The 144,179-nt window shown below is 46.6% G+C and overlaps 1 protein-coding gene across 3 annotated transcripts; it reads left to right on the plus strand.

Moving 5' to 3' along the window:
• The first annotated feature begins 11,234 nt into the window (after positions 1-11,234).
• RGS9 (regulator of G protein signaling 9) lies at positions 11,235-100,427 on the plus strand. Of its 3 annotated transcripts, none has more exons than XM_003913311.3 (19): positions 11,235-11,489; positions 27,515-27,611; positions 32,144-32,194; positions 33,614-33,720; positions 33,931-33,982; positions 34,246-34,304; positions 36,406-36,482; positions 41,591-41,672; positions 51,051-51,122; positions 63,227-63,256; positions 64,081-64,142; positions 67,500-67,613; positions 71,066-71,181; positions 75,907-75,994; positions 78,118-78,256; positions 81,837-81,922; positions 84,395-84,512; positions 97,702-98,186; positions 100,014-100,427. In XM_003913311.3, the coding sequence occupies exons 1-19, from the start codon at positions 11,433-11,435 to the stop codon at positions 100,144-100,146; spliced, it is 2,025 nt and encodes a 674-aa protein (XP_003913360.1). In that variant the 5' UTR covers positions 11,235-11,432; the 3' UTR covers positions 100,147-100,427. The 3 variants fall into 3 exon arrangements, with proteins under 3 accessions (XP_003913360.1, XP_009189304.1, XP_009189305.1); XM_009191040.2 differs by having other exon boundaries at positions 11,268-11,489; positions 51,051-51,113; XM_009191041.4 differs by lacking the exon at positions 11,235-11,489 and adding an exon at positions 16,727-17,176 and having other exon boundaries at positions 100,014-100,146.
• Positions 100,428-144,179: the final 43,752 nt, after the last annotated feature.

Raw genomic sequence — 144,179 nt, forward strand, 5'->3', positions numbered from 1 at the left:
TACAACTTTGGACCATGGCCACTGACGCTGGGAACACTCCAAAGACACCCAGTTCCCTGGTCTGTGAGATCATCTGCTTAGTTTAAAGAACAAAATTAGTTGTTAGAAAGTTTTTCCATGAAGTCCTAATTGGTATTAATGTAATGGTGTCCTAATTCAGGTACTGGTAACCCTTAGCAGCCTTCGGTGAGGCAGCCGGAACCTAACAGATAGAGGACTTCTTGACTTAACTAGCTTCTCCTACCACCAGATTCTGCAATTTAGCAAATATTTTCACTTTTTTTTTTTTTTTGAGATGGGGTCTCACTCTGTTGCCCAGGCTGGAGTGCATTGTCATGATCTCGGCTTACTGCAACCTCTACCTCCCAGGTTCAAGTGATTCTCCTGCCTCAGCCTCCCAAGTAGCTGGGATTACAGGTGTGTGCCACCACACCCAGCTAATTTTTGTATTTTTAGTAAAGATGGAGTTTCATCATGTTGGCCAGGCTGGTCTCAAACTCCTTACCTCAGGTGATCTGCCTGCTTTGGCCTCCCAAAGTGCTGGGATTACAGGCGTGAGTCACCATGCCTGGCCTAAACATTTTCACTTACAATATTAATTATAATTTGTTAAGAATAATTTGATTTTCTCATAGCAAACAAATGAATTATTAGAAAGTGGAGGCTTTGCCCAGGGGCACGCATGTTAGTAAGCAGCCAAACCAAGACTCAGCCATGGTTTATTTTGTTCCAAATTCTGTGCTCTTTCCATGACTGCAGTGCTCAGCCTCCCTGAACTGGTAGATAACAGTGACCTAAATTCAGTGAAATAAATTCTGGCTGTGTCGGCCAGGCACGGTGGCTCATGCCTGTAATCCCAGCACCTTGGGAGGCCAAGGCGGGCAGATCACTTGGGGTCACGAGTTTGAGGCCAGCCTGGCCAACTTGGTGAAAGCCCAACTCTACTAAACAAACAAATGAACAGAAAACAAAACAAAACAAAAAACCAAAAATCAGCCGGGCATGGTGGCATGAGCCTGTAGTCCCAGCTACTCAGGAGGCTGAGGCAGGAGAATTGCTTGAACTTGGGAGGTGGAGGCTGCAGTGAGCCAAGATTGCACCACTGCACTACAGCCTGGGCAACAGAACGAGACTCCGTCTCGAAATAAATAAATAAATAAATAAATAATAAATTCTGGCTGTGTCTACCTGGGTATGGGATTGATTGATCCATGACTGGGAAATTTTGGACAAGTCTGTTAGAGAGAAGGTGAGGGGCTCTTCTTGAGAGGGTCTTAAGAAGGTAGTAGGCCAGGTGCAGTGGCTTGCGCCTGTAATCTCAGCACTTCGGGAGGTCGAGGTGGGTGGATCGCTTGAGCTCAGGAGTTCAAACCTGGGTAACATGGCAAAACTCCATCTTCACCAAAACTACAAAAAAAAATTTAGCCGGGCATGGTGGCACGCGCCTGTAGTCCCAGCTACTCAGGAGGCTGAGGTCAGAGGATCACTGGAGCCCGGGAGGTTGAGGCTGTGTGAGCCGAGATCACGCCATTGCACTCCAGCCTGGGTGGCAGTGAGACCCCTGGGCGCAGAGAAAAATAAAAAGAAATGAAGATAGCAAATGGGGCAGACTTAAGCTGAGAGGAGGGAAGACCTAACTCACGAGGGATGGGACACTTGGAGCAAACAGAAGGTCCTGGGACCTAGAGGTTTCACGATAATGAACAACAGGTAAGTGAACCCTGAGCAGGACTGAATGCTGGACTTAGAGGACAAATATGCAAGTTCAAGACTTTCCCAAGATGACTCAGCTCAAAGTTAAGATCGGGATATGGCCATGGAAGTGGTTAGCTGAAGTGAAGCAGAAGCAAAGATCGCTGGAACGGAGGAGGTTGAGAGTCAGAAAGTTGGGAGTTCATCCATTGGGACTCTGAAATCACCCAGGATGGATAAGAGGAGGATGTGGGTAAGGTGCTCAAGTTCTGTGGGGGAAAATCTGGAGAAAGACAAGAGTACTAGGAGGAGTAGGGTGGTGGAGATGGGTGTGTACGCCTCAGAGGAGGAAGGGTTTAGCACCAAAGTGGAAGAACGATGGTTCAGAAGTGGCAGTGGGAAGCTTGGGGAACTCCTAATACCAGCCTGGAAATAGGGTGATGACAGAGGAGCAAAGCAACCTCCCCTGTAATGGGTATGACACCCCGGGGGACAAGCCCAGTTGCCCTTAGGATGAAGATCTAGTAGAATATTCTAGGAGGACAGAATGCTCTTTCTATTATCATTATTTTTTTTAGAGACAGGGTCTTGCTCTGTCACCCAGGCTGAGGTGCAGTGGTGCAGTCATAGCTTCCTGCAGCCTCACACTGCTGGGCTCAAGTGATCTTCCTCCCTTAGCCTCCTAAATAGCTGTGATTACAGGTACATGCCACTGTACCTGGCTTATGTATTTTTTAAAAATTGAGATATAATTCACATACCATAAAATTTACCCTATTAAAGTACACAACTCAGTAGTTTTGGCATATTCACAGGTTGAATCTCTACTACAAATTCCAGAACATTTTCATGAAGAAACACTATACTCATTAGCAGTCGTTTCTCATTCCCTCCACCCCTAAGGATTTGTATATATATATATATTTTTGAGATGAAGTCTCACTCTGTTGCCCAAGCTGGGGTGCAGTGGCACAATCTTGGCTCACTGCAATCTCTGCATCCCAGGTCCAAGCGATTCTCCTACCTCAGCCTCCCAAGTAGCTAGGATTAATGGGCATGTGCCACCATGCCCGGCTAATTTTTGTATTTTTTAGTGGAGACTGGGTTTTGCCATGCTGGCCAGGCTGGTCACAAACTCCTGACCTCAAGTGATCTGCCCACCATGGCCTCCCAAAGTGCTGAGATTACAGGTGTGAACCACTGTGCCCGGTCAGAATTTGTACTTTTTAACACCTCATTTGCTGTCAGCAGGGTGGTTTAAATTTTGAACCCAGAAGGGCTGTCTACTAAAGATAAAGAAAGATGAGAAAAAAAGCACAATTAGCTTTTCCAAGGTTCAGGTGATGTAACAAGACATAGAGATGAAGATGGATGGATGGATGGATGGATGGATGGATGGATGGATGGATGGTTAGATAGACAGACTGATTCACAGATAGAGAAAGCGATTATTAGGTTCACACATCAAAACAAAGAGAAATGAGCCTAGGGAAGGTGGATCTTTAGAAGCAACACCTGAACCGGATTAAAAATGCATTCTTGCAGGAGTTAATGTTTTTATTTTCTTTGTGTCTCCTGTATCAATCATCTTCCTGTGCCCTTCCAGACATTTCCATTTCTGGGAAAACCAAGGGTAAAATGGGCAGGAGTTTTGGAAAATCCCTTGCTTTGGAAAACCATAAGACAGATGCTTGTTCCCTACCATCCTCTCAGCTCCTTACAAAGAGTGGTGGTGGCTGGTGGAAGGTGAAGGAGGAGGTGGGATCCCCCCCGATCCACACAGCTGTGGTGCCGTAGCCATCCTGTCACAGTCAGGGCAAGGGGGGAACCTGGGCAGTTGGCAGAAACACTGAGGGAGGCACAAGCCTCCAGGTGGATCTTGGGGGCCAGTGTCAGTAGAGGACCCTCCGTTGGCGTGCATTCTGTGTAAGCATCCTTTGCAGGGTGGGAATGTTTGGCCAAAGAAAGGGGCTTCAGTAAGATTAATACAAATGGAGTGCAGCGATTAGTACATTTTCCTGAGGTCTCTTTTCTAAAGTAGGTCCCTCTTGCCCCATCCCTGATCTCTGTGTGATAACTTGTGGGGAATGTTGTTGGTAGCCCTCAGCTCTTTTGAATGTCTGCCACATGGAGTCCCATTTTGGGGTGGTTGGTCTAAGTTCAGAAGGGCCTTGACTTAGGGGGAGCACTGTTCCCATTCTGCTACACCTCAGGGCTGATTGAGCTTTTTACTCTCCTCAGAATACTGACCTCATAGGATTTCCAAATTTGAGGGGAGTTTTGAATTCATCACGTCTGTTTCTTTTTGAAATTACATATTACTAGCGAGAAACCAGAGAATCAGAGAGGTTAGGTAACTTGATCAAAGTCACCCATCCTCACTGGGTGTGGTGGCACACATCTGTAATCCCAGTTACTTGGGAGGCTGAGGCTGGAGAATCGTTTAAGCCCAGGATTTGGAGTCCAGCATGTGCAACACAGCGAGACCTTGTCTCTACAAAACATAAAAGAATTGGCCTGGCATGGTGGTGCATGCCTGTAGTCTCAGTTACTCGGGAGCCTGAGGCGGGAAGTTTGCCTGAGCCCAGGAGTTGGAGGTTGTAGTGAGCTATGATCGTGCCACTGCACTCCAGCCTGGGCGACAAAGCTAAAAAATAAAAAAAATAAAAAATAAAAAAAAATAATAAAACAAAGTCACCCATCCAACTAATCCATAGTGACAGAAAGCAGGTCAGTGGTTATGTGGGGACAGTGTAGGGGAGGAGGCGAAGGTCAGAGGTGGTGCAAAGAAATTTTGGGGGATGATGGATAATTTCCCTATCTTGATTGTGTGTACAGTTTCATGGGTGTATATATATGCCAAAACATATCAAATTGCACACTTTAAATATGTGCAGTTTATTGTATGCCAATTATACTCCATGAAGCTGTGAACAAAAGGCTCCTATCTGGTCAGAGGCAGCGGAGGGACAAGGGCACACATCTTGTGCTTCATGGTCTTCACACCCTGCTAATCCCAGCACTATCTTAAAACCAAAGCTTATTATAAGTCATAAAAGTACCTTTTCCCATACTGTCATTTTTTAAAACTCTGTATTTCTAAATTTTCTATAATAAAACATAATAATACCCTTAAAACAAGTAGCAAATGCCCTTCAACAGTTCCAATCTGACCTGGTCCTTAGATGGAAGTGTACCCTACAGAATTGGGAAGGGGTGGGGAACAGAGAAAGGTGTGATTTGTTCTTTTTTTGCTATGTTCATCTCGAGCAATGCATGTGAAAAATATCTTTTCTGGATGCATCCAGTGAATTTAATTTAGGATAAAAAAAATTGAGAGGAACCAGGTTTCTATGATAGGACTGTGGTTTGTGGTGGTAGCTGGTGGTCCCCACTAGGTTGAAATAGTTTCTGAACAACCCCCAGATGAGGAAGAGGCAGGAAGCCTTCTAGGAAGTACCAACTCTTCTTTTTCTCCTTCTTTCCCTGATCAAATACCCGGGGCCACCAGGTTTGGCCAGCTTCCAGAGGTCCAACATGGCTTCTTTGTGGAGAATGTGAAAGTGCAGAGATAAAGGTGGGTGTGTCCAACCGTCACTTCCCTTTATTGTTGAACTTGGGCTGACCCATGAGGTGCAGAGAGACTCTGCCCAGCTGGCTTGATATGCTCAGCGTGGAAAATAATGCCCTTTGGTTTCCCACCAGAGTATGTCTTCATGCTGTATTGGCTACAAGGACCTAAGAAGAAACATTCATGCATCTGAAGGTTTTTCTCTCTCTATGATTTTTTTTAGAATTGCAAATGTAGTATACACTTATAATACTTTCACACAAGACAATTAGATGAAACGTAAGCAAGGGTAGAGGATGGGCAGTGACTCAGGGAGTCAGATGAACCCGACACCATTTCTGTCCAGGTCAGGGCAGGTGTGGGAGGTGCTGTACCTGAGTTGTCCAAAGTGCTTGAGGACAGAGGATGAACTCTGAGACCGAGATCTGGGCGTGCACACTACCACAGACATTTAACCCATGTGCTGCCTCTTCACAGTGTGACTCCCCTGTATCCTTTCCAGCCCCCAGAATTTTTGCCCTTCTCTGCCTCTGCGCTGCAGGAGGCTAACTCTAAAAGACTGCAGACCCATTGCCCTCTGGATTTGGGTCAAGACTGAACACTGGGAGGAAACAGGAGATGGAGGGCAGGAGGAGAGAGAGCCGGGGTATGTATTCTCTCAGGCTTTCTCGCTCCAAGATGACAGCCCCCGCTCCCAGCAGGGCTTTGGCTTTCCATCCTTAAATGCCTAGATAATGGATAACAGCTTCCCATGGTCGCTATTATATTACCTGGGATCTTTAACATCCCTTAGTGGCTCCTTTAACCCTGCCACACTTCTAAGAAGTCCCTTCATGGAAGTCTTGGCCTGGCAGCGATCTGAAACATCCATCATGTCCAAATGAACTGTTTAAGTTTATGTTTCTTTTCGCAGACTTTGAGAGGGGCACAAAGGCAGGCAACATGTCCTTTTAAGCTTTAGTGCAGCGCTTGGACTGAACTAAATTGTTGGGTTGACTAGAGGTGTTGCGATATTTTATTGAGATGATCTTAGACCTGGACGTTAAAGGGCACTGCTGCTTGCGTGTTCTGTCTGGATGAACACATGATTGTGCTGGGATGAGGTTTTAGCCTACAGGGAACAAGGTCCAGGACTATGTAGATCACGTTGTACAATACCCAGGGCAGCATGACTCCGCTTAGGGTCTGAATCACACTCTTTTGTTGATAATGATGCAGAGGATGCTAGTCACAAAACTGATGATGATGTTGATGTTGATGATAATGGAACGTCCATTTACTCACTCAGTCAGAGTCACAGGAGGATTTAATTTTAGTACTGGTTTATTGCAAGGTACTATTTGCTTTTTTTGGTCAATATTTTTTTTTTTTTGAGATGGAGTCTCACTCTGTCACCCAGGCTGGAGTGCAGTGGCATGATTTCGGCTCACTGCAACCTCTGCCTCCCGGGTTCAAGTGATTCTCCTGCCTCAGCCTCCTAGGTAGCTGACATTATAGGCATCTGCCCCAATGCCCAGCTAATGTTTGTATTTTTAGTAGAGCCGGGGTTTTTACCATGTTGGCCAGGCTGGTCTTGAACTCCTGACCTCAAGTGATCCACCTGCCTCAGCCTCCCAAAGTGCTGGGATTACAGGCGTCAGCCACTGTGCCTGGCCTGTTTTTTTTTTTTTTTTGAGGCAGGGTCTCACTCTGTCACCCAGGCTGGAGTACAGTAGTGATCCTGAGCTCAAGTGATCCTCCTGCCTCAGCCTCCCCAGCAGCTGGGACTACAGGTACGCACCACCATGCCTGGCTAATTTTTAGAACTTTTTTGTAGAGACAGCATCTCACTATGTTATCCAGGTTGGGTCTCAAACTCCTGGCCTCAAGTGATCCACCCAACTCAACCTCCCAAAGCATTGAGATGACAAGGCCAACCTTTTACTTGAGGTAAAGTTTACATTCGAGGTACAGTTTACATATAATTACATGCTCTAATTTTAAGAATAGTTGATGAGTTTTGGCAAACTTATTTCCCTGTTTAACCAGCACTCCCATCAAGATATAAAACATTTTTTATGTCCCTTTCCATATAATCCCTGACCCAAACCCTCTAAATTTTTCTTTTCTTTTTTTACTTTTTTTTTTTTTTGAGATAGAGTCTCTCTCTGTCACCGACGCTGGAGTGCAGTGGTGCGATCTTGGCTTACCTTGGCCTCCTGGGTTCAAGTGATTCTCCTGCCTCATTCAGCCTCCCAAGTAGCTGAGATTACAGGTGCCTGCCACCACACCCAGCTAATTTTTGTATTTTTGGTAGAGACGGGGGTTTCACCATGTTGGCCAGGCTGGTCTTGAACTCCTGACCTCAGGTGATTCTCCCGTCTCGGCCTCCCAAAGTGCTGGGATTACAAGCGTAAGTCACCATGCCTGACCCCTCCAAACTTCTTGACCTTGTGTCCAACAAACTCCTAGTCATCACCCTCAAATTATGTTAATCCTTGCCTCTGCACCTTTTGTTGTGCTGTTCTCTGTGAGGAAACTTTGTTTGCCCCTACATCTGGTTAACTTCCTATCTTCTTTAAGACTCCTCTTCCAGGAAGCCTTCCTGATCTTCTCTTCCATTCAGGCTGGGTGAGGTGCCTTTCCACAAAACCCTGTATTGCATTGGCTACATCTTCATTACACATAGATTTTATTTTATAACTTTTTTAAAAAATATTCTTTTTCCACTTTAAACTCTGAGCTCCTTGAGACAGGAACTGGATCACATTCTTTTTTTCCTTTTTTATATTTGTATTTTTCTGGTCTTATTCTCATAGAAAGGACTGAGTCATATTCTGCTTTGAATTCCAGACTCTACCACAATGGCTGGCAAACAATATGTTTGTTGATTAAATAAATCAATGAATTAAATCAATTTTTTTCCCCCAGGACACGGGCATGAAACTTTGAATACCATATTACATGACAGGCTCTTTCAGTTGCAAGAAACAAAGACTCAGATAATGTGGGAGGATTCCCGAAGACACCCTTGCCCTTGGGAAGGCACTGACCCAGCTTAATCTGAGGGGCTTGTCTGTGTCATGGCCCCTCCCGCTGCTCTCCGTTCAGCTTGTTTGCTTCCCTTTTTTTCTTTTCTTTTATATGTATATTTTTTTGAGACAGAGTCTCCCTCTGTTGCCCAAGCTGGAGTGCAAATCTCGGCTCACTGCAACCTCCACCTCCCAGGTTCAAGCGATTCTCCTGCCTCAGCCTCCCGAGTAGCTGGGATTACAGGCATACACCACCATGCCCAGCTCATTTTTTTGTATTTTTAGTAGAGATGGGGTTTTGCCATGTTGACCATGCTGGTCTCGAACTCCTGACCTCAGGTGATCCACCAGCTTCAGCCCCCCAAAGTGCTGGGATTACAGGCGTGAGCCTCTGCGCCCAGCCTGGTTGCCTCCCTTTTCTGATCGGCTGCTTCTGCTCACCTTTCATTTTGCCTTCCTCATAACTTCAGCTTGCGTTTGGTCTCAGCTTCCTGTGGCCCTGACTTTATCTGACTCAAGCTGACATTTGTGAAGGTAATAATCTAACAAGCTCCTCTCCGTTTTTCAGATCCACATCATGGTCCTATCGTGTGGGGAACTGGCCTCTGGGTCCCATGCCTCGCAGCTCTGGTCCAGTGAGCAAAGGTGGGTCCCACAAAACGTAGTTGCTTGGAGAGCAGGGCCTGATAGAAGGGATAGGGAGGAGAGTGGCAGGCACTGAGGCCTCTCCTATCCTATTAGTGAGCAAAGCGCTTTGTATTCTTGCCTCTCTTTGCTCCTGAATAATTTTTCTCATCCTTCATTTTAGGAAAGCCACTTATCTTCTCGATGCTTAGGGTTTCTAGAGATAAGGGATGCTGAAGTTGGAAGGAACTTCGTAGCTCATCTTCTTGGTCAGATCCCAGCATGTGCTCTGCATGACAATAGGCTCAAAAGATGCTTTATGAGAAAAAAATCAAGATATTCCAGCATTTTCTTAGGATTTCAGCTCACACCAGGAGCATACTTCTCAGTGGTTCCATTTGCTTGGCAGAATCTCTGGTCTTCCGCATGGACGGATCGCTGCAGCCTTCGGGGTCCTCTAAATTGGAGGCTCTGAATCAGGGATTCCTGAAAAGGCACAGGAGGGCCCAGGCATGAACCTCTTGAAATTGTTTGCAAACTTCAGTCAGTGTTGTGTGAATGTGTGTGTATGTGTGTGTATGTGTGTGTGTGTTCCTGAGTGTCCATAGTTTTCATCAGATTCTTACAGGTAAATATCACCTGTGAGAATGGATAAGAACCACTGCTTTTTTTTTGAGACAGAGTCTGACTCTGTCACCCAGGCTGGAGTGCAGTGGCTCAGTCCTGGCTCACTGCAGCCTCTGGGTTCAAGTGATTCTTGCGCCTCGGCCTCCTGAGTAGCTGGGATTACAGGTTGCGCCACTAGGCTGATTGATTTCTGTATTTTTAATAGAGATAGGGTTTTGCCATGTTGGCCAGCCTGGTCTCAAACTCCTGACCTCAAGTGATTCGCCTGCCTGGGCCTCCCAAAGTGCTGGAATTATAGGCGTGAGCCACCACAGCCAGCCAAGAACCACTGCTTTAAAGGGACATTGGTTGACTGTGCCTTTCTAAGGTAAACGCCTTCTTGTTTTCTTCCAACTTAAACATTTTATCTGCTACACTCAATAACCACCGAGTATGTTTAAGAGAAAGTGCTTTATATGACAAAGCAGAAGGGCTCTTCATAGTAACTTAGAGGCTTCATCCTTGCATTTTTCTCAAGATGAAAATGCTGACATAATGTGGTGTCAGTGTAGGTTCATCAATTGTAACAAATGGGCCACTCCAGTGGAGGATGTTGATCATGGAGGAGGCTGTGCGTGTGTGGGGAGAGGGGATATATAACATGTCCCTATACCTTCTGCTCAGTTGTGCTGTGAACCTAAAACTGCTCTAAAAAATAAAGTCTATTAAAATAAGCAAACCAGCCAGCTGCAGTGGCTCACTCCTGTAATCCCAGCACTTTGGGAGGCCGAGGTGGGCAGATCGATTGAGCCCAGGAGTTTGAAACCAGCCTTGGCAACATAGTGAAACCCTCTCCACAAACAATTTTTGTAAAAATTAGCTGGGGGTGGTGGCGCAGGCCTGTAGCCCCAGCTACTGCGGAGGCTGAGGTGGCAGGATTGTTTGAGCCTGGGAGGTTGTGGCTGCAACGAACCGTGATCACACCACTGCACTCCAGCCTGGGTGACAGAGCAAGACCCTGTCTCAAAAAAAAGTTAAACAACAACAACAACAGCAAACCCCAATCAACCAACCAACTAACCGAAACACTAAGAACCAGAGAAGTAAAACATAATTCGCTCAATGCCAGACAGCTAGCCCGGTGAGCACTATAACCTTCCCCTCTTCCTTCTTCACTTCTTTGCTCTCTCTTTTTAAACCCACATCTTAGCAATTCCTGTGCTATTGGGTCAATAAATCGCCACCTCTGATTTTTTTTTTCTAAGCATCTATTGAGGGCCAAGCACTGTGTTACATATCTCCTCATTAAAATGGTAGAGCAACCTTTTCTATATGATCCTCTTCTACATAGCAACCTCATCTATTATGATCCCATTTTCCAATTTTTACTTTTGAGTGAAGGACATTGACACTTAGAGACTGTAAGGAACTTACCCAGGGCTGCCGGCTTGTTAATGGCAGAGCTGAAATAGGAAAGTCCGTATTTTCCACCGCGCTGCATTAGTGAGGGCTCTTTGTGTCACTTCTCTGCATAACTCCGCCCCAAGTTAAATGTCTCGCTCATCCCACCGGGTCCCCCTCCTCCTCCTGCTCCTCCTCCCGGGGCCCTGCCCTGCGGGTCTCACCTGCTGCTCCGCGGGGTCCCGGCGAGGGGCGGACAGCGCCCCCTGGCGGCAGGTGGGCGCCCGCGCAGCGCATGCTAATGAGCCCGCGGCACCGCTCGCGGATTGGCTGGCGCGGATTCCAGCTGCTTTCCAAGTCAGCGGCGCCTAGTGAGAGTCAGGGGGGCCCGGCCCGCGCCCTCCCCGCCCAGCCGCCTCCCCGTCGACGCCCAGGGCTGGGGCGAGCCAGGCTGCCATTCGAACTTGGGGGGCTTCTCCTCTTGTCTCCCACTGGTGTTCTGGCTGGGAATCCATCCAGGGGCCAAGATGACAATCCGACACCAAGGCCAGCAGTACAGGCCGAGGATGGCATTTCTCCAAAAGGTAATCCTGGCCCCTCACCTGGGCCCTGGGAGGCGGGCGGGGGACCGCGTCTGCGAGGCGTCCGAGGACACGTGGGGCAGGAGTGGAGGGCACCCCTTTGGGTCGATTTGTGCTGCTCGATTTTATTAAGTGACTTCTTTGCTGTGTGTGTCGATATTGATGACTATAATAATTAGGTTTTCGTGTGCCCTGCCTGTAGTGGAGAATCTGAAGCCAGCGCGGATGGTCTGCGGGAGGTGAAAACAACCTGTTACTCGGGAGAGGCAGGTTCAGTTCAGGCTGTGGCAGATTTGAGACAGCCTGCTGATATTGTTGTAAGACGACCAGATGTGACATTACCATTTTTGCCTTTTTTTCCTGATTCAAAACTGCACTATTTTAAAGTGTGTGTGTGTGTGTGTGTGTGTGTACACATAGCCCATGAAAACGGGGTGATTTGTAGGATAAAGGGCCACCTTAAAGAGCCCTCATTTGAGTGTGTCTATCTGTGCATCTCCCGCTGTCTGCGCTGGCGGCAGAAGTCCCAACCTTTTCGCTTCCCTTGTGAATGCTTTCCCAGACAAAGTGTCCGGGCACAGGGTGTGCACACAGGATGGACATGTGGGAGGTGGAATGCACCTGTGGGGTGATGTGTGTGGGGACAAAGTGGTTCATTTAGTTCTGAGCTTCTGAGATAATCACTGTCAGAAGAGATCTATAGAGGATTCGGTCCTGGGTCACGTCTTTGTCCTTCCTCCCACCCATAGCCACTTTTCACAGCGTAGTGTCCATCTTCTTAGGCTTATCTTGTTAAGTAGAATTAGTTGAATGTTTTGTGACGAGCTGGGCTCTCCCTGAGCCCCTGGAGCTCAGCAAATTGGTATAGTCGGTGACCACTGTCCTGATTTGCCCAGGACTTTCAGTGCTAAAACCGGGACAGTCCTGGGGACCCCGGGACAGTTGGTTGCATTTGATCCACCTACTTCAGGATGCTCGTGCTCATCTCCTGGGTAGTAGAGGTGTGGGTATCATCCATAAAGCAGACAGGCTGGATGTTGTTTCCCTCAGAAAGAACCCTGAGAGCCTGTATTGCAGATACCAGTTACTAAAAGCAGAAGAAACTGCCTAAGTCGGCTATCTCAAAGCCACACATCATCTTCCAGGATTTACCCTAGGACTGCCTCCTCCCAGGCAGGACAGCTCTGGCTTGGGGGCTCAGAGAGTAATTGTCTGGAGATATTCAATTTGTTTATTGAATCTCTGGCATTCTTTTCCATCACGACTCTTCTCTAGTAGATTCTCCTCTCTTTACCTTGGTCTTCTAACTAGTGTCTTGGTCTCTAGTCTCTCCTCCACCCAGGCTGCCCTTCTCCTCCCCAGCCACCCCTCCTCCACCCCAGCATCCTCTCTTCCACCCTAGCCTCCTCTCCCGCCCGCTCCCTCCACCTCCCTCCTTCCATCCACTCCTTCCCCTCCTCCCTTCCTTCCCTGGCCTCCACCCAAACTCCATCCATGTCCTTCCTCCACCCTGTTCCACCAAACTCTTCCTCCTCCTTCCACCTCCATTCCACTCCAGCTCCCCCCTCCACCTTTCCTTCCTCCATCCTCTTCCTATTCCTTCCTTCCATTGTCCTCCTCCCTTCCTCCTCCTCCATCCTTTCCCCTCCTAACCTCCATCCCCTCTTCCACCCGTCTCCTCCATGTCTTCCCTACACAGTTTTTCAATCCAATGTTTGACCTCCTTGAGACATCCACTTTTCCATTGGGATGGTGGCCTTCCCCTGAGCACCCTGGCTACGAGATCCAGCTCCACCATGTTCTAAACTGCCTCTGCCTGCCTACTTCACTCAGGAAGCTGGCAGGCAGCTGGGCTCACCTCAGGCTTCAGCTTCCTTTTTTAGGAACCTGGTAGCACTTCATGCCTCAGGGTCCGTCTGCTGGGAAAGTCCTTTCTCCCCCTCTCGCTTGCCAAGCTCCACTTCTCTTCCCATGCCCAGCTCAGCTACCCCTCGTCCGTGAAGGCTGGTTCTCCTAATGCCCCTGGGCAGGACAGCTCCCTTCTCTGTGCCCTACAGACCCTGCCGTACCTCCAGCATTGCTCTTTCCCTAGACCTTGTGCTGGTAAGGGCCCTATTATCCTGTATATCTGTGTATGTATTGGTCATGTCACAGAGCTCCTTGGAGCAGGGGACAGAATAAAGTTCTGCAGAACAGGCCTCAAGAGCCTGTGCCAGGCGATCCTTAATGAAGACCCAGCTGCATTCTATGTCCAGCTTTCTGGAGAAGGGCCTGGAACTAAAAAGCGTGGACCTGGGTGCAACTGTCACTCACCACTCGTTCTGTGCATGTGATGAAGTACGCTGTCTGTGTCCATGATGGGGTGGGGAGGGGCGTTAATGTGCATTATCTCATCTATTTCATAAGCTGGAGGTTATGGTCACCATTTCACAAAGAAGAAAGCTGAGGCTCAGAGAGTCTAAGCGGCTTGCCAGTCACGCAGCACTAGATGGTGAAACCAGGAAGAAATACAGGAGTGGTCGTTGTGTGTCACAAGTGGTGATGCAATGCCAGGAGCTTTCCCATGATGTAAGGCAGAGTGTGGAGGCTGTGGGAAAGCCCGGCTCAATGTGCTTAGGGACACAGAGCGGAGACCTGAAGGATACACAGGGGTTTCCAGGCAGAAACGGAAAGATGTTTCGGGCAGAGGGACCAGTGCAGGCACAGAGGCGTGCGAAAGCTAGGGGGGTGGGGCCGTGTTCTGTAATGGATGGATTTTGAAGTGCAAGGGGAGTGGGAAGCTGGAAAGGAAGGCGGAGGTAGCAGGTGCATATGGGCCTTCAAGACCTGTGAAAGGTTTGGTTTTATCTTGTACAGAGCCACTACAGAAATTGGAATGGGCAAGTGATATGGCAGATTTGCAAATTAAGAAGACCACTGGTGGGCCAGATGCAGTGGGTCATGTCTGTAATCCCAGCAGTTTGGGAGGCCGAGGTCAGCCTGGCCAACATGGCAAAACCCTGTGACTACTAAAAATATAAAAATTAGCGGGGCGTGGTGGTGGGCACCTGTAATCCCAGCTACTTGGGAGGCTGAGGCAGGAGAATCGCTTGAACCCGGGAGGTGGAAGTTGCAGTAACTTGAGTTCACGAGTTCATGCCACTACACTCCAGCCTGGGTGACAGAGAGATTCTGTATAAAAAAAAAAAAAAAAAAAATAGGCCACTGGTGTGAGCCAGAGGAATGGGTGGGATGCCTTCTCCCTGAACTAAGAGAGTTCATTCAGGATCCTCTGTGCCCCTGCAGCTCCAGCCTCTTGAGAAATGACAGCTGTCATGGGGCCAGGGAGAGCCATGCTGGTCAGAAAGGTCCTTGTGCGATTCCTGAGGTTCTCACACCCATGCCTCCATCTCAGTCTCAATGTAACCATGGGTCAGCATGCCCACCAGCCATGCTGTTGCCCACCTCTGATGCCTGGGCTCGTTTAAGATGTGGTAGAAAGAGGCAGAGGCTTTGCTGGGGAATTAGCTGATGGCACACAGTGGACAGATGAACGCAGGTAGGTGGCCTCCTGTGGTTCCGGCACCCATGGACTCTTGTTCTGGGGATGGCCCATTCCCCTTTGCAATTACCAGATCACCCTCCAAGCCAGTACCACCACCGCCCTTGGGATTCACCATGGGATGGACTTTCTTGGGGAAGCCTTCTGGTAGACAGCTTTGTTTTCCTGTGTGGCTTCTGGCAGCTCTTTTTGCCTGAGAAAGGAATGCAGAAGCAGGAATATTGAGGATATTCAGGCAGAGTTTGGCATCTCTTGCTTGTAATGTTCTTTCATTCAATACAGACACATAATTGGGCACTTATGGGCTAGATGCCAGGTCCTGGGAGCACCAAGGAGCTTAGAGTCTAGTGGGGAAAGACAGATATGTAAACAAGGAGACAAGAATTGTTCCATAGGCTGTGACAGACATTGTTAGAGGATACATGTAACACCAAGCAGGGGGTGGTCAGTTCTATCTGGGGTCACGGGGGATCAGGACAGATTTCACAAGGGGGCTTGCAATGGAGTCGAATGATAAGAAGTCAGTAGTTTTTGGCCAGGAGGTTGGGGAAATGAGTGACATTTTAGGCAATACAAAACATGGACATGTAAAGTAGCAGGGTGGTTTGGGAGATTGCTTGGGGATCGGGAGAGCTGGCTCCAAGTGTGCAGGAAGTGAGCTTGGCATTGACGGAGGGGAAGGTTGGTAGGTAAGAACTCCCCAGAACTGCCTGTGCGGTGGCACACGCCTGTAATCCCAGTACTTTGGGAGGCCGAGGCAGGCTGATCACTAGGTCAGGAGTTCAAGACCAGCCTGGCTAATGTGGTAAAACCCTGTCTCTACTAAAAATACAAAAATTAGCTGGGCGTGGTGGCATGTGCCTGTATTCCCAGCTACTCAGGAGGCTGAGGCAGGAGAATCGCTTGAACCCAGGAGTCAGAGGCTGCAGTGAGCTGAGATTGTGCCACTGCACTGCAGCCTGGGTGACAGAGCGAGACTCAGTCTCAAAACAAACAAACAAAACAAAACAAACACAAAAAACCAAACAAACAAAAAGAAAAGCCCAGAACTGGAGGGCTTCCTAGGTCATGCTACAGAGTTTAATGACTTCTGTGTTTAATGAGAAGCTGTTTGACGTTTGAAAATCAGGGATGAATAAGATGAGTTGGTTTATAAGCTAGAAAGATGATTCTGGTGAGAGGGAATGAGTAATTCTCAACCTGGACTGCATTTTAAAAAACGTTAATATCAACTCACCGTACTTTGAGTTTCTGATTACTTGGCCTGGAAGTGAGGCTTAAGCATTGGTCTTTTTATGCCACTGGTTTTCTTCCTTCCTTTTTTTTTTTTTTTTTTTTTTTTGAGACTTGAGTCTGTCTCTGTTGCTTAGGCTAGAGAGCAGTGGTGAGATCTCCACTCACTGTAACCTCTGCCTCCAGGGTTCAAGTGATTCTCCTGCCTCAGCCTCCGAAGTAGCTGGGATTACAGGGACCTGCCACCATGCCTGGCTAATTTTTGTGTTTTCAGTAGAGACCCCCGTCTCTACAACAACATTCACCGTGTTGGTCAGGCTGGTCTCAAACTCCTGACCTCAGGTGATCCACCTGCCCTGGCCTCCTAAAGTGCTGGGATTGCAGGTGTAAGCCACCATGCCCGGCCTGGTTTTCTTTTTTTTAAACAATTTCTTTTTTTAGAGGTGGGGTTTCACTATATTGCCCAGGCCGGACTCAAACTCCTGGGCTCAAGGGATCTTCTCACCTTGGCCTCCTGAGTAATTTCACTTACAGGTGCCTGCCATCAGGCCAGGCTTAACCATTGCCCTTTTTGAAAAGTTTTCCAGGTGGTTTGAATGTGCAGTCAGGATGAAAGCCCCCAGGGACATTTGGCAATGTCTAAATACATTTTAGGTTGTCATACCTGGGGGTGCTCCTGGCATCTAGTAGGTGGAGGACATGGATGCTGCTAAACATCCTACAACACTCAGGACAGCCGCCCCCACCAACCCCCAAAGAATGATCCAGCTCCAAGCGTCGATGGGGCCACGGTTGAGAGCCCTGAGCGAAGGAGCACCCCGGAGGCTGGAGACAGATGCCACAGCTGGAAGGCAGAACCTGATAGTTCGGGAGACGGGTTAGAAGAAGTTCCACGGAGGTAGGATTGAGTGGGCAGGTAAGAGATGTGTTGTAAACAAAAGCAGTCAGACTGGGCAACGTACCAAGACCCATCTCTACAAAAAAATTAAAAAAATAGCTGGGGGCCAGGAGCCATGGCTCACGCCTTTATCCCTGCACTTTGGGAGGCCAAGGTGGGTGGATCACTTGAGCCTAGGTATTTGAGACTAGCCTGGGCAACATGGTGAAACCCTGTGTCTACCAAAAATACAAACACACACACACAAACAAATGAGCTGGGCGTGCTGGCAGGCATCTCTAGTCCCAGCTCCTTGGGAGGCTGAGGTATGAAAATCACCTGAACCTAGGAGGCAGAGGTTGCAGTGAGCTGGGATTGTGCCACTGCACTCCAGCCTGGGTGACAGAGCCAGAACCTGTCTCAAAAAAAAAAAAAAAAAAAAAAAAAATTAGCTGGGCAGGGTGGCACTTGCCTGTAGTCTTAGCTATGGGACGCTAAAGTGGGAGGATCACTTGTGCCCAGGAGTTTCAGGCCACAGTGAGCTATGATCGTGCCACTGCACTCCAGCCTGAAAAAAAAAAAGGGATAAAAAAGCCCATTCAACAGAAGTTGGCCACATCTTGGCTGGGGTCGCCTGGAACAATTCCCAGGCTTTTGACCAGGGTGGGAAGAGCAGATTTTGGTGAAAGACTACGAAGCACTGGTTAGGGCATAGTGCTCGTGTCTGAGCGTCTGGGAGACATTGGGCGAGACAACGGGAGGGTGGCTGGACTCTGTGTGGCCAGGCTTATTAGCAGGAACACATCCTCCTCTGTTAGAAAAACAACTCTGCAGTTCTGGGTCACTTTTCCCATCTCTGTATAGAAAAGTACCGATTGTTATTGTTCCCCCGGGTGCCTTCTCCAGCTTAAAGGAAAATTCCAGCCCCAGAGATCTTCCGCCGTGAGTGACAGCTCCTTAATGTGAGGAGCAGCGTGGGCGTGGTGGGTGGGATGTCAGATCCATCAAAGCCCTCATTCCTGATCCCTCTGTGATGTCGGGGTTCCCTGGCACGCCCACTGTCATGCCTCAGCACGTTGGCATCTGAGAGGGGAAAGGTGCAGCTGACACCCTGACACCCTTCTCCCCAACACGGGGTCAGACAGGGTCCCGCGGTGGCCTGGTTGTGCAGCACTGACATGTTGCCTGGGAACGAAGCAGGGCTGATGCTTTGTCTTGGGCGGAGCTGGGAAGCAGAGTGCGTTTGGGAGTGAGAGTGTTGGCCTTTGAGGGTGAGGATGCCCCCGAGGACACAAGGAGGAGAGTGCAAGGTCTGCTGAAGTTTGCAGCAGAATAGCAAGGGCATCTCACTCCCTGGAGAACTCAGGAAACAGTTCAGATTCTCCCCTGTCTGTGCAGGGGAAGGGATGTTTCTGATTGAATATAGGACACAGAGTCTGCATGAGTTTGTAGGACCGTTGTCACAAAGAACCATAGACTGAGTGGCTTAAGCAACAGATACTTCTTTGCTGACAGTTCTGAAGGCTGGAAGTCAGAGATCAAAGTGTGGCACGGTTGGCTTCTCCTGAAGCTTCTCTCTTTGGCTCGCAGATGGCTGCTCTCTCTCTGTCCTCGCATCATCTTCCCTCTGTGTCTCTCTGTGTCCTAATCTGTTCTCATAAAGACACTGGTCATAGGGGATTAGGGTCCACTCCGTGACCTCATTTCACCGCTTTATTTTATTTTTTTATTTTTATTGAGACTGAGTCTCGCTCTGTCGCCCAGGCTGGAGTGCAATGGCGAGGTCTCGGCTCACCGCAACCTCCGCCTCCTGGGTTCAAGAGATTCTTCTGCCTCAGCCTCTCGAGTAACTGGGACTACAGGTGCCCGCCACCATGCCTGGCTAATTTTTTTGTATTTTTAGTAAAGACGGGGTTTCACCATATCGGCCAGGCTGGTCTTGAACTCCTGACCTCTTGATCCGTCCACCTCGGCCTCCCAAAGTACTGGGATTACAGGCATGAGCCATATGCCCAGCCTCATTTTTACTTTTTTGAGACTGAGTCTCGTTCCGTGACCAGGCTGGAGTGCAGTGGCTTGATCTCGGCTCACTGCAACCTCTGCCTGCCGGGTTCAAGCGATTCTTCTGCCTCAGCTCCTGAGTAGCTGGGATTGTAGGTGCCTGCCACCACTCCTGGCTTTTATTTATTTATTTATTTATTTATTTATTTATTTATTTATTTGTATTTTTAATAGAGATGAGGTTTTGCCATGTTGGCCAGGCTGGTCTCAAACTCCTGACCTCAAATGATCCACCCATCTCAGCCTCCCAAATTGCTGGGATTACAGGCATGAGCCACTGCACCTGGCCTCATTTCACCTCTTTAAAGATTTTATCTCCAAAAGCAGTCACGTTCTGAGGTACTGAGACTTAGGACTTCAATGTACGAATTTATAGGGGGACGCAGTTCAGCCCATAGAGCTAGAGTTCTGTGGTTTCCTGGGGTGACTGAGGAGACGCCTCAGAGGAATTTGTACGGGGAAAGGTCTGAGGAGAAAGGATCGGGATCCCAATGGGCCGAACTCCCTCAAAATGTTCCTGAGGTTCACGTGACATTCCCTCCTCCCACCCAGCCCTTCTTTCTGTGAAGGGTGACACACCTGCTAGAAAGAAATCTGACTCCCCTCATTGTGTTTTAAAAATAACTCTCATTATTCCTCCTCTGAAGGTTATTTTCAAAGTCTTTATAACTCGATTTTTTAAAAATGCAAAACAAGGAATCAAATCTGCCAACTTTCTGTCGGAGAAACTCAGGTTTCTAACTTTTAAAGTGGGATTATATGTCTTCTCCAATATATGGACTCCCTGTTTTTATAACATGCTGTTGTTACATCTAATAAAAACCATTTTGAATGAAGGCAGCCTTTCATCCGGCAGCTAATGTGGGAAAAAGGAGTCTTGGGCCCTCATATTAGAAAACCTTGGCCGGGCATGGTGGCTCACACCTGTAATCCCAGCACTTTGGGAGACCAAGGCAGGCGCATCACGAGGTCAAGAGATTGAGACCATCCTGGCAAACATGGTGAAACCCCGTCTCTACTAAAAGTACAAAAATTAGCTGGGTTTGGTGGTGTGCACCTGTAGTCCCAGCTACTTGGGAGGCTGAGGCAGGAGAATCGCTTGAACCCGGGAGGCGGAGGTTGTAGTGAGCCAAGATCCACCACTGCACTCCAGCTTGGCAACAGAATGAGACTCCGTCTCAAAAAAAAAAAAAAAAAGAAAAAAAGAAAAAAAAGAAAATCTTGGCCAGGCGTGGTGGCTCACACCTGTAATCTCAGCACTTTGGGAGGCTGAGGCGGGCAGATCACAGGAGTTTGAGACCAGCCTGGGCAACATGGTGAAACCTCGTCTCTACTAAAATACAAAAAATTAGCGTGGGGTGCGTGCCTGTAGTCCTGGCTACTTGGGAGTCTGAGGCATGAGAATCGCTTGAGCCTGGGAGGTGGAGGTTACAGTGAGCCAAGATCACGCCACTACACTCCAGCTTAGGCTATGGAGTGAGACTCCGTCTCAAAAACAAACAAACAAACAAAAGAAAATCAGTCACTTCTTGGGTACCATGGAGACCTGAGGTCACAGTTAGTGGAGAACTCCAGGAGTCACTTCCGCAACCTGTCGGCTCCTTCGTTCCCTGGGCCACTCCCAGGAGCAGCAGCTCTACCTCCCAGCGCCCCGCAAACACCCTCCTGGGGTTGTCCCTTTGCTCCCCTCATTGCTGCTGGACCTACAGCTGACCCAGTGACCTCAGATGCCGCCAAGTCCTGACACTGCAGATGGCCGAGGACTATGGCTCTGAGTCCTTGTTCCAAAGACAATTCCGTGAGCCGAGAATGTATCCGTGCAGAGGAAGCTGACAGTCAGTCTTGCACTGGGAGTCCCTGGAGCTGCCTGGGTTCTGCACGCTGGCTGGCTCTGTGCTCAGAGTGGCCTCAGCTGTGTACCTGCCCTTGGCCCATTTCTTGAAATCATGGTTCAGCTGCAAATGCTGGTTTAGCAACAAAGATTGAAGTAGGGAATCTCACCCCTCAGCATCAAATTAGGACATGGTCCCACGCTCCTTGGGAAGGTGGGAGCCTTCCAGCTTCAGGCTGCCTGAGTGACAGGCCGCAGGTAGCATTTTTCCACTTCAGGACTCCCTTGAATGACCCGTCACCTTGAATGCACCTGGATCATTCTCTCTCTCTTTTAAAAACTTTTTTTTTTTTTTGAGACAGAGTCTCACTGTGTTACCTAGGCTGGAGTGCGGTGGCGTGATCTCAGTTCACTGCAACCTCCACCTCCCGGGTTCAAGTGATTCTGCTGCCTCAGCCTCCTGAGTAGCTGGGATTACAGGCATGTGCCATCACACCCGACTAATTTTTGTTTTTTTTGTAGAGATGGGGTTTCACCTTGTTGGCCAGGCTGGTGTTGAACTCCTGCCCTCAAATGATCTGTCTGCTTCACCCTCAAAGTGCAAGGATTACAGGCGTGAGCCACTGTGCCCGGCCTCTCTTTAAAAATTTTTTATTTTATTGCGGTAAGAACATTTAACATGAGATCTACCCTTTCAAAACTAAGTGCGTAATACAATATTGTTGACTTGAGGTACACTGTTGTACAGTACATGTCTAGAATGTATTCATCTCATTTAACTGAAAGTTCTTTATGTCTGTTGAGTAGCAACTCCCCGTTTTCCATTCTCCCTGACCCCTGGCAACCACCATTCTGATATTTGATCTATGAATTCGTCTATTCTAGGTACTTCATGTAAGTGGAATCGTGTGGTATTTGTCCTTCTGTGACTGACCTATTTCACTTAGCATAATGAACCCCAGGTTCATCCATTTGCTTGCATATTGCAGAATTTCCTTCTTTTCAAAAGCCAAACAATGTTCTTTTGTATGCATAGAACACATTTTCTTTGTTCATCTGATAGTGGACACTTAGGTTATTTCCACATTTTGGCTAACGTGAATAGTGCTGCAGTGAACATGGGGGTGCAGGTATCTTTTGCAGAGCCTGATTTCAATTCTTTTGGATACATACCCAGAAGTGGTATTGTTGGATGCTGTGGTAGTTCTATTTTTAATTTTTCTGATGAACCTCCATACTGTTTTCCACAGCAGCTGCACCATTTTGCATTTCTACCAACAGTGCTCAGGGTTCCCATTTCAATGTCTTTCCATTTCTGAATTAAGAAACCTGAGTCCTTCTTATACCACCCCTCCCTTGGAGTGAAGCTGGGTCCTCACCATCTATGGAGATTCTGTTGGCCCTCTCTGCACTCTTTTTATGATCATCTCAGCCAGTCTGCAGTTGCTATTTTTTGAGGGGGTGGGCAGGGAGAGGAGGACAAGGGCTCCCTGTGTTTCCCAGGCTGGTTTTGAACTCCTGGGCTCAAGTGATCTTCCTGCTTTAGCCTTCCGGGTAGCTGGGATTACAGGCATGAGCCACCATGTCTGACTTGCAATTGCTATTTCATAAATACTTTGTGCACAGAATGATATGAAATACTTTGTATGCTTAATCTCATTTCGTCTTCACAATATCCCTATGATGAATGGTTTTGGTGTTTTTTTGTTTTTGTTTTTGTTTTTGTTTTGAGACAAGGTCTCACTGTTGTGCAGACTGGAGTGCAGTGATGTGATCTCGGCTCACTGCAATCTCTGCCTCCTGGGTTCAAGGGATTCTCCCACCTCAGCCTCCCAAGTGGCTGGGACTATAGGCACCTGCCACCACACCTGGGTAATTTTTGTATTTTTGTCAGATATGGTGTTTCACCGTGTTGACCAGGCTGGTCTTGGACTCCTGACCTCAAGTGATCCACCCACCTTGGCCTCCCAAAATGCTGAGATTACAGGCATGAGCCATCACACCGGGCCTGATACTATTGTAAGCTCTGTTTTACAGATAAATGAGTCCTAGTGAAATTTAGCAATTTACCTAAAGCCTCTAGCTTCTAAATTGGAGCAGAGATGTGAACTGAGCTTTCTCTGCATTCAGACTCCTAGCTTTCATATTAGTTAACTTTTTATTTTCATGTAACTGTCTGCTTAACTCTCTGAAGACTGGGTATATGTCTTCTACCTTGTATCCTTGCAGTGCAGAGTTCTTAATACATGCTCCATAAATACCTATACTTATTTGCTTTGTTGACCTGGGTTTCTATTCCTGGGCACCTGAACACAACCCTGCATGCAAAGTTTCAAAATGTATTAGTATGAATGCTACTAATATTAGTAATTCTAACCATAGCAATGAACATATGTCTCTCCTGACACAGCATATATCATTATGCATACATAACATATATCTCTCCTTATAGAGCGTTTTACATAATTAAATTCTAAGGGATTATAAAGCCACAAATTAATTAAATTCTGAGGTATTATAGAATCATTTACTAGTCCACATACTATCATGGTGCCCATGTTATGGCAGAGAAAGGAGATTCAGAGAGGTTAAGTGAGTTGCCCAAGATCCTGCAGTAGAGAGAGAGGGGAAATCCCACAGAGCCTGAGTGCTTTTTCTTTGGACCGCAAGCAAGTACCTTCAGATCACAAAAGGATTTTGCAAATTTTAATGAGCCAGTGTTGGGAGATGTTGTTTAATTCAATGCCAAGAGACTAATGATGGTGTAAGCAAGGTGGCTAAATGGAGGGGAGAGGGGAAACAGGTAAATGGATGAAATGTTCTACTTCAGGTAATGGTGGGAATGTGGACAGACTGGGTGTGAGAACAGCCTTCCACGTGGATGTCCAGCTGCACGCAGCAGCCCAGACCTCAGGAGAGAGCCCTGGGCGTGAAGGCAGGAAAGGGCTTTGTTCCCCGCTGCCGGTTCACCTTCTGTGCTTCTGCTCCTGTGGCCCTTCCGCCTGGAACACCCTCACCCATGCTCCTTTTCTCTTTCTGCTTCCTAATACTTGCTAAACTTTGTAAAATTCAACCTAGGAAGCTGGGCGCAGTGGCTCATGCCTGTACTCCCGGTACTTTGGGAGGCCGAAGTGGGTGGATCATTTGAGATCAGGAGTTTGAGACCAGCCTGGCCAACATGGTAAAACCCTGTTTCTACTAAAAATACAAAAATTAGCTGGGCGTGATGGTGGGCGCCTGTAATCCCAGCTACTCGAGAGGCTGAGGCAAGAGAATCGCTTGAACTCAGGAGGTGGAGATTGCAGTGAGCTGAGATCGCGCCACTGTACTCCAGCCTGAGCAACAGAGCAAGACTCAGTCTAAAAAAAAAAGAAAGAAAAATCAATCTAGGAGGAGTCCTTCCCTCCTGCCCAGCCCTAGGCACTGCTGTGTTCACATGACACCATAGACTCACCCTTGTCATTGCACATTGTGCATTATCCTGGAATATGCTTGCACTGGTCAGTGAGATCTTTGGGCTCAGGGACCACAGCTGCTTCTCTCTGGTTTCCCAGAGTCCATCATGACTGCCTGGATGTCGAATGACCAACTGACCATTGGCAAGTACATCTGGGACATGGGGAGTAGACAGCTTTCCCGTTAGTGAGGGCTTTTCTAGGGGAACATGGAGTTTGAGACCTCTGCACATGAAGCTTTGTCAGGGTCAGTAGCAAACACCGAATAACAAGAGAAACACCTGGGGTTTTCTCTAGTCATCTTTGTTGACTAGTGTCAAACATCCAGTTTGTTTAAAAAAAAAATCCTTCAGGCTGGATGAGGTGGCTCACGACTATAATCTCAGCGCTTTGGGAGGCTGAGGCGGGTGGATCACTTGAGGTCAGGAGTTCAAGACCAGCCTGGCCAACACGGCGAAGCCCCATCTCTACTAAAAATACAAAAATTGGCCGGGCGTGGTGCCATTGTGTCTGTAATCCCAGCCACTCGGGAGGCTGAGGCAAGACAGTTGCTTGAGCCCAGGAAGTGACAGTTGCAGTGAGCCAAGTTCGTGCCACTGTGCTCCAGCCTGGGCGACAGAGGGAGACCTGCCTCAAAAAATAAAATAAAATAAAAATAAATCCTTCAGTTGATATTGTTTCCATTTGATTTTTTCAAGTGGGAAATAATTTTTAGTAATAAAAATGAAAAAAAAAAAAACTCTAAATGATAGTCAGGGCTGTCGTTGTGGCTGCCTTCCTGCAGTTCAGGCTTCCTCGGACAGTTTCTTAATTCTCTTTAGCTTCAACTCTCCCTGACATTCATGGCTCTAATTCATGTCTCTGACCCTGTCTCTTCTGAACCTGGGGCAGTCATTTCCAATCACCTCCCAGACGTTGTGGGAATCTCAGCAGCCCCTTGCAGTCGACCTGCCAAGGCAGATGCCTTTGCTTCCAGAAGTGGCTTCTTCTTTTGCATTTTCTAGTTTGGTAACTCGTAAATCTGGTCGCATAAGTTCCAAACCTTGGCATTATTCTGTGTCACCCTCAGTGAACCACTCAGTCACTTGCAAATACAGTTTATTTTTGCTCTTTTAGGGCTCTGAAAGTCATGCCTCCTTACCATCTTCCTGGCCACTGTCTCATTTATTTATTAATTCACATCACCTGCTTACTGGGTACTACCTATGTGCCAGGCACGCTTCCTGACACTTGACATCCGGCCGCAAACAACAACAGACAAAGACCCCTAGGAAGAGCTTACTTTCCAGGAGCAAAGGGAGATGCACCATCAACAATGTAATAACTAGGTCAATTATTTTGTATGTTTGAAGAACACGCATGCTCTTGAGAAACGGAGCAGGGGGTCAGGAATGCCAAGGGTGGAGTTCAGGGTTGCAGCTTTAGGAATGGTCAGGGTGGGCCTCCTGAGACCGTCAGAAGGGGAAGGAGGTGAGGAGGGGGCCAAATTGGTCTCTTGGGAAGACTGGCCCAGGTAGAGGGAACAGCCAGAGCATGGGACCCACCCAAGGCTGGCTGGGAGTGTCCTTGGTATGGCTGGGGGAAGGAAGGTGGCCAGTGTGGCTGGATCAGAGGGAGCTGGTGGGGAGTGGTAGGAAAGAAGTCAGAGAGGAAGGAGGTCCCGAACATGTAGACCAGTAGGGAAACTTTATCATTTACTCGGTGTCAAGTGGCCCTTGCAGTGGAACAGCCACGCAGAAGAGTGACATATTCTAAAATAATGGAAAGCCCATCTGCCTGCTCTGCTGACAGTACGAAGAGTGGGAGTGCTAAGGGTTGAAGCGCTGTCATTTCTTTTCTTTTTGTAAAAAGAGACAGGGTCTCGCTCTGTCACCCAGGCTGAGTGCAGTGGTGCGATCATAGCTCACTGTAGCCTGGAATTCCTGGGCTCAAGTGATCCTCCTGCCTCAGTCTCCCAAGTAGCTGGGAGCTACAGGCATGTGCCACCATGCCCAGATAATTTTTAACTTTTTTGTAGAGGCAAGACCTCACTATGTTGCCCGGGCAGGTCAGAAACTCCTGGACTCAAGCGATCCTCCCGCCTCTGCCTCCCAGAATTTGGGATTACAGGCATGAGCCCCTGTGCCTGGTCACTGTTGTTCCTCACCTGGGCTGTATGCAATAGCTTTGAAGAGGTCACTGCACTTTTCTCTACCTCTGCAAACTTCTTCATACTTCATGTTCTTCTCTCTGTCATGGGCCACGTTTCCAAAATGCTCTCCAGGAACAGTCACTGGAACAAAATCTACACTGCAGGGGTGGCTTTGAGGTCCATGTGATCTGGCCTCTACTGGCTATTCCAGCCGCAACTCCTGCTGTTTTCTGTTCCACTAACCCTGGGAGCTGTCATCCTTTCACGCCTTTGCCCATGGTGTTCCTTCACTTTCTGTCCAGCAAAATCCTTTCTTTTTTTTTTTGAGACAGAGTCTTGCTTTGTTGCCCAGGCTGGAGTGCAGTGGCGTGATCTCGGCTCACTGCAAGCTCCGCCTCCCGGGTTCATGCCATTCTCCTGCCTCAGCCTCCAGAGTAGCTGGGACTACCGGCGCCCGCCACCACGTCCGGCTAATTTTTTTGTCTTTTTTGGTAGAGACAGGGTTTCACCGTGTTAGCCAGGATGGTCTCGATCTTCTGACCTCGTGATCCGCCCGCCTCAGCCTCCCAAAGTGCTGGGATTACAGGCATGAGCCACCGCACCCGGCCCAGCAAAATCCTTTCTCGTTAAGCTCCATCTTTCCTTAAAAGCCACCCCAGAATCTCCCAGTCAGGATGAATGTGCGAGTCTTCACACCAGGGATGGGATCTGTGGTTGTGGAGCACACCTTAGTCCTGGCTGCATTAGAGTCACTCAGTGCCCACCTGGCTCCTGTACCAGATGGGGAACCCCGGTGTCCGTCTTTGCATTTTGAGATCCCTCTCAGTGCAGTGGAAATGGCCCTGCACAACTTTCAAAATTGTTCTTGTCAGTCGGCTTTTTCCTGTTCTGTCTTGCAGATTGAAGCGCTCGTGAAGGACATGCAGAACCCAGAGACAGGGGTCCGAATGCAGAACCAGAGGGTCCTGGTCACCAGCGTTCCTCATGCCATGACAGGTGATGTAGCTTGCACTTTAGTCTTGGCCTGGAATAGACCTCAGAGGCCCAATATGGCCCACCTCCTGTATTTGTAAAAAACTTTATTTCTGAATAAAGTTTTATTGGAACACATCCATGTTCACTCATTTATGTATTGTCTATGGCTGCTCTTACACTACAATGGCAGAGTTAAAATATATAGTTGTGGACAGGCACAGTGGCTCACACCTATAATCCCAGCACTTTGGGAGGCCTAGGCAGGTGGATCACCTGAGGTCAGGAGTTCAAGACCAGCCTGACCAACATGGGGAAACCCCATCTCTACTAAAAATACAAAAATTAGCCAGGTGTGGTGGTGCATGCCTGTAATCCCAGCTACTTGGGAGGCTGAGGCATGAGAATCACTTGAACCTGGGAGGCGGAGGTTGCAGTGAGCCAAGATCGCACCACTGCACTCCAGCCTGGATGACAGAACAAGACTCCCACAAAGCTGAAATGTTTATTTACTATCTAGCACTCTGCAGAGTACATTTGCTGACCCCCGGACTAAAGTCTTCCTCTGAGGAAGGGGTCAGGAGGGAGAAAAGGACTCAACAGGTCATTTCCTGAAGCCATTCCTCCCAGAAGTTCATTTTAGAAACCTTCACTGTCATTTTTTGTTTGTTGTTTTGTTTGCTTTGTTTTAATGAAACCAAGCAACAGAAAAAAAAAATACTATTTAGCAGAAAAAAGTTGGCCTTTGTTTTGCTCCACCTTCTACCTTCTAATTCATTCCAGGCCCTTCTCAACTGCCCTTTCGGGGTGATGCCACTGTCTCCTCTCTCTCTGTGTGTGTGTAGGGGGGTGACATGCCTGCAGAGCATCATTTGGGGATATTGGCAAGAGGGGCTGGACACCAAACTAGGAGAGCATTTTGGTTAATGTGTTACCTGTTTTCTGATCTTGATTTTGCAGTAAAGATAATGTTTCATACTTAGGTGTATTGCCTGCAGAAGCAGACAGCTTCTCATAGCCCAAGCCAGGGCCTCACCACTGCTGTGCTCAACGTGAGGCCTCCCTCTATGCCACCCCTGACTTGACTATTTATTTTTCACTCAAGGTGCCCTAGTCTTTGCAGAGACAAGCTGGCTCACGGCCTCCCCTTTCCCTTTCTGACTGCTTAGAAGAAAGGATGCCCCCACCAGCAATGTGTCACTCAGGTTTCCTTGCGTGCAAGCAACAGAAGACCCACTCTTTTATTGGAGCAAAAGGGGAATTAATTGAAACGCTATAGAGCAGCTCATGGGGGAAAGGAAACATTGATAAGCCAGACTTTGGAAAGGCTAAGAACCAGAGTAGCTCTGGGCACCCAAAGAGTGGAAACAGTGGGCAGACTTTTCAGGGTGCCTTTGCATCCCCCATCACCTCAGATGCAGCGGGGGCAATTCTTCCTGAAGGCATCCCTGACCCCGTCCCCCTCCCTGCCTCTGATTGTCATTAATTTTGGCCTGAATTCTCCACTGGACTGGGGCCCTTCGAGGGAAAGTATCTTGTCTTGCTCATCTGGGTAACCCCAATGCTTAGCAGAGCTGTGTTTGTAACAGATGGTTAGTAAAAGTTTATTGAATGCGTGAGTCACTTCTTGTCTGTCATTGTGTGGAGAGTGCAGGATTAAATCCTTCAGGTGTCTTTTCTAGCTATAGCCCTGGTCTCAGTTTACTCTCTCCATTGTTTTGTTTGTTTGTTTGTTTTGAGACAGGGTCTCATGCTGCCTTCCAGGCTGGAGTGCAGTAATGCAATTATGGCTCACTGCAGGCTTGACCTGCTGGGCTCAAGTGATCCTCCTGCCTCGGTTTTCCAAAGTGCTGGGATTGCCAGCTCAAGTCTCCACAGCTGGCCAGTTTTCTCATTTTTAATGCAAGAATAGCAATCCCTCCCTAAGGGAACGAGTGCAGGAAGGAAGTGAGAGACTGATGTGCAGGTGCTGGGTGTGCAGTGGGTGCTGGATGGTGGTGGTAGCTGGCGCTTGCCCATGCGTTGTCTGTTAACACCCACAATAAAGTTAAGGGTAGATATGACTGCCCACTTTTTGCACATGGGGCTATGGAGACCAAAGAGTTTCAGCAACTTGCCTTCATGTCCTTAAGCTCATTTCATGAGTGAGCTTGAATTTCAGCCCAGCAATGTGACTCCAGAGTCCATATATATGTATATATTTGTTTATTTATTTTTAATTTTTACTTTTATTTATTTATTTTGTTTGAGACAGGCTCTTGCTCTATTGCTCAGGCTGGAGTGCAGTGGTGCTATCTTGGCTCATTGCAGCTTCTGCCTCCTGGGTTCTAGCGATTCTCGTGCCCCAGCTCTGAAGTAGCTAGGATTATAGGCGCCCACCACCACACCCAGCTAATTTTTGTATTTTTAGTAGAGATGGGGTTTCACCATGTTGGTCAGGCTGATCTCAAACTCCTGACCTCAGGTGATCTGCCCGCTTTGACCTCCCAAAGCGCTGGGATTACAGGCATGAGCCACCGCGCCCAGCCCAGAGTCCATATTCTTATCCACTGTCAGTGTGCACCAGCTGCTTTCCTTCCTTGTGCACGGGGCACACTTGGTTCCTGGATTTGGGCGAGGTTGCCCATCCTGCCATGTTTTTCCTTGTTCCTCCTGCACAGGTGAATTCCAGCTGCTGTAGAAACAACACAGGGAGAAGCCCTGGTCCTGCAACATCAGCACCGATAAAAACAAATTATTTAACTTCTTGGACGGCAGGCGTCCCAGGGCTTCCTCGGGACAAAGGTGACTGATGGGGGAGCCTGAGCAGTCTGCCATGCTGTCAGCACAGACTGCGTGGTACAGAGGCTGGTGGCACCATAATCTCATTTGATCTATTTCGGGAGGCAGTCAAGTGGATGAGAAAGCCCTCAGCTCCTCGGTGGAGAGAGCTAATCAGTCTGATGTCTGCCTGGGTCTGTCTCTCTGCCTGCGCAACACTGTGTAGCATTTAAAGAGAGAGACTTGGTGTGGAAAGTCTAAACACCTAGTCCTAGGATTTTAAGTAGGAGTTTAGATGAAGGATTTTGCTTTTGAACAGCCAACCAGGAGTGAATGATGCTAAGAACAACAGAAGTAGAACCATGGAAAGCCACGATGGTGTGCATGCGGACACTGACAGAGATCATGGCTGGACATTTGTGTCCTAGCGTGTGGGCATGAAGGGAAGAACTGCAGGTTGTCTATTCCCAGTCATGGTCATAGGCAGGCAATTATGCCCAGAGAGTGTGTATGTGGGTCTTAAGAAGAAATGTCCCTGCACCACCTCCGAGGAGGGAAGTATCATTGGCAATTATCCAGACATAAAAACACAGGCAGTGGGGTCTCAATCCTGGCCCTCTTCTTTGGTGTGTTTTGTGGGCCTGTTCCCATGCAGACAGGTTTCCAGCTTAGCCTTTGGAAAGCAGGCTAAGATTGCTGGAAATGTGACCACTGGCGTCTGCATGACGGCCTCTGTGATGGGGTGCTTCGTTCCAGGGCACCTTGTCTATCTTCTGAGATGCTCTTACCTTGTGCCTAGAAGGCGTACCTTCTGCTTGTGAGGCCAGAGGGCCCAGGCTGAGGAAAGGGGCTCAGAGCTTCTGTGGGGGTGTATGGCACCTCTGGGCTTGTTGATGGAACTTGGCTTGCCTTGACCCTTAGACAGATCTGAATCCTTGAGGGGAGCGGGTGGGTGGGACAGGTGCACGGTTGCACATTCTCTCCTGCCTCCAAGCCTGCATCTCCTGCTGACATTCTCTCCTGGCCTCCAAGCCTGCATCTCCTGCTGTTTTTCATGCCAGTTTTTCACATTTTTTTTTTTTTGGCGTGTGTGTGTTGTTCCCAAGCCAGCCCCTAAGATATGCCAGGCCTGGGGCGAGGGTACACATGGAGCCTTCATTCCGTCATCTAAAGTTATAAATCAACTAGGATAGGTCCCATCTTCCTACCCTGACAAAAGTACCTTCACAACGTCATGGAAGGCCAGGTTCAAGTTTAGAATTTTCTGACTCGTCGGAGTTCAGCCTGGGAACTTGGGGAGATGGAGAGCCAGCCCCAGCCCCCAGCCTGTCCTCTTCCCATCCCTGGGTCTGTTTTACTCCCATGAGTCCTAGCTTGGTCCAGAGCCCTGCAAACCACTTGCCTCGGGTCTGCTTTGTGTGTGTGTGTGTGTGTGTGTGTGTTTAGACTTAGTCTATTTACTATCTAGTTAGTGAATAATAGTCCATGCACAAGTTACTGTCAAGTAAAAGGTCAATACGATAAGAGACGATAAAGATGAAGTGTGTATGGGCGGGGGCCGGGCCAGGCGGTGCGGTGTTAAGTTGCACATCTGCTGGAGTGAGATCATGGATAGCCTTGAATTACAGGCTGCAGAGTTGGGACTGAATATGATGGGGTGGGGGTTTCCGAAGGTTCTGAGCAAAGAGGAATGAAATTGCAGCTGAACAGGAAGGAGACCAGTCAGGCAACAGCGTGGAGGAGCAGGGATATGTCAGGAGGCTATGACGATAATCGCAAATGTCTCTGTTTTGCAGGAAGTGATGTTCTGCAATGGATCGTCCAGCGGCTTTGGATCTCCAATCTGGGTGAGAGCTTATCTGGCAGTCAGTTATCCAGGACAGCTGTGTGTACAGCACCATGGGAGAAACTAAATAGAGACTTAGCCTGTGTTTCTGAGAAATTTGCATTTTAATTGGAGGGTCATGACCTTCGAGTGTAAAACTGCCAGAATCAAAAGCAAAGGCAGGATAATTTGGGGACAAAAGAGTTATTTTATACCAAATATTTAGAGCATAAATAACAGGGATAAGTGGGGAGGACTCAGTCAAGAAAGTCCTGCAGGGGGTGCTGTGTGTAGCTGGTCTTGAAAGAAGTGATGCTTGTGAATTGGTGAAGAGGAGCTCTGAGGGTCTTCCTGTAAGGGGACACTAGCAAGAACAATGGTGTAGAAATGGAATGAGCGGAAAGTGGAGGCGCGACAAGAGAGATTGAGAGTCATGGCTCCAGATGGCTATGGAGGGTGGCAGAGGGGTGGAAGAGCACCTGAAGATCTGGGAGATAGGCAATAGGTCGCCACAGACAATTTTCCAGCATGGCAGTGTGCATGATACTCGTATTTCAACTAGGGTGCCTGGCAGCAATTTAGAAGATGGATTGGAGCAGAAAGAAACTGGAGGGGATTTCACACTAGAAAATAGGCTGTTGGTACAATGAGGCATACAGCTTTAGGACTCGGTCTTTGACGGAGGGAGCGAGACCTGGAGAGGGAGGGTTGGGGAGGAGGTCTTCCCACACCTTGGAGGCTGAGCTATGGGATGGGGAGATGGGTTGAGTCCTTGGACTGGGGGTTCCTGCAGGAATGGAGGGATGGAATCCCCTCCAGAGGATGGAAAGACATCTGCTTTCATTGGTGCTTTGGAGAAAGAACCAAAGAAGTTTGTCCTTTAATTGATATAATTGATAAACAAGGCTGTGCTTCCAAATAAACTGGAGCAGGGTAGGAATTAAAGTGAAATGGGAAGGAGAGGACCTGGGATCAGGTAGAGGTGAGCTTGGGATAGAAGTTGGCAATAAACATGGTGCTCCTCGCTCATTCTTTGAGTGACAAAGTGTCCGTTGGTCCAACAGAGACATTTTCTTCCCAGTCCTGTGACCCCTTTCCCAGACCCAATGGGCCTACAGAGGCTTCTCTAGGCCTTCCTTAACCATCACCCGCTGCAGCAGACCACCTGTGGGTTCTGTTAACATCCAGGTTTCCTAGTTCCCATCCAGACTTACTGAGTTGTCATTCCTGAGGATAGGACCTGGGAGGTCCTCCTTTTAGCGTGCAACCCAGCTGATGCTTGTCCACAGCCAAGTTCAGGAACCAGTGTCCTCACTGCTCATGAGATGCAGTGCTGCTAGGAGGGGGCACCTGTCCTGGAGTTTGGGGTGCTGTGGGGGCTAGCAATGAGCTCCTGTCTCAGACCTGCTCTTAACATCCGTGTCTGAACTGCTTTTCCCAGAGGCACAGAACTTGGGCAACTTTATTGTCAGGTATGGCTACATTTACCCCCTGCAAGACCCCAAGAATCTCGTTCTCAAGCCTGATGGCAGCCTCTACCGATTTCAGGTGAGTCTTGGCCTTGACCTTGGCTGTTCATATAGGGTTGATCTCATTTGAAAAGATCTCATTTGTAAAGGTCGGGTTCATAGTTTCACAGATCAGGACTTCAGAAACGGTGGAGGGGGCTAAGGTGGTTCGATTTCTTTAGTCACAGAGTTGGGGTCCACTGAGTCACAATCCAGTTTTAAAGTGTGGTTTCCCTGGTTTCTTTTGCAGACACCGTATTTCTGGCCCACCCAGCAGTGGCCAGCTGAAGATACCGATTACGGTAAATACTTCAGTCCCAACTATGCCTTTGGTAGTGCTTAACATGCTGCTTATTTACTTGCTGCATTTTGGTGACATTTGTCTTGCTGTCATCATGACCTTTATGTCAGTCCGCATCTGCACTGGGCATGTCCCCAGGGGCAAGGGACTGGGTGTGCTGAGCATTCTCTCCCCAACTCTGAGCGCAGCAGCCTCAGGCTCAGGGAGGCTGCAGATGGGGTTCTGAAAGATGATGATGGAAAATGTCATTGCTTTCTTTTCCAGCTATCTATCTGGCCAAGAGAAATATCAAGAAGAAAGGAATTTTGGAAGAATATGAAAAGGTATGGAGGTGCTTTTAAGTAGAGGTTATTATAATTGAGTGGAATATAGTTTTGAGCTATACTTTCCTCATTCTCACATCACTACATTCATATGCACTCTCATGATCCATCCATCCAGCCAGCCAGCTAGCCATCCTTTTACTAATTAGAAGCAGCTAACTGAAGTAAATTCTTTCCCATGTCTAACTTTAGTTTCTCTTGCTGTAATTTAAGCCCTTGCCTCAGTGGCTACTGGGCACACGGTGGCTCCCCGCTTCCTTTTGCCATCCCAAAACAATGTGACATAATTAATATGTACTCTAATGGACAACCCTTGGTTAACAGATTTGAACTTGAATTTTTTTTTTTTTTTTTTTTAAGACGAAGTCTTGTTCTGTTGCCCAGGCTAAAGTACAGTGGCATGATCTCAGCTCACTGCAACCTCCACCTCCCGGGTTCAAGCGATTCTCCTGCCTTAGCCTCCCGAGTAGCTGGGATTACAGGCATGTGCCACCACGCCTGGCTAATTTTTGTATTTTTAATAGAGATGTGGTTTCACCGTGTTGGCCAGGCTAGTCTCGAACTTCTGACCTCAAGTGATCTGCCTGCCTTGGCCTCTCAAAGTGCTGGGATTACAGGCGTGAGCCATCGTGCCTGGCCCGAGCTTCAATTTATGATGGGAAAACACTAGTACTGTATAGACTTTTGTTTTAGGCTGGGTGAGTCCAATTTCCCAAAGAACATATGCTAGCCCTCAAAAGGCTAGAATTTCTGGGCAGAGGGTGAAAATCTTGCTGTGTTCTTTTATTTATTTATTTATTTATTTATTTATTTATTTATTTTTGTGACAACATCTTGCTCCATAACCCAGGCTATAGTGGTGGGTTATGTAGTGGTGCAGTCTCGGCTCACTGCAACTTCTGTCTCCTGGGCTCAAGCCTCAGCCTCCCTAGCAGCTAGGACTACAGGGGCACACCACCACACCCAGCTAATTTTCATATTTTTTTGTAGAGACAGGGGGCCCAGGCTAGTCTCACATTCCTGGGCTCAAGTGATCCGCCTACCTCAGCCTCCCGAAGTGCTGGGATTACAGGAGTGAGCCACCATGTTAGGCCATGTGTTTTTATTCTTACAGGCATGTTTTCAGAAAGGCCGGCTTATCTTTGGTTTATCTTAGGGTTTATTTTTGTGAATTTGTGATGGTCTGTTGCTGAATAGTGAGTTTCCAGGTTGGGTGCGGTGGCTCACGCCTGTAATCCCAGCATTTTGGGAGGCCAAGATGGGAGGATCACTTGAGGCCAGGAGTTCAAGACCAGCCTGGCAACATAGTGAGACCCTATCTCTACGAAAGGTTAAAAAATTAGCCAGGTGTGGTGGCATGCACAGGTAGTCCTAGCTACTGAGGCAGGAGAATGGCTTGAGCCCAGCACTTTGAGGTTGCAGTGAGCTATGATTGTGCCACTGCACTCCAGCCTGGGCAACAGAGTAAGACCCTGTCTCAGAAAAAAAAAAAAAAATGATTTTCAAATTCTTTTTCTTCTTTGATGCTTTCTTCCTAATCAGATTTGGGATATATTTATTTATTTATTTATTTGAGACAGAGTCTCGCTCTGTCACCCAGGCTGGAGTCCAGTGGCGTGATCTTGGCTCACTGCAAGCTCTGCCTCCTGGATTCACGCCATTCTCCTGCCTCAGCCTCCCACGTAGTTGGGACTACAGGTGCCCGCCACTATGCCCGGCTAATTTTTTGTATTCTTTTTAGTAGAGACCGGGTTTCACCATGTTAGCCAGGTTGGTCTCAATCTCCTGACCTTGTGATCTGCCTACCTTGGCCTCCCAAAGTGCTGGGATTACAGGCGTGAGCCACCGCGCCCGGCCGGGATACATTTATTTTTACAAAAGCGAAAAAAAGCAATAAAAGTGAGGCTTCTTATGAAAGCGTTTTGAGAATTCAGCTGCTCTTTGAGTGAACACCAGGGTAAAACCAGCTCAGACACCATCAGGCTGGGTCCATGGTTGCCATGAGCCAGGGGTGTGCCCTTGTTAACTTAGAGTTTGTTGCCCTGTGGCACATGGCATATGTCTTGGGGCTTACTGTTCTCATTTTGTTTTTCTTCTCCAGGAAAATTATAATTTCTTGAACCAAAAAATGAACTATAAGTGGGACTTTGTCATTATGCAGGCCAAAGAGCAGTACAGGTGAGTGAAAGGAGACCATGCTTGTCCTCTTGGTGTCTTTCCTCCCTCTCTTCCTTCTTTGTTTCTTTTTATTTATTTTATTTTATTTTTTACTCATTTATTTTTTGAGACAGAATCTTGCTCTGTTGCCCAGCCTAGAGTGCAGTGGCGTGATCTTGGCTCACTGCAACCTCCGCCTCCTGGGTTCAAGTGGTTCTTCTCCCTTGCCTCCCAAGTAGCTGAGATTACAGGCGCCCACCACCATGCCCAGCTAATTTTTGTTTATTATTATTATTATTTGTATTTTTAGTAGAGATGGGATTTCACCATGTTGGCTAGGCTGGTCTCGAAGTCCTGACCTCATGATCGGCCTGCCTCAGTCTCCGGAAGTGCTGGGATTACAGGCGTGAACCGCTGCACCTGGACTCTTTCCTTTTATTAAAATAAACTTGTTTCTGAGCATTTGTGTGCCTAACACTGGGCTGGGCAGGGGGAATAAAAAGACACAGTCTCACAGGTCAGGCAGATGAAGGAATAGGCTATGGTGCTGCTGCGAGATGAGGACCACCTGGCTGGGGTTTTCAGAAGGAGTCGTAGAAATGACATTGAACCCGGGGAATGCATAGGAGGGGTCCAGGTGAAGGATGGCAGTTGTGGAGGAAGAGGAGAGGTGTGGTGGCAGGAAGGGGCTCCCAGCAGGCAGAACCAGAGCCTGGAGGCAGGAGTGTGCCCACTGCAAGCAGTTCCTTGCAGGTGCATCTGAGAGTGCAAAGTGTGGAACTGGCAGAAGTTAGCAGGATGTGAACTAGAGATGTTAGCAAGAGCGGATCGTGAGAGGGCTTTGTGCTGAGGGCCACAGGGAGCCATAGAATGATGTTTAAGCAGGGGAGGGATACACAGTGATCAGATTCCCGTGTCAGAACCACGCCTCGCTCACTTGCGTTTGCCTGTTGCCATATCAGAACTGGAACTGGAAGTCCCCTCCAGGGCTCTGCCTTAACGAGAGCCGGATGCAGATATTGGGGACAGGGAGTGGTAGGGAGAGGGTGTCTGTCATGACAAGGTTAGACTATCATAACAAACAGCCCCCGACTCTCGGGGGCTGGAAACCATAAGGTCCATTTCTTGCTGGTGCTCCCCATCCACGGTGGGGCAGCTGGGACCCTGACATGCTTTCCCCACCTCCAGGTCCCATGCAGAAGAAGCAGCACCATCTGGGCTTTGTGCGTTGCTTAGCAGGGACAGGGATTTCCTGTGTGTATCAGAGCAGCACTGTCATCCTGCTCATGAGTCACAAGGCAAAGCAGGTCAACTTCAAAGGTTGGTGGGTAGGGACATAGAATCCTACCAGGTGCCTGAGAAGAGGGACAGTTGGGAACATCTGGTGACCCACACCGGTGATTACCAAAAGCGATGATCCCCCGGTCCGACCTCACTCACTGTGACAGTCCTGGATCCAGGAAGGTCTAGACTTGCTGGTGCTTAGCTGGGCTGGATGGGGAAGACCTGATTCTCACCCAGCAGCCTAGGTATTGGAATAGTGATGAACACTATTTACGGGACAGCTGGTCCGGGAAAAATAGATTCTTATGGCAGAATAGTTTTATTGCCCTGCATGGTGGAAAATATGTTCTTAGAGTTTAGAACCAGGTAGAACATCAGTGAGAGAGCCGCCACTACTTGTTAGCCACAAGCATGTTTTTACCTGGGCACGTTTGAGGCGAAACAACATGGGTTATCTTTAATCACTTACATTTGTTCATAAAGCTTCATGTGGTGAGTTTTTGGGTACTGTCTCACTTTATGTTGGTGTGGGGAAATACCATAGTAATTATTGTCACCCTGCATTTCTACGAATGGGGAAACTGAGGCTTAGGGAGGTGAAAGTTACTTAGCTGAGGTCACTTGGTGAGATAATGGTAGAACTTGGGCTGATATTACTTAATTCCATTTGTTGCACCAGTTTTGAGTTTCTGATGGGTTCCAGCACTAGGCTGGGCTCCAGGGACATGGGTGGGTAAGATGTGCCCCTCTCCCTCAGCCCATCCATCCCCTCCTCCTCCTGTCTGCTCTGAGCAGGACGATCCCAGCAACCCACAGGACTGTGAACCCTGATATCTGCTTTCCTGGGCACTCTGGGTGCTCTTGCAGCTCAGAGCTGTTGTCAGTGATCCCTGCAGGTCCACCACCAAGGCCTTGGCCTCAGCTGGGATAAAGCTCTGTGCCGCCCAGATCCTGGGACATTCCCCTCTTCCTCTTCCAGGTGCCTTGGAATGAGCGATTCCTGAAAGGCTTGCTCCACTTGAGATGGCTTTTTCCTGCTAATTTTATGGCTTAAAGGCTCCTCTGATTTCAGATTTAGGGTCTCAGCACAAAACGAGGTTGACCGTGTAGCTTGGCCCATGAAGTAGTCATTTTGTTATGCTGAGTCCCATCTTCCAAGTTCCACACTCTGCATCCAGCTACCTACTCAAGATCTCACATTGCTGTCAAACCTCAGACTTACCTTGTCCATATTCGAATATGTCTTTCCCTCACTCTCCAAACCTCTTCCACCAGTATCACCCATATCAGGACCTCTACTGCCCCTACCCTGGTTGAGCCAACCTCACCATCACCTGAACCATGGCAACATCCTCCCGACTGGCCTCTCTGCTCCCAGTTTGCCCCCGTGTTTGAAACACAAATAAGATCACCTCACTCCATCTTCTCTAGCTATCAGGGAGAACACTCACTTCCAATGTAACTTCCACAAAGAGGCCTTTCTGATTAGCTGCATCAGATCATCCTAAAGTTAGTGGCTCAAAACAACAATTATTTTATTATGTGTCCTGATTTCTATAGGTTAGGGATTTGGGAATGTCTTGGCTGATCAATTCTGACTCAGAGTCTCTTGAGTGGTTGCTGGCAGATGGCTGGAGCTGGCGGCCTGGAGCAACTGGGGGCTGGCTGGCATTTCCTGCTTTCTTCTTGTAGCATCTCTTTGTGATCTAGCTTGAGCTCCCTCACAACATGGCTGCATCAGGGAGGGTTGTTAGATAGCTTACAGGTGTTTGGGGACTTCAAGACCACATATTCTAGTAAGGAGGGTGACAGCTGTCCCACCTTTTATGGCCCAGCCTCAGAAATTACAGTGCCATGCCTGACATCCCATGTTGGCAGAAACCACAACAAAATCCCACCTGGCTTCAAGGGGAGGAGACATAGACCCACATCTGTCAATGGAAAGAGTGTCAAAGAATTATAGACATATTTAAAAATCACCACAGAGGCCATCCCTGATGTTCCATGATGGTACCCTGAATGTTTCCTTATGGCACATAATGCAATTTGCAATTCTGTATTGATTCTTTGACTGTGTATGTGATGTTTAGTTCAAAAGCTACTCAAGGGCAGGGACTATGTTTGGTTCACCAGTAGATGCCCCATGCTTGGAACTTAGGGGAAGATCAATGAATACGTGAATGAATGAACGAACGAATGAATGAATAATTAAGCAAATGCTGTTGCTGAAAAAATCACAATATGACAAACGAAAGTAATTCCTAGGTTACTAACTCTCTTGCATTCTGTTTATCACAACTCTCCTCTAATAACATCTGTCACAGAAAAGCAGAAGAGCAAAGCCGGAAAGGACCCATGGGGTAAATCAGAGAGTGACTCTATTTGCCAAGCTTTCCAGCATTGTGGAAACTCTGTAATGCCTCAGGCCAGCTGTGGCCCATGCTCCTGAGGTCAGGGGCTAGTTAACCTGGTAGAAAATCCAGTTAGGCTGTCAAGGGGAAGTTTGAAGACAGTGTTTATATTTAATTTCCAGAGGAGCCTGACGGAACGCTCAAATGAAATGGCGCTGTTCACCCATCTGGCTCCCTGAGTGTTATGATGTTTTTCACAGTATGTTAATGGGGAGATGAATCCGCCGACTCTGTCTAGCAGAGGGCATGTGCGTCATCCCACGTTGCCTGGGAAAACAAGCATTAACAAGTGTGAGCACGGGTCGCCGTGGAAATGGTACAGAAGGGGGCCCACGGCAGGATCATTAGTGTTACTTTGCCCCTGGAGGAAGAAGGCCCTGCATCATTTCCCATCCAGAGTGGGAAAGGGAGAGAGACTGAGAGATAAAAAGGAAAATAAACAGCTTTTTTTTTTTTTTTTTTTTTGAGACAGAGTTTTGCTCTTGTCGCTGAGGCTGGAGTGCAGTGGTACAATCGTGGCTCATTGCAACCTCTGCCTCCCAGGTTCAAATGATTCTCCTGCCTCAGTCTCCTGAGTAGCTGGGATTACAGGTGCATGCCACCGTGCCCGGCACATTTTTGTATTTTCAGTAGAGACGGGGTTTCACCATGTTGGTCAGGCTGGTCTCGAACTCCTGACCTCAAGTGATCTGCCCGCCTTGGCCTCCAAAAGTGCTGTGATTACAGGCATGAGCCACAGCTCTGGGCCATAAATAGCCTTTTATAGCAATAAGGTGTGCTCAGAAAAACCCCTGATGTGGCATGAACTCTTTGCAGTGCCAGAGTAGAAGTCACAGGCAGGGAGGAGAGAGGACTCCCCAGGCCAGCATCTTCCTTGTCACCATCCCACAGGTGGGATGTCCAGACGTTGACTATGTTGTTGGCCCAAACAGGGAAAAGTTAAGAAGCCAGGAGGTCAAATGCCAGAGGGTCACCCATGTGCACTGCGCTCCAATGTTGACGTTGGTGGAGTTGGTTTGATTTAGGGCTCGTGGCGGCAGTGTGATCTCAGTGCAGCACTGTGCTGTCCAGGGGAGTTAGACCCTGGCCAGACTCCCACGTGCAAGTGCCACTTCTGCCAGTTGCTGGCAGTGTGACCCTGGTGGGCTGGTGGGGCATTCACCCCCTCTTTGTTTCAGTGCCCTGAACTTTGAAGTGAGAAAAGGCCACTGGGAGGATTAAGTGGGATTAAAAGAGTTAATACATGTCAAAGTGGTTAGAAGGGTGCTAGTACTTAAGTGTGATGTCAGTGCTTGCTGTGTTCATTACTATTACAGTATATGTGAATTACCTGGGCAGGTTGGGAGAGGGGTCTAGGTCATCAGGAATGGGGGGCATCACTAAGCAAAAGATACAAAGTCTTCCTGGCCTTAAACGTGGCTTTTGGCTTTTCAGGGCTGGAAAGGAGAGGAACAAAGCAGACAGATATGCCCTGGACTGCCAGGAGAAGGCATACTGGCTGGTGCACCGATGCCCGGTGAGTATCCTCCTGCCTGGTGTCCTCTGTCTCCTCCTGTGCCACCCACCTCCATCCTGTGCTCTCCATGCCTGTTTCCAAGTCCTCTTTCTCTAGGGTGAGAATTGGATCAGCAGGAGGAGCTGCTCAGTGTCGGGTTAGCATCCCAGGGCCTCTTGACCAGAAAAGGAAGTTCTCTGTCTGGATGGGGTCTGCTCATGGCCCATGTGCTGGTGTTAGGTAGGGAGGGACCTGAATGAATTTGTCTTTTATGGGGGCTGGGACTTTTTTTTTTGCTAGGATATCATACCTTGGGAAAGGAATATAAGGAGAAAAAATTAGAATGTAGGCCCCAATGGAGGCTCCAATGCAGAAAAATAGAGTCCCATGAGAATGGAAACTGCATGGCCAAAGTTCTCCTTGGTGTCTCCTGCTCCCTCGCCTTTTGCTCTCCTAGATCCAGTTCCCAGCAGCTGAGATGGGAGGAGGAGAAAGAATACGTCTGTGTCGAGCTGCTTCTTGCTTGCACCACACTGAATCTCTGGCTTTGGGACTTTCAGTGGCCTAGAGAGACAAGCTGTACAGAGCTGGTGTAACTTGCCCCAGATCATCACTGGGAAATGGTAGCCTCATCCTGCAGCACACGGAAGTGGGCTCTGACTGCCACATACTGGGATTAACTCTGCTGCCTCAGTTTCCTCCTGTCTCAGCCCCCTGTGCTGCCTATGGGTCAGGGGAGGTAGGAGATGTGAATGAGATTCCGGAAACCAAAGAGTTACAAAGAAATGTTCTTCCTCCTCTTCCTTTAGCTTCCTTGCCTGCCAGGTATCAGACATTCTCAGAACCAGAAAGAGAACTGAGTGAGGCCTGGTGTCAGAGTTTATGGATTTTTGAACTTCAAGCCCATCTGATTTTGGTTGTTTTGCTTATTTTATTTATATACTCAGAACAGATTCTCCTAAAGTGTTCCACCCTATAGGGGCATGGCTTTGGATGCTGTGTTGCTGAGGTTGAGGTTCTGAGGTTGATCCCCAAGCAGCTTGTTTGATTTTTTCTTGGCTTCAGGGTTTCTCCTCTAGGGAAACCAGTTTACAGATGCCTGACACAAGTATCTGGGGGCTGGGTGACAGAGAACAGGGTCCTGGAGACAAGCACCCCTTCTGGTTGGTAGCATAGAAGCTCTTTGTATGAGAAGGAGCCTCACATTGCTCGTGTGTTCCAGAAGCACTCTGTGGTGAGGATAAGGAGACGTGGTGGATATGCCACATTTGGCAAGACACCTTGGTGCCCAGTGGCACCATGCCTGAGGGAACTCTGGTTCTTTCAAGGTAAAGAATGGCTTCTATATTATATACAGAGACTCATCACTGTGGGATTGCCGATGTGACTACATTCCTTGCAAAGTGACATGGACTAGCTATGCGGTAAAATGAAAAACTGATCAGCCAGGTTCTTCTCAGTTCTCCTGGGGTAAGCTCTCAGCCCCCACCAGGCTAGTGGCTGAGTGGCTCTTCACAGCATGATGCGGAATCACATAAATATGACAACGTGTCTCTATGACCACCACCTCCCCACCGCCCATCTCCGCTACCATGACCGTCATCCCACCTCCCACTGCCTCACCTGCCTTATCTCCCTGACCTCTACCACATCTCTTATTTCCACTTTCACCACCACCTCCACCACCCTTATTGTCATCGTCATTGTGGTCATTGTCACCATCACCATCACAGTAGGCGTGAACTGAGAACTCCCAGTGTGCTGAGCACTGTGCTAAGCCTTCTGCATTCTTTTTTTTTTTTTTGAGATGGAGCCTTGCTCTGTCGCCAAGACTGGAGTGCAGTGGCACGATCTCGGCTTGCTGCAACTTCCACCTCACGGGTTCAAGCGATTCTACTGCCTCAGCCTCCTGAGTAGCTAGGATTACAGGCGCGCACCACCATGCCCAGCTAATTTTGGTATTTTTAGTAGAGATGGGGTTTCACCATGTTGGTCAGGCTGGTCTCGAACTCCTCACCTCGTGATCCGCCCGCCTCGGCCTCCTAAAGTGCTGGGATTGCAGGCGTGAGCCACCGCGCCCGGCTGCCTTTTGCATTCTTATTGAACCTTTGCAGCGCTGTATGGAAGGGCTTATCATTATTCTCATTTTACTGATAAGCAAGTGAAAGCTCAAGGATGTTGCTAATTTACCGGAAGTTACACAGCTAGTAAGTGCCAGAGGGTCTGAACCTACATACCGCTGACTGTGGAACCCCTGCACTGACTTAGCCCTGTGCACTTCTGCCTCTCAGGCAATGTCATGGGATGTCTTGGTGCAGTTCAGTCCTTTGGTAACCTCCTGGGTCATTAGAACGTTGCCTGGGTCACTGCTGCTCTAAGAAGCTGAATGCCTGGGTCCACACGTGCCTGGTCCCTCTTTGACAGTACTGGGGACCCAAGTTCAGCTTGAGGCTTTGATGGACTCAGAGTGGTCCTAGAACTTCCAGGACATAAAACTGCTCCCCACATCTAACCTCTTTCATGACTGCTCCCTAAGCGAAAACCAGACCAGTAGTCAAAGATGAGGCAGGAGAGTGCAGTGGCCCCACTCTCTGCGATTTTCTTAAAATTCTCCCCATCTCTTGTTGACCTGTTGGCCTGAGGGGGTAGAAGGTAGCGTTTTTGAAGAGCATCTCAGTCTAGAAATTGAGCAATCTGACTGACAGGCTCAGGAAGCCCCGGAGCTCACAGACTGCCAGACTGTTTCCAGGAGACCCAAACAAACCGTCAGTTCAATGGGAAAAAAAGCCAGCCAAGGCAAACAAAGTACTTGGCGCTGTGGAGTGTCATGGCCACTCCGTGTCAGACTGTAACCAACAGTTGTAGAGTGAGACGCGGCCTGCCATTACTGAACCTACTCATTCACTTGTTCATTTGTCTGTTCACTGATCCATGAAACCTTCATTGAGCCTTGACTTTGTCCCAGGGAAGGGGTTAGGTGCTGGGTGTGAAATAACAGTCAAGAGTCATTGAGTGCTCTTCTGTGCCTGTATTAAGCTCTTGGCACAGATGACCTCATTGACGTCCAATGCTATGATGTAGGGAATATCACCATCCCCATTATTCAGATGGAGAAATTGAGGTTCATTGAAGTTCAGTTGCCTGCTCAGTTCTGGGAGAGGAAGCCACACCTTTCTGATGGCAAAGCCTGATATGCTACTTCTGTGCAAGGAGGCCCCACCCGTGGTCCCTCTTTCAGCTCAAGGAGCTCAAAATCCAAATTGCTGGAGCACAGGTGAGTAACACTCTCCCAGAGATAAGACCTAAATGCAGAAGGGGCACTGCGAGAGGGTGGTTGATTTAGAAAGGCAGGGAGAAATGTCTGATAGATGCTGTATCAAGGAGATCATCACTGGCAAAGGCCAAGACCCCACGTGGGTGGTGGTAGTTGAGGGCTCTGACCTGAATTCCTACCCAGAGCCCAAATGACACCTGTGATTCAGCATCCTGTAATGAAGGAAAATGATGTTCCTCACCCGTTTTTTACCCAAATGGTACCAAGTACAGATCTGAGCACGATGCAAACAACAGTAAGTTTTGTAAATGAACAAAGGGAGAAAGTGCTCCCTTAGACAGTCATGTGGAGGCCTTCCCTGCATCTTTGCTGTGCCATCTGTGACTTCCTGCCTCCCAAGGATGTAGTCTGAGGCTGCTTCCTGGCGGTGGGTGTGCTAAATCAAGTGATCCCTTATCTGCATATCAAGCTAAATGACCCTTGTTTCAACCACATATGCAGACACTTGCTAGAGATGTCTGCCCTCCATTTCCCATTGAGGTTGGGCTAAATGTCCAACCATGGAAAATGGCAAAATAAATTGAGGTATATTAACATGATGGAACATTGTGAAGCTTCAAATAATATTTTCAAAGGCCATTCATTGACCTAGGAAAATGATCTGACATATAATGTGTTTTTTGTTTGTTTGTTGTTTTTTGCTTGTTTTTGAGACAGAGTCTCACTCTGGGGTGCAGTGGCATGGTCTCGGCTCACTACAACCTCTGCCTCTTGGGTTCAAGAAATTCTCCTGAATCAGCCTCCTGAGTAGCTGGAATTATAGGTGCCTGCCACCACACCTGGCTAATTTTTGTATTTTTAGTAGAGACGGGGTTTCACCATGTTGGCCAGGCTGGGCTCGAACTCCTGACTCCATCTTGGCCTCCCAAAGTACTAGGATTCCAGGCGTGAGGCACTGTGGCGGCCTGACACATAATATATTATAAAACCAGGGTGGGTGGAATGCTCCATGTGCTGTGGTCCAGAAAAAAAAAAAAAAGTTAACGTATATTTTGTGAATATCTGCTCTATGCCGGGCGCTTACTAGGCAATGGGGATATTTGGATTATGAGCCAAGACAGATAGACAATGCCCGTGACCTCAAGGAGTTTCCTGTAGTCTGGTAGAGAGACAAAGACTAAAATAATTAAACCAATGAATGAGTAACATGCAGAATACCACAGCAGCTGGTAGGAGGCAGGGACCCTGTGTCCAGTTGGTGGTCAGGGAACATGGAACACAGGATGTGGAGAGTGACATTCAAGCCAAGATCCTCTAGGAGCTGACTTTCCTAACGCTGCAATGTAAAATTGTCTCCCTGTTTCACCTCAACTCTCTTTCTTTCTTTCTTTCTTTTTTTTTTTTTTTTTTTGAGACAGAGTCTCGCCCTGTTGCCCAGGCTGGAGTGCAATGGTGTGATCTCAGTTCACTGCAACCTCTGCCTCCCAGGTTCAAGCGATTCTCCTGCCTCAGCCTCCCAAGTAGCTGGAATTACAGGTGTCTGCCACCTTGCCTGGCTAAGTTTTTGTAACTTTAGTAGAGATCGGTTTTTCACTATGTTGGCCAGGTTGGTCTCGAACTCCTGACCTCATGATCTATCTGCCTCAGCCTTTCAAAGTGCTGGGATTACAGGCATGAACTACCACGCCCGGCCTCATCTCTATTTCTTTCCCCTGTCTTATTTTGTTTAGAAAACAAGTTAGTGTTTTATTTATTATTTGTTTTCTATTCCATGTATCAGAAGAGTCTGATACTTTTGGGAAGAGAGTGAAGCTGAGAGAAGGAGGGGCGGGGGGACACGGTGGAGTGCCACCGAGAAGTGACCATCAGCTCCCACGCTGGCCCTCCTCTGTATGTGGGTTCCTGGGAACATCGCCTCCTCACCAGCAGTTGTCACGAGTACAGGAGCTCCTTTCCTGACCTGAACGATGAGGCATTGAGCAAATTGCCTCTTCGGCTTACACCCAAGGGATGTTGTTGGCGGTGGCAGGGTCACACCCTGGTGTTCACAGTTCCTCAGGATGAAGGAGGGGAGCTTGCAGGTCTCTGAAGGCTTCCTGCGTGAGGCACCAGGGCAGAAAGCGCCTGCTGCCTCCTTATCTGCGGGCAGCACACCGCAGGATGCATTGGCTGCCCTTACTTCCTGGGTGCTAACAGTCAGTCCTGGTTATCTTCATCTGAACACCCTGTTATGTGCCAGAAACTGCGTCAGCAGTGCTCTGGTGATGATCACGGTGGATCAAAGACTTTACACTACCTGATGAATGAAGAAATGGATGAATGAAAGGAGCCTGGGGGTCTCTGAAACCAGCAGAGGCAGAAAGGCAGCACCCTCATGAGTTTCAAGGGCAGGGAACTGGAAAAGGACCACGGCTTGATTGGGAACGACTGAGACTCAAGGGCTGCTGCCCACAGAGGCTCAAGAGCCAAGGCAGCAGCGGCCAGAGGACCGTGCCTGGCTGTTCTCTAGGGGAGGCGTGGAGAGCCTGGTTGGGGCTAGAACTGGACAGACTGGCAGAATCATGAAGCTCAGTGGGTGGCTGCGGATCTGAGAGTCTAAGGCCATCTGGTCTGGGCAGCTGAGGGCACAGAGGAGTCTATCTCAGTTATGCAGTGCACTGTTGAGCACTGGGGCAACCAAATTTATGTCAGAGCCTGGGGCACGTTGGAAGGAAAGAACTAGATAACGAATTCAAGACTTGAGCAGATGACCACACTGAAGTCACTGAGGCAGTGAGCACCTGTGGAAGAGTAGCCAGACAGTGGTTGTAGGGCGTCATGGGCACAGGCTGTGTGTGTGTGTGAGTGAGTGTGAGTGCATGTCAGTGTGTCTGGGTCTGCATGTATGTGAGTGACAGTGTGCGAATGTATGCGTGCGAGTGTGTGTACATGTGTGCATGTATGTGAGGATGTATGTGTGTCTGTGTGTTGGCGTGTCAAGGTGTGAATGTATGTGAGCATGTGTATGTATGTGTGAGAGTGTGTGTAGATGTGTGCATGTAAGTGAGCATGTATGTGAGTGTGAGTGTGCATATGTATGTGTGAGAGTGTGCCTAGGTGTGTGCATGCATGTAAACATGTATGTGTGTGTCAGTGTGCACATATGTGTGAGTGTGTGTGAATGTGTGCATGTGTGAGCATGCATACGTGTGTGCATGTATGTGAGCATGTTTTTGTGTATTCATTCTCATAGTGCTATAAAGAAATACTCAAGACTGGGTAATTTATAAAGGAAAAAGGTTTAATTGACTCAGTTCTGCATGACTGGGGAAGTCTTAGGAAACTTACAATCACGGTGGAAGGGGGAAAGGCACGTCTGACATGGTGGCAGGCGAGAGAGAGCGAGTATGTGAAAGAGGGACTGTCAGACACTTATAAAACCATCAGATCTCATGAGAACTCACTATCATGAGAACAGCATGGGGGATACCATGCCTATAATCCAATCACCTCCCACCAGGTCTCTCCCTCAATCCCTGGGGATTATGGAGATTACAATTCAAGATGATATTTGGGTGGGGACACAGAGCCAAACCATATTAATGTGTGTATATGTGTGTCAGGTCATGCATGTATGTCAGCATATGTGGGTGTGCATATGTACATGTGGGAATATGCGTAGGTGTGTGCATGTATGTGAGCATGCGTGTGTGTAAGTGTGCCGGTGTGTCAGGGCATGTATGTATGTGAGCATGTGTGAGTATGAGTATGTGTGTATGAGAGTGTGTGGGTGTGTGTGAGTGTGAGAGTGTGTGAACGTGCCAAAGTGGGTGTATGAAGTCTGTCTTCAGTTATGCAGGGGGATTTCTCCATAACAGATTCAGGGGGCAACTCCTAGAACCCTTTTTGGCAAAGACACTGACTTTGCTGAGCCCCTGCCATGTGAGGTTAGATCCCATGGTGTTATGCCTTCAAGACACCTGTCTCGACTGTAATTTATCCTTTGTGTGATTAATTGCTGAGTGGCTACCTCCCCCTTGAGACTGGGAGTGCCTCAATATGCCTGCTGGGGAGCAGTTGTCTTGGGGCACACTCACCATGGGCTCCACAGGGCTCAGCACTATGTCCGGCACATAGGAAGTACCCCATAGATATTTGCTGATCAAGATCCACTTGTAACAACTAGGGTAAGGATGGCTGTTCCCTTTCCCTGTCCTCCTCCCCACCCACTTTCTATTGCCTTCTCCTTTCTCTTCCTTGTGTCGTCTTGTCTGCACATATTTGCCTCCATGGTAGCCTAATGAGCTAGGTTGCTAACAAATAAAATACAGGAAATTTGATTGAATTTGAATTTCAGATAAACAACAAATAATTTTTACGTAAATGTATTTTGTATATTTAGTATAAACATATAATAAGCATCAAAATATTGGGGCAGAAATTATTTGCCATTTATCTTAAATTAACTGGACTTCCTACATTTTATCTGGAAGTCTTACGTCTGAGCTAAAACCCAGTCTGATCCCATGGATGAGGCTGAATCTGATGGCAAGAAAGCCCAGTTGCTTCTAAACTCTCTGCTTCAGTGTAGCCAACCTGGTTGGTCACGTGGACTGAGCAATGCGTGGATGCCTGGCATCACACCTGCATCAAGGGAAGTGAAAGACCCAAATTATTGGCCTCAAAGAGTCAAGGAGTTGAGAGAGATCAAGTAAGATTTTCTGGAGAGTTGGGTTACCTGCTGGAAAAGGGAGCTAACAGAGATTATAGTCCCAGTTTTGGGCCGTTCTTTTACATACATAATCTTAAAATGACTACAACCCCTTCTTCAGCAATAGCTACCTTCTGTTGAGAGCTTCACACCCTATCTTGTTAAATCTTCACAAGAACCTACCACGTAGGAGGCTTCTTCTCTGTTTCTTAGAGAGGTTAGTGAGTGCCGAGACAAGGAGTGTTTTCCAAGCTCTTCTGCATAGCTGGGAAGTGGCAGAACCAGGAGTGGCACCCAGAGGTGCCTGACAAGCCTGGACTCTCCCAAAGCACTGCTCTGTCACTTCTCTTTTCCCACCCAGCCCAAGACGAAACCACAGAGTGTGGGGAAGCACTGTGGGAAGAGTCAGGAGGCCCATGTATTAGTCTCGACTCTTCTAGATTACAGATATTTACCCATCCATATGTCCCTCATCATCTATCATCTACTCATTCAACTGCTTATCCATCCATCCATTCCATCCATCCATCCATCCATCTTCCCATCCATCCATCCATCTCTCTCCCTCCTTCCATTATCATCCATTCCTCCATCCATCCCGCTATAGTGCTGGAACGGCATCCATCCGTATTCCTTCGTCATCGTCCATCATCTTCACTCTCATCGTTCACCCGTAATCCATCTCTTCACCACGGTTACCCATTTCATCCCATGCATCCGTCCCTCTGTCTATCCATCCATTATGGTTCCATTTCCATCTGTCTTCCATCCATCCATCCATCCATTCATCCATCCACCCATCCATCCATCCCTCCCTTCCTCCATCCATTCCTTCCATTCCATTCCATTCCATCTCCTTCTGTTCCATTCTTTGTCCTTCCATCCATTCCTTCCCTCCATTCCCTTTCTTCCATCCATTCATCCATCCATCCATCCATCCATTCATCTACCATTCCTCCATTCATCCATCCATCCATCCACTCCACCCTCTTCTTCATCCCACTCTGGTGCTGAGAATGCCATTCATCTGTCACAGCCTGTCCATCCGTGTCCATGTCCATCCATCCATCCATTTGCTCAATGCTCATCCACCATCCTGCCACCCCGTTTGCTGTTCATCCATCCACTCATCCATGCATCCCACTATAGTCCTGAGGTTTACCAACCACCATTTTTCCACATCACCTACACATACACCCCATTGCTGTCCATATGCTTCCATCTCACTATGTTGGGTTGGAGACAATGGAACAGAACAAACACCTCATGACTCTTGGCTCACCCTGCGATTTACACCCACTCAGAACTTCCTGTGGGCTAGGCCACAAGTTCTTCTCAGCTGGATCTCACAATTGGCAGATTAACTGAGACCCACAGTTAACCAGAAACCAGAGACTCCCTGTAATGATCCTTATGTTGTTTTTATTCCGTTTAGCCTGGAATGGACAATGTGCTGGACTACGGCCTGGACCGAGTAACCAATCCGAATGAAGTCAAGGTAAACCAGGTATGTCTCTGCCGCATAGTTTGGGTAGGGCCTAGGTCGGATTCTGGGGCTGGGAAGGTGTCCACACGTCTATTCATGTCTGTTAGGGCAACGATATCGCCCCTTTGAGACTGCCAAAGAGAGGAGGACTGTGGGCTCTGTGGACTCAGGGCTGGAGGAGAAGTGGGACCATGGCAGGGTGCTGGGTAAGGAGAAATTATGATTGAAGAGAGACAGAGGCTGTACAGTGCAGGGAAGAGCTAATGGGATCTAGATGGCTGGTTTTCAAACTTTTCTGAGTCACTTCCCCCCTTGAAAATCTGACGAAAGTTATAAGCTCATTCCACTCAAAGATGCACAGACAGACGTTCTGTACACACTTTCAGCCAGTTCCTTGATCCTGAGGAGAGTGTAGACCCCAGCCTCAAAACTCTTGAATCAGCTTTGGACTTAACCTTAATCCGTGACAGGACCTGGAATCTAACACTTTCTTTCACATCCCAGTGGAGGGGGATCTTTGTAAAGATTCTCCAAGCAGGTTTCATTAAAAAAAAAAAAATACCCTTTCCTCAAATAGGCCATCTTTCATGATGGATAACCAATGTCCTATGAGTATTTATTTATTTATAGAAATACAGTTCATAGGCCGGGCACAGTGGCTCACGCCTGTAATCCCAGCACTTTGGGAGGCCGAGGTGGGCGGATCACGAGGTCAGGAGATCAAGACCAGCCTGGCTAACATGGTGAAACCCTGTCTCTACTAAAAATACAAAAATTAGCCAGTCGTGACGGCGGGCGCCTGTAGTCCCAGCTACTCGGGAGGCTGAGGCAGGAGAATGGTGTGACCCTGGGAGGTGGAGCTTGCAGTGAGCTGAGATCGCACCACTGCACTCCAGCCTGGGGGACAGAGCGAGACTCTGTCTCAAAAAAAAAAAAAAAAAAAAAAAGAGAAATACAGTTCATAAGCTGTTGAACCCATGGCCCTATTGACATTTTGGGCCAGATAATTCTTTTTTTTTTCTATTTATTTATTTAATTAATTTATCATTTGAGACAGGGTCTCACTCTGTTGCCCAGGCTGCAGTTCTGTGGCACGCTCACAGCTCACTGCACCTTTGACCTCCTGGGCTCAGGTGATCCTCCTGCCTCAGCCGCCCAAGTAGCTAGGACCACGGGCACATGTCACCATGCTTGGCTAATTTTTAAAATTATCTGTAGAGACAGTGCCTTTTAATGTTGCCCAGCCTGGTCTTGAACTCCTGGGCTCAAGCAATCCTCTTGCCTTGGCCTCCCAAAGCACTGAGATTACAGGTGTGAGCCACTGTGCCTGGCTCAGATAGATAATTCTTTGGTGAAGTTGTCCTGTGCATTTTAGAATGTTTAGCAGCATCCCTGGCCTCTGCCCATGAGATGTCAGTACCTCCATTCCTCTCCCTGCCCACCTAAGCCCCAGTCCTAACAGTCAAAAACGTCTCCAGACATTGCCCAATGTACCCTGGGGAGGGAGTCAACATTGCTGTGGCTGAGAACCACTGATTCCAATGAACCGGCCTAGATCCATTTAAACAGGTCTTAGATGGTTTCATTGCTTTCTGTCAAACATTGTCTTTAGGTAGCAAGGGTCGTCATCTCTTTAGCCTAGGGTATATCTATAGGGCTCTGCAGAGCCTTAAGGCATGAGTGGGGGCCTGTAGGGGTGTGCAGGGGAAGGAGGAGGGTGGAAGTGGGAGGGGAAAGAAAAAGGAGCCAGAAATGTTGGCAAGGCAGCTCTGGGACAGTGTTTGCTTTTGCTCCCTGGAGAGTGTCACCGGGGGAATCATTAGGTCTCTTGTCCATAAGCGGGAGAGACCCTTCCTTTGATACACATGGGGCGCAGTCAGCCTTAACTCCGCTGTTCCCGGGGCAGCCTTTCCTGTGTTCCCCTTGTCAGATAACAGATCACTGCTGAGGCCTTGTAGGCTTGGTTGCCATGGAAACAGAATCCTCGAGTAAAAGACTGAACCTGGGTGGAAGGTTTGCTTTTTTTTTTTTTTATGGCTAACTAGCAGCTCTGGAAACCTCTTTCCTGGGGAGGAGAGAGAGGGTGGAGGCAGAAAGCACATCACTCATTCTGACATAGGGGGTGGGAACCAAGGGGCACCCCTCCGTGACCCAAGCCAGGATACTGCTCAGCTGTGTGTCTGTGTGTGTGTGTGTGTGTGTGTGTGTGTGTGTTGGGGGTGTTAGGCAGGACCTTAACTTCATCCATGTGAGAGGGAAGCTGAGGAGCTGAGCTGCTCCATCCTGGATGTGACTTCCGAGGAGGGTGACCAGATTACTGTCTTTACTGGGGAGGCATCTTTGTGCCCCTTGGCCCTCAGAGCCCATTTCTTGTGGATGTGGATACTGGCAACACTCTTAGCCCAGAGCCCAGTGGGCAGGCTGGGTGTGCGACAGAGGGTGCCTTTGCCATGGTAGGGTGTGATACCGGCCATGTCTCCGCTGTTGCTTACCATTATCTTCTCTGTCTTTCTCTCTCTCTTCCCAGCTATCTTTTTCCCGTGCACTCTGGCTGCTGTGGAATAAAGTATTAAGAAGAATAAAGAACTGCAATTCTCATGCATGCAGAGCCCCTTCCAGCCCTCCCCTCAGCCAGCCCCAGCATGCTGTGGTTTATCTGTCTGCAGCATTTCCCACTGTCTGCGAGTCCCCTGTGTTCCTGGGTTAATCTGCCCTGAGAGGAGAGGGTCGCCAGGAGCACGAAGCATCTCCATGAAGACCTGGGAGTGCAGAGGCTTTGGATTTTTGTCTCACTTCAGAGAACTCACGGTGCCTGAGCTGGTTTGAAGAGAGGTCATTTTGAGAAGGAATCAATCCTTCTTCCTTTTTTAATTTTCTATTTTTTTTTTTTTGAGACGGAGTTTTGCCTTGTCGCCCAGCCAGGAGTGCAGTGGCGCAGTCTCTGCTCACTGTAAGCTCTGCCTCCTGGGTTCACGCCATTCTCCTGCCTCAGCCTCCCAAGTAGCTGGGACTACAGGCGCCCACCACCACGCCTGGCTAATTGTTTTGTATTTTTAGTAGAGACGGGGTTTCACTGTGTTAGCCAGGATGGTCTCAATCTCCTGACCTCGTGATCCACCCACTTCGGCCTCCCAAAATGTTGGGATTATAGGCTTGAGCCACCGCGCCCAGCCTCTTTTCTATTCTTTTTTTTGAGATGGAGTCCCACTCTATCACCCAGGCAGGAGTGCAGTGGCGCGATCTCGGCTCACTGCAGCCTCCGCCTTCTGGGTTTAAGTAATTCCTTGCCTCAGCCTCCAGAGTAGCTGCGATTACAGGTGTGTTCCACCATGCCCAGCTCATTTTTTCATATTTTTAGTAGAGACAGGGTTTCTCCATGTTGGCCAGGCTGGTCTCGAACTCCTGACCTCAGGTGATCCACCCACCTTGGCCTCCCAAAGTGCTGGGATTACAGGCGTGAGCCACTGCCCCCAGCCATCAATCCTTCTTTTTAAACTTTTATTTTAGGTTCGGGGGTTACATTTCAGGTAAATTGCATGTCACAGGGGTTTGGTGTACAGATTATTTTGTCACTCAGGCAAGAAGCATAGTACTCATAGGTAGTTTTTCCATCCTCTCCCTCCTCCCACCCTCCACCCAGCCTGGATGTCTGTTGTTCCCTTCTTTGTGTCCTTGTGTACTCAATGTTTAGCTCCCACTTGTAAGTGAGACCATGTGGTATTTGGTTTGCTGTTCCTGCGTTAGGTTGCTTAGGATAATGGTTTCTAGCTCCATCCATGTTGCTACAAAGAACAAGATCTCATTTTTTTTTATGGCTGCATGGTATTCCACAGTGTATATGTACCACATTTTCTTTATCCAGTCTACCAATGATGGGCATTTAGGTTGGTTCCATGTCTTTGCTATTGTGAATAGTGCTGCAGTGAACATAGGCATGCATGTGTCTTTATGATGGAATGAATTATATTCCTTTGGGTGTATACCTAGTAATGGGATTGCTGGGTCAAATGGTAATTCTGTTTTAAGTTCTTTGAGAAATCATCACACTGCTTTCTACAATGGCTGAACTAATTTCATTCCCACCAGCAGCATATAAGCTTCCCTTTTCTCCTTGCCAGCATCTGTTATTTTTTGACTTTTTAATAATAGCCATTCTGAGTGGTGTGAGATGGTATCTCATTGTGGTTTTGATTTGCATTTCGAGAATGAGTAAATTCTTGAGAAGATGTATCTGTTTTCCCCAAATAGAGGGAAGTAACCGTCAACCATAAGGAGGAAGCTCATTAGGTTGGCAGGTGTCTCGGGCCCTGGGTGGCCCACTCCCGCTGGCTGATGGCCGCTGGGAGGGACTGGCCAGGGTCCGGGACCACACTCTAGAAGTGAGTCCTCTTTCAGCTCCAATACCTTGAGGCATATGGAGCCTCCAACTCCTCCCCCCAGGGGGTGATGGGGGCAGGGGCTGCTCATGGCAGGGTCACTGCTGTCATTTAGGGATGAGGGCAGTGCCGGGTGCTGAAGAGACCCTTGACATAGGCCTGAGCCCCAACTCTGCCACTTCCGGTCCACGTGATCTTGGGTGAGCTCTTTCTTGAGGCACAGTTTCAGTTTCCTCATCTCTAATAGGGGAAGCATGCTAGTTCCTTCCTCAGAGGATTAAGTGGGATCACTTATGTGTAGTGTCCAGAATGCTAATCAACACATAGAGACACTCCACACACAGCTGGTATTATTCTAAATGTTGTCATGCTGTGAGAGAGAATTTGTGGAACTTGTAGACCTCAGACTCCATGTTAGGGTGCTGTACCTAGCCAGTTTCCTCTTCTACCTCTTCACCACCTCATACTTCTCCTCTGGTTGGAGGTGGAAGGAGGGGTTACATGCCACTTTCAATCTCTCCGCTTACTCCAATAAGCAGCTGCTCAGAACCTCAGTCTACACTGGCGAGTATACAGATCTTTCGGTAAAAGGCAGAAATACGGCCGGGAAGTATAAACTACTGTGCTCTGCAGAGGTGCTCAGCCTGCAGCCCTCAGTGAGCAAAACCCCCTCCCCACACCATATGCTCTCACCAATAGGGGACAAACTGCTTTCTTCTTATGGCTTCTGTGTGACCATGGCTGGCTGAGGGAAGGGAAGGGGCTAATGTTTTCTGACAGCTCCCTGCGTGCCAGGCACGGAGCTGAGTGCGTCACCCCTTGTCACGGCTCAGCTAAGACTCACTACTGCGTTATGAGGTAGATGGCCACGTTGGCCTCTGTTTCACATTTGAGAAAGCAGGCCGAGAGAGAGGCTGGCTCCCCCAAGGACACACAGCTGAGAAGTTGTGAAGCCAGGATCTGAACCTCAGCTGATGGCCGCCAGAGCCCACTCCACATCCTGCCTGACGTTTTCTAATGTCTTTATTGTGGCTTTTAGAAGTTTTTCTGGATTTCCTGAAATCCATTAACAGAGGTAATGTCAGTTTCCTTTTTCACGTGGAGAAAACAAAGTAGAAAGACACAGCCATTTGCCCAAGGTGACCCAGCCAGGATTCAGTTACGTGTTTCCAATTCTGTAGCTCATGCACCTCCCTGATACCACCACTGCTCCCCTCTCCATCCGGCAAGGCCTACGTCCTGCACCTAGGGCCGGCTTCATGGGCAGGGGGCTTGTACAGCCGCCTAAGACCCCACCCTCAGAAGAACCCTTGTTTGGTTTAATGTTCTGTTACCATCTCAGAATTCTTTACGCTTTTTTTTCTGAACAGTAAACCTGCATTTTTGTTTTGCATTGAGCCTTGTAAATTGTAAGCAGTTCTACCTCTACCGGATGAGGTTGTACCTGGCTGGATGGCTATTTACTTCGCATGATCACAATCTTGAATCCAAGACTCCTTAGACAGCTGCACCCCCTTAATTTTTTTAAAAATCTATCTATCTATCTATCTATCTATCTATCTATCTACCTACCTACCTACCTACCTATCTATCTATTTTGAGACAGTCTTACTCTGTTGCCCAGGCTGGAGTGTAGAGGCACAATCTCGGATCACCACAACCTCCACCTCCTGGGTTCAAATGATTTTTGTGCCTTAGCCTACTGAGTAGCTGGGATTACAGACGTGTGCCACCATGCACGGCTAATTTTTATATTTTTAGTAGAGACAAGGTTTTGCCTTTTTGGCCAAGCTGGTCTCAAAATCCTGGCCTTGGGTGATTCGCCTGCCTTGGCCTCTCAGAGTGCTAGGATTACAGACATGAGCCACCATGCCTGGCCTTTATTTATTTATTTTGAGACCAGGTTATAAGACTGGCTAATTTTTGTATTTTTAGTAGAGTTGGGGTTTTACCATGTTGCCCAGGCTGGTCTTGAACTCCTGGGCTCAAGTGATCCACCTGCCTTGGCCTCCCATAGTGCTGGGATTACAACAGGTATGAACCACTGCGCCCAGCCCCATCTCTTTTCTTGCCTACTTTGCCTTAACCCCTTGTGTTTCTGGATCTCCCGGTTTCTGACTTTAGATCCCCTCTCTGCTCTCAATGCCAGTGCTACCTGACTCCTCATGGTTCTCCCCATCTCACCTTTGGCTCCGTGGCTTTCTCGGCCCTGCACCTGTGTTTCTCTGCAGATACCTGCCTGGCTACCCAATCCCAAGGTCCTTGCTTATTTCTCTCCTGCACTCCTGCCGGTGGCCTGACCCCTCCTGCCCTGTGATAATTGTCTGCAGCCTCCATCCTGGGTTCACCTGTCAGCCGGCCCAAAGCTATGTAAACAACATGTCTAGATGTGTCCCTATTTGGGCAACTCTGCAAGGGAAAAATAAGAAGTTGTTAGAATGCTAAGAATCCAGAGATTCCTTAGGTGGAATCTTCCTCCTGTAGCAAAGTGTGTCGCTGAGATGAGGCATAAAGAAGTGGCTTGGCTCCAGGAGGGCTGGCAGCTGAGAAAGGAGGGAAGTTGTGTGTAAATGCCAGGCTGGAAAAAACCCCTTATTTCTTATTTTATCATGAGGTGGTTTTCTTTGAGTTGCTTAGAATTGTGTGTACTCTTTTTTTTTGTAACAACTTCACTTTAACATAATGTTTCTTATTGCCTTCGGCTAAGATATAATAATATTGATAGTAGTTTTGCAAGACTTAGCAAATAAAAATACAGGATTCCCAGTTATGTTTGAACTTCAGATAAGTAATGAATATCTTTTTCACCTAAGTAGGTCCCAAATATTGCCTGTGAATCCTGCGTTGTATCTTACGATGAGGGCTAAAATTGTGGTGTGCACGTGCTCAGTGGTGGTGTAGTAGCCCTGATGAGTAGGCTCTGTGTGTGGGTCTCTGTTATGTGCCAGGCACCTTATGTCTATTATCTCATTTAGTCCCTCTTTTTTTCTATTCTCCTTTTACAAATGAGAAATTAGAGGCTCTGAGATGCTGAGCAACTCATCCAAGGTCATAGCCAGGAAGTGGTAGGACTAGGATTTTAACCTTTGTCTGACCTTCAAAGCCCATATACTTCTATTTCTTTCTTTCCTTCCTTCTTTCCTTCCTTCCTTCCTTTTTCTCTCTTTCCTTCCCTCCTTCATTCCCTCCCTCCTCTCTCTCTCTTTCCTTTCTTTTCTTTTCCTTCTTTCTTTCTTTCTTTCTTTCTTTCTTTCTTTCTTTCTTTCTTTCTTTCTTTCTCTCTCTCTCTCTCTCTTTCTTTCTTTCTTTCCTTCCTTCCTTCTTTCCTTACTTCTTTCTTTCTCTCTCTTTCTTTCTCTTTCTTTCTCCTTCCTTCCTTCCTTCCTTCCTTCCTTCCTTCCTTCCTTCCTTCCTTCCTTCCTCCCTTCCTCCCTTTTTCCCTTCTTCCCTTCCTCCCTTCCTCCCTTTCTCCCTTCCTTCTATCTGTCTCTCTCTCTCTCTCTTTCTTTCTTTTTTGAGACAAGGTCTTGTTCAGTCACCCATGCTCCAGTGCAGTGGTGCCATCCTAGCTCACTGCCGCCTCAAACTCCTGGGCTCAAGCAATCCTCTGGCGTCAGCCTCCAGCAGTTGCTGGGACCACGGGCATGTATCACCATCCATACTCTTTCCTGAATCTCTTCTCCACCACTCCCTCCAAATCAAATTGTCTCTTCACCTTTTAGAGAAGTTCAGGACTGTTTTCCCTCACTGTCCTCTCCCTGCACGCACTCCTAGAAGAGCAGAGATCCCTGTATGTCAACCTAGAGGAAGCAGATCCCATGGACGGCTAATATTTCCAGGTTCATAATTTATTGTACAAATTGAATTATCACATGACAAGTTGACATGAGCTTCTCCAGGCATGAGAACTTAATGGAGGAGGCACAGACAGTTTAGAATCCATTATGTTGCTTTCACAGCTGGAGTTTTTTTAGATCTTGACTTGGAGTGAAAGGTCATCAAAACAATGCCTCCATATGTGGCCAGTACACAACTCATTCTACTGGTGAGCATCTAAAAGTTGAAATGTATTTTAGTGCCTGGGATTGGGCATCATTTTCTGGACCTGCCATGATTTCAATCTAGCCAAAGCCACACATTCCGCAGCCACTGTCCTTCAATGTACGCAACCTGGACAGCTATTTTTAAAGCTAGAAATACAAGCTAAAATTCATGTGGACAATCCAAGGTAGAGGTGGGAAAGTCTCACCTTCAACCAAATCCTATTAATGGAGAGCAGGCTGCAGTTCCATTCCCAGAAGGTAACTGGTAATTCTGGGAATCAGAAAACAAAATAGCAAACTACAGCGCAGAGGCAGAGGCCTAGGGAGAGAATAAAATCAAATGAAGCGAACAGGAGTATACAAATTGTAAACCCCTGAAGACTGAGGTAATGGCCCTAGAAGCAAGTATATTAGGCCAAAGGAAGACCCCCTAGAGGCAGAATGGAAATGAGCATGGCAGAAAGTCCTGCAGATACAGCTCCCTGCAGGGCCCAGAGAACACCAGGCAGCCAGGGTGCGTCCACTCAGGAGCCTGTGCCCCCAGGTTCTGGCTGCAGAACAGTGGCCGACAGGCAGAAAGCTTGATGCTGGGGTCTGGACTCCTTGGAGGTGCTTAAGACACTGGCTGCTGAGTAGGGGCCTAGCATGATTCTGGTCTTCACCATCATGAGTGTTAAGGACAGAGTGTTTCTGGTACTTGTGTTTGTCTTGTGTTAGGCTCTAATTCACTTTTGCTTTACATTTTATTTATTTATTTATTATGAGATGGAGTTTCGCTCTATCGCCCAGGCTGGAGTGCAATAGCATGATCTCGGCTCACTGCAGCCTCCACCTCCTGGGTTCAAGCAATTCTCCTGCATCATTCCCGCCTCCACCACCACGCCCCCTCCTCCCCCCTGCCGCCAAGTAACTGGATTACAGGTGTGCACCACCATGCCTGGCTAATTTTTGTATTTTCAGTAGAGATGAGGGGCTCACCATGTTGGCCAGGCTGACCTTAGGTGACCTGCCTGCCTCAGCTTCCCAAAGTGCTGGGGTTACAGGCGTGAACCACTGTACCCGGCCTTGTTTACATTTTAAATTAAGTCACTGGACAGAGTCATTCCATCCTGTAGCACTCTCAGCTTCAGGGCAAGGAAGGAATGGGAAGAGAGCAGGCTAGGAGGAGAAAGTGAACAGGATCAGCTAGTTTGTGTTTCTCAACAATCACTCTTCAGCTTTGCAAAGGGAGGAGCTGGATATGAATCCTGGCCCATCCAATTACTGACCAGGAGGTGTTGAGAAGGTTACTTACTACCTCTCAGGAGCTTTGTTTCCTCAGCTAAAAATGAGTATAATAAAATCTCCTTACCTTAAGCTTTGTAAAGGCTCAAAGAAGTGTAAATTGCTTCACAGTAGTTGCTAGGCAGTTATCATTATGTAAAAGTACAGCTCCCCCTTTGAGCAGAGAGCATAGACCAGTAGATGCTATTCTGAATAACCCACTCCAGCAAGGCTCCAGCAGAAGGAAGTAATTATACAGTATTAGATTTAAATGTAAGTCCACTCTGGCCCCACGGTCCTTTTCTACCTGAAATGTGCATCTTCTAAAACAGTGCCTTATGTTGGAGGAGAATGGGATCAAATAAGTATGGTTGCCAATGCATTTGGATCATTTGGGGAGTGCTTTCCATTTTTTAGTGGAAAAAAAATGCTATTAAGCTTAGAAAATGTCCCCATTATTCTAGGCCCCCAAGCACAATGAAGTCATCATTTATTACATATTTACAGAGCATCTACTCTGCATCGGACATTGTGCTAGGGAAGATAGACATGGCCCCCTGCCCTTAATGGTGCCTTCATATTGGTTCATACATTGAACAAAGAGTCACACAAATAAGGATAAAATTCAAATGGTGATTAGTGCTATGAAGGAGCAAGTCAGGATGTATAAGAGCCTAAAACATAAAGAACTACATGAGCCTTATCTTTCTGAGATAACTCTTCCTAATCCCTTATGCAGGAAAAAAGATTTCTTGTGAAAAGCAAAGATAGAAAAGCAATCCAGGGAAGCAAAATGAAACCCAGCCTGAGTTAGAAAGGAGAGACGAGTATATCACATTCTAGATTGGACTCTCCTTTACTCCTTTTCAATGGGCTCATGGACCAGTGTTTATTTTGCTGACTGGCTCAAAGGAAGTAGTGGCCTCCTCAGACTTACGACTCTTTTCCAAGTGAAGACTTGGGGGGCTTAAGCAGCACGGATATTAGCAAGGCAGGAATTAAGAGGCTCTGCGTGGGGCCGGGCAAGGTGGCTCACGCCTGTAATCCCAACACTTTGGGAGGCCAAGGCAGGCAGATAACGAGGTCAAGAGATTGAAACGATCCTGGCCAACATGGTAAATCCCCATCTCTACTAAAAATACAAAAATTAGCTGGGTGTAGTGGTGCGTGCCTGTAGTCCCAGCTACTTGGGAGGCTGAGGCAGGAGAATCACTTGAACCCGGAAGGTGGAGGTTGCAGTGAGCTGAGATCATACCACTGCACTCCAGCCTGGCAACAAAGCGAGACTCTGTCTCAACAACAACAACAAACAAACAAACAACAACAAAAAAGAGGCTCCTCTTGAAGTGTAAGAGTCAGTACCAACCAGCCCCTGGACACAACCAAACCCAGGAGAACTGAGGCTGGGATCACCACCTTGCCCAACCTCCAAGAGTTCCGTGGAGCAGAAAAGCAGCACAGACAAAGCACTGCCCACTGCAACTGCAGATCTATGTATTTTAGCCAGAGATAGATCTGAATGGCTTCCAGGAGCTTCTAAGAGCCTGAACATGAAGCCCCTCTTGGAGCTGTGCACGCAGTGCATGCTGGCCTCAAGCCTTTCCATTATGTGCTTTATTTTGGGTAACATTGGTTTATTTTTTAACTTATATTATTGATCAAATTGTTATGACTCTTTGAGGAATGCATCTCACCATTGCTTCAGAGCTCTCCCCGTTACAAAAGAAACCAACACCCAAGCTCTGTGCTAGTTTTTCTATCTCCTCTCTCTCTCTTTTTTTTCTTTTTTGAGACAAGATCTTGCACTGTTACTCAGGCTAGAATGCAGTGGCATGATCATGGCTCACTGCAGTCTCAACCTCCCAGGATCAGGCGACCCTTTCACCTCAGCCTCCCAAGTAGCTGACACTGCAGGTGCATGCTACCGTGCCTGGCTAATTTTTTGTACTTTTAGTAAAGACGGGGTTTTGTCATGTTGCTCGGGCTAGTCTCAAACTCCTGGGCTCAAGTGATCCTCCCTCCTCGGCCTCCCAAAGTGCTGGGATTACAGGCTTGAGCCACCACACCTGGCCTTCCCCATTTTCTCTTAATCCATATCTCAGATGGGAATCTTTATCTCTCACTCTACAGATCATTCTGTAGGCACTATGCTAAATTGGCACCAATCCCAAACTTAGTCCTTAATTCATCTTGGCCTTTAGGCAAGCAAAGTTACAGTGCCAAATTCTGCTCCTTCGCTTGCCAAATCTCTTAGTTGGTATTTATTCCACAGGGGTTACATAGAATAGAGTGGAGGCAGTAGAAACAGGGAAATCCTACCTTTTAAGAAAGACAAAAAATGGGCATTTTTCTCATGGGGAAGGATTTTTATTTTTCAAATGGGTGTTTGAGCTGTAATGATTTCATGACATCTGTTTAATGGTTTTGTTTCTTTGTTTTACAGAAACAAACAGTCATTGCTGTCAAAAAAGAGGTAATTAGTCTTCCACTTCCAGTGAAGAATGGTTTTAAATCTTCTGACAGATTATATGTACTTTGCTTTACCCTCTGCGCTTGGTAATGAAATGAAAACCATGTGCTGTGTTCAAACAATTATTTCCAAATTCATGGATGGCACAGAGTGATGAAGCATCTTTTGTAAGCTCTGGCTGGGTCTGAAAAACCCCTCAAAGGCACAGAGCTGAGGGGTGGCCAGAGAGGACTGTGGAACCAATGCTGCAGGCTGCAGAGACTCTACATCCCCAGCGTGGCCCCTGTGCCTATCATTACAGGGCCAGAATGTACCCAAGGTGACAAACTGCCTATTCTGGCAAATCTTATGTCTGGGGCCCAAGACAGAGTCCTGGGAAGCACTGGGCATTGAGGTGGGATGTGCGGTGAGCTATCTGAACGTGGAAGAAGGTGGTTGAGGAGGGGATAACTTGCTTTGGCCAATGCTGCAGAATCAGGAAGTTTAAGGATGTCACCTGTGGTGGGGACCACTCTCTGCTTCTGTCAGCCAGAGGCACGTGAGGGAAAAGTCAGGTATTTGTCCCCGTGTCTCAGTTGAATGCTCCTTACAACTTTTTTTTTTCTGCTGATGCTTTTTCCCAGACTAATACATAATGGCTGAAGGAGGCCACTGATTTGAAGTCTGTGGTCATCTGTCCACCGTGGGCCTGACCCACTGGTACTGAGGGGACTGGCTTTGGGCATGGGGTGCGGCTGTGGGTAAATGGCTTCTGGGTTTGGAGGCTGTGTGTAGTGACACTGAAGGGTGGGGGGTTGAACACCTTCTGACAACTGTGTCTCTTCCAGATCATGTATTACCAACAGGCCTTGATGAGGTCCACAGTGAAGTCTTCCGTGTCCCTGGGAGGGTATGTCCCTGATTTGTTGATCTTGCTAAAGTCTGAGCAATAGGTAAGACAAGAGGAGAACTTCTGTTTTAAGGCAAACTCAACAGGTCCTGGGCTGATGGACTGAAGATTCAGCAGAACTGTGAGGGACAAAACCAGTCTCTTGGGGGCTTAGTTCCTAGTTCATCTCTCAGAATAAGCCTCTGGGTCTCATCTTGGGTTAGACAAAATCAAGGGTAGGTGAGATTCTAGAAAAGACTGTTATGTTTCTTGGAATCCACTAATGTGTGGATGGGGAAGTTGGAAAGAGTTCGAAGTCCGTGGACTGAAGACCCCGTGGGGATCCAAGACAGCCTGGATTCCTATCATTACCCGTTCCAGTTCATTAGGGGTGTGTGAGTCATGTTTACTGGTTCCATGTGCTACTAAATGTCCGTCGTTCATCTTTGATTTAAAATCCATGAAGATAAATTGGACATTTATGTTTGATTTGTTGAACTTTCTGGCTACCTTGACCCAGCCCCCCATAGGATATCATCTAGGAGACAAGAAAGAGCTGAGTGCCGCCTCCCACATGCAAGCAGTTATTCCTTTAAAATGCAGAATTTATTTTAGGAGCATATTGCTAACTCTGGGATTTTCCTGCACACATGAAAATAAACTTGGCTTATTCCTGGGAGGCACGATGTGACTAATCATGTATTCTAACTGTGTAAGACTCAAGTCATGGTACTAATCGGGACTGAAGATGCTATGTTTTGTTTAGTGCCTTCCTTCAATATGGTTAAGGGTTGGGCTCTTGTAAAAATTTTTTACGTCTTCCTATGTCCCCAGTTTGCAAAAATGCCACCTGCCTGAGAAAATATGCCCTGACCCCACCCACATTTCAGTGACTCTGCTGCTACTGAGCCCTGATCCTAGCTGAGGAGGGCACCTGTGTACTCAGGGGCACTCACTTTGGGTTATAATAATCCTCATTATTCTATGATAAACTCAAAACCATGTACTTCTGTGTTCCATAAACCCAGTTTCATGAAACCAAACAGAAAGAAAATGAAAGGAGACCCAAGGATATTTCTTAGACATACTTTCCAATTTTATTTGTCTCCGGACCTTATTACCATAATTTTGACATCATTAGTGTTTTGACCTGTGAACCAGTTTTTGTTTGTTTGTTTGTTTTTGTTTTTGTTATTTTCCTCCAGCTTCTCCACTGGCAAAGGTCTGGGCCAGGTGAGGTGGTGTGCGCCTGGTAAAGGTCTGGGCCTGGTGTGCACTGGTAAAGGATTGGGCTGGGTGAGGTGGTATACGCCTGTAATCCCAGCACTTTGGGAAGCCGAGGCAGGCAGATCACGTGAGGCCAGGAGTTCAAGACCAGCCTAGTCAAAATGGTGAAACCCTGTCCCTACTAAAAAGATAAAAATTAGCCAGGCATGGTGGTGTGCGCCTGTAGTCCCAGCTACTTAGGAGGCTGAGGCACAAGAATTACTTGAACCCAGGAGGAGGAGGCTGCAGTGAGCTGAGAGAGCACCACTGCGCTCCAGCCTGGGAGACAGCGCAAACTCCGTCTCAAAAAAAAAACATAAAAAAAAGGTCTGATTGTGGACTAAGAGAGTCTCGGGAGAGAGGAAGCCAGGGGGCTTGAGTTCTGCATAGAACTGCAAACCCAGTGCTTGTCGCTAAGGCACCAGTGGTTTATGTCTAAGGCGTGGATCCTGTTCTGTCCAAATCTCATGGCTGAGGGAAGACTTCAGGGCAGGTGCATTTCACATTCACTGTGGACACAATTTTCCAACTACGAGGAGGAGGCACAGCAGGTTTTCGATACCCAGATAGCAGATGTACTAACTCAGAAGGTCTGACTCAACTCAAGGGAATTAGCTCTTTTTTAGAAAAGTTTTTAAAAATTGACACATAATTGTATATGTTTAGGGGTACATAGTGACGTTTCAGTACGTACAGTGTATACTGATTGGATCAGGGTAATTAGCATATCCATCATCTCAAAGGTTTTTCATTTGTTTGTGTTGGGAGCATTCAATATATTCTTTTCTGGCTATTTGAAAGTATATAAAGTAGAACAGAGGTTACTACAGACTGGGAAGGGCAGGGGGGAGGGGAGATAGGAAACTATTTGTTAAAGGATAAAAAATTAGGCTGGGAGTGGTGGCTCATGCCTATAATCCCAGCACTTTGGGAGGCCAAGGCGGGAGGATTGCTCGAGTCCAGGAGTTGAAGATCAGCCTGGGCAACATAGTGAGACTCCATCTCTACAAAGAATTTTTTAAAAAAATAGCCAGGTGTGGTGGCGCATGCCTGTGGTCCCATCTCATCATCAGGCTGAGGTGGGAGGATGGCTTGAGCCTGAGAGGTCAAGGCTGCAGTGAGCTGTGATTGCATCACCGCACTCCAGCCTCAGTGACAGAGCAAGACGCTGTGTCAAAAAAACAAAAACAAACAAACAAAAAAAACAGTTACAAAATTACAGTTAGACGGTGTTCTGTAGCACTGTAGGATGACTGTAGTTAATAATAATATAGTATGTGTTTCCAAATAGCTAGAAGAGAAGGAATTAGCCCTTCCTCCAAATAGTGTGTTTGGGCCGATTAAGCCCCAGTTTTAAATAATGGGCCTAAGTTTCCAAACCCAGGCATTATCCTGACAAAGGGTAGAACCCAACATGGCAAGAGTCTTAGAGTCTATGGCAACTTTGGGCTTCTAAGATGGGTGCAGAGACACAAGTTTGAACACTCCAAGTTGGCTTTGAATCTAAAAACCTATTGATAAAATAGAAACAGGCCATATTTTAATGAAATAGGTACAGAAAGGCCGGGCGTGGGGGCTCACACCTGTAATCCCAGCACTTTGGGAGACTGAGGTGGATCGCTTGAGCCCAGGAGTTTGAGACCAACCTGGGCAACTTGGTGAAACCCCGTCTCTACCAAAAATACAAAAAAAATTAGCCTGGCATGGTGGTGCGCGTCTGTGGCCCCAGCTACTCAGGAGGCTGAGGTGTGAGGATTGCTTGAACCTGGGGGGTGGAGGCTGCAGTGAGCCAAGATTGTGCCACTGCACTCCAGCTTGACTGTCTCAAAAAAAGGAAGGAAGAAAGAAAAACAAAAGAAAGAAATAGGTACAGAGGAATGACAGAGGGACTGGATGGAAGACAATGTTTCATTTCACAAGTAAGATTGGGACTGATTTTGTCAAATACCTGCCAATCCCTAGGGTTATTCTATTCGAGGAAGTTTCAAAGAAGACAGTAATAAGTATGTCACCAAATCAATACAGGAAAAGAGACTGGTCAGTTGACCTGTGTATTGATGTCATATCTTGGGTGTCAAGCTTCTTGGAAATTGTTTTCTGTTTGCTTTTCAGGATTGTGAAATACAGTGAGCAGTTCTCATCCAACGACGCCATCATGTCAGGCTGCCTTCCCAGCAACCCCTGGATCACCGATGACACCCAGTTCTGGGACTTAAACGCCAAATTGTATGTATTTTATATATTGGTGTTTTCAAAAAACCATTTTTGAGTGACAATTCACATGCCATAAAATTCACCCATTCAAAGCATACAGTTCAATGGTTTTTATTATATTCACAGAGCAACAATCAATGTTAAAACACGTTCATTACACAGAAAAGAAACCTTGGACCCCTCCAGCCTTAGGCAACTATGAATCTGCTTTCTATCTTTACGGATTTGTCTATCCGGACGTTTCCTATCAATGGCATCAATTGGAATTGGAGGAATGACAGAGGGACTGGATGGCAGACAATTTTTCATTTCACAAGTAGAAGAGGAACTGATTTTGTCAAATACTTGCCAATCCCAAGGGCTACTAGATTCGAGCAAGTTTATAAGAAGACAGTAATAAATATGTCACCAAATCGATATAGGAAAAGAGGACAGGCTGATCAGTTGACCTGTGTATTGATTTCATCTCTTGGGTGTTGTGCTTCTAGGAAATCTAGGAAAGACTATGGGGTCTTTTGTGACAAGCTTTTTTCACTTAGCATAATGTTTTCAAGGTTTATGAATCTTGTAGCATGGATCAGAACTTCATTCCCATTTATGGTCGAATCATCTTCGTGGTATGGATGCACTAGAGTTTGTTTATCCATTCATCCGCTGATGGACATGTGGGTGGTTTCTGCCTTTTAGCTATTATGAAGAATGCTGCTATCAACATTCATGGGCAGGTTTTTGTATGGGCGTGTTTTCATTTCTCTCGGGTGTATATCTAGGAGTGGAATTGCTGAGTCAAATGGTGACTCTATGTTTAACAACAGATTGGTTTTGAAAATTAAAAAATCATAGGTATGGCTTTGCAAGTTTGCTATCTAATTAGAGTAAACTTAAGTTCTGGGCGGGCAGAGCCCTAAACCTGCCCTTTCCCTTGCCCTTTGGCTCTGTCTGTCAGTTTTGAACAGTCTTTGCTCACTGGACCTGCACGCATGTGTTATTTGGAAGAGGGGGCAGAGGCAGAAACGCAGGAGAGTTCCAGCACACAGAGGGAGGAAGAAGAGAAGGGTGTAATGGTCAAGTTAGAGGGAGAGAGAGAGGAGGACAGGGGAGAAAGGACAGGCCTGAGTATGTGAGGGAGGTGGGGTGATGGGAAAGGAGGGAGTGCCAGGTATAGGTCACCGCTTGGGTCAACACTGCCAAGGCCATGAGGAACACACAGGTGACACTGACCCAGCTGGGTAAGCAGGCCTGGCCTGGGAGGGTCCCGCTTCTCATCTCCAGCAACACTGGTACCTATTCCACGTGACCCGCTCTGGGCAGCCAACGGGTTAAGGAGGCCACTCCTCTGGAGTTGGGGGTGCCCTGTCTACTAAGGTCAACTGCAGAGCCAAAGACTCTAGAGCTATCTTCTGGGGAGGCTTCCCTTATCCTCTGTGGCCTCTGGTTATCGGGGTGCTTCTCTGCAGCCCGTGTCTGCCTCCCAGGGTACTGAATGAGAGAGGCGACCTGTGTCTGCCTGTGGACAAGCGTGTGCAGACGCCGGCTCTCCCTGGAGGAGAAGGCAGGGCACCTGGCCAGGAAGAGGGTTGTCCTAGGAGGGCTTGGGGAGGAGAGATGGATGGCAGCTGAATTTTAAGTAAAATGGGGAGCATGGTATCGAAGACAGGTAGAGGTTGCTGGAGACAAGAAAAGGGTGTGTTCTGTGTAAGAACTGTTGATCAGAGGGCACTGGGTGGGTGACAACTGGAACTCCCCGTTAATGTGGGAAGCCCTGTTCTTTATCGTGGATCCTATATGTTTATTGAACCTATTTTATATATATATATATATATATATATATTTTTTTGGTGCACCTGTCACCTGAGCAGTATACACTGAACCCAATTTGTAGTCTTTTATCTCTCACTCCCTTTTCACCCTTTTCCCCTGAGTCCCTGAAGTCCGTTGTGTAATTCCTTACGCCTTTGCATCCTCGTAGCTTAGCTCCCATGAAAGTGGGAAGTCTTGTTCTTAATGATTTAGATTTTAGAACATTATTACGATTATTGGGGAAGCTTAACAAAAACATCAATATTCAGGCCTTATCCTCCCAAACCTCTTATTTAATTGGCCTGGGTTGCTCTCTCACCCCTATCGGTGTTTTTTGAAAGCTCTGCTGATTTTCACAAGCAGCCAGGATTCTGAGGCTGGTTTAGAGCATTGATTCCCAGTGTGGTCCCTGGACCAGCGGCATCCACAGCACCAGGGAACCTGTCAGACGTGCGTATTCTTGGGCCCCACCCACTCCTACTGAATCAGAACCTGTGAGGTTGGGACCCAGCAATCTGTTTCAATGCGTCTTCCAGGTGATTCTGATGCATGTGGAAGTTTGCAAACCCCTGTCGTCATCACAACTCAGCTTCTTACTAATTATGTGAGACTTGGCAAATATTTAACCTCTTTGAGCCTCAGTTTTCTTGACAATAAAATGGGATAGTAATACTCAACTCATAGTGTTTTTTTAAGGATTCAATGGTATGTGTGTAACACACAGTACTTCATATAGGACAATGCTCTGTGAATGGCAGCTGTTAGTGTTATCGGATTTCTTATTGTTTCTACACTTGTTCTTAAGGAAAGTGTAAAACTTGCTTGGCAGGCTTTATCTTGGATCCCATAGACATGAATTGTGCCTGGTTCTGGTCCTAGCTGCTACATCAGTGGGAAACATGGTGTGATGGACTTGAAACCTTAGTTTCAAAGGTCTGTGTTAGGTTTAGGAGAATTCCATAAGGGATAGGGGAGAAAACTGAGTCTTTTTCTGATTCTCTGGAATGTTAGATCTCTGCTAGCTGGCCTCGAATGTCCTACCTGGGATCAGGGAAATCTTTCCAAACAAGGAACGCAGTGGGACCTGCATCTTAGAGGAAGCCCTGAAAGGGAGTGCAGAGACAGCAAATGGGTCTACTCTGAGGCACGTGGCCTGAGGCAGGTACAGGAGGAGCCACCGGCTTCCACCAGAAGCCAGGGCGTGCCATGGTGGAGGGGCAGCTGTTGTGGGTGATAGGCACCCAGCAGGTGGCAGTGATTGTAGCACCCATCACCAATGCTGCTCCAGAATTCTCTCCTGATCCAGGTGGCAGCCTGACCCTCTGCTGGCCAGGCTCCAGGCTGTTACCAGGCCTTGGAGGAGGCATTTGAATTCGTTTGTCCTTAAGGCTAAGCGAGCAGGACCTGAGTGTGGGATCCCCATACTGGGCATGCTCCTCACCTCTGGGATGGTCATGTCTTTGATGTGAGCCCCAGGGGACTTGTCTGTGGCTGAATCTTCCTAGCAAGTAATTACTTGGCTTGTGTGTTATGCAGGGATTGGGAGGAGGAGGAGGATTGTACTGAGCCCTAAGGGCCATTCGACTAAAGCCCCTTACCCCAACCCAGGCCACCGCCTGGCACAACCCCTACCTATCTGGTGCATTTACAAATCATCCTTGCAGGGTGGAAATCCCAACCAAGATGCGAGTGGAACGATGGGCCTTCAACTTCAGCGAATTGATCCGAGACCCTAAAGGTCGACAGAGCTTCCAGTACTTCCTCAAGAAAGAATTCAGTGGTGGGTCTTTGTCTAAGAAAAAAAAAATTAAAATAACTTACTTTTAGAAAGAGTCCTTTAATGTCTGGCCTAGGGTTTGGGGAATTTCTCAGCAGATGTTTTCAGAGCTTTGCTTATGCCCTCAAACAGTCGCTTCCTTTCACAGCTTTAAGAATGGGACCTGAGCCCAAGACTCGTTCTTTCCATAGACTCAAAGAGGCCCCACTGTCTGGGGGAAAATTGCACCTGCTCACAGAATCCACATTTGGATCCCTCACATTTCTGAGGGCTCCATCCATCCTGGATGCCCCCACTGTCACCCGAGGAGCCCCTGCTCCTTCTAGCCTAAGTATAATGAACCTGGAGGAAGGGGAGACAGGCAGTCTTTCCCTTTCTTTCTCTTTTTGTCCCCCAGCCTGATTTTCTTTTTTCTTTTTCTCTTTTTTTGTTTTGGAGACAGAGTCTTGATGTGTCGCCCAGGCTGGAGTGCAGTAGGATGATCTCAGCTCACTGCAACCTCCGCCTCCCAGGTTCAAGTGATTCTCCTGCCTCAGCCTCCCAAGTAGCTGGGATTACAGGCACCTGCCACCACACCTGGCTATTGTGTTGTATTTTTAGTAGCGATGGGGTTTCACCATGTTGGCCAGGCTGGTCTCAAACTCCTGACCTCCGGTGATCCGCCCTCCCCAGCCTCCCAAAGTGTTAGGATTACAGGCGTGAGCCACTGCGCCTGGCTTCCTGATTTTCTTTAGCTCAGTGGTTCTACACATTCAGTCTGCCTGGGGATATTTTAAAACATGTTTTCCTGGATCTCATCCCTAAAGTTGCTTTTAAATTGGTGGGGGTTGGAATCCCTGAAATTTTGGAAACTCCTCAGATGATTCCAATGTGTGGTGATCGACAGCCATCACCTTAGCTCCTGGCCTGATTTCTTCAGGGCCTTAAGAGGGTGTGGATTTTAGTGGAATGGGCAGGGCCACATTTTATATCCCATCTCTGGATGTCACCTCATAAGGGGCACTGTGACTTTTTTTTTTTTTTGATATGGAGTCTTGCTCTGTTGCCCAGGCTGAAGTGCAGTGGCACAATCTCGGCTCACTGCAACCAACGCCTCTGAGGTTTAAGTGATTCTTCTGCCTCAGCCTCCCAAGTAGCTGGGACTACAGGCACGTGCCACGACACCTGGCTAATTTTTGTATTTTTAGTAGAGACAGGGTTTCGCCATGTTGGCCAGGCTGGTCTCGAACTCCTGACCTGAAGTGATCCATCTGCCTTGGCCTCCCAAAGTGTTGGGATTACAGGCGTGAGCCACCGCACCAGGCCTTTGGCTTTTTAAATATACTGCACTTCCCGGAGAAGCATCCGCGAAAACCATGAGGCCAGATCAGAACCAGGCTGTGCATTCACCACCTTCATTGAAATATTTACCCTTATGGGATTCTTTTACTTCCTTGCTCAGTCCCCAGCCCTGGGGGCATCACGCTTGAGCCTTGGCACTCAGCGGCTTACTACCCGAGATCCGCTTGTCTGTGGCACTGCTCCAGAAACGAATCCTACTGGACATGCCTTTAGCCTGGCTGACTGCCGGATGCAGAACATTACATGATAATATGGATTGTTGATAATCCGCCTCCCTAATCAAGTCTAATTGCCACTCTAGAACAAAACCCAGAAAAGATGGATGGACTGGTGAATAAGTGGTTATAGTGCCATCTAGTGGCAAAGTGACAACATACACCCTGAGTTTATTATCTCCACCCCCCAACCCGCCCCCACTCATTCCTTAATGAGAATCCAGCGAAAAGATTTCCCTGCGTTATTTAAACTGTATTGTTAGCAATCTCCTCATGAGATTCCCGAGGCTTTAGGTATGAACAGGGCAGATAAATCGTCCATTTGCTCATTTACGTTTTAAAAAGATTTTTAAATTGAAATATTATTTGCATATCATGAAATTAACTTTTTAAAAGTGTACAATTCAGGGGTTTTAGTGTATTCACTAAATTGTGCAACCATCATCACTAATTCCAGAACATTTTTGCCACACTAAAAAGAAACTCTCTACCCATTAGAACCATCTTCTATTCCTCCCTCTCCTGCACCCCAGCCCTAGGCAACCACAGATCTACTTTCTACCCCTATTCGCCTCTTCAAGACATTTCATATAAATGAAATCATGCACGATGTGACCTTTCGTCTTCTTTCACTTAGCATAATGTTTTCAAGGCTTGTCCGTGTTTCAGCATATAACAGTACTTCCGTTCTTTTTTTTTTTTTTTTTTTGACAAAATCTCACTCTGTCACCCAGGCTGGAATGCAATGGCGTGATCTCATCTCACTGCAACCTGTGCCTCCTGGGCTCAAGCGATTCTCACGCCTCAGCCTCCTGAGTTGCTAGGATTACAGGCGCCCACCACCATGCCCGGCTAATTTTTGTATTTTTGGTAGAGACGGGGTTTCACCATGTTGGTCAGGCTGGTCTCAAACTCCTGACCTCAGGTGATTCACCCACCTTGGCCTCCCAAAGTGCTGGGAATACAGGCGTGAGCCACTGTGCCTGGCTGCTTGGTTCCTTTTTAAAGACTGCATGATATTTCCTTCCTTCCTTTTTAATGACCCCATACTATTTCCTTGTTTGTATGTACCACATTTTGCTTATCCATTCGTAAGTTAATGGACATTTGGGTTGCTTTGGCTTTTTAGCCATTATGAATAATGCTGCTATGAACTTTTGTGTGCTTATTTAATATTTTTGGTGGGAAAATATATGTAATATAAATTTTACCATTTTAACCTTTTTTTTTTTTTTTTCTTGAGATGGAGTCTTGCTGTGATGCCCAGGCTGGAGTGCAGTGGTATGATCTCGGCTCACTGCAACCTCCACCTCCTGGGTTCAAGTGATTCTCCTGCCTCAGCCTCCTGAGTAGCTGGGATTACAGGCGTGTGCCACCATGCCCAGCTAATTTTTGTATTTTTAGTAGAGACAGGGTTTCACCATGTTGGTCAGGCTGGTCTTGAACTCCTGACCTCATGATCCACCCACCTTGGCCTCCCAAAGTGCTGGGATTACAGGCATGAGCCACTGCACCTGGCGGAAATCTCCTTCCTTTTTAAGGCCAAATGATATTCCCTCATAGTCTGCACCATATTTTGTTCATCCATTCTTTTATTGATGGACATTTGAGTGCTTTCCACTTTTGGGCTATCATGAATAATTGCTTGCTTAATTTTACTAAGCAATCAACTGTCTTTTGCTGTGGGCAAGACAGTTTACATGGCATTTGTTGTCAGGTCAATTACATTTTAGTGAAGAGCATCACTGGTCTGTGATCTCGGTCCAAAGAACGCCCTAAAGTTCATGCTGAAGAGGAAGGACCTCCACAGAGCTGTGGGACAAATGCCAACTAGTTTAGAATTGTGCAGCCTTTTCTAATATGAAACACCAGGAGCTTTAAAACAATACAGTTGAGCCTTGACCAACACTGGTTTGAACTGCACGAGACCACTTATAGGTGGATTTTTTTTTCAGTAGATATATTTAAAAACTTGGGGGGATTTACAGCAATCTGAAAAAACTTGCAGATGAACTGCACAGCCTAGAAATAGACAAAAGTTGTGAAAAGGTATCATGAATCCATACAATAGATATGTAGATACATATGCACTTATGTGTCCATTGACTGTTTATGTTATTAGTAAGGCCTCTGGTAAACAGCAGGCTATCTCTAGTTAAGTTTTTGGATTTTCCGCTGCATGGGGGTCTGCGCCCTAACCGCTTAGTTGTTCAAGGTCAACTGTACTGAGAAAGGAGAGGAGAGGATTTTGTTGTTCGTTTCCCCACACTGTGACACACTCCACGATTTACACACACACACACACAAACACACACGCTCTCTCTCGTGATCATCTTTATTTTCCCAGGCAAAAATTGCCACCTGGGGCCACCGTGTGAACATATGCATGGTGCCTCTGGGCGCTGCAGGTTAGAGAACTTCGAGTTGGAGGGAGATGAAGGATTTGGGGGAACCTGGCTTTTCCTTCTGGGCCAATTCCCTCTGGCTCAGGTGATGCTCAGTTCAGTCCTGCTCCTGGCCAGACCTTCCCTGAGGGTCAGTCCCTCAGCACTGCTGCTTGAGCAGCCTCTCCGTAGGAACCACGGCCTGGAATATGCCCGCTGAGGGACTGGAAATGACGGGTTCTCTAAGCACAGCCAAACAAAGGAGGAAGAACTCACGCACAGTCATTCAACAGGAGCAAAGGAAGGAGGTCTTTATGAAGAAAACCGTAGTGTAGCAACGCATGCATATAAGCCTATTCATGTGCGAACTCATTCAAGCAATATTTGCTACAGCCAAATTCTAGAATAAAAAAGCGTATGACAACCTCTAGGGGGTGATATGAACACTGGCCTGTGTATTGTTGGAGGAAAGGAAGCCGCCACAGTGTGAATGCATTGCTGCAAACATGGTAGGTGCCCATCTAGTTTATTTCGAAGACCACGTATTGAGCAATTACTAAGTTCCCAATGTTCTCCCAGGCCGTAGAAGTGAAGATGTGGCTCCTTTCCTCAAGGAGTAGTTTTGTCTAGCATCGCAATATACAACAGCTTGTTCTGTGACAGGAAAGGTGTTCACCAAGCTGGGAAATGGAATCCATCCCGGCTGACTCATTTCTTTTATTTCCTCTTTTCTTCTCCCAACTTATTTCCTGCCCGGCCCTCATCCACGTGGACTTCTCACCACGCAGGAGAGAATCTGGGGTTCTGGGAAGCCTGCGAGGATCTGAAGTACGGAGACCAGTCCAAGGTCAAGGAGAAAGCAGAGGAGATTTACAAGTGAGCATCAGCCAGGGCGCTGGAAAGCCTTGCCCTGGGCCTCCGAGAACCACCCCATTGCGCTTGAGGTGGAGATAGGACGAGAGGACCACAGCCTGGTGACTGGCTGGGGCCTGGTCAGCATCGGTTCACTGTACTTGCCATGCTAGAAATACTTCCCTGCTGCTTTGGGAGGTTTGGGGGTTCCCTGAAGAAAGCCGGGTGGGACACGCAGTGTGAGTCTCCTGTTTCTATGGGAATGTGTCTAGGGGTTAAAAAAGCAAGCTGTCCCGAATTACAGTGCAGAGTGCTCTGTCTTTGACTAAAGCCTTCTTAGGTGTCCTGAGAGCTGTGCGTGTATGCGTGTGTGTGTGTGTGAGAGAGAGAGAGAGAGAGAGCAAGAGGGGGGTGAGGGGAGAGAGAGAGAGCAAGAGGGGGGGTGAGGGGAGAGAGAGAGAGAGAGAGAGAGAGAAGCAGCAACATGAGAAAACCTATTCCTTAGAGATGTGAGGATCACAGGGGAAGGGAGCTCCTCCCACGTGTCTGGGACAGTGAGGGCAGCTTGGGGTACAAACATGGCTGGGCACATCTCATTCCTGACATCACGGCTCTAGCCCCCACTTGTTCCGAGCAGCAATAAGTCTGTCCCTCTCCAGGCCCATCTCTCCTCCAAATTATACAAGAGCCAAGGGTTCCAGGTTAAAAGGGTCAGTCCTGTTTTCAATGGCCAACTGGAGAAGCGGGGGAAGGTGTGATGAGGCCCCCAAGGTTGCTGAAAGCCACACTCCCCCTCCCCGACGCTCCTCTCCCTGCAGGCCTGGCGGGTGCTCCTGTCCTGCTGTGGTCCCATCTCTGTGGGTTCTTTCATCTGCACTGGCTGCAGTGGACATGTGTCCTGGACACCGAGGGCCCAGCATTTTTAGTTCATACTCACATGCTTCGCTGTGTTTCCCAAAGCCCAAGCACCACGCTGGGCTGGAACCAGCCCTTTTGCGGCCACGAGACTGTGGTGCTGAACTTCGGGCAGCAGGCCAAACAGCCCCTTCCTCTGAGGACTTAGCCTCTGGACCCTGGATGTCCTTCCTGCAAATGAACTCAGGTTGCAACACCCCGGTTTCCAGAGAAGCACCCGCAGCATTGAAGAGAAAAGCTTGAGGTCTCACTTCTTATACTTAGAGGTTCATGCACTCTTTTGCAAATTTGCCCAGCTCCTCCCACAGGGAGGGGATCCATGCATTGAGAGAAATGGGGGTGCGGGTGTGGTGCAGTGGGGAGGGCTGACAGTCCAGGAAGGTTCCATGACATCCTTCGCAGAACAATGGGTGCCTGACTGCCTTACACACAGTGACACACACACAACTCCTGATTCCGAAATCTGCTACAGGAAGCCTGCTGCCTCTGCCATTAGTTTGATTCTCCGTCTTCCCCAGGCTCCCTAGTTATGTAAATCTCAGTTTGAATTCCAAAATTTTAAGGTACATCTTAGAAAGGTGGGAAAATATTCATGGGAGTATTTCTAATCCAGCAACAGCTCAGAACTGGAAAGACTGAGAGAGCTCTGCATCCCGGCATCCCAGGTAGAGCCACAGGCTCAGGAAGTGTGGCCAAGTTTGGTCTAACTGGGAGCCTTGGCCTGTCTGCCCAGGGGCTCAGACCTCTGGGTTCTGGGACCATGGGCTGCCTCTCACCGCAGCGTGTGAGATTCATTACAAAGCACATCTGGATTGGGAGAGGGAGAGCAGAGACCCCCAGAACACCTGTGTGAAGGTGTCTTAGCCTGGTCCCAGGTCGGCCCTGGAATCCTGGTGTAGAAGGTGTGAAGTTGGAGGCTGAGTTTTTCACCCTCATGGCCAGGGCCTAATCTGACCTGAGCTTACCCCAGCCCCTTCTTGCTCTCTCTCCTGGAGGCTGGAAACCTCCAGTTAAAATATTCGCATTCCCAATACTGGATGTTTCTTGCTTCGAGGAAAAATTGCTTGACAGCCTCTTCAAAAGTTCACGCTGTTTAGTATCTCCTAAAAAAAACTGCCACCCTCACCTCGGGGAACCTGAGTCGTGTCAGTCCTTCCCTTCCGAGCAGCTGTGAGCTTTTCATGAACCGACTTGGTTTAGTTACTTTTACTAACATCTCCCTCCCACTCCAGGCTGTTCCTGGCCCCAGGGGCGAGGCGCTGGATCAACATAGACGGCAAGACCATGGACATCACAGTGAAGGGGCTGAAGCACCCCCACCGTTACGTGCTGGACGCCGCACAAACCCATATTTACATGCTCATGAAGAAGGTAGGTGGATCTGTGCTGAGGATACGGGGTCCAGATAGGCCTTCCATCCCTAGGTACCTGGAAAATTCTTTTTTTTTTTTTTTTTGAGATGGAGTCTTGCTCTGTCGCCTGGGCTGGAGTGCAGTGGCCTGATCTCAGCTCACTGCAAGCTCCACCTCCCAGGTTTTCGCCATTCTCCTGCCTCAGCCTCCCGTGTAGCTGGGACTACAGGTGCCCGCCACTTCGCCCAGCTAGTTTTTTGTATTTTTTAGTAGAGGCGGGGTTTCACCGTGTTAGCCAGGATGGTCTTGATCTCCTGACCTCGTGATCTGCCCGTCTCGGCCTCCCAAAGTGCTGGGATTACAGGCTTGAGCCACTGCACCCGGCCTTGGAAAATTCTTTAGATATAGGAAAAAGGGAGATGATATGTGGACAGCGCTTTGCCAGTTGTAGGATGCAGCTCGGCTTGGGGGCTCATGTCTGTAATCCCAGCACTGTGGGAAGCTGAGGTGGGAGGATTGCTTGAGCCCAGAAGTTTGAGACCAGCCTGGGCAACACAGTGAGATCCTGTCTCTATATATATTAAAAAAAAAAAAAAAAAAAAAAAGAGAGAGAGAAAAAAAAAAAACCCCAGAATTGTCAGCCATCTCTTCCCCCTGTCTATTGGAGTGGACTTGCCTTGAGCCCCTCACTCATGGGCCTAGAGGGACTCCTGTAGAAGCTGTGTGCATCTTTACGGGCCCCACTCTGCAGTAGTACGCAGGTAGGAGTGATGGCATTAGTAATGCTAGCATTATGATAACAGCCTTCATTCATTGAGAGCTTATAAGGTGCAGTTACTGTGCAAAACACAGAACTTTATGCTCAAAGACAACCCACAAGTTAGGCTTTGCTGCTCCAGAATCTAGTGGCTTGGTCAAGGTCTCACCAGAGATGGGGCTGGGATTCATAGCCAGGTCTGCCTGGGTTTCAAGGCCGAGCTCTTAGTTTCTGCTGTAGAGTGATGGCAATTCTCACCACCCTGGCCCTAAGCAAATATTACACATAGAGGCATAGTGTCTAGAAGAGACAAATTTGTGTGTGTGTGGTTGTAGTAAGACCCTGTGAGAATCCAGATAGCCCACTGGATTATTAACAAAGTGTGAATGTGGTGGGCATTAAAAAAAAAAAATACATGAAGGGGACCTAAGAGAAAAATCAATCATTTTCTTAAGAAACTAGAATCGGAGGCTCAGAGTTAGCCTATATGAGATAGGTTGATTATGATATTGATTCTGTACTATTGGTGCCATCCTTGACAGAGACTTATCTGATATGGGTGCTATCAACTATCTTATTATGGCAATGATTTCTTTATATGAGCAAAGTATTATATGATATAGGCCACATGATGTAGGTTATAGTGTGATATAGGCTATTTGATATAGGTTATGTGATATAGGTTATATGAAATAGATTATGTGATATAGGTTATGTGATATTGGTTATGTGATATAGGTTATATGATACAGGCTATGTGATATAGACCATCTGATATAGGTTATATGAGATAGATTATATGATGTAGGTTATATGATATAGGTTATATGATACAGCTTATATGAGATAGATTATGTCATACAGATTATATGATATAGGTTATGTGATATAGGCTGTTTGATATAGGTTATGTGATATAGGTTATATGAGATAGATTATATGATGTAGGTTACATGATATAGATTAGGTTATATAGATTATATGAGGTTATAATGTGATGTAGGCTATCTGATATAGGTTATGTGATATAGGCTATATGAGATAGATTATATTATATAGGTTATATGATGTGGGTTATATGCTATAGATTATAATGTGATGTAGGCTATCTGATATAGGTTATGTGATATAGGTTATATGAGATACATTATATGATATAGATTATGTGAATATAGTTATATGAAATAGATTATGTGATATAGGTTATATGATATTGCTACCAAGGCAGATTGGCCATTTTCATCCTTTTTTGAATCAGTGGGGTGTCTCTGTGTTTTTGTTACTAGAAGATTCACAGCAGGGTTTCTTTATTAATAATCCTCTTTAATGTATTTTAAAACGTTTTGGTTCCTAAAAATGTAGCTTTCGGCTGGGCGCGGCACTTTGGGAGGCTGAGGCAGGCAGATCACGAGGTCAGGAGTTCGAGACCAGCCTGGCCAACATGGTGAAACCCTGTCTCTACTAAAAATACAAAAATTATCTGGGCACGGTGGTGGGCGCCTATAATCCTGCTATTTGGGAGACTGGGGCAGGAGAATCGTTTGAACCCGGGAGGTGGAGGTTGCAGTGAGCTGAGATCTTGCCACTGCACTGCAGCCTGGGTGAAAGAGCGAAACTCTGTCTCAAAAAAAAAAAAAAAAAAAGTAGTTTTCATACAGCCTTTTAGGGGCTGCCCAGGGAGGCCAGCTACTAGCCAGAATGGAGCAGTCAGGTAACTTCAGGAAAGAATGGCATATATGCCCACTGGACTCTCTATATGCCATTACAGCCATGTCCTATGGCGATACACTCACCCTATCCCGGTGGCTCCATGATCCCTATTCCTAGACTCTATTCTAGTTTTACTGCTCCCACTTAGTCTTTAGAATAGTGCCATTTCAATAACTTTTAAAAATATCTCAATCCCTGGTTTGTTGCAGTGGGCTTTGTCCCGTATTGGGTATGACTAGAGTTTTCTGCTGGCTTAAAAGTGACAAGCATTCATGAAGCTTCTCTGAAATTGCCCAGGGTCCCAGTAAACATCCCCATAATTGGACTCTTAAGTGTTGGTTGTTTTTGGTTTTGCTTTGGTATTCTCTTGCCTTTACACCCAAAACACAGGGCAGATAGGGATGTCAGTGGCTTAGTAGTGGGCTCCATACTCCTGGCTGCTCATCTTCCTTGGAAGAAAGTCTTGGAGAGGAGAGGTCGGGTGTCCTCTTGTCTCATGCTGGCTTCACTGAACCACGCCAAGGTGGATCTTCGTGGGTAGGGTTACAGACTGTAGTTCTCAAACTTAAAGGTACAGCAGGATTACCTGGAGACTGTTCAGGTAGTTGTTAATTGTTAATTGTTTAGGTATCCTCATGTGAGCAAATGATGACAGACTATGTCTCAGTACGTGACCAGCTGTCTCACTTGTTTGGCATGTAGCATGCAGCATATGAGAATCGGTGAAACAAATTAAGCAGTTCTGGGTCTAGTGTACTTTTAACTGTAGCAGCTTTTATGCAACTGGGTACATTTACAACATAGGCTGAATCACAGACAACGTTGATAGGATCTGAAGCTGTGAGTTATAAAACATGAGACTGTTCAGGCTCAGGGTGACTCTCCCAGAGTTTCTCATCAGGAGGGCTGGGGCAGGCCTGAGAAGTTCCCAGGTGAAATTGATGCTTCTAGGGGGGACCACACTTGAGAACCACTGCTCTCAACACCTCCCCGAACACCTTTCACCCAAGGAGACAAATTCTCATAACTTCTCCGTTCTACTGCCAAGGGAGGCTTGAAAATGGCAAGGGTATTGGTTTGATTTGACCCTTTTTTCCTCTCATAATTACTGTTGTTTTCTTGTTCCCACTAGGATTCTTATGCTCGCTATTTAAAATCTCCGATCTATAAGGAAATGCTGGCCAAAGCTATTGAACCTCAGGAAACCACCAAGAAAAGGCAAGTGGAATTATCTGTAATTGCTGGCTGCCTGCTGTTTAGTTTACAGAGAAGTGAGGGTCTCTTTCAGCCAAATAGCTATTATGGAGATATTTGCTTGATGAAAATATTGGGGATTGGGAAGTATTGCTCAGGGAATGAGTGCCTCATTTGCTTCATAATGCCCTGAAATCACTCTAGCAAGATTTCCTTAGTAATTACCACCAGTGAGTTTTGTTTCCTGAATGCTGGCTTGAAAGAGTTTGGATAATCAGACCAATAATTACCCTTATCACAAATGGAAGCATCTCCTTGGTTTTTAAACTGCTCCATGTTACCTTCAGACTGATGCATGGGAATTAATTAAGCTGCATCCTGGTATTTAAATTGTTCTAAGACCTCAGAGAGAATACCAGACTGCACCCCAAGAGAAAATGCTCACCGGAGGGGAAACGGACAGTAACGGGCCAGGTATTCCTGCTGCCTCCGGGGACCGTGTTTTAGAAGTCCATTAACTCGTTCATTCTCACTTTTCTTATTGGAGATGTGGATCATCTGATCTGGTAGAGCCCCTGGGACAATGGACGAAATAATGTTCTGAGGGGCAGATTGAACTCTTTTTGGGGGTAGTTCAATCTGCAAGGATTGAAGATTCAAAATAGTAATCGAATGGCAGCTTGAACAAAACTGTAAGGCTTTGGAAGAGGTTTTTCCATTGGCAATCATGTGTCCTGTCCCCGCCCCCCATAGTGACTGTTCCCCTGTTTGCCAGGTCAACCCTCACTGGGCTCCTTTCCAGCATCTTCCATCAATTCAAAAGGGGGATGGCTGGACCAGAGCCTTTATCAAAAGAGAGAAACAAAACAAAACAAAACAAAACAAAACAACCCAACTTGGTTTCATTCTTGAGGATAATGGCCCTGTTACGAAAAGGAGAGAAAGAAAGTCTTTGTGGTGCTATTCTTCTGGGTTTACCAAGTAAGGAAGGGAGTTCAGTGTCCCTGGGGACTTAAAAGCTTCTACTTTAAGCCAGAAGAAAGGCCCGTAATAGCTCCAGAAGTTCTGCCAGAAAGTAATGAGGGGAAAGAAGAGGAGTCTCATACCTCTCTCTCCAGATATTTTAGAAGTTGGGGCAGATGTGAGAATTCTCACTATTGTGAGTGAGAATTACATGTGGATGCATTCGTAAAGTGTGAAGCCTGGTCTGTGTCCATGCCAGGACTGCAGTGGGTATGAATTTTGTTCCATGATCCCAGGTATAAGACAATGTATTCAAACTTAATTTTTCCATGACAAGTTGCACCTAGTTCCAAGCCTTCCCCTTGGCAGGGCTGGTGAGAGATCCAATGTCAGTATCAGGCTTTATGTCCTGGTAGGGGAGCCCTTCTTCTCCCTAAGATAGATGTAAGAGTTCAAGGGGCTTATGTAGTCTAGAAATCTGGAGTAGGTTGCAGGTCTTTGTCTATCATTGCCGCTGAAGTGCTGGGCTCCAAGCTTGCGTGGGCCCTCAAAGACAGGTGGCTCCGCTGCTCACTGTCCGTTATATCACTTGGATACTTCGAACTTTGTCCTGACTCCTAAGGCCATGGCAGGGAGAGTTTGGTTCCAGGAATCCATGCTTGGCTTTGAAGAAGGTTCTGGCACATGTCAAGATATTGTACCTGAGCAGGGTACCACCAGCCCACCAGCCCTCTTTAGGCCTCATCCCTCTTTCTCTGTTCATTGGGGCCTAGCTATCTTGGATAGTCCAGCTCTTTCCTTCCTTCCCAGAACCATAGCTTTTGGAAACAAATGCTCCAGCCAGGCACAGTGACTCACGCTTGTAATCCCAGCACTTTGGGAAGCTGAGGCGGATGGATCAGTTGAGGTCAGGAGTTTGAGACCAGCCTGGCCAATGTGGTGAAATCCTGTCTCTACTAAAAATACAAAAATTAGCCGGTGTGGTGGCACATGCCTGTAGTCCCAGCTACTTGGGAGTCTGAAGCATGAGAATGGCTTGAACCTGGGAGATGGAGGTTGCAGTGAGCTGAAGTCATGCCACTGCACTCCAGCCTGGGTGATAGAGTGAGACTCTGTCCCCTGTGCCCACCCCGCTACCCCGACCCCCCAAAAAGAAAAGGAAACAAATAAATGCTCCAACTATCTCCAGTACCCAAACCTTCATTACTCACTTCTTTCATGAAGATGTTACAAGAAGTTAAGAAAACAAATTGGTTTCTAAATCTTGTAGAAGTTCAATGCAACTTTGCCAACCAAAGGGTCTTCCTTGTGCCTGACCTAAAATCTAATGGCAGTTGGTACTCCCTCTGGTCTTATCCTCCAAGTGGGGTGAATGGAGGCAAGGTTGGACCCCACTGGAGGTTCACTGGGAAAAGGAGAGAACAAAATCTAGATTTTGGACCTTCCAGCCCCAGCTCCCTCCAAGTGTGAGAGTGTCAGTGTTGGGCAAGCTGTGTCATTTTCCTCCAACCACCAATCTGTCCTTCCTTCCAGCTCCACCCTCCCTTTTATGCGGCGTCACCTGCGATCCAGCCCAAGCCCTGTCATCCTGAGGCAGCTGGAAGAGGAAGCCAAGGCCCGAGAAGCAGCCAACACCGTGGACATCACCCAGGTCATGAGCAAGCTGGACCGGAGGAGCCAACTCCAAAAAGAGGGGCCTCCTAAATAAATCTGTGATTCCTGGGGGTGGGGGCATGCACGTGGGAGAGGCAAATGAAGAAGGGTAGGGTGAGAGTCTAGAAGGTTCCATTCCCCATTTATGGAGGTCATCAGGTTCATCCCATACTCCTCTAACTTTCTTCATGGGGGACTTCCTAATACCACAGCAACCAGAGCTTGTTCTCCCAAGCCCACTCATCAGGGGACAGGGCGGGCGAAGATGGTGGGTGGGAGAGGGGATCACCTGACTCAATTGCTGTGTGGCTGCCTAGTATACCTTAGGGAGTTCTTAGGGGAACCGAGAACTCTCACAGTGAGAGCCAGGGGGAAAAAGCTCTCTCAGTGAGAGCCACAGGGAAACGGGGTACACAAAGCTCTCTCTCAGTGACAGCTTTGCTTTGGAAAATTAAAGAGAAGGCCTCTCCCCACCCCCAAGGCCTAGTGTTTTTCAGGGAGATTTGTTTAAAATAGCTTTATGAAGCTCCTCATCCTATCTCTCTAATTTAGACTACTGTTTCCAAATGAGTCTGAGATCCCGCCAAGGGGCTAGTTGCAGGGAAGTACTTTCTCTGAACTCCCTTGCTTTGCCTGCCTGGAAAGGCCCTGCTGAGACATTTCTCCTGTGGAGTTTGTTCTTAGTCATAATTACTGGAGGGTTGACCGGCTCTCTTCTTCCCATCTCCCCATCCGCTTGTCCATGCTGGGGAAACAAGTGGCTTTCGGGAATGAAGGACTCCAATGGCCCTCTGAGGAGCATCTTTTTGGCTAAAGAACAAAGGCATTGATGTCTTCATTCATGGGAAGAGGATGGTAGACATCAAGATGAGTGAGGATCAAAGATGATACTATCTAGGACATTTTCTAGATGTCGATGCTTCCCTGTTCTGTAGGTGTAGACGAGGTCAGCCCTGTAGTCAGGACTGGGGGAGAGGATAGTTCTAACTGACCTTGGGAGATTTAGAAGGTCATTCTCGAAGTTAAGCTCACTCCTTACACTTGTGCAAGAATGCAACAGACATAGAACACAGAGGTGAGCAACACACCAGCCTGACCAAGTAGGAATACTCACTCATTCAGCACATCTATTGAGCACCTACTACGTGCAAACATTGGTGAATGAAACAGACATGGTTCTCTCTCATGGAGCTTCTGGTCTAGGAGTGAGACACAATAATTAAACAAACTATTAGGTAGCTATTGCTGTGTGACCATCAACCAGAAAAATAGAGCAACATACAGCAAGTGTTTATTGTTCATACATGTGGGGTCATCTGTGTGGCTCTGTGGATCTTGGCTGGGTTCACTCATCTGTCTGGGGGTGTCGTAGTGGCCTAGGCTGAGCTGAGTGTGATTAGTTTTCTCTGCTTCATGTACCTCTCATCTCCCAGCAGTCTCGCCTAGGCAGAATCCCATGCTGAGGACTGAATTGCAAGGGAGCAAGTAGAAACACACAAGGCTTCACATAGTCTCTTCTACTTTATTTTATTGGCCAAAGCAAGTCATAAAGCCAGCCTAGATTCAAGGGACAAGGGAATAGACTATACCTCTTTAGTGAGAAAAATTTCAAAGCCTCATGGCGAAAGATGGATGACATTTCAAAGTCTCACCGCAAAAGACAGGGAAAGGTGAAGAATGAGGGCCATTGTTGTAATTAACAACACAAATGCCTGCCCAAGGGATTATAAAGGAAATTAATGTGGTACTGGGATAGGGAAGATGGGATGTGTGTAGACTATGCCCCTGCCAGGTGGTGACAGAGAAGCAGGGAATGAGAAAGAGTTGGCCGTAAGAGCACGTGGGCCAGGCAAGCAGAATGTTCTGGGGAGAGGGGGCTGTGTGGGCAAAGGCTCAGAGCCGGGAAGTGGCTCCAAGTGAACCGAAAGGCCAGGTGAGTGAAGCCTGCTGGGTGAGGCAGAAATGGTGCAAGACGAGTTTACAGAGTGGGCAGGGGCCAGATCGTTGATGACCTTCAAGGCTGTTCGAAGGAGTCTGTGGTCACCGGTTTCACGTTAGCAAAATGGTTCTAGCCCAGAAGAGGGGCGCTTATGCTTTCCATTTGCACTGGTTGCAGACCAGTTTCCATGCTGAAAGCGCACGGAGGGATATGCTTTGCTCATCTCTCTTCTGGAGAATCTTGGAGTCTTCCCACTCTGGAAGGTACCCCAAGTAGAAATCTAAACCATTGTAAACTGGGTGACACAAGCGGAGGGACTGTGTTTATCTCATTCATTAATTGGAGCCTGATTCCTGACACCCAGCGGGTTCTGCACCAACATGAATGACATGAGTGGATGAATGAATGAATGAATGAATGACATGAGTGGATGAATGAATGAATGAATGAATGAAAAGAGCTCTGGATTTGGAGAAAGCCTCCTGGTTCCTGCTCCTGGCTCTCGCACTAGTCATATAGCCTTAGACAAGTCACTTAACCTCTCTACGTCCTTATTTGTGAAATGAGGGATCGGGACCAGCTCTAAACTTCTCAAAGCAGACTTTGTGAATTCTGACTGGGAACCCGGGCTGGGGCATCCAGTTTACTTGAAGATTTGGAATGGGACGAAAATTAGGTAATTTCAAAAAGTTTCACGTTAAAATAATCGTGAATATATTATGAAGTAGAATGCAAAATGTACATGAATTTTTAAAGATACAATTTGAGACATCAAAGGCATTTTGTGCTTGGCTGTGGCAGGCTCAGGCTCTGCCCTCCTACTTCTGGGGGAACGTGTTTTCGGGCTCTCCTGCTGTGTGGCCTACTTTTATGGGAATGTTTGAGAAGCATGAAACCAGAGAATATTTGCTGGTCCTTTTGGTCACTCCATATGATCTGAGATGACATACCCAGCAGCGTGGTAGTGAGGGTGGTGGTGAGGGCGTCACAGGCATTGTGGCTTCTACAGGGCACAGACCGTGTCTTGTTCATCTTTGACTCAGGTATCCCCTGTCTCACTCACCACAGGTTTGTGCTCCAGTCTCTCTCATTCTCCCACAGGCTACTGTGTGCTCTGTGTCAGGCTCCCATGGGGACTCTTTGTGTATTGATGGAAGCCTGCTCAAGTTGAGACACACAGGATCTCATAATCTAATGAGAGACACAGCATGTAAACAAAGCAGATGAGCATTCTTTATTAAATGAATGAGGACGTGAGTGTCTCAACACTGTCTGTCTAGAGGAAGGAATATGAATGGCTTCATGGCTAAATGGCAGCATTTATGCTTCATAGATGTATTCTATTTATTTATTTTTTTGTTTGTTTGAGACCGGTTCTTGCTCTGTTGCCCAGGCTGGAGTGCAGTGGTGCAATCATGGCTCACTGCAGCCTTGACCTCCCAGGCTCTAGCAATTCTCCCATCTCAGCTTCCCATGTAGCTGGGACTACAGGTGTGTGCCACTAGGCTTGGCTAATTTTTTGTATTTTTTGTACAGATGGGGTTTTGCCATGTTGACCGGGCTGGTCTTGATTTCCTGGGCTCAAGTGATGCGCCCACCTCAGCCTCCCAAAGTGCTGGGATTACAGGCATGAACCACTGCACCTGCCCCATAGATATATTTTAAGGACCTTTTTTGTGTAAGAATCTGTGGTGGGTGCTATGGTGGATACAAAAATGAACAAAATGGTCTCTGCCCTCAAGGGGCTGACAAGATGCATGGATGCAAATGGCTGTAGCCAGAAGCAGGACGCAGTCGAGACCCGATGATGATCAAGGATGATGATTGTTGATTGAGAGAGACCACACGCCGGAGGAACCCAGAGGTGGGAGAGAATTGTTTGGCTGCGGGATGATGATAAGGTTTTTGGAGGAGGCATGCTTGAGATGGGTCTCAAAGGAGAGTAGGGTGTCATCAGATAGCGACTGGGGAGTGGGCACTGCAGGGCGTGTGGGCAGAGGCCAGGCAGGGCTACTGCTGGCCTCTAGGGAGCTTACCGGGTCAGGCAAAGGTGCTCCCTCCAAGCAGGTGTCCTTATAACACTTGGCCGAATTTCAGTCCCACCTTGCCCCTCAGCCAGGTGCCCCTGAGCAGCACACAGCTTGCATAACCATTTGGTGGCCCTGAGCACAGGGTCCAGGAAGCAAAGCTGGGAGGGTGCTGGGTTGAAGATGTGTCGTGGAAGGCTGGCACGTGGACTCTTTACTGCAGTCTCATAAGTGTCATTCCCCACCCACCCCTGGCTGGTTTAGATGCCCCTTCTCTGGCTCTCCTTCCTTTCTCCTCACGCCTCTGTCTGTGAATGCTGCACCATATTGAAACAATTGTTTATGTGTCTTTTTCTCTCACTGGATTGTAAAACTCCTTAAAAAGGAGAGACAGTGTCTTGTGGGGTTTTGTGTCCTCAGGGCTAGACACAGCATGGGCTTACAGTTGGTATGCCAGATGTTTGAAGAGCTTCAGCACACTGGAAATCAGGAGCTGAGGAGTGAAGATGAATTAAGAAGTGGTTGCTCTGGTCTCCATCAAGAGGAAGGTGTGGATTAGGAGGGTGGTGATGGGTTCAGAGGAAAGAGGAGAGATGCTGGAGGCAGGTGGATAGGACCTGATTGAAATGGGGTGATGTGGGGGAAGAAATTAAAGAAGACCCAGAGATTTTGATCCTCCTAAGATAAGGGTGATGTTAAGAAAGGTATTGATTATGAAAGAGGACTGGATTTTGTGTTAGCAGTTGGGGAGGGACCAGGGAGGTTTGGAGTCCCAGATGAAAATATATACACTATTCATGTAATAAACATTTACAGAGTTTTTTCTTCCTTCCTTCCTTTTCTTTGAGACAGAGTCTCAGGCTGGAGTGCAGTGGCACCATCCTGGCTGACTACAACTCAGCCTCCCAAGTTCAAGTCATTCCCCTGCCTCAGCCTCCCCAGTAGCTGGGATTATAGGTGCCCACCGCCACACCCGGCTAATTTTTGTATTTTCAGTAGAGACAGGGTTTCACCATGTTGGCCAGGCTGGTCTCGAACACCTGACCTCAAGTGATCCGCTGGCCTCGGCCTCCCAAAGTGCTGGGATTACAGGTGTGAGCCACTGCGCCTGGCCGTGGAGCTCTTATGTACCAGACACTGGGAGCCTGCAAAGCCCCTCAAGGAGTTCCAGACTAGGAAAGAGATAGACAACACTGTACAACTCACTGACACAGAGGATATCAGGACTCCTAGCGGAGCAAGCAGAACAGGAGGGGAATGTCAAGGAGGAAGTGATTGATCCTATCTGGAGGCATCGGGGAAACTGGACCTCAAAGATTGAGTAGAATTTTCCAAGTGGAAGGCAGAGAGCTGTGGTTAATTATAGTTCCCCCTTCTTCCAGAAGGGATTTGAGGCAGCTTAGAATACTATAATACCATATGATGGAATGTCTAAAATGATAGATTGAAAACCAGTTTTAAAAAGTAGTTTGTACACAGTGAACCTTGGATGGCTGGGTTATCAAAACTGAATGTTACTTTTTTTTTTTTTGGCATGAAATTTTGCTCTGAAATTCCTGACAACAACCAAGCAAACAGAGAGACAGATTGGTTTTAGAATTTTACTGTGTCGGGCCAGGCGCGGTGGCTCACGCCTGTAATCCCATCACTTTGGGAGGCCAAGGTGGGTGGGTCACGAAGTCAGGAGATCGAGGCCATCCTGGCTAACACAGTGAAACCCTGTCTCTACTAAAAATACAAAAATTAGCCAGGCGTGGTGGCGGGCGCCTGTAGTCCCAGCTACTCAGGCGGCTGAGACAGGAGAATTGCTTGAACCCGGGAGGCGGAAGTTGCAGTGAGCCAAGATCGCACCACTGCACTCCAGCCTGGGCGACAATTTTACTGTGTCATGAAATCAAGCATTCAAGTCCTTCTTTACCTGGATCCTCCCCGTACTCCTAAGTCCCAACACGAAGTTGAAAATGTGCTTCTGGAGAGAGAGATTTCTAATCCGTTCCTGTTCTAGGCATAACAGATGCAGAACTGAGTAAGATCATCAAGTCTTATTTCATGAAGTTTGCATTTTAGCTGGGGTGTGGGGACAGGCAGTAGATCATACATAAGTGCTCTAAAGGAAAGCAAAGTAGGTTCGAGTAACTCTGAATTAAGGAAGGGGAGTAATTTTAGATGGGTTTCTTGACCCAGAAGTGACTGTTGAAGATGTGATAGCGGGTGGAACCTGAGGGCCAGAGAGTGGATGGAGAGAGAAAAGAAGGGTAAGAGGGAAGCTTGGATGAGGCCACATTTTAAAGGTGTAAGAGGAGAGAGAAGAGTTAAGAACGGAGTGGCAGAGCTGTTAGGATGCCTCCCTGAGAAGATGTGTGGGGGATATGGGTGGGTGGCCAGCAACGTTGAGCAGAGACAGTTAGTGCCCACTGGATAGTCCCTGGGCACACTTTCACTTCCCAGCGCCCTGCAGTTAGCTGGGGCCATGTGTCTAGTTGTGGCCAATAGACATGGGCTCTGCTGAGGTGGATCAGAGCCTAGGGCTCCACCTCCATCTCATCCCCTGCTGTGGACCTGGGATTCTACATCATCTTCTGCACAGCACAGATGCAGGAGTCCCTTTTGGGCCACGCAGGACTTTATGTGAACAAAAAACCAGACTTTTATTACAAGAAGTCACGGAGAGATTGGAGTTGCTGTAGCATAGCCCATCCTGTCCTGCCGAATCAAGAAGTTGAGCATGTCGAGGACCAGCAGAGCCTACTGGATTTAGCAGTTAGGAAATCATTGGGGATTTCGAGTGGGTGATTTCAGCAGAATAGTGAGGGAAGAAGTCACTTTTATGGGAATAAAGGAGAAGATGTTGGAAGTAAGGAGAGTGGGCTGTGTGTGTAGATTACCATTTCAAGAAGTCTGGGAGGAAAGCGAGAGGTATGGTGGTAACTTAGATGATGGAGGGTTGAGAGGAGGCATTTTCAAAGGACAGCATGAGGTGGGGGTGTTTACACAATGAGGGGATGATCCTGGGGAGGTGGGGAGGTAAAATAAAGAATAATTGATAAGAGAAAGTCTGGAAAAAACTGGAGGGAAAAAAAAAGTCCAGATTGGTCTTGGAGAGGAATAGTTTACTCTCTGATGTTGCAACTCAGAGAGATTTGGAAGTGGAAGGGAAGGAAGCTGAAGGCTAAGTTAAGGTAAGATCAATTTTAATGATTAAGGAACATTTGAGGCATTTGCTGAGAGTATTGCAGAAGGAGGGCAGTGTGGCCACAGAAGCAAGGCCATGTGACTGCAGGAGAAGTGCTTGACAATCACTGCAAGGCAGTGATGATGGATGTTGAACCAAACAGTTGAGTAGAAAGTTGTCAAGCTATGAGAGGGAAGAAGTGTCTCATCTCCTTATATGGAACTTTCTGTGTGTTTGAAGGTGGCAGAGAGAAAGATGTACATTCCGTGATACTCCTTGGTCAGCCAAGCAGCCATTCAGGAAACCTTTGGAATTTCCAGCAGCTTTGTCAATGGGAAATGCTATGGGATGGCCATGGGAAGGAGGGAGGGGTTGTCTTCCAGTAATCACTGACTGCTTTCCACGCAGAACTTTAAGAAAACTGCTTGCTATCAGCTTCCAGTCAGAACAGCACTTGTAAAGGGTTGATCCTTAAACATCACTGAGTGAACACATCTCTGTCTTGTGGTTCCAGGAATTTTAATCCTTGAAGCTAGATGGTATGAGAACAGTTTTTTTTCTGAAGCCAGGCTTGAATGGGTAGGAGAAGGAATGTGGACTTTGGGGTTAGGCAGACATAGTTTTGATATTTTAGCTGGGTGACTTTGACCTTCAATCTGCCCTCTTCTTTCACTCTCTTTCTTGCTCACTGTCTTGCTTCTTGTAATCTGCCAAGGCTGGGATCCAGAGTTCTAGCTTCTGTGAATATAGGGGTCAGGCTCTGATACCAGTTTTCCTCTATCTGTTATGAACACTCAACATTCAACAGAGACATTCAGCACCTGTTACGTGCCCAGCATCCTGCTAGGTGCTGGGGATCACCAGTGAGCAAGAGAGACACCCTTGGGGCATTTGCTGTTCAACAGAAAAGACAATTAAACCAAATGGTGTGATATTATAAGGAAGCCACCTAATGTTTTGGGAGTGGTTGGCAAGGACTGCTAGCCTGATGAGGGCGGTGGAGACTTGGGAAGATCAGCAGAAGCTAAAGCAGAGGGGCTGTGGGCAGGGCAATTCACTGGTGATCAGGACCAACGGCCAACCAGGACCGTCCATCCTGTAAAGCTCTATGCAGCTCCTAGGGACTCAGGGCTGTGTGCATTTGTGTGACTTCACCATGATCTCAACTCCAGGTATCAGCTCTTTTCCACTCTTACACCTGCCTCTCCCCAACTTCAGTGTATGCCAGTGCTCTGCTCCCCAACCCTGGAGTCCACCAGGCAATTCTCATGTTTGGTAATGAAGGGACTGAAGATTCTGAGGGCTTGCAAGAGCATCTGTGGCTGCTGCTATTTTTCCAGCAGGTGGCAGCTTCTCTTGCTAACATTTAAACTATGTGTCCCACAGGGCCCATTGAAATTCCAAATAGCATAAAAAAAACATTTATTTGGACAATATTAATAATATATTTAAATCATTATGAAAATCTCTATTATGCCATGTCCTTAGACATATTTTAATTTCTTAATGTTATATTTTAAACAACTTAACAAAGTCCTGTAGTCTGGAGTTTCATGGCTGAAGTAAGGGTGATTGCTAACTGAGAAGGTCTTGTGCTAGACAGTGTCAAATGGGATGACCAGTATGGGGTCATGCCATGTGTTCACCCATGGCAGACTTTTCCCCATGGGGCTAACTTTGCACATTTGCTTGGGGATGGTGGGGAAGGGGAGAGTGGGAAGGCACTGGAAGAGGGGACTTTGCACACTGCATGCTGCACCTAAATGTGGCCCTCTGCTCACCTTCCTGCTCCCAGGAAGTGGGAGTTCAGGTGGCCCCAAGGTCTCCTTCAAATTCTCAACCACTTTCTAAGGATAGAAAATGAATTGCATCTCTGTGCACTACCTGCTTTGCCATTCATTAAAATGCCTATGATTGTGTTCTCCTATTTCATTTCATGCTCCTTTACTCCCTTCTCTTGGTTCTCTTGCACAATAAAACAGCAGCATGAAACAAAAGAATGCCAAGCTCTCCTTCACTGCGTCTCTGTGGTGTCACATTTCTTTGCCATGTGTCATGCATGCCACTGCTTTGCTGCCTCACACCAATGGTGGGTGGGGCATGGGCTGGAGGGGCTGGGTCTCCAAGCAGAGCCCCCGGTCTCCATGGAAGGGACCAAGGTAGGGAATTGTGGGAGCGGATGGAAAAGACATCTGCTTAGATTGTCCAGGACCAATAAGGCTAATGGTCATTTGCCCAGAAGAAAGGACCATCTCCTCACCTGTCCGTCATTCATCCCAGCAAAGAGAAGGTGCTAGGGGAGGAGTGGAGCCAGAGAAGGACAGAGAGAGGTAGGAGGGTGGGAGGAGGGCACAGAGTTGGGGGAGGGCATATGGAGAGGCTGGTCTGGTCACAAATTATGATTTTTGTCAAGTTGCATCATATCCATGAGCCTCAGTTGTCTTATCTGTATAGCGGGATGATAGAAGTTTATCACAAATTCTGAGGAAGTGGAATGGAGGTTAATTCTGTATCTCTCTTGACAAAGCCGAGTTCCTAGATTTGGTATTTTTCTATGGCAATATGAATCAGTAAGGAAGGCAAGACCCTTTGAGTCACACAGACCTGACCTCAGGTTCTCATTTAGTCACTGCTTTGGTTTTCTATTGCTGCATAGCAATGACCGCAAGCACCAGCCAGGTATGAGCTCAGTTTTCCAGGAGACATTTGGCTGATGTCTTGTTCAAGGGGCTGTAAGGAAATTCCATAAACTGGGGAACTTACCAGCAACAAACACTTCCCGTGGTTCTGAAGGTTGGGGTGTCCATGAAGGAGGCCCTGAGAGGTTCGGGGTCTGGTGGAGTCGCACTTTGTGGTTCATAGATGGTCTCTTTGCCGTGTCCTCCCATGGTGGAAGGGTCAAGCTAGTGCCCTGGGGCCTATTTCGTAAGGGTACTGATCCTCTTCACAAGGGCTCTGCCCTCATGACGAATCATTTCCCAGAGACCCCACTTCCTAACACCATCACCTGCAAGGGGAAGGACTTCAATATATACATTTTGTGGAGGACACAAATCTTAGACAGCACAGCTGGGCTCTCGGCTCAGGGTCTCACACTCAAGGTGTCAGCCAGGCTGACGGGGTTCTCATCTGGATGCTCCTGAGAGCTCACTTGGGTTGCTGGCAGGATTCAGTGCCTCGTTTAAGACTCAGGTCCCTGTCTTCTTGCTGGCCGTCAGCTGGGAGCTGCTCTCAGCAGCTGGGGGCCACCTGCCTTCCTTAACCAGCTCCCCCTCCATCTTCATCGCCAACCATGGAGATCTTCTTCACAACTGAATCCTTGCCAAGCTTCCAATCTCTCCGCCTTCTGCCTCTGGCCTCTAGACTCAGATGGAAAGGGCTCCTGTGACAGCTGGAGCTCACCCAGACACTCCCCCTTTTTAAAAGTCAGCTATGCCTTATCACACAGCCTGACTGGGAGTGACTGCCCCATCACATCTATGGTTCACGTGCACAATCAGGGACAGGGGTGGGAATCCTACATGCCACAGTCACTGTGATTCTACATGCCACAGTCACTGACTAGTCATGAGAGCTGGGAAATGGTAATGAACCCCTGTGGGCCTCAATGTTCTGTTCTCTAAAATGGGGTGGTTACAGATAAGCCAAGTACCTAGCAGGTAGTAGATACTTGACAGATCTAAGAGCCACACTTTTCCACCTAAGAATTGTCTCCCAAGCCCCTAATCAAGGCCCAGCTTTCCCTGCTGTGTATTCTCTGCAGAATGTGTCCTAAGTACAGTTGCACCTCCCTATAAAAGGGAAGGGGTTAGAAGCTTAGTGCAGAGTCCCTTAAGCTTACAGGGCAGAATAATCTCAGATGTCAGCTAGAAATGCTTTCCCTCAGTCGTTCCCCCCGATATTCTCCTTCAGTGGTGCTGTGGTGGGGCCAGGTTCTGCCTTTGTACCAAGCACCCTGAGTGATTTTGATGTGGCTGATCTGCAGACCACATGGAGGCATCCCGCCAGCGGTGACTGCGTCGACTCCAAGTCAGCCAGTTGGGTTTCAAAGTCTGACCCTGCTGTTCCCAGCGGGGTGTCCCTGCAGGGATGGTTGGACTTCTCTTAGTGCCCTCATCTGTAAAATGGGGACAATAACAGTTGCCTCACTGGGTGGCCCTGTGGAGTATGCAATAATCCACAATAGTGGATTTGCAATTGCAATTGCAGTAACTATTGCAAACGCAATCATTCATGATTATTGAGTAAAGTGCTCAGCTCGGGGCCTCACATTTGCTGTGTTCTCACTGTGAATTAATGTGATTGTTATTACTATAATAACGCCATGGCCCTGGGCCTGAGCCTGCCTCTGCTCTGCCGCCCTGTGGGATTCTGGGCAGTGAGGCAGAATGATGGGCTCTGAGCTGCTGTTTGGGAACAGAATCTTGTTTGAACTTCAGGGAGCTGGTGGGAGGGAATGAGACAAGCTGTCCATGCCCTCCCGGCCCTGCCCTCGGTGACCCTTGGCCTTTCTTTTCCCCCGAAAGCTGTTCTTGGGTGCGCCTGCCCTTCCCTGTTCAGGCTGGGACCTGCCCAGCAGGTGATCTGAAAGCCAGGCCACCCTCTGCAGCAGCCGCCTGCTCAAGGACAGGGGCTGCCTCCTTCAGTCCAGGGCAGTGCCCAGACCCTGGAGTCAGGCAGCTCTCACTGAGCAGGGCAACTATGTGGCTGTGCTGTGTGTTAGGCCATCTTTGCTCTGACTGTCCTGGAGCCCCTCACCTCCTTCTCCCAGGGCCAGAGCATCCACAGCTTGTTCATGCCGGACTTTTTTTTTTTTTTTTCCAGACTGAGTCTTGCTCTGTCACCCAGGCTGGAGTGCAGTGATGTGATCTCGGCTTACTGCAACCTATGCCTCCCGGGCTCCAAGTGATCCTCCTGCCTCAGCCTCCTGAGTAGCTGGGATTACAGGCACCCACCACCACATCCAGCTAATTTTTTAAAAAAGTTTTTGGTAGAGACAGGGTTTCTTCATGATGGCCAGGCTGGTCTTGAACTCCTGACCTCAGGTGATCCACCCGCCTCGGCCTCCCAAAGTGCTGCGATTACATGGGCGAGCCACCATACCGGGCCTCATGCCAGGCTTTGATGTGACTTGGGCCACAGCAGGCCTTTAGAAGGGAATCCAGCAAACCCAGGCCCATGGGCCAGTCTGTTCTGCCACGGGAAGAGGGGTGATAGCAGAGAAGCTCACTGAAAATTCTGATTTTAATTTCCTTTTGTCTGCTTTCAGGCAATTTTGGGCTGTAAATGCCAGATTTACTCCTCTTGCCCTATGCTCTAGGGGCTGGGGCCATGGTGGCCCAGGAAGGTTGAGATCCTTCCCCTTTCTCCACTGAACACCTCCTTGCCATGTATTCCTGTTTCCTTCTCCCTGGCCTGGCCTGGTTCCACATTCAACCTTTCTTCCTGGCCACCCCGGCTCTACCTGAGGGGAGGTCTGGGAAGGTGCTGGGCCTAGACCACCCCAAAAGGGTTGTCACTGTGGACACTGGGCAGGGCTCAGTGCATGGAGTGGCCTCAGGCCTGGAGCAGTCAAGAAGGCATGAGCTGGGACTTCTTCTGTCACCTCCACTTATCCGCTAAAAGTGTTTTAAATGCCTCCAGACCTAAGGTTGGGGCCCGAGGATGGAGAAGGCAGGGCATGGGCTGTGGCAGGTACTACGCGTTGCTCATTTGGGGACTGGAGTTGAGGGGTGATTGAGAGTGCAGCCTGGCCACACTCCAGCATCCTTGGCCTGGAAGAAGGTCAGTTCGTGTCCCGGGATGCAACTGCTTAGCCCTGGGACTGTGACCAGGGCTGGGCGACAGGCAGATCCCTGGACAGGAGGCCTCTGTGTGGCTGTGCCACTGTCATAGGTAGCTTTGGGCACCATTCCCAGCTCTCCAGAAGGCAGCCATATCAGGCCCGCACTCTCATCTCCGGAAGGGGACTAAGTTAGCAGAGGACAGCGCAGTTGCTGGCCAGGGCCATGCAACTCATCACTGACCTCTCTCCTTTCCTTCTCTACAGCCGGGCCAGCACATGGCTCCCAGCCCCCATCTGACTGTGTACACCGGGACCTGTGTGCCCCCGTCTCCTTCTAGCCCCTTCTCCTCCTCCTGCCGCTCCCCCAGGAAGCCTTTCGCCTCACCCAGCCGCTTCATTCGGCGACCCAGCACCACCATCTGCCCCTCACCCATCAGAGTGGCCTTGGAAACCTCATCAGGCTTGGAGCAGAAAGGGGAGTGCAGCGGGTCCATGGCCCCCCGTGGGCCCTCCGTCACTGAGAGCAGCGAGGCCTCCCTTGACACCTCCTGGCCTCGCAGCCGGCCCAGGGCGCCTCCTAAGGCCCGCATGGCTCTGTCCTTCAGCAGGTTTCTGAGACGAGGCTGTCTGGCCTCACCTGTCTTTGCCAGGCTCTCACCCAAGTGCCCTGCTGTGTCCCACGGGAGGGTGCAGCCCCTGGGGGACGTGGGCCAGCAGCTGCCACGACTGAAATCCAAGAGAGTAGCAAAGTAAGAACCAGAAGGGGACGTGCCATATGCATGGGTGGCTGTGGGTGTGCAGGCCTCTGCATGTGAACGTGCATGCTTTGGGCCAGGGACTGGGGTGGGGGAGAACAGGTACCCCAGGCAATCCACTCAGATCCCTTGGCCACTAGAAGGTCTTCAGAAACTCAGTTTTGTCCTCCATTCGCTTCCTGAGGAGGAGAAGGAACAGGTGTCCTTCTTTTTCATCTTCCAAATCTTTTCCATTTTTCCAAATCTTTTTTTCTCCTTATATATTCTTCCACTCACCTTATCCCCTCCCAAGACCGTCATTAGTCTAAGGAATCCACTGCATCTGTAGAGAGCAGGAAAGACTGATGGCAGCAGTGGGAGCTGCAGGTGATGGGATGCCCTGGGCATGCTTCCGGGTGCTCCAGCCCCCTCCCTCACCATAAGTGCCCTTGCCGTCCTTCCCCCCACCCTTTAGGAAACCTTCCCACCTTCCTCTCCATCCATTGGCACAGTCTCTTAGAGGGACTTTCAGGGAGCCTTGTCTGGCAGTCATTTCTGTGAAAATGAAAGTTCCTAGCCTTTGCCTGAGGGGTGGCCCCTCTAAACTTCATTTTGGGTGGTCTTGCAAGTCTGATCTCTGAGAATCCCAAGTTCCCTGAGACGGCCCAGGGGGTGCAGAACTAAGGCTCTGAGGAGTGCTCCATAATGCCTGGATCAGAGCAGAAAGAAAACTTGCAAGCGATGAAACACAGAGAATCAGCTCCTACTCTTACTGAGTTTTGGGGGAGACAGGGGCACCCCTGCACCAATCAACATGTGTTTGGCCCTGCCTGGGCTTGGAGAAGAAAGCGCCATGCAGAGGTCTTAGGTTGCCATGGATACCCAAGGAACGTGGCTTCTGTTGTGCGGTGTGCATGGGGACAGCCAGGCAGAGGTTGCTATCCCTCCTGCCTGTGTCGCTCAGGGGGAGAGGGAGGAGCAGGAGACTCTGGCTGCCTTAGGAGGGGAGTCAGAATCCGGTGTGAGTGTGTCTATTGATTTTTCCCACCTGGCCCTGCAGAGGGAATATTCCAGCTTTGGGGCCGCTGCTTTGCCTCATACATGGGCTTGGGACTTTTAAAAGGCTCTCTTCTCAAGGGCCACTACTACTACCTCAGAAGGCAGTTTTGTGTTTGGTTGTGTTTTTTTCTTTTTTTTTTGAGTTGGAGTTTTGCTCTGTTGCCCAAGCTGGAGTGCAGTGGTGCAATCTCGGCTCACTGCAGCCCTTCCGTCTCCCAGGTTCCAGCAATTCTCCTGCCTCAGCCTCCCAGGTAGCTGGAATCACAGGCACATGCCACCATGCCCAGCTAATTTTTTGTATTTTTAGTAGAGACGGGGTTTCACCATTTTGGCCAGGCTGCTCTCAAACTCCTGACCTCAGGGGATCCGCCTGCCTTGGCCTCTCTAAGTGCTAGGATTACAGGCATGAGCCACAGTCCCCAGCACACATGAAGGCAGTTTAAAGGGGTTGATGACTGAAGTCCTGGTATGCCCTACAGGGACCTCCTGAATCCTTCAAAACCATAAAGATTCAAGCACCTCAAAAATGAAAATAAAGCATCTTCAGAATTATCTTTCATTCGACATGAAAATATGACTCCCCAATAAAAAGATTCCACTGAGCCAATCACTACACACACAACCTTTGTAGTCAAATGCTCTACCCCTGAGCTATACCTGCTCCATCAGTGTTTGGCAAATGCACCTGGTATGTTCATCTTCAAAGACGTCAGGATAATTTGGGGATGTGCTGTCCCTCCTGCACCTGCCCCTACATTACTGACTTTCCTTTTGCACCTGAAGCTTTTTCCAGATCAAAATGGATGTGCCCACGGGGAGCGGGACCTGCTTGATGGACTCAGAGGACGCTGGAACAGGAGAGTCGGGTGACCGGGCCACAGAAAAGGAGGTCATCTGCCCCTGGGAGAGCCTGTGAGGGAAAGGCAGGCGGAGCTGGGGGCTCTGGACCAGGAAGATGCTCTGACAGATGCCATGGGATGGGCCACAGGACACACTCACTCGAGAACCAAAGTGCATTTGAGTGACATTTGAGGGTTGGGGAGACAAGATGGGGTAGATTGTGGCAAAGAATGCTCTGGCTGGTTACCAGGGGCCAACTCCTTCTCCTCCTGACCCTCCCTCCCTTGGGCAGAAGAAAGGCATGTAGACCAGAAGACTTTCCCTGCTGCCTTAAAAACAATAAAAGGTTAACTTTAAGTTTCTTGGAATGTTAGTGTGTGCCTGGTTTTGTTAGTAACTTATGAGCTATTATTTATGAGTTAAACTCACGTCTTCTTCAATCTTCTGGACAAAGGGACATTGAGTCACTTCCAAGAGCTCTCTCCTTGTCTAAATGGGTTTGTGCACAACGCTTTTTCTCATTAGCAGAGCTCCCCAGGGGGTGCCCCAGGGCATGGCATCTCACAGGAATGGAGAGAGGGCCGGGAGCAGGTACACTCCTAAAATGCCAGGTGTGTTGTCTCAGGTCCTCCAAGAAGCACACACCAAGGTGGGATTCCGTGGACAAGAGATTTGTTGGGGAAAACACCTGTGGTAGATAGAGGAGGGGCTGGATCTGGAGAAAGTTCAAGTTGGGTGTTGTGGGGGGTCAGGGCGGGGGGCAGTCCAGACTGTGCTGCAAGTCTGCCCTCTGGGCAGGCAGAATCTTAGATGGCAGTGCATTCCAAGACAGTTTTCACCAGGCTGCTGGAGTGTCCTTGAGCCAAAGTCATTGCTGGAGAGGGCCTGCATCTCTGGCAATGGCCCTGTATTCGTACCCCCACACTGCATGGTCATGGGTTGGGAGATCCCGTGGGAAGCCTGGCCTTGGCATGGACATGCTGGTGGATCCTGAGCGGCAGCAGCTCACCCATCAGCCCACATGCTCCCTGCAGTAGGAGCTCTGAGTGCTCATTTTCACTTCTGCTGCACTAGGCCAGTGGGAAATTCTAGAGCTTTGGGCTTTGGTGTGCTCCTCCCACCTCCTCTCCTAGTTACTCACTCAACAAGTGTTTATTGAGTCCCTACTATGTGCCAGACACTATGATAGGTGCTGGGGATGTTGCTGTGAGTAGGACTCCTTGTCTCATGGAATTAATCTGGGACAATGTTTCTCAACCAGGTCAATTTTGCCTGCCAGGGAACACTGGGCAGTGTTTGGAGACATTTTTGGTTGTCAAGACTGTGCCAGCGGGTGGGGGTTGCTACTGGCGTCTAGTAGGTAAAGGCCAGAGATGCTGCTCACTTTCCTACAATGCACAGAAGTCCCCACAACAAAAGATTATCAGTTCAAAACATCAGTGGTGCCACTGTTGAGAAACCCTGCACTAGAGATTAGTCTATATACTTGTCCCTGGTTTCTGCCCATGCTCTGAAGTATTGCCCCAAAGGGCACTGCTGGGATCATGATTAGATTGGACAGCGGATAGAGATTAAGGGCTACGTGGTGAATAAAACAGCTCTTAAAAGTTGCATGGGAAGTCCTCACAGGAGAAAAAAATCAAGTTGTTTGCCAAACCACTCATTATATCCCTCCCCTTTAGCCCTCAACTTCCTCAGAATTCAATTAGCAGATAAGAGCCCCTGACTTGCTTTTAACCTCTGACAACTTATTTAGCCCATAAATACTGGGGTTGCTGACTCGTCTCTGCACATTTTTACAAATGAATGTTGGGTGGGTGCGTGGCTGAAACCTAGATTTGCTAATTCCTATAGGGAAAACACAGATGCTTCAATATTTAAAGACCATTGCTCATTTTAGATTTTACTGAATCTATTCCATTGGGCTCACAAGAGTCACTCACAAAGGGCTAATAAAAATTTTCTCCCAGAATGTAAGTGAAAGAGTCTGGTCCTTTCTTGGAAGGGTGGGTGAGCTGTTAAACTGATGCCTTTATTTGCAATACTGCTCCAAAATGAGATAAAAGGCGAAACAATCCACACCCTTAGTTTACTACCAGCCAATGTCAAGAAATAAGGAGAATCTCAACCCCAGGTTTGGATATCAGTGTTTAAGGGTTCCTCTCCTAAGCCCCCAGGGTCCTAAAGAGAAACTAAGCCCACATGGAAACTAAGATCCACATGGATACAGCATCAATGACAGAAGACTCCAGAATCCAATGGTTGGATTAAACAAAGTCCAGGCTAAAGTTCAGTAATAAATAGACCTCAGAATGGAGGAAGAGGGTTCTAACATGAAAGAGTTTCTGTCTGTAACACAGAGTTACCTAAACAGTAGGGCCGTCCAGGTCATGGGCTGTGAGTGAATGGAGACCAGGGAGGAGAAAAAAAATCCAAGGACCAATATATTTTTTTATCTTGTTACTCCACCCATCCCCTGGTCACGAGTATGATGATTCTTCATCTTGTCTGGACATTAGAATCCCCTGGGAAAGCTTGGAAGATCCTGCTGTCCAGGCCACATGCACAGAGCTGTGGCACTGGGATTTTTTAAAGAGCCTTTCCCAGGTAGTTTCTATGTCCAGGTGAGCTTGAGAACCACTGCCTTGAGGTAGTGATTGAAGCTGGTTCACCACCCCTACACCCATGCCAATACGCAGGGGGATAACTGAAAAAGAGGCAATGGTGGGAATGTGGCTTCATCTTAAGTTCATAACCACGAAGTAGCGTGTGAATTTCCATTCACAACCCATTGATTGGCCTTTGGTCACATGACCATTGCCTAGCTGCAAGGGAGTCTGGGAAATGTAGTCTTCAGTTAGAACAGTTTGTGAGTAGCTAAACTTCTAGAGGTTCAAATACTAGGAAGGAAGATGGGGAGAGTGGATATTGGTGGACACTTGGTCTCTCCCACAGTGGAATTATTACACAGTCTTGGGGGGAATGGGTTACACTAACATAACATAACATAACATAACATAACATAACATAACATAACAACATAACATAACGCATAACATAACATAATGCAAGAGGTGGGGCAAGAGGAGACAGGAGTGACCAGTTAGTTTCTGTTTGGCCAATATTTGGTAAATAATGTAGCAATGCTCTAGACCAGTTGGGTGCTTTTCATTTATTCAGGCTGAACACCAGGTAGGTTTCAAACACCAAGTGAGGTCCTGGGAGTAAAGCTGACTCCCTCATGGAGGTGCTATCATTGCTTGGGGAGCAAGTTGGGGGCATTGGATCTAGTCCCCGCTGGGGGAGTGCAGGGCTGTGGGCTGTGGGAGTCCCACCCCACTCCTTTAAAACTTGGAATAGCTCCTTGATTTCCTCATCTGCGAACTGGGAGTAACAATTTTATCTTCTTCACAGGGATGCTTGGGAACCTATAGAATGAGATGATATGGATATAACTGTGTTGCCTGCTCAGAACCTAATATGGTGTAAGAAAAAGAAAAAAAAAAACTTTGTTTTTTCCCCACAATGCTTCCTTTAAACCTATGCTGCAAGTTATTTCTTTTCCTAACCCTGGATGAAAACTCTGAGAAGGTCCCATAACTTTTCTGGTCACTTTTGGATAATACAGGTCCTCCAAGTACTATCAGTGACAAGAACAGTCTCCATTTAGCTCTGTATGCAGTTCAAATGTTAGTAAAATAAGCAAAACTTGGAACTTCATTCAAAGGCAAGGTTCCTTCCCTCCTTGGGCTTGGGCTGTTGCAGCTGGAACGTCTGCAGGGAGATGGAGGTGGGGACCCTGGGAAAGCGGAGGTGGAGAGGGGAGAACAAGAAGGTTCTTAGTTGACTAACACATAAACCATTCATCATGGTGCTCCTGGGATCCCCCTGCCGGCTCTCACTTAGGTAGAGGGTTTCCTAGATTTTTGAGGCCTTCTAGCCTGATATGGTTTGGCTCTGTGTCCCCACCCAAATCTCATCTGGAAGTGTAATCCCCACATGTTGAGGGAGGGATCCGGTGGGAAGTGACTGGCTCATGGGGGCGGTTTCCCCCATGCTGTTCTCAGGATAGTGAGTGAGTCTCGCGAGGTCTGATTGTTTTATAAGTGTTTGGCGTTTCCTCAGGCTCTCTCTCTTTCCTGCTGCCTTGTAAAGAAGATACTTGCTTCTCTTCTGCCTTCTGTCATGATTGCAAGTTTCCTGAGGCCTCTCCAGCCGTGTGGAATTGTGAGTCAATTAAACCTCTTTTTAAATAAATTACCCAGCTGCAGTTAGTTCTTTATAGCAGTGTGAGAATGGATGAATACAGTGGCCCACTAACAGGGTGAAGTCATTGAGTCTGAGAGGAGGCAGTGCTGCTTCCTGATTACTTGCTCAGGAAGAAAAGAAGAAGGATCACTAAGGAGTCTGTACAGGCCAAGGACTCAGAAGCTGAGGAGGCTGAAGGAAGCCAGGGACCTGGGGACACTTCATGCCTCACACATCCCAGCTTCAGAGGCCAGCCCTCCCCTCTGGGCAGCTGTCACCTACTCACACTTCACCAGAAGAGGGAGTCCTAGGCTCACAGATCCCTAAAGACAGGCGGCTGGGAGTTTCTTGTTAGCATTCAGAGACCTGTGTCGGAGAACGGAGAGGGGCTTGAAGAATGGTGCCTTCCTTTTTGTAAAGGCAGATTGGGGTGTGGGGGTACCAGGATAAGCTGGCCAAGGTGGGGACCCATGAAAGAGAAGCGTCTTGCCTGCCTGTGCGACCCTGGGTGACTGTGGGGCCCCTGTGCAGCTCTCCTGGCTACTGTGAGCTTATGGGGACCAGGGATGAGGAGGCTGGGAGGAGGGAGGCAAGGATCTGCCCCGGTGACTTTGAGTGAGGGTTGGAACCCTTTGCGGAAAATCTCCAGCAGAAAGAAAGAAAACCCCCTCCCTCTCCTGCAGACTGCGGCCAGAAGAATCCCACTCTCGAGGGGCATTTGTGTCAAGCTCTGACTCCTAGGACTGGAGGCCCACAAAGCCTCGTTCATTTTTCTTTTTTTACAGACAGGGTCTCGCTGGCGGGCAGTGGTGATCATAGTTCACTACAGCCTTGAACTCCTGGTAATCCTCCCACTTCAGCCTCCCAAGTAGCTGGGATTACAGGCACTTGCCACCATGCCCGGCAAAATTTTTAAGGTTTTTTCTAGAGATGGGGGTGTCCCTGTTTTGCCCAGGCTGGTCCTGAACTCCTGGGCTCAAGTAATCCTTCTGCCTCGGCCTCCCAAAGTGCTGGGATTACAGACATGAGCCACTGTGCCTGGTCCCTCATTCATCTTTGAAGACAATCTGAGGGATTATCAGCTCCTCTGCTGAGGGGGTGAGGCTGGAGCTGGGGCACCCAGAGGGACCAGAATGGGGTGGCATGTAGGGGGGATAAAAGGGATCAGAAAACAATCTTTTGAACTACTCAGTTGATAGGAGGGACCTGTGTATGGCCTCATGACAAGCGACTGAGGGAGGGGCAGTCTCCTTTTCTTCTGGGAAGAACAGAAGGAGAGTATTCAAGGTCTCCTGGGAGTGGGGGGAGTATATTTATGAGGGACAGCTGGCTTGGGATATGGCACTGGTTAGAGCAGCATCAACCATGTCTAAGGAGGGGCGGGAGCCTGCGTGCATAGAGGTGCGCATGTGCACTGCAAGCGCCCAGGGCCACACTCTGGTCCATGCATACTGGTCCATGCAGGCATCGAGTGTCTGCGTGGCGCGTGCATGGAGCGCTGTGGCTATGCGCCTGGTACTAGCACAGGTGTCAGGGGAACACTATGCAACCCCCAACACAGCGGTTACTCCGTGGGAGCATGGGCAGGCTTGTGGAAAGCATCACCAGGATGTTTGTGAGAAGCTCTCTGCTTTACGAAGTGCACTTCTGTCTCCCTGACCCACCATGTTTAGGGAAAGGGGAGCACAGTGTGTTAGACGAGGCAGCTGGGGTGTGGAGGGGCTAAACGAATGTGACCAAGGTCATACTCTGGGCTGGTACTGGGCACGTTACAGCAGGTCTCCCTACAGAACCTTTAGAAAACTTTTTCATAGTCCATCTTCTAACTTTGGCACCCTTTATTCCCTCACGTTAACCCATAGGTAGCTACCAAGTTGTTTTGTCGTGAAGGACTCCATCCTGGGGAGTTAGGGATTCAGACAACCACAGCTTACAGGCTTACGTTTAAAGAGCCCCTCGTGAATTCCTGCTCACATTTAATCCTCACTACAGTGTTGGGAGGCGGGAGACCGCTTTCAGTTTGCAGATGTGATTTCCCCACTTACAAGTGGTAGAAACACTCCAATTGAAGCCTAATGGCTTTTATTCTCTTTCTCTGTATATACACATGTTATATATTATGTATACTCTATATTTAAATTTTGGAATTTTGGTCAACCACAGTGGCTTACACCTATAATCCCAGCACTTTGAGAGCCTGAGGTGGACAGATCACCTGAGGTCAGGAGTTTGAGACCAGCCTGGTCAACATGGCGAAACCCCGTCTCTACTAAAAATACAAAAATTAGCTGGGCGTGGTGGCACATGCCTGTAATCCCAGCTACTTGGGAGGCTGAGGCAGGAGAATCTCTTGAATCCAGGAAGCGGAGGTTACAGTGAGCTGAGATCTCACCACTGCACTCCGGCCTGGACGACAGAGCAAGACGTTGTCTCAAAAACTAAAATAAAGTAAAAAAAATAAATTTTGGAATTTTGAAAATACAGAAAATACAATAAATTATATAGTAAACATCTGTATGTATATTACTTAGAATTGTCTAAAGTTAACATTTTGCCCTAATTATTTCTAATGCTTAAAAAAGGTAAAATAATATCTTTATTCTCCTTTTCTCATCTACTGTCCCTCTCATCTTCTATGTCAACAATTTCTTTTTCAGTAAATGGTCAGTTAATAAACATTTTAGACCTTGCAGACCACATTTGGTCCCTCCTCCTCCTCCTTCTTCTTCCCCTTCCTCCAACTACTAAAAAATGTAATATTGATCACCCTTTCCTGATAAAGGTTTAATACCCAGAATATATAAAGAATTCCTCCAACTCAACAATAACAACAAAAACAAACAACTTGATTAGAAAATGGGCCAAGGAGAAGGTATGGTGGCTCATGCCTATAATCCCAGCACTTTGGAAGACCCAGACGGGCGGATCACTTGAGCTCAGGAGTTTGAGACCAGCCTGGGCAACATGGTGAAACCCCATCTCTGTCAAAAATACAAAAATTAGCCAGGCGTGGTGGTGCATGCCTGTAGTCCCAGCTACTCAGGAGGCTGAGGTGGAGGATCACTAAAGCCCAGGAGGCGGAGGTTGCAGTGAGCGAAGATCGTGCCACTGCACTGCAGCCTGGGTGACAGAGAAGGATTCTGTCTCAAAAAGAAAGGGGTGGGGGAGGGGTAGTGGGCAAAGGACTTGAATAGACATTTCTCCAAAGAAGATATACAAATGGCCAATAAGCACACGAAAAGATGCTCAACATCACTAATCATTAGGGAAATGCAAATCAAAACCGCGACGAGATACCACTTCACACCAAGCAGAATGGCTGTTATAAACACCAAACAAAATAAAAGGGAAAAATGGTGCAGCCACTATGAAAAACAGTACAGTGTTTCCTTTAAAAACTGAAAACAGAGTTGCCATGTGATGTGGTAATTCCACTTCTGGTTAGATATCCAAAAGAATTGAAAGCAGGGACTCAAACAGGTATTTGTATACCTATGGTCATAGCAGCATTAATCATAATAGCTAAACTATGGAAACAATTCAAATGTTCATCAGCGGAGGAATGGATAAACAAAACGTTGTTTATACATATAACGGAATATTGTTCAACCTAAAAAGGAAAGAGATTCTGACACATGCTACAACATGGAGGAACCTTGAAGATGTTATGCTAAGTGAAATAAGTCAGTAACAAAAGGACAAACACTGTATGATTCTGTTGGAGGTGTTCGATCTAGAGCAGCTCCATCTTGAACAGGTGCTGGGTAAAATATGGCTGAGACATACTGGGCTGCACCCAGGAGGTGAAGGCATTCTTAGTCACAGGAAGAGATAGGGAGATGGGAAATCAGCACAAGATACAGGTCATAAAGACTTGCTGTGAAAACAGGTTGTGATGAAGAAGCTGGCCAAAATCCACCAAAATCAAGATGGTGACTAAAGTGACCTCTGGTCACCTTCACTGCTCATTATGCAGTAATTATAATGCATTAGCATGCTAAAAGACACTCCCACCAGTGCCATGACAGTTTACAAATGCCATGGCAATGTCAGGAAGTTACCCTATGTGGACTAAAAGGAGGAAGAACCCTCAGTCCCAGGAATAGCCCGTGCCTTTCCCAAAAAACTCATACATAATTCATCCCCTGTTTAGCACATAAATCAAGAAATAGCTATAAGTATCTTATTCCAGCACCCTAAGCTCCTGCTTTGCCTATGGAGTAGCCATTCTTTATTCCTTTACTTTCTTAATAAACTTACTTTCACTTTCATCTGTAGACTTGCCCTGAATTCTTTCTTGCTGAAGATCCAAGAACCCTCTTTTGGGGTCTGGATCAGGACCCCTTTCTGGTAACAATTCTACTTATATGAGGTGCCTAGAGTAGTCAAGTTCACAGAGACAGAAAGTAAAATGGTAGTTGCCAGGGGCTGGGATAGTGATGGTGGGAATGGAGAGTCAGTGTTTAATGGGCACAGAGTTTCAGTTCAGGAAGACAAAAACAATTTTGGAAATGGATGGTGGTGATGGTTGCACAACAATGTACTTAATACCACTGAACCATACACTTAAAGATGGTTAAAATGATAAATTTTGTGGTATGAATACCTTAAAACAATAAACAAAACTAAAGCCATTCTTATCAGAAGACTACAAAAATAAGCTGCTGGCTGGATTTAGCTCAAGGTCAAAGTCTGTTAAACTTTGTGCCATATTATTATTAATTTCATTATGTTTTTAAGCAAAATAACTCATTAGGGTTGTTATAATTGTGTATTATAGTCAATTCTTTTTTAGCGTCAGCTACAAGTTTACACAAATTTGTGCTCGTCACTCTTCTTTAGATACCACTTCTTTTTCCTGGTCCAGTTTTCTTTGTACTAAAGTGCATCCTTTAGTGATTCTCTCATTGATGGCCTTGAGAGCAAACTCTATTTTTTTGTTTTAAAAATGTCTTTATCCTCGTTATTATTTTACCCTATTATTATTTTAATCATTTACTATTAAGCAATCATTTAGGTGAATTGAAAAAGATAGGTTGAGAGTAATTTCTTCTTAGGAATTCAGATGTATTTCATCATCTTTTGCTCTGTCTTGTTGCTGATGAGAAGTTCAATTACTGTTGCTTAATAGATTTTCTTCTCTATTTTGCCTCTAAGTACTAGTCTTTGTCTTGAGTGTTCTGCAGTTTCTCTGTAGCATGTCTAGGTACAGAGGTGTTTGTGTTTATCCTTCTCGGGGTGATGCTTCTTCAATCTGAGGGCTCATATCTTGTTTCTACTCTGAAAATTCTCATTTATTATCTCTGGATAATGCTTCCTCCTCCTCTCCATTTTCTTTGCTCTCTCTTTTGGCAGCTCCTATTGCATGTTTATTACATCTTAGGGAGAAGTGCCTTTTTTCTCTTGAGTCCCCTTTTCCTGCCCTGGGCAGCCCTTCAGGAATTTCACCTGATGAAGGGGTCTTAGGTCTGGTCTTCCAAGCCTTTGGACCACAGGCCATTTCCTATCACTCTTCCCTGGGGCCAAGGTAATTGTTTTCTTCATTCAGTATTAATTCCATGTTTTCTGATAGAAGGGAGTTCATGTTAGCTCAGTTGTCCTATTGTTAGAGCTGGGTGTCCACCAAGGACTTTTTTTTTCCATAACAACATAGCTGCCTGCATATGTGTCATATATTGTTATACACATATATTTCTTATGCTTAAATGAATATACTTCATATAAATTCATATGTATATTTTATTTATATATACACACACTGCTCTAAGTTATCAAATTATAGTATTTCCTTCTCCATTGTAGCTCCATTTTAACAGGGACCTCTGGCTTAAGAAAATGCATCTCCAAACTTGGAATTGTAAGCACCATAAGCTGTAACTTGGGGACAGGGAGATTCTATGCACATTTTTGTGGATGCTTTATGAGACTGGCTCTGGCTTTGGCCACTGCTGTAGAGTGGCTCTTGATTTCATCCTAAAACCTGATATGTCCCTTCATCCACCCTCATCATTCCATTTACCATATCCAATCTATCCAATCAATCGTCCATCCATCCATCCTTCCGTCCATCCATCCATCTATCCATCTGATCATCAGTCCATATGTTCATCCATGTATCATCAATCCATCCATCCATCATCCAAATGCGTCATCCATGCATCCATCCATCATCCATCCATCCATCCATTCATCCATCCATCCATTCATCCATCATCCATCCATCCATCCATCCACACCCCATCCATCCATCCATCCATCCATTTTATGCCATCCATCCATTTGCCATCTCAATCCATCCATCCATCCATCCATCCATCCACATCCATCCATCCACCCACCACCCACCTACCCATCCATCCATTCATCCATCCATCCATCCATCTATCTGTCCATCTATTTCACAGGATCCATGGACACAATATCATGAAGAGTTATATAAATGAAACATCTGAACAAACAGCAGCCACAGCAGGGAAAAAAAGACCCAAAATACCTTATCTAAGTTTTTTCTTTTTTTTGATGACTTAATAAAAGTCCCCTGAAAATATAGCTACCATGAATACTCTCTCCAGGAGGTTTACAGTCAGAAAGGAGATGGACCACTCACACCTGGATAAGGAATTATCTAAAAAAATCTTATCAAAACTTTCCATGCTTTCTGCTTGTTTCTCATTAGCTCCCCATCATTTGCTCTCCTGGAAAGTCTTAAAACCCCTTCTCATTAAGATGATGTATAAACCCTTACCTCTCACTATTCAGAGAGACACATTTTTGGGAACTCTGAGGTGTACAAATAAATTTTGTCTTTTCACAACCTGTTTTATGTCAGTTAATTTGCAGGCCCCCAACCACTGAACCTAAATGGGTAGAGGGAAACATTTTTCTTCCCCTTACACTATAGCCATCCATCTATGCACCCCTCTAAGTTTCATCGAGGGCCCACTAGGCATTTGGTATGCTGTCATGAATAAAGTTAGGCCTTGATCTCAATAATGCATAGGTTAGATGGGGAACATACTTTTAAACTAAGAATTACAATGCACTGTGTTAGGAGTGGGTGCAGAACTTGACAGCTAAGGGTACACACTCTGATGTCACACTGCTTCAGGTCAGATCCAGATTCTACCCTTTCCTAGCCTAGTGGCCTTGAGCATTTCACTAAAGCTCTCCAAACCTCAGTTCTCTCCTCCATAAACTTGAGATCAGAATAACACAGCCTCTTTGGGGGTGGGGTGTGAGGATCACCAGCTAACTTATGTAAACAATTCAGATCACCAGGTGGCTGGAACCTGGTGAATGCTTGATGAATATTTGCTCCAAGGTAGTGTTGAAGCAAAGAGGAGACTGGAGAGAGTCTTGCTGGCCTCAGAATGTGGCTCTGTGTGTGTGTATTAGGCTAGTGTGTAGAAAACATTCGTTCCTTTGATGAACACGTAGCAGAAAAGGTCAGAAAGATAAGAAAATAATCACAGAACACTTACATTTGAAAAATGAAAAATAACATGTTAAAATATGATCCCATATAAAATGAGAAGGCACCGAATGAAGGAGACAGCTACTTCAGTAAGGAGCTGAAATAAAGTATTTTCTGGGATCCAGTCCTTGGAACACCAGGAGTCAGTGTTCAGGGACAAAGAAAGAGCAGTGCCTATTTCAGGCAGCAGGGAAACCTGGACACCTATTTAGGAACTGATATGGTTTGGCTCTGTATCCCCACCCAAATCTCATGTAGGATTGTAATTTCCAACGTCAGGGGAGGGATCTGACGGGAGGTGATTGGATCATGGTGGTGGATTTTTCCTTTGCTGTTCTCGGATAGTGAGTGAGTTCTCATGAGATCTGGTTATTTAAAAGTGTGTAGCACCTCCCACTTCACTTTCTTTCTCCTGCTCCCACCATGTAGGATGTGCTGGCTTCCCCTTTGCCTTCCACCATGATTGTAAGTTTCCTGAGACCTCCAGTACAGCCGGCAGAACCGTGAGTCCATTAAACTTCTTTTCTTTATAAATTATCCAGTCTCGGGTAGTTCTTTATAGCAGTGTAAGAATGGACTAATACAGGAACACAACAAGCTTTACACCCAGCAGCATCCACATACTTGACCCAAGTCACTGGCTTCCATTGCCTATGTGATTAGTTAGACATTAGAAAGAGCTAGATGGCAGAGGTCTTTACTTGCTTTGTAGAGCGCCCAGTCCTGGTCCTTCCCTCTGCTAAACCTCAGTCTTTTCTCCCTATTCTTGGGCTTCTAGGCATAGGGAATTTGAAGCATTGTAGTAACACAGTACTCTTGGGACTTCAGGCCAGTCCTCTGGGTAGGCCTTTGTCCCTGTGTCATGGTTCTTGAATTTTGTATGTGTGGCTCATTACCTTCATCTCAATATATTTCAACAACAGGAACTTCTATGGGGCATGACTCATGTCCACAGTCTCGTCTATGTACAGAGCCCAAAGCAGCACCACCATCAGTTTGGGGTTTAGGGTGTTGAAGATGTTGGGTTTTCAGATATTAAGTTAAAAATCTCCTGATTATATAGAAAATGTCCAGATATATCACTTTATCAATGGAGGCCAATATTGTGAATGAGTGGCCCTTTTATTTCACATTTATATCTCCCATTTAATCTCTAGCATTCTTGTTAAAACAGATAAAGTCCATGACTTCACAGTAGTCAGTGGCCTGGATTTTTGTCTTTTTAAACGAATTTCTAAAGGTGATTTTACTGAAACACTAGTCATGCTGGATTAGTGTGGGCTATAAGCCCAGTGACCAGAGTGTTCACATGAAGTGGGAAGACACACAGAGGCACAGAGAGGGAAGGAGTTCACATGAAGATGGAGGCAGAGATTGGAGTGAGGCAGCTGCAAGATGAGGAACCCCAGGGATTGCCTGAAGCCACCAGAGGCTGGAAGAGGCAACAAAAGGCCCTCCCCAAGCCTCAGAGAGAGCCCAGCCCTGCCAAAACCTTGACTTTGGACTTGCAACCTCCAGAACTGTGAGAGAATTAATTTCTGTTGTTTCAAGCCACCTTGGTTGCTGTCCTCTGTTACAGCAGTTCTGGGGAATTCATAAGGTAGGTTGTATTATAGTTTGATTATTCTCCTACAGATGAACATTGTCTCCAACTTTTTATCAAAACAAATGTGGTGTAATGAACATCCTTGTACATTCCTCTGTGCATATCTGTAAGTATCTCCCTGGGACAGAAACCAAACCCAGGCATGGTGGCTTATGCCTGTAATCCCAGCACTTTGGGAGGCCAAAGTGGGAGGACTGCTTGAGCCCAGGTGTTGAAGATAAGCTTGGACAACATAGGGAACCCTGTGTCTACACAAAATTTTTCAAAAATTAGCTGGGTGTGGTGGTGCACGCCTATAGCCCCAGCTACTTGGGAACCTGAGATGGGAGGATTGCTTGAGCCTGGGAGCTAGAGGCTGCAGTAAGCTTTGATTGCATCATTGTGTGCTCTAGCTCCAGGCTGAATGACAGAGTGAGACCTTGTCTAAATAAAATAAAAAAAGAAGAAGAAGAAAAGAAACTAAAAAGAGGAATTGAGGAATCGCTGGGTTAGAGTATGCATATTTTAAGACCAAACTTCCATGCCAAGTAGTCTTTTTAAAAAATTTATTTTATTATATTTGTTTGTAGAGAAGGGGATCTCCCTATGTTGGCCAGGCTAATCTCAAACTACTGAACTCAAGCAATCCTCCTACCTTGGCCTCCCAAAGTGCTAGGATTACAGGTGTGAGGCACCACGGCTGGCCACCAAATCGCCTTTTAAAAGTCTGTACTAATTTAGATTGCTACCAATAATGCATGTATGAGGATAATCATGCCCTTACATCCTAGCCGGAACTGTTAGGAATACTTTCACATTGTTGGTGCTAGCATTTACTGCAGCAGTGAGACCATGTGGGGCTGAGCACCACATTCTTCTAGAGGCCAAGAATGTTAAGGGCTCTGGTCTTCCTGCAAACTCCCAACCCTGGGAGGACAGAGATGATAAGGATGACCAGAGAGACTGTGGGGCATGAGCCTCCCTGCCTGTCCTCTGGTGTGTCCTAGCCTGCACCAGGTGATTCAGCCTCAGTGGGGCTTTTGGTGCTTGTCTTGTGCCACCATCATCAGTGGTCCCAGTGTAAAGCTTAATAGGAAATCAGAAAATCTGTTACATTTTACTTTGTATCTTTTTTTTTTTTTTTAAACAGGATCTCATTGGTTGCCCAGGCTGGAGTGCAGCGGTGTGATCAGGGTTCACTGCACTCAAACTCCCCGGCTCAGGTGATACTTCCACCTCGGTCTCCAGAGTAGCTGAGAATATAGGCATGCACCACTATTCCAGGCTAATTTTTTTTTTCTTTTTTGGTAGAGAGAGGATTTTGCCATGTTGCCCAGGTTGGTCTCAAACTCCTGGGCTCAAGTGATCTGCCTGCCCTGGCCTCTCAAAAGTACTAGGATTATAGGTGTGAGCCACTGCACCTGGCCTGTATTATTTTATTTGTTTGTTTGTTTGTTTGTTTTTTGAGATGACGTCTCACTCTGTTGCCCAGGCTGGAGTGCAGTGGCCCAATCTTGGCTCACTGCAACCTCCACCTCCCGGGTTCAAGCAATTCTCCTGCCTCAGCCTCCTGAGTACCTGGGATTACAAGTGTCTGCCACCACGCCTGGCTAATTTTTGTATTTTTAGTAGAGACAGGGTTTCACCATGTTGGCCAGGCTGGTCTCGAACTCCTGACCTCAGTGATCCACCTGCCTTGGCCTCCCAAAATGCTGGGATTACAGGTGTTAGCCACCGCACCCGGCCTGTATTATTTTAATATGTGATTTATCTTTCTGAGAGTTTGTGAAGTCATTGGGATTGGGGACTATTCAGTCCTCTTTGCATCCCTGGACATAGAAGAGCCTGTTCCTGGAAGGGACGGAAGCAGGAAGCTGTTTTAGCCTCCTTGTTGGGGTTCCGCCCTTGAGGCTGCTGGTGCCCTCATGTCTTCTCCAGTAACACATTCGGTCTCTGGAAACATGAGCGTGACATCCCACTCCCCTGTGGAGTCAGGCCTCAGGATGTCAGTTACGGGGGCAGGTTGGCCTGACCCCAGAAAATGACTCAGCTTCCCCAGGCACACCCTTGTCTCTTGTTGTGGGAAGTCTCACGCCAGAGAGGCCGACTCCAGGGTTGTTGAAATAGAGGAGGCAGGTTCTGCTGATGACTGCTTAAAATTCATGTTGCCATGGCAGCGTGGCATTAGGCCACCGGTGATCCTGCTGCACAAAGCTTTGATCTCGGAGAAGGCAGAGTTTCTTTTGCTCTTTAGCTGGTTCTAAGGGGACTGCCTTGGGACCAAGCTTTGGCTTTGCTCCTGGGCCTGGGGATTGTCCTAGAAGCAGAAAGCCGGGGACAGCAAGACAGAGAACAAGGTCTCAGAAGTCGACTAAGCCCCGAGACTGCGATTCTAGTCGGAGGGAGTTGGCTGGAAACCCTAAGGGCAAGATAACTGGGTCTGAAGAGAGAGCAGTCAGATAGATCTGTAATGAGAGGATGTGTATGCGCTGCTTGACTTGAGAGAAAAGTGCAAATGACACAGTCTGTGTTTTTAGTAGCAGAGCTAAGAAGAGGGTGGCTTATAAGTGGGCTGACTCAGCATGTCTCAGCACCGTTAGTAACTTACACATTCATTCAACACCCATTTATTGAGGATATACTATGTGGGTGGTACTGAAGGATGCGAATGGCTTCAGTCCTTGAGGACTTTCCCAGCTGTCAGGGCACAAAAATGCATTAAAATAATACAAGGCAGCCCAGACGTGGTGGCTCACACCTATAATCCCAGCACTTTGGGAGGCCAAGGAGGGAGGATCACTTGAAGTCAGGAGTTTGAGACCAGCCTGGCCAACACGGTGAAACCCCGTTTCTACTAAAAATACAAAAATTAGCCTGGTGTGGTGGCATGTGCCTGTAGTCCCAGCTACTTGGGAGGCTGAGGCAGGAGAATCACTCGAACTTGAGAGGTGGAGGTTGCAGTGAGCCGAGATCACAGCACTGCACTCCAGCCTGGGTGACACAGAGAGACTCCATCTCAAAAAAATAAAAAAATAAAATAAAATAAATAAAATAATGCAAAGCAGAATGTGATCAATTGTCTAGAAATGACGATATTTCAGAGGGAGAGAATCACCGCACTGGTGCAATCAGGGTGTCCCTAGATGAATTTGGGTTGGACCTCAAATGACAGGGAGAGAAATAGGAAGCATCTAGTTGGAGGGTAGGACAAGAATAACAGTGTGGCGAGGGGGTGGGGGCGGATGTGAGAACCATAAGGAGTCTGGTTCATTAAAGGGATGGAAGGAGATAATATTGTAAAGGTAGGTTGATCCTAGAGCTGAACTGAGTTTAGACTTAATTTGTCAGGCCATGGGAAGCCACAGGAGGCTTTTGGGACTGGCAGTGGCTGATTGAAGCTGTGCTTTGGAAAAATGAATCTGGGTGCAGCTGTGGGATGGACTGAGAAGTGAAGTGGCTATAAGTTTTTGAAATCTCCATGGGGCTGAAGAGGTAAGGAGACTGTGTTAGGGTGACATGATGGCTCTGGGATGGAAAAGGAAAGAATAGCCTGATGGGGATGAACAGGACCTGGAAAGCGACCTGGGGGAGGTGGGAAGGAGAGGTGGAGTCAATGGAGGCTGAGATGCAAAACCAAGTTGTATTCTGGCACTGCTATAAAGAAATACTGGAGACTGGGCAAATTATAAAAAAAGAGGTTTAATTGGCTCATGGTTCTGCAGGCTGTACAGGAAGCATAACAACATTTACTTCTGGGGAGGCCTCAGGAAGCTCCCAATCATGGCAGAAGGCAAAGGGGGAGCAGGCACGTCACATGGTGAGATAATGAGAATGAGAGCAAGCAAGAAAGACAGAGAAAGAGAGAGAGGTCACATCCTTTTTTATTTTTATTTTTTGAGATGGAGTCTCACTCTGTTGCCCAGGCTGGAGTGCAATGGTGTGATCTTGGCTCACTGCAACCTCCGCCTCCCAGGTTCAAGCGATTCTCCTGCCTCAGCCTCCCAAGTAGCTGGAATTACAGGTGCCCACCACCATGCCCAGCTAATCTTTGTATTTTTAGTAGAGATGGGGTTTCGCCATGTTGACCTGGTCTCAAACTCCTGACTTAAAGTGATGCACCTGCCTCGACCTCCCAAAGTGCTAGGATTACAGGTGTAAGCCACCGCATCTAGCCATGCCACATACTTGTAACAACCAGATCTCATGTGAACTCAGAGCAAGAGCTCACATATCACCAAGAGTTTGGCTGAAGCCATTCATGAGGGACCCACCCCTTCATGATCCAAACACCTCCCACCAGACCACACCTCCAAGACTGTGGATTACATTTCAACATTAGATTTAGGCTAGGGTGGCGGGGGGACAGATATCCAAACTACATCACCAGTGCAATAGAGGAAGGCACTGCCAGTCCATGGGGCCAGGAAATCAGGAGGAGGAAGCAGTTTGGGGGAGACAAGATCATGATGGTGAGTTTGAAAATGACTAACTTGTACCTGGGAGAGGAAATAGGACTGGAGATGTAGTCTTTAGTGACATCATCCTCTTTGACATAATGAAAATATTGGGGTCCTGGAAGGGAGGAGGCATTGAGGGACAGAGTTGCAGGTGTGGGAGAGGAAGTATTAGGACAGAACCTGGAGGAAAGTTGGTCTTAGGGAGAGAAGCCAGGGAGGGAGACCGGAGAAGACGAAGGAGGGCCTGGCGGTGGAAGTGCATGGAGAAGGTTCAGGAAGCATCTGGCACATGCTAAGTACTTGCTGCATACACCGTCATTTCCAGTGGAGCATTCCAGGGAACTGAGACTGAGAAAAAGCCACTGCCTTCTGGAAACCAAATTCAAGAGTTAAAGAATGGGCAAGAGTGGTGGCTTATGTCTACAATCCCAACTCTTTAGGAAGCTGAGGCTGGTGGATCACTTGAGCCCAGGAATTTGAGACCAACTTGGGCAACGTGGTGCAACCTCATCTCTACAAAAAATACAAAAACAAAACAAAACAAAACAAAAAAAACCTGGGTGTGGTGGCGTGTACCTGTAGCCTCCAGCTACTATAGAGGCTGAGGTAGGAGATCACTTGTGTCTGGGAGGTTGAGCCTGCATTGAGATGTGATTGTGCCACTGTACTTGAATGAGATCTTGTCTCAAAAAAAAAAAAAAAAAAAAAAGAAAAAGAAAAAGAAAAGAAAGAAAAGGAAAAGAGAAAAAAGCGTTAAGGAATGAATGCTATAGGCCTGAGAAAGTTGGCAGTGAAGAGAATGAGAGATGATGCTAACAGGGTCAAGGGAAGATTTATTTTATGGTTTTATTCTCTTGCATACTGAAATTTCTTTTTAGAATAGGTAGACCATCTAGAGTTGTTTTATGACCCAGCCACTCCACTCCTAGGTGTATATCCAAAAGAATTGAAAATGTATGTCTACAAAAAACTTATACACGCATGCTCGTAGCAGCATGATTCATTCATAATAGCTGAAGAGCAGAAACATCCCAAATGTCCATCAGCAGACGAATGGATAAACAAAATGTGGTCTATCCATATAATGGAATATTATTATTCTGCCATTAAAAGAAATGAAGTTCCAATACACGCTCCAACACTGATGAACCTTGGAAACATTATGCTGAGTGAAATAACCCAGACACAGAAGACCACCCGTTATGAGTCCATTTATACAAAATGCCCAGAAGAGGCAACCCATAGAGACAGAAATTAGATGGATGGTTGCCAGGGACTGGGAGACGGGAGAAGGAGGAGCGGCTGCTGATGGGATTTCCTTTTGGGGTGATGAGAATGTGCTGGAATTACACAGTGGTGATGGTTGCACCACTCTCTGAGTATACTAAAAAACGATTTAATGGTCTGCAATAGAAAAAAAAGAAGGGGTAGATCAAATACTCTCTTTAGATGAAAAGTTCATGGGTTGAATATGGGAGACGATAAATGGCAAAGCGGGAAAGATGGGGGAAGTGATCATGACCAAAGGTAAAACAATGCAGTCTAGGAGGGGGATGTTCCTTCCTTCCCAGGGATCAGAGCAAAGAAAGAGATGCAGCGGCCGACTGCTCCTCCAGCACAGCAGACACTGTGGCCGGGGCCCGTGCTACACTTAGGCGTCCACAGAAATGTTTTATTTTCTTTTAAACTTAAGAAAAAAAGGATGAATGCAATTCAACTTGGATTATATCCATCTTTATACCAACATGGTTGTAACGTACACAATTTTTTATTTTTTTAAATTCTGTGAATGAAAACATTTATGTCAAGGGCCGGGCGTGGTGACTCACCCCTCCAATCCTAGCACTTTGGGAGCTGTGGATCGCTTGAGTCCAGGAGTTCAAGACCAGCCTGAGCAACATGGCGAAACCCTGTCTCTACAAAAAATATAAAAAATTAGCTGGATATGGTAGGGTGCACCTGTAGTCCCAGCTACTTGGGAGGCTGAGGTGGGAGGATCACCTGATCCCAGGAGGTGAGGGTTGCAATGAGCTGAGATCATATCACTGCACTCCAGCCTGGGCGACAGAATGAGACCTTGTCTCTTAAAAAAAAAAAATCACATAAGTGCCCAAAGCCCATAAAAGTCATAGTGAGGTCCTGGATGCGGTCTGAGAAGGAAGAGTGAGATATGGAGGGGACACATTGTCTTTTAAGAAAGGCACAAGGAAGGCCAGCAGTGGGAACTGGAAGGAGAAACACCTGATTTCAATGAGGTTTTAGCTTTTCTGAGCACGTTCACGGACTTTCTCTCAGGCAATCCTCAAACATCGCTTGCTATTCACAGCCCCGTTGACGTTTGAACAACACAGGTTTGAACTGCGTGAGTCCACTGATACATGGATTTTTTTCAATAAATATACTGAAAAATTAGGGAGAAGGGATTTGTGACAATTAGAAAAAAATCACAGGCAAACCTCATAGCCTAGAAATATGGAAAATAATTAAGAAAAAGGTACGTCATGAATTCACAAAATATATGTAGACGGTGGTCTATTTATATGTCAGTTGACAGTTTATGTTATAGGTAAGGCGTCTGGTCACTGATGGCTATTGGTAGTTAAGTTTTGGGGGGAGTTAAAAATTATATGTGAATTTTTGACTGGGTGTGGGTGGGTGCCCCAACCCCTGTGCTGTTCAAGGGTCTACTGTATTCACATACTATGCATTATTATAGACGATTGTAACCTTTTTCCTCCAGTACCTAAACTACAAGCACAATGTTGATGACGTATAGGCAATTTGCACTCTTTCATAAGACTTCAGGTTTGTTGTGTTTTCTTATGAGCTGGTCCCTAGATCCCAAGACTACTAGGGATTGTATGGATAATGTCAGCTCACTCTCCTTGTCACTTAATTTCCTATTCCCTCTCCCTGTGCCCCTGCTGGTCCTTTCAATGCCTTTGTGCAAATTAGAATAATGGTATCTTCTCCAGATAATCCTAATCCTTCAGGCATGTGGCGTGGCAAGCACACTACTCCTTTGTGCAAATTCCAAAAGGCACCCTTCCTTCTACCATTCAGCTTGTGAAGAGGAGCAAAGGCTGGATTTTGGCCTTTGCTGACCCCCACGGCTGGGGACCCAACCTGTCGACTGTGGCAGGGACCCGTCTCTTCTTCACCTCCGAGCTTAGGATGCGGCATCCTTGCTATCCTTTGTAGTCATTGGCTTACCTGACACATCCAGACTTTGCAAATTCTTGAAGAAAAACATCATGACTTGTCCTTTGCAAAGCTCTATATCTCTCGACTGCAACATAAGTTTCTTGTTTTTTTTTTTTTTGAGACGAAGTCTTGCTATGTCACCCAGGCTGGGGTGCAGTGGCACCATCTCGGCTCACTGCAACTTCCGCCTCCTGGGTTCAAGCGATACTCCTGCCTCAGCCTTCTGAGTAGCTGGGACTATAGGCATGCACCACCACGCCCGGTTAATTTTTTTTTTTTTTTTTTTTTTTTTTAGTAGAGACAAGATTTTTAGCACGTTGGCCAGGCTGGTCTCAAACTCCTGACCTCAAGTGATCTGCCTGCCTTGGCCTCCCAAAGTGCTGGGATTACAGGTGTGAGCCACTGTGCCCAGCCTTGGAATGTAAGTTTCTTATTTGCTTTTATTTTCCCCACAGGAGATGCCTTATGAATTTTTACTGTTACTACTAACTTCCAGTTGCTGGGTTCTGTTTTAAAGGCTGACTGTGTGTGCCAAGCATTCCATTTCTCTCTCTCTCTCTCTCCCACCCCCCAAACACACACACACACACACACACACACACACTCACACATGCACTGTCATTGAGTCTTCACAATCGTATGAAGCAAATACATCCCCGTATTCTTTCGATAGGCTGCCATGACAAAGTACCACAGGCTGGGTGGCTCAAACAGAAATTTATTTTCTCAAATTTCTGGAGTCTGGAAGTCTGAGATCAAGGTGTTGGCAGGTTTGCTTTCTCCTGAGGCCTCTCTCCTTAGCTTGCAGACGGCCACCTTCTCGCTATGTGTTCACATGGTCATCTCTCTGTGTGTGTGTGTGCCCGGTGTCTCTGGGCTGAGGACAGATGGTGGAGGCGAGGGTGAAAGCAGGAGGACTGTGTAAGAGGCTCTCAGATACCAGGGCGAGAAAGGATGGTGTGTTAGAACACAGTGGTGACGGTGGAAGTGTGAGAAGGAGATGGGTTCTGCTTATATTTTGACATGAAAGCTGAGGGGTTTCCTGATGGCTTGGACAAGGAATATGAGCAGGGAAAGGGTCAAGAGTGACTCCACATTTTATTTGGCCACAGAAATAGAGAAGATGACTGGCCTTTATTGACTTGGGGGAGAGCAGTTATTGGGAAGAATTTCCTTATGGAAACAGATTTGAGGACAGGTTAAGTGTGGCTGTTTACTGGATACTGAAGCATGAAGTTAATATGTAAGTCCAGAGCTCAGAGGATTGTCTGGGACTGAAGTTATAAATATGGGAGTCTCCAACTTATATATGAGATCACCTAAGGAGTGAGTGTTAATGGAAAAATGTAAAGGCCCAAGGATGAGCCTGAGGTAGTCTACAACTGGAGGTCATGTAAGTGAGGAAAAGCCAGCAAGGATATGGCAAAGTAGCAACAGATGAAGGAAGAGAACTAGACAAGTATGTTCTGGAGGAAGGGAAGAACGTGCTTCAAGAAGGAGAGAGTGATCAGTGGTGTCAGATGCTGCTGACAGGTCTAATAAAGTGTGGGCTTATTCACCGTGGCTTTAATGATGTGGAGAGCACTGATGGCCTTGATATTATAACAGTAGTTTCAGTGGGGTGGGGGCTGACAGTGGTCTGATGGACTTTTGGGTTCAAGAGAGTAGGTACAGAGAGAAATAGGAGACAGTATGGAATGAAAACTTTCTTTCAAGAAGTTTTCTTACAAAGGGAGGATGAAAATGGGGCAGTAGCTAGCATGAGGAGTAGGGGCCAAAGAGTTTTAAATTTAAGACGGGAGAAATAACAGCATGCTTTGCAGTTGATGAGAAAGATTCAACAGTGAGGGGGAAAATGAAGATCCAGGAGGGAGTGGGAGGGGTTCTGGAGGGATGTTTCTGCTGGGGTGAAAGCAAATGAGGAGAATGTGCAAGGGGAGGGATGAGCTTCTGCTGGGAGCACAGAAGATCAGAGGGGAGGCCGGGTCCACAGGCACAGATGCAGGGGGGTGGATGGATGTGGCAGTGGGAGCAGGGGAGAACTCTTCCAGTGGCTTCAGTTTCTCAGACAGAGAGAGCAAAGGGACATGGAAGAGGAGTTATGGCAGTGTGTGGAGAGTGGGGATTCCAGACAGTCGTGGAGGAGAGTGGGAGTGAGAATGGGTGAGGTGAGTGCAGAGGGTTGCCTGGTAGCATTAAGAACCCATTTGTGGGCCGGGAGCGGTGGCTCAAGCCTGTAATCCCAGCACTTTGGGAGGCCGAGACGGGCGGATCACGAGGTCAGGAGATCGAGGCCATCCTGGCTAACACGGTGAAACCCCGTTTCTACTAAAAAATACAAAAAACTAGCCGGGCGACGTGGCGGGCACCTGTAGTCACAGCTACGCAGGAGGCTGACGCAGGAGAATGGCATAAACCCAGGAGGTGGAGCTTGCAGTGAGCTGAGATCCAGCCACTGCACTCCAGCCTGGGCGACAGAGCCAGACTCCGTCTCAAAAAAAAAAAAAAAAAAAAAAAAAAAAGAACCCATTTGTGGTGAGAGAGCATGAGCTGGCATTCTGCATTATAGAATGCAGAATTGCACAAACTTGCATTTTGCTTTATGCTACAAGTTTTCATAGGCAAATGCCTCAGCCCCACTACTAACTTACAGGTCCAAATATATGTCCTTTACTCCACTCTTTGTGCAGGCTGACTCTAAATATTTGACCTCATAAGTAATGTTTCTGGTAACTTTCAACTTCTCCTTTTCCCAAGGCATAGTTAAAATTCCCTCCTAACATTCCCTACTCACCTTTACGTAGTAGGTAGGAAAAAATGCTTTATCCTTAAACAACTTTTTCTTTCACATTTCTCCATACCTCTTTGACCCACCATGGGTGAGGATACGATTTGGCTCTGTGTCCCCTACCCAAATCTCATCTCGAATTGTAATCCCCACAATCCCCACATGTCGAGGGAGGGACCCAGTGGGAGGTGATTGGATCGTGGGGCGGTTTCCCCCATGCTGTTCTTGTGATAGTGAGTGAGTTCTCATGAGAGCTAATGGTTTAAAAGGGCCTCTTTCTTCTTTGCTCCTCTTTTCCCTCCTGCCGTCTTGTAAAGAAGACGCCTGCTTCCCCTTCACCTTCCATCATGATTGAAAGTTTCCTGAGGCCTTCCCCGCCATGCAGAACTGTGAGTCAATTAAACCTCCTTTTGTTTAGAAATTATCCAGTCTTGGGTATTTCTTTATAGCAGTGCAAAAATGGACTAATACAATGAGCATAAAAGTAACAGTATCATTTTTCCTTTTCTCATACATGTTAATGGTCATTTATATCCCTTCTCAGTGATTTCTAAAACTTTGCAGCTATTTTTTTTTTTTTTTGAGACAGAGTTTTGCTCTCGTCACTCAGGCTGGAGTGCAATGGTACAATCTCAGCTTATTGCAACCTCCACTTCCTGGGTTCAAGCAATTCTCCTGCCTCAGCTTCCTGAGTAGCTGGGATTACAGGCACCTGCCACCACATCTGGCTAATTATCATAGTTTTAGTAAAGATGGGGTTTCACCATGTTGACCAGGCTGGTCCCAGACTCCTGACCTCAGGTAATCCACCCACTTCAGCCTCCCAAAGTGCTGGGATTATAGGAGTGAGCCACTGTGCCTGGCCTGCAGCTTTTTAAAAAATTATTATTCTATTCCACTCACTTATACCAAGTTTAAAAGGAATTAAGAAATGGAATTTATTTAGCATTTATATGTTTTCCCATTATATTAATTAAAAATTATGTAGCTCTCAATCAGCTCTTCTGATCTGTAGCTTTTCTGATAGTTTCAGGATGTTGTAAGTCATTCATATGGCCAGAAACAAGTGTGAGGAATGGAGGGACCAGGGACAAAGCTAGAGGAGTGAGCCAGGTTATAAGCACTTTCTAAATAGGGAATTAGTCTGTAAGACACTGGAAAGTCATCAAAAGATTTTAAATCAGGAAAGGCACAATAAGATTTCTATGATTGAAGCTTTGTCTAGGAGCAATGTAAAAAATACATTGGCTGAACCAAGAAAGTGGCAGTGAGGATGGAAAGAAACAGATTTGAAAGATACGTACATCATAGATTGAATAGAACTTGGGGAATCATTTGAGTGAGAGAATGAGGGTTGAGGACAAGAGAACAGTGTTTGGTGGCATCAGATTTAGGGCTGGAACATAGCAAAGTAAGGTCATAATGGATTCCAAAGAAGCAGTCTATCACAGAGAAGAGGCTAGCACCATGGGACACAGGACATATACACCTGCAGGGAAATGTATAAGCCAGGATGTAAATTCATTTATTCAAATATCAATGCCACTAACATTGATCAGATGCTAGCTATAAGACAAACCATCCCTTCTTTTGAGAAACTGACTCCTTAGGGAACCAGATGTAAAGAAACAAACATCAATACAGTCTATTATAATAAAAGTATAAACAAAGTTTATTTTAATATATTTCCTTCAGGTTGTTTTTATTGCACATACAATATTTTCTTAAATAGTTTACTTTGTTGGCTTCTCTGAAGAGCATGCATTCTTTTTCCCCTTTAGGACTGTGACTGCAAATTGTCAGTCATGCTTTGGATTTGGCTCATGGTCATATTTTTTTGGCTCAGTGTTTTGAAAATAGAAAGAATTTATTTTCAATATATTTTTAATATACTAAAACTGAGCTATTTTTATATAAATTCAGGTTCTCAGGTCCTCTTGAAAGCTGAAAGATCTGGCAATAATATTCCCATATGGCAATTCCTGATTGAAGCTGAATAGTGACTCCCTTAGACTGCACAATTTCTATGGGTGCTATGAATCATGTGGCCCATCAGGACTCTCTCTAAGCACCAGCTCCAGGGATTTCAGAGCTAAATCTTCCATGAGTACTGTGTGTCAGAGCTGTGCATGTGTTAAATGGATAGAAAAAAGAATGAAACATGTATTTAATGTATAGGAAAGAGAATGGAAAGAAATGTGTTAACGTTTTATCAACAACATCTTAGGTGGGTTTCCCAAAAGTAGACCCTGAGATGAGAATTCACATGCAAGGGATTAACCAGAGAAGCGGTTCCTGGAAAAATTAGTCAGGGATTGGGGAAGCAGGAAAGGCAAGGGGAGAAGCCAAGAAAGGGTGGAATGTCAGTACCATGGAGAGTAGCTTCAGTCTCCTCTCACAGGACAACCCTGGAGTGGGAGGTGCATCTGCCAGGGTTTTGTACTCCTTTGAGCACAATCTGCCCAGTTACTTCCACCTCTCTGCACATATGCACAAAGCAGCTCTGATAACTTGTGGGCAGTCTTTCAGAATCCCACTTGCTGGGGGTTAGAAGCAAAACCACACTGAAGTCGATAGAGGAGCTCCGGAAATGGAAAAAGAGATCCAGGACTCTGAATAGAGCACCAGTGTCCACTACCCAGTGATTATTTCTGAGCAGCAAGATTACATGTGATTATTATACTTTTTGACACATTTTTGTAATGTTCATATTTTCTCTATACACTTGAAATATGATTTTATAGCTAGAATAAAGACTAAAATGTTAAACCATCCCTTGACCCTGTATCTTCCTCTAGGCACAACTCTTTCTTCTGTTGTTATTTGCTAAGCTTCCCTTAAAAGAACATTGAATATAAATTTAATTTACTTTCTCATTCTAAAAGCAATACAAAGTGAAAATGCAGATGAGTAAAAAGTGAAAAATAAACCCTCGAATCCCACCACACAGAGATAACCACTGTAATCACCTTCAAGTATACAGTTCTAGGTGTGTGCGTCAAATAAAAATGAGATAGTACTACAAATACCTGCTTTTAAAAATATTTAAATAAGGCTGTGCGTGGTCGCTTATGCCTGTAATCCCAGCACTTTGGAAGGCTGAGGCAGGCAGATTACTTGAGGTCAGAAGTTTGAGACTGGTCTAGCCAACATGGTGAAACCCTGTCTCTATTAAAAATACAAAAATTATCCAGGTGTGGTGGCACATGGCTGTCATCCCAACTACTTGGGAGGCTGAGGCATGAGAATCACTTGAACTCAGGAGGTAAAAGTTGCAGTGAACCAAGATCGTGCCATTGCACTACAGCCCGGGCTACAGAGCGAGACTCCATCTCAAATAAACAAACAAACAAAAAATTAAATTAACTTTTAAATTTTAGAATAGTTTTAGATTTACAGAAAAGTTGGAAAGATAGTACAGAGAATTCCTGTATGCCTCTCACCCGGTTTAATAATTGCTTTTTCTCATTTCATTCATTTATTCATTCATTATTCATTTATGCAATTCATTCATTTCATTTCATTTAACTTGTAATGCACACTTTCCCATGCCAATAAATATTCATCTCCACATCATTTTTAATAATGAGCATTTTTAATAATGAGCATTCAATTGTAGAGATACAGTGTAATCCCATTTTGTTGGAGATTTGGGATATTTCTAACTTTGCACTATTAAAATTTTTTAATTTTAATAGTACAAAATGAATGAATTCTCCTGAGAAAATTTTTTACTTTTATAAGTGTTTCTTACCAAAAGTTTCTAAAGGGTAGTATTGCTTGGTCAAATGCAAAAAAATTCTTAAGGCCCCTAATACCAGTTGATCATTGCCTTCCAGGAGAAAATGCTTGGTAGAATATGAGAGTTTTCATTTCACCCACTTAAATTTTACTATTCTTTTAATACTATGGATGGCATGAATCGTGTGGTCAATCAGGACTTTCTCTAAGCACCAGCTGGTATGCCAGCTGATATAGTTTGGCTGTGTCCCCACCCAAATCTCATCGTGAATTATAGCTGCAATAATTCTCACGAGTTATGGGAGGGACCTGGTGGGATATAACTGAATCAGGGAGGTGGTTTCCCCTATACTGTTCTTGTGGTATTGAATGAGTCTCACAAGATCTGATAGTTTTTTTAAGGGGTTTCCCCTTTTGCTTGGCTCTCATTCTTTCTTGCCTGCCACCATGTAAGATGTGCCTTTCACCGTCCACCATGACGGTGAGGACTCCCAGCCATGTGTAACTGTGAATTTATGAAACCTCTTTTTCCTTATAAATTACTCAATCTTGGGTATGTCTTTATCAGCAGCATGAGAACAGACTAATACACCAGCACTCTGGGTATTATAATTTAAGAAGTACCATCCCTTTCATCCCACTGCTATGATCTTTGTCTAAATCATGGCCATCTCCGGCAGAGCCCATCTCCTCCTCTCTGGGTTCCCTATCTTTAATCCTTGCTACCCATTCTGCACACTACCTCCAGCATGAATTTTTAAAAACAGACTTGAGCACGCAAGCACCCTGCTTAAGATCCTTCTGTGCTCCCACACTGACTTCAGAATGGGGACCAAACTTCCTGAAATGACATCTAAAGTTGTCCCTAAGTGTGTTCCTGCCCATCCCTCCAGGCTTTGCTCTTCCTGTATCCCTCCTACAGCTTTCCTGCTATTTAGGGGACACACAGCTGCTTGCATTCCCTAAACTCATCATGCTGCTTTCTTTTTCTAGAAGTTTCTCATGCTCTTCTTCCATCCTGCCTGCCTGCCATATATATATATATATATATATATTTTTTTTTTTTTTTTTTTTTTTTTTTTTTCACTCTGTCACTCAGGCTTGCGTGCAGTGGTACAATCTCGGCTCACTGCAACCTCTGCCTCCCAGGTTCAAGCGATTCTCCTGCCTCAGTCTCCCAGGTAGCTGGGATTGCAGGTGCATGCCACCACACCCGGATAATTTTAGTATTTTTAGTAGACATGGGGTTTTGCTATGTTGACCAGGCTGGTCTTGAATTCCTGACCTCAGATGATCCACCTGCCTTGGCGTCTCAAAGTGCTGGGATTATAGGCGTGAACCACCATACCTGGCCCTGCCTGACATTATTAAGTGTCTTACCCAGTTTTTTAAGACTCACTTCAAGCATTACCTTCTCTAGGAAGCCTTTATGTACTTCTTTTCCCTCCTTCCCCAGCCTCCTACCTGGCCTAATGGCTTTCCCTTTTGTGCCCAACTCTTGAGGTCAACTTAGTCAAGGTCGAGTCTCATTCTCCAGTTAACTGATATTTTTAAAATGTGCCATAGGTCCCTAAGGTGGTAACTAAGGGGAGGACAGATGTCCAGTTATGTGTCTACTCCAGTGATCTAGGCAACAGGCTGTTGTGGATGGGATGAGAGAAGAAGGATTGATTCTGGACATATGAATGAGATGAAATCACAGGGCTTGGGTGACCAAGGTGAGAGGAGTGAGAGTGAGTGAAAGGAAGGCTGTAGGAAGAGTCCTGGTTCCTGCTGGTGATTGACAACACACAGTGGTTTCCCAGCACTTTCTGCTTTGTCTTCCCATCAGATCATCAACATCCCAAGGCCTTAATTCCCCAAAGCACTAAGCACAGTATTAAATATTCAATAAGTCCTCAGTGATCCCCTGTGGCTCATACACTGTGGCTTTAAATTCAACTCAGAAGTAGCACCAGGGCAGTGCAGTGGCTTGTGTCTATAATCCCGGCACTTTGAGAGGCTGGGGTGCGCCAACTGCTTAAGCTCAGGAGTTTGAGACCTGCTTGGGCAACATAGTGAAACCCCATCTCTACAAAAATTACAAAAATTAGCCGGGTGTGGTGGCACACACCTGTAGTCCCAGCTGCTTGGGGGGTGAGAGTGGGGATGGGGGCTGAGGTAGGAGAATTGCTTGAACCTGGGAGGTCGAGGGAGCTGTGAGCCATGATTTTGCCACTGCACTCCAGCCTGGGTGACAGAGTGAGACCTTATCTCAATTAAAAAAAAAAAGAAAGAAAGAAAGAAAAAAAGAAAAGAAGTAGCACTAAACACCATGCTAGGCTCCTCATTGACCTACAGAATTTTATGTTGTGCCAATGTTATTGATTTGTAAGGTACACCTAGTAAGTATTAACATGGAATTAATATGGAGTTGTTAAAAAGCCTAGAAGGCTATAGGATATTTTAGTGGTGTGGATGGTGCCTCTCCTACTTTTATCTGCCAGGGCATAGGTGTTTGAACTTTTCTGACTGCCGTGCATGGTAAGGAATACATTTTACAGGGCAAAGCCGATGCTGTTGGTGCTCCATCTGTATCCCCTGGGTCTACCCCGAGGTCACCGTAGACAGCTCTTTTGCACTCCTGTGGATGACCTAGCCCTCTCAAGGACATTCTCTGGCCATGGGGGCACACTTGGTCCCTATGAGATGCATCCTAGGAACTAATGCCCAGGCGAGACTCCAACCAACAGAGGACGGGTATTGTGGCTGACACTCCACTTCCTCACCGTAGGTAGGGACAGCTCTGAGGCACCTTCCACAGGGTCCCTCCAAGGGTCTCCATGAGATTGAGCTCCAGGGTCCCAAAGCAGGAGCCCGGTCATAAACAAATGCTTCACTGACTTTTCTCTTTCGTTGCCTCCTTTCCTCCATTCCCTCGCAGTACATTCTAGAATGACCTCCTCCACAATAACCCATTTGCCCTCAAACCTTTATCTCAAACAATAGGATAACTACAGTCAATGATAACTTAATTGTATATTTAAAAATAACTTAAATAATGTAACTGGAGGCCAGGCGCAGTGGCTCATACCTGTAATCCCAGCACTTTGGGAGGCCGAGGGGGGCAGATCATGAGGTCAGGAGTTCAAGATCATCTGGCCAACATGGTGAAACCCTGTCTCTACAAAAAATACAAAAATTAGCTGGGCGTGGTGGCACGCACCTGTAATCCCAGCTACTCAGGAGGCTAAGGCAGGAGAATTGCTTGAATCGGGACCTGGGGGGGTGGAGGTTGCAGTGAGCTGAGATTGCACCACTGGATGCCAATCTGGGTTACAGAGTGAGACTCCATCTCCAAAAAAAAAGAATGTAATTGGATTGTTTGTAACTCAATAGATAAATGCTTGAGAGGATGGATACCCCATTCTCCATGATGTGCTCATTTCACATTACAGGCCTGTATCAAAACATCTCATGTACCCCATAAATATATACACCTACTATGCACCCATGCAAATTTTTAAAAATAAACTCTTTTTCTCAGAGTCTCTTTGTGGGTAAAGGGGCAGTGAAGATATTTGGTGATCCAATGTACTCATATCTGTTTTTTGTTTTTTGTTTTTCTTTTTGGAGATGAGGTCTCTCTGTGCTGCCCAGGCTGGTCTCAACTCCTGGCCTCAAGCAATCCTCCCCCATCCCCCTCCAGAGTAGCTGGGATTATAAACGTGAGCCACTGTGCCTGACTGCATACTCATATGTGAAACAAAAGTTTTGAGAATGCTTACCCTAATATATCAAATGCAGCTGATCTTTTCCCTTCCCCTCCCTTTGCTTCCTTTCCCTTCCATTCCCTTCCCTTCCCTTCCCTTCCCTTCCCTTCCCTTCTTCTGCTGTACAAGACCTACTGAGCTAATTTGATGACCCCCTCATGAGTCTCACCCTGTAGTTTGGAAATCACCATTCCAGAGGGTGGGTGTATTAAGGAGAATTGGGTCTTGATCATAAGCATAATTTAATAGTCAAACTGCTCCTTAGGAGGCACTACGAGCCCTGAGGTCAGCTGGGAGGGTTTCTAGTGGTCTGTGGATGCCTCCATTTCATTGAATTTCAAACTAATGCTTCTTGTCAAGGGGCTACTTTATCGGCTTTGCTGACCATTTTGGCACGAAGCCCAGTAGAAACAATGTCCCCCTTTTCTCTGAATAGTTCTTCGGGTCACCTCAGAGAAGACCAGAGCTTGGAATTGAGGGTGGAGAGAGCAATTAGGAAGGAGGAGGAGAAGTGGATGTGGATTTTCAAAGGTCAGGCAGAGTACAATTAGTGAACTCTTAGACTTATTCCAAGTGCCTTTCCTGACTGGAAAAACAACAATAAAAGAAAGAAAGAAAGAAAAAAAAATCCAAACCCACAAGTGGGGTAAAAGTTGAAGAACACTTTAATTCATAAGGAAAAGGACTTGAATAATTGATGCTGCCGCCATGCCAAAGATAATTTCAGCGCTCTCTCTATCTCACAAAGACATTTAGCATTGATTGAGATCAAAGTATCAGGGACCCCTGCTGCTAGGCTGAAAGGCAAAACTCACAGCGGCCTTTCTCTGCTCTGATAATGTCGTCTTTATGTAGTTAATAAACTGCACACTTCAGTCAAACTATATCATTACAGAAGACTTAGGGAGCTAATAATTTAAAAGCAAAGAATTGCCTCTGTTCTTCACTTTGAACTAAACAACATTCTGTTGAAGGAGGAGGACATCAAAGTCTTGTCACTATTACCAGTGTGGATTGAGCAGAAGGCCGCACAGAGAGGATACTTCAGTCATCAAGGAAAAAAAAAGAGAGAAAGAAAGAGAAAGATTAAAGATATTGGCTTATCAACCCAAAGGCAGTAGCAGGTGTTTTATTATTATTTTTTTCAAGGATGTAATAAGCATCAGGTGGCTAGTCATCAGTGAGTGTCCTTGTTAAATGGATGTACATGAACCAGGTCACAGACTGTTCCCTTTCCACCTTGGCCCCATTCTGAACTTTGTCCTTAACTACCTTTATGTTCACTTTCAGCCTGACCACCCCTCTTGCCACCCCACCCCTGGCCTCCCTTAGCCTCCTGGGGCTCTGTTTTGGTGCCTTCCGTGACCTCTCTTTGTGAAGAGCAGTAGAACTCCATACCTCCAGCCCCTCAGGATTGGCTTGTCTGTAGTTTGCCTCTGAGACTCCACTGGCTTGCTGGAAGAGGTGGAGATGGAACCATTTGAACAGGGGTTTTCTGAGATCGAAACCCCATTCCACTAGTTTTCAAGAGCGACACTACATAAAGCACATGAGGCTTCTCCCTGGCCATCCTCACACACTGCTCTTGGAAGCATTCTTAGAATGGATTCGCTAGATGGGGATTCTCATACAAGCGATTTATGAAGGAAGGCTCTTGGAAGAAAATCCTTTAAGGAAGTGATGGAAACAGGGTAGGGAAGAGGAAGAAGCCAAGATGTGACTCAGCTGAAGTCTCGTCTTAGCCTGATCCCAGCGGGAGCTGGAAAGTGTGAAAGGCTACACAAGGTGGTCCCTACTTCTGGCCTTTGTACCCTGTATCGGTCACCCATTAGCTGCAGCTGCCTCTGGGTAGTAAGCTGACATTCCAGACACTTCCTGCCTCAGTGGCTCCTGCAACAGGCGAAGGGCAGTTCTCCTGGTAGCAGCCAGGAGCCTTTTGTATCAACACTCACAGCAGCTGGGAGACGGAGGCGTTGTCCTGGCATAGGGGCTCTGGGCAGGGTACTATGGAGGGTCAATCCAATGATTTAGCAGAAGACTGTAGAAAACGTTCTTGTCGTTTAATCTAGCCGTTTTGTGTTTGGGTCTTTATCATGAGGATTATATCACGAATTTGTGAGAAGTTGTGTTGTTGTCATCATCAACATAACCACCGTCATCATCCTCTGTTGAGCGTGTATTTGCAGCGTACTTTACAGATTCTGTCTCACTTAATCCTTTCAAGCATTGTCTGAAGTTTAGAGAGGTAATTACTCTTGCCTTTGAATGCAGGGCTTGAGAGTGGCATGTTCAGGGGATATTCATTGCAACATAATTTACGGTAATAAAGATTTGGAAAGAATCCATTTCTCCAACACTGGGTACAGAGAGGTAAATTACTTACCTCTGTAGAATGGCATAATGTGTAGACCATAAAAATGCTATAATAATACAGGGGTGAGTCTACAATACACTGCTAAGTGGAAAAATTAGGCCACAAAGCTGCATTACACTGGTGCGTGCATGCATGTGTGTGTATGTGTGTGTGTATGTGTGTAGACAATATTTTTTAAATATGAAGGGATATTTTTGTGTCCACATTTCCTTTTACACTTTATGGAACCTCCTCCCTACGCCCATCGTCTGTATGAAAGTTCAGCTCTTTGGTGCTGCTCACCTCAGGGAAGGGAAATAAAATAGAAGGCAGTGGAAAAGTTGGAGGAGTAAGAAGAGCTGGAGGCAAGGTGAGGCCACCTGGTCCTGGGTTCTAACATCCATCCGTGGACTACATGCCCTTGCCCCTCATCTTCTCCCCCTCCTATTCCAAGAAGGGAGATTGAACTGGAGATTTGGAATTCCTGCCTGCAGGAATCAAGAATCACAGCAGAAATCAAGCTGAGTTAGAGGAAATAAAGATCTATTTCTTGCCTACCTAAAGCTGTGAATGGGGGATTTACGCCCACTGCTTGTGCACAGGAAAAGAGTAAAAGGAAACCCCACAAAATGATGATTCAGTGGTTATCACTGAGTGATTCGTATTTCCTTCTTGCGCTTTCCTGTGTGTTTCGTGGTTTTTTAAAAAAATAAAACATTAATTTTGAAGTCAGAAAAAAAATTTTCAAAAAATTTAGAGAGTACTTTATTAGTTTCTGTGGTCAGACTCATACAGAGAAAACTTTACATATTTAATACAGTGTGTTACCTTTGTACAAAAGAAAAAAATTAAGTTTAACTTTTCTAGAGCAATATGGCTGTTAATTTCTGTACAATGCCACCTCAACATGGTAAACTGGAATATTTTTCCAAAGTGGATAGCACAGCTAAAGTTTCCAAAAATTCAAATTATATGTAGACCAATAATAGCAGTGTGTTAATCATTAATAGCAGTAACAGCTTAGAAAAAAAGTTACATTTAAAATCTTTCTCTTAAAGGGAATACTTACACACTGTTGGGAATGTAAATTCATTCAGCTACTGTGAAAAACAGTTCAGAGATTTCTCAGAGAACTTAAAACAGAACTACCATTCAACCCAGCAATCCCATTACTGGATACATACCCAAAGGAAAATAAAGCGTTTTACCAGTCATACGTTCATCACAGCACTATTCACCATAGCAAACACAGGGAATCAACCCAGGTGCCCATCAGCAGTAGACTGGATAAAGAAAATGTGGCACATCCACACCACAGAATACTATGTAGCCATAAAAAAGAATTTTTTCTTTTATTAAGGGAGCTTCATATGTCAAGCATGGGGCTGGTCACTTCATATTATCCCATTCATTTCTCACAACTCTCCTGTAGGGTAGGTACTATCATTCTTGCATTTTACAGATGGGAAATTTGAAGCTCAGAGAAATCAAGCAACTTACCCAAAGTGGCAGAAATGTGGTGATAGTCCAGGTCCATCTGAATTCAAATCCTATGTCCTTTCTAGCTCACTCCATTGTCCATCTGGGGAATTTTTTCTGCTAAACACAAAATTAGCCAAGGCATCTGGGGATGGGGTTAAAGACTGCAAGAAAGCCCAGGTGCGGAGCAGTGCTAGCCTTGCTGATAAACAGAAGAGCCCATAAAAAGGGCTGGCCAGTGTGGGGCCTGGGACACAACTCTCTGTATAGTGAAAAAGAAAAATTTGCCATGATGAATGATGTTGATGCAACAATGAAAGGATCATTTTTGAAAGAACTGAATTAAGAGACAAAGGTACATGAATCACACCAACATTGATCTTCTTAGTATTACTTCTGAACTAGGCAGTTTTTTTTAAAGACATGGTCTCGCTGTGTCACCCAGGCTAGAGTGCAATGATGCAATCACAGCTCACTGCAGCCTCAACCTCTGGTGCTCAAGCGATCCTCCCACCTCAGCCTCCCGAGTAGTTGTGACTACAGGTGTGTGCCACCACACTGGGATGGTTTTTTGATTTTTTTGTAGGGAAAGGATCTCACTATGTTGCCCAGGCTGGTTTTGAACTTGTGAGCGTAAGTGATCCTCCTGCCTTGGTCTCCCAAAGTGCTGGGATTATAGGCCTGGGCCATGATGTCTGGCAGCATTTTTTCAAGGTACGTTTCCGTTGAAGTTTGACAAAGAAGAGCACACAGAAAACCAGGATACAGCTTAATGAATTTTCACACATTGGGAGCTGGTTACACACACTCATGTAACCAGCTGGAAATCAAGAAACTGGCATTCCAAGAAACCCAGAAGTTCTCTCATGCCCTCAGCCAGTTACTTTCCCCTCAATAAAGGTAAAAACTATGGTATGTTAATGAGATTTATCCCTGATGTTTATGTAAAGTTTGTTCATGCTCATTGACATACAGCTTTTCACATGTTTATCATATGTGAGTATTTACAGTAGAATTTACCCATTCTTCAACCCATTCATTATTTACCTATTCATCATTTACCCAGTCATCAACAGTCAATGCTGATTGGCATTCATTTTTTATTTATTTATTTTTTGTGTGTGTTGTTTGGTGAACATACATATGCATTTCTTTTGGGCATATACCTAGGTGCAGTATTGCTCTGTCACAGGGTATATGTATGTTCTACTTTGGTAGATGCCACAAAAACAGATTTCCAAAATGATTGTATCAAGTTACATCCAGCTACAAGCGTGTAAGAGTTTCCAATTTCTTTACATCTTTGGCAACACTTGGTTTTCTATTTTGGTGGGTGTACTGTGGCACATCATTTGCCTTAGTAAAGTTAAGTATCTGAATACTTTTTCATGGGTTTATTTGCCAATCAGATATTCATTTTCTGAAGTCCTGTTCACATCTTCTGTATAGAGTAATTAAAGAATAATTACTATAGTCCTTTGTAAATGGTAGAATTCTGATCCTTACTGTTGGTCTTGTTGGACATTGTGGTTCATGTGGTATAGTTTTTGATGTTTTCTTGCTCAAAAGTACATGTGTTCATTAGACTTTTCACTGATGCATAAAATGTCTATGTCACAGTTTCTATTGATTAAGACATTAGTTGCCTATCCAAAAAGTGTAGATGTCAGAGAAAGAACAGAGTGTAGTGCATGATAGGTTCTTTTAAGTTGTATGGAACAAGGGCATATTATGATATGGGTTTACAGGAAACCTAGAGAGACGGGAAATGTCTCAGCAGCCTCATAGTCAAGCTCCACAAAGAACTGGAACATCTCATAACATGAGTACTGTTATTTTAACAGCAACTTCAGTCACCCAACAGAGTGACCTGACCATATGCTTTCCTTTTGAGAAGAAGGTGTCATTTATCAGCTGCATGGCCAGTGGGCTCCTGCTGTTATTGACAAAGCAGTACTAGATTTTCTTTCTTCCCACTTTCCAGATTCTGCCACATTCAGGCTTCCATAGTCTCAGAGTTTCTATAGCATCTGCATAATATCTTCTCTCCATGTGTCTTTCCATGGCTTCTCCTACTCCACTAATATCTCTCTTTCTCTGCAGGCCTCACTTTTGAGTGAGGAATCTGACCGGACAGCCATTGTAGGGCACTCTATGAACAGAGCTCTTGCACCAAACCACTTAGTGGGCCACTGGCCAGCCAAGATGGTTGCTTCGTGTCAGCCAGCTGTGTCAGCTTCACATGTGCTATGGATTAGATGTCTGTCCCCTCCAGACCTCATGTTGAAATTCGATCCCCGGTGTTAAAGGTAGGGCTGAGTAGGAGGTGTTTGGGTCATGGATGCAGATCCCTCATACATAGATTAATGCCCTCCCTGCGGGAGGGGGAGTGAGTTCTCGCTCTGTTAGTTCCCATGAGAGCTGGTTGTTGAAAAGCTGGCACCTCTCCCCTCTCTCTTGCTACCTCTCTCACCATATGATCTGTGCATACACCAGCTCCCATTTGCCTTTTGTCATTAGTAGAAGCAGCCTGAGGCTTTCACTAGAGGCATAGCCCACCTTTGAACTTTACAGCCATCAGAATCATAAGCCAAATAAACTACTTTTCTTTATAAATTACTCGATCTCGGGTACTCTTTTATAGCACACAAAATGGACTAATATTTTGTTCATTTCATTTTAGAGAGGAGAATACTGAATGCCAGAACATTTCAGTGGCTTCTGTAATTTACATTCTATAAATGGTAGAGCTGGGATTTGAACTCATCCCTATTTTATTCATTTATTCATTTATGCCATAAATTATTTTATTTATTTTTAGCTGACAAATAAAACTATACATATTTTTGGTGTACAAAATTATATTTTGAAATACGTATACATTGTAGAATGGCTGAATTGAGTTATTTAACATATTACCTCATGCTTTTTTTTATGGTAAGGACACCTAAAACCTACAGTACATTTTTATTAACTATCATCACCATGTTATACAATAGATCTCCTGAAATTATTCCTCCTATCCAACTGAAATTTTGTACCCTTTGACCATTATCTCCCAAATTCCCCTTAAACCCCAGCCCCTGTAAGTTACAATTCTTTTCTTTGTTTCTATGAGTTTGATTTTTCAGATTCCATATACAAGGGAGATTGTGCACTATTTGTCTTTCTGTGCTGATTTATTTCACTAAGCATAATGTCCTCCAGGTTCATTCATGTTGTTACAAATGGCAGAATTCCCTTCTTTAATAGTGGTATCCCATTGTGAAAATAGACATTTTCTTTGTCCATTCATCCACTGATGAACGCTTGGGTTGATTCCATATCTTGGCTGTTGTGACTAATGCTGCAGTGAATATGGGAGAGCAGACATATCTTTGACACACTGATCTGATTTCCTTTGTAGGTATACCCAGTAGGGATTGTTGGATCATATAGTAGTTCTATTTTTAATTTCTTTAGGAACTGCCATACTGTTTTCCATAATGACTAGCTAACTTACATTGTTTCCCTTTTCTCCACATTTTCACAACACTTGTTATCTTTTGTCTTTTTGATAATAGCCATTTTAACAAATGTGAAGCAGTATCTCATTGTATTTCTCTGATTGTTAGTGATGTTGAGCATTTTTCAAATACCTGTTGGCCATTTGGATGTCTTCTTTTGAGAAATATCTATTCAGGTCCTCTGTTTTTTTAGTTGAGTTATTTATTTTCTTGTTATTGAGTTGTTTGCATTCCTTATAGATTTTGAATATTAACCTCTTATCAGATGTACAGTTTGCAATTTTCTCCCATTCTGTAGGTTGTCTCTTCACTTTATTGATTGTTCCCTTGGCCGTGCAGAAATTTTTTAGTTTGATGTAACCCCATTTGTCTATTTTTGCATTTGTTGCCTGTGCTTTGGGGTCATGTCAAAAAAATCATTGCCTAGACCGATGTTATGAGCCCTTCCCTTGTGTTTTCTTTTAGTCATTTTACAGTTTCAAGTCTTTTGTTTAAGTCTTTAATTAATTTTGAGTTGATTTTTATATATGGTATGAGATGAAAGTCTAACTTTATTCTTCTACATGTAGATATCTAGTTTCCCAGTGACATTTATTGAAGAGATTGTCCTTTTCCTGTCATGTGTTCTTGGCACCTTTGTCAAAAATCAAATGACTACATATGTATGAATTTATTTCTGGGCTCTCTATTCTGTTCTATTGGTCTATGTGTCTCTTTTCATGCCAGTATCATGCTGTTTTGATTACTGTAGCTTTATAGTAGATTTTGAAATCACATAGTATGGTGCCTCCAGTTTAAAAAATTTTTTTTTTGTTTTGAGGTTTTTTGCCCAAGATTACTTCGGCTACTTGAGCTCTTCTGTGATTCCATATGGAGTTCAGGATATTTTATCTATTTCTGAGAAAAATGTCATTAGAATTTTGATAGAGATTGCACTGAATCTGTAGATCATTTTGGGTAGTATGGACATTTTACCAGTTTTAAGTCTCCCAATTCATTGGCACAGAATATTTTCCATTTATTTGTGTCTTCTTCAATTTATTTCTTTGATGTTTGTAGTTTCCAGTGAACAGATCTTTCATGTCTTTGGTTTAATTTACTTTTAAGTATTTATGGCTTTTATGAAGGTAAATGTGTCCTGAAGAGATGTGGAGAAAAACACAGCTGTAGCCTGTGGCAGAATATGCAGGTCAGGGTGGTGGTCGGGTAGCATCTTTATGTTCTTCATGTCTCTCCTTCTGGACACAGAGCCCTCCCTTTCCATTCAGATACCACCCCAAATCTGGCCTGACCAATCAGAATATTTATTCTAATTTTCTAGTCACGGTGATTGGTTCGGGAATAGGCACCTGATCCAAGCAAAGTCTGTAAGAGTTAGCCTTGGGACTTTAGCTAGAACCACTGCGAAAGACTCGTATTTTTTTCATGATGATCATTGCCTGTAAAGACAAGTAAGCATGGAGCTACTTGGTGTGCAGCATCTTTTAGGGCTCCATGTTTAAGAACCTTGGAGAATGAAGCCAAAACCGAGGAAAGCAAAACTGAAAAATGAAGAGAGAGTAAGATTTTTGACCGCATTGTTTATGGACCTGATTTCAGCTACATACAGTGGCAAATTTGCCTTTGGATTTTTGATGTATAGATACCAATACATCCCCTGTGGGGCTTAAGTCAGATTGAGTTAGTTTCTTGTCCTTGCAATTAAAAAATGTTCTGATTCATGTAGTCAGCTTCCTACATAAATGTTAACATGGAGAAATTGAATCAGAAGTTTGCAATGTTCTCCTTGGAAAAGACTTCAAGGTTCCAAGAATATGAAATCATCATGTAAAATAGCTCTTCCGCCTTCAGAAGAGATGAATCTGATGCAAGGCTGGGCCCGAAAGAAATGACCTATACCTAAGGGAGGCTTGTCTGGGTCAGGAAAGATGGGACACATTTTTGCTTCTGCTGTGACACTTGCTTCTGCAGATTTTTATTATGATAGTGTCTTAGTCCATTCATGCTGCTGTGACAGAACACCATAAAGTAGGTAGCTTATAAACAACAATTTATTTCTCACAATTCTGGAGGCTGGGAAGTTCAAGATCAAGGCACTGACAGAATTGGTGTCTGGGGATGGTCTACTTTCTAGTTCATATATAGCACCTTCTAGTTGTAGTCTCATGTGTTGGAAGGGGGGAGGCAGTTTTCTCGGGCCTATATATATATATAGAATTAGTGCCTATATATGTGAATAGTGAATAGAATTAGTGTCTATATATATACACATATATATTAGTGAATTCTACACATTGGTGATTATGTTTCAACATATGAATTCTGGGGGAGACATAAACAGTTAGATTATAGCAGATACGGAATTCTGGGCAGGGTAGAAAACATTTGTTAGTCCAGTAAAATTTCCATCCACCCATCTATCCAACCATCCATCCATCTGTCTCTACTTTTGCCCATTAATTAAACAAATATCTGTTGAGTTTAAATAAGTGCTAGATATAGGACTTCTGAGAGAGAAGGTTTAAAGCACTAGGTCAAGGTCAAACTAGCAAGACGCTTCCTCTCCTGGAGGCCAGGGTTCAGCCAGATGTCCTCTTTTTCGTCTGCAAAATAATATCTAACCTAGAGACCTGCTCACGTCTCTTCCAGTGCTATTATTTGATGATTCAAACAATTTTCAAGGCCAGGCATGGTGGCTCACAACTGTAATCCCAGCACTTTGGGAGGCCAAGGTGGGCAGATCACGAGGTCAAGAGATGGAGACCATCTTGGCCAACATGGTGAAACCCCCCTCTACTAAAAATACAAAAATTAGCTGAGTGTGGTGGCACGTGCCTGTAGTCCCAGCTACTTGGGAGGCTGAAGCAAGGGAATCGCCTGAACCCAGAGGTGGACATTGCAGTGAGCTGAGATCACGCCACTGCACTCCAGCCTGGCAACAGACCAAGACTCCGTCTCAAAACAAAACAAAAAACAATTTTCAAAAGGGATACCTTCGAGTGTTATCTGGTTCAATTTTCTCATGTTTGGGATGAGAAAATCTAAACCTGGGGAGCTTGAGGGATTTCACCTGAAGTCCACATCACTCTCGTGGTGACAATTACTCAGTGATGCTGTGATGACTGGTGGACATGGACAGAAGAGGCTGTAGGCAAAACGCATAGGTTCCAGGACAGCAGGTTCAGTAAAGACCAACGGTAGCTGGTATGGAGGCTACCTCAAAGGGCTGGCTCAACCCAGGCACGGAAAGTGGAAAAGATTGGGGGATGGGGACAGAAAAGCTGCCCCCTGGTTTTCTTTCTTTCTTTCTTTTCTCAACAATTGAAACCCAGCACATATCTGTGTGGGCATTGAGAGAAAACAGGCCCAGCTGCCTTGCAGTGGCCCCAGGAGCCTGTGAAACGTCTGCTCGGACCAGGCTCACGGAGGGCGCCAGGATGCTCTGCCCAGTGGCTGTTTCCTTGACTTCTCTCTTCCAAAAAGGAAATTGCAGGCATGTTACTGCTTTGCTCAGGACCGGGGATTATGGAGCTTAAACTCTCTCCTCCAAGCCATGTTCAAGTTTTTGACTTAAAAGGGAAATGTTTCATTTTAGGCCAAATGCATCCCCCTCTTTCCCCCTTCTTGGAACGAGAACAAAGCAATTCAAATCAGAAAACAGGGGGAACTCCATGCGCCCTGTCCACGGGGACCCGGCTCCCAACTGGATCCCACGGAATTTGATTGAAGTGCAACTGAACCCCTCCGCGTTTGTTCAAATGTCATTTAAATAGAAACGTTTCAAATCTCTGCCAAGGAACTGCCCAGGGGGTGGCATGGAATGGAGTCAGGCCCTCACTGCTCTGCGGGCTGCGGCGGGCCCAGACCACAGGGGCGGGACCCAGGCGAGGCTGACTGAAACCCAGCACGAGGGAAAAGCAAAGTGGTGGGAAAAGAGGGGAGAGGGGAAAGAGGAGGGACGGCAAGGGGACAGAGGTGGACTCTCTGGGCAGTTTTTACACTAAAGATACAAGATATAAATGAGACACAAGATGTCTGCATTTTGGCATTGCATAAAAATACTTTAATGTTTTTAAGATAGAGACAAACTCTCAAAGCCTGAAAGGATTCACGATCAGGATTGCAGTGAGCCTTCAAGATTTTGGCTGTCACCCTCTTTGGTGTCATGACGATTCAAACGTGCATGCATCATCGCAGCTGTTTTTAGCTTACCAGTTTGGAAAGAGAAGAACAATGTTTGACTTGCCTGGGTTTTGTCAGGGCTGCTGGATAAGATTTGGCTTGAGGTTTGGGGCTGAGGGTGTGGCTCTTCGTTTCCTTACCCCACTCGATAAAGGCAGCCATGGGGTCGGAGGTTTGAGATACTGTTGGTACCCAGGACTGGAAATCTGCAAGCATTGCCATGGTGTACCCTGGGGGTGCCCAAGAGGAGGAGGCTGGTCTTTCATCCTCCACTCAACTGTAATGACTACTCTTTGTTTTACGTTTTGAGTTCTGGGTAAAATTTTGTGGCAAAAAGAAATCTGTCACTAACAGCACTGTTTAGAAGCACTAAAGTAGACCTTTCAAGATTCATGGTTCTGACCTTCTATGAGATCAAAATTGGGGAGCGAGTGTAGTGATGGTCATTCCTTCATCCCTGAGGACCCATTAGCATGGGATAGACTTAATTTGCTACATTAAGACCTCCTTCCTGGCTGGGTGTGGTGGCTCATGCCTGTAATCCCAGCACTTTGGGAAAGGCATGGTGAACCGTCACCTGAGGTCAGGGAGTTGAGACCAGCCTGACCAACGGGGCTCCTCATCTCTACTAAAAATACAAAAATAGCTGGGCTTGGTGGTGCGTGCCAGTAATCCCAGCTACTCAAACTGAGGCAGGAGAATTGCTTGAACCCAGGAGGCAGAGGTTGCAGTGAGCCAGATGGCCATTGCACTCCAGCCTGGGCAACAAGAGCAAAACTCTGTCTCAAAAAAAAAAAAAAAAGACTTCCTTCCTGGCCTGGCACAGTGGCTCAGGCCTATAATCCCAGCACTTTGGGAGGCCAAGGTGGATGAATCACCTGAGGTCAGGAGTTCGAGACCAGCCTAGTCAACATGGTGAAGCTCCGTCTCTACTAAAAATACAAAAATTAGCCAGGCATGGTGGCTCATGCCTGTAATCACAGCTACTTGGGAGGCTGAGGCGGGAGAATCGCTTGAATCCAGGAGGCGGAGGTTTCAGTGAGCCAAGATCACACCATTGCACTCCAACCTGGCTACTGGAAAAACCATGTTATCAGGACACTAGAACTTGAGAAGGATTCACATGGGCCTGGATCTAGCAGACAGGTAAGTGACTTAGGACTTATGAAACCCCAAGAAAACTCAGTATTGGTGACACTACAATATGAGCCTCCCGTGAATTGAAATAACCTGAAGATGTATAAGAAGTGCAGCTCAAGAGTTGCTGATGGTGAAATCTCCCCTCCCTCATAGACATTTACTCTTTCATCTTAGAGAACCTTATAAAGCAGCAGGATATG

This window comes from Papio anubis, chromosome 17 (assembly GCF_008728515.1).
Source record: "Papio anubis isolate 15944 chromosome 17, Panubis1.0, whole genome shotgun sequence".
NCBI lineage: Eukaryota > Metazoa > Chordata > Mammalia > Primates > Cercopithecidae > Papio > Papio anubis.

What these genes read in the sequence shown, in the direction of transcription:
- RGS9 (XM_003913311.3), top strand. Translation starts at nt 11,433, where the DNA reads ATGACAATCCGACACCAAGGCCAGCAGTACAGGCCGAGGATGGCATTT. An exon ending in CAGGCCAAAGAGCAGTACAG is followed by an intron (nt 36,483 to 41,590) that starts GTGAGTGAAAGG and finishes TTGGCTTTTCAG; the next exon opens with GGCTGGAAAGGAGAGGAACA. An exon ending in TTTACATGCTCATGAAGAAG is followed by an intron (nt 78,257 to 81,836) that starts GTAGGTGGATCT and finishes TGTTCCCACTAG; the next exon opens with GATTCTTATGCTCGCTATTT.